Source organism: Bubalus bubalis, chromosome 15 (genome assembly GCF_019923935.1).
Source record: "Bubalus bubalis isolate 160015118507 breed Murrah chromosome 15, NDDB_SH_1, whole genome shotgun sequence".
NCBI classification, from domain to species: Eukaryota; Metazoa; Chordata; class Mammalia; order Artiodactyla; family Bovidae; genus Bubalus; species Bubalus bubalis.
In genome coordinates this window covers 20,922,110-21,039,926 of record NC_059171.1, presented here as the reverse complement: position 1 = coordinate 21,039,926, position 117,817 = coordinate 20,922,110, and the positions used below count along the sequence as shown (strand labels likewise).

General features: G+C 44.5%; 1 protein-coding gene, 2 long non-coding RNA genes and 1 other non-coding gene across 4 annotated transcripts; 2 read left to right on the top strand and 2 right to left on the bottom strand.

Moving 5' to 3' along the window:
• Positions 1-29,448: 29,448 nt before the first annotated feature.
• BAALC (BAALC binder of MAP3K1 and KLF4) lies at positions 29,449-116,744 on the bottom strand. The gene is made up of 3 exons (XM_025265106.2): positions 116,427-116,744; positions 45,839-46,005; positions 29,449-30,733 (listed from the first exon to the last, which is right to left on the bottom strand). The coding sequence occupies exons 1-3, from the start codon at positions 116,584-116,586 to the stop codon at positions 30,623-30,625; spliced, it is 438 nt and encodes a 145-aa protein (XP_025120891.1). The 5' UTR covers positions 116,587-116,744; the 3' UTR covers positions 29,449-30,622.
• Positions 35,626-35,761, bottom strand: LOC112579277. Its single transcript, XR_003103772.1, has one exon. It is a non-coding gene; the product is annotated as a small nucleolar RNA SNORA57 (small nucleolar RNA).
• LOC123329440 lies at positions 99,220-102,777 on the top strand. Its single transcript, XR_006544860.1, has 3 exons — positions 99,220-99,351; positions 99,811-99,862; positions 102,643-102,777. It is a non-coding gene; the product is annotated as an uncharacterized LOC123329440 (long non-coding RNA).
• LOC123329439 lies at positions 103,753-105,746 on the top strand. The gene is made up of 3 exons (XR_006544859.1): positions 103,753-103,860; positions 104,007-104,207; positions 105,624-105,746. It is a non-coding gene; the product is annotated as an uncharacterized LOC123329439 (long non-coding RNA).
• Positions 116,745-117,817: the final 1,073 nt, after the last annotated feature.

Below are 117,817 nucleotides of genomic sequence, written 5' to 3'. Positions count from 1 at the left end.
GAGCTATAAGGGAAGCCCAGAAGAAGGATAGAAAGACTAAAATCTCTTGCTGGACAAAAAGATCAATAGAAAAGAAGGGAAAACGTTCAGCAAGCATATTAATAGAATTATAGCTTTAAGAAACATTGGGAGATGAATCAGACTACCATCCCTCTAAAGGCTTCCTGTATCTTACCCTCTCCCTCCCAATAAAATTTTTAAAATATTTATTTTAGATGGGATAAGTATAACAAACATTTATTTGATGATTTCCATGAGTCAGGCTAGAGAAGGAAATGGCAACCCACTCCAGTATTCTTGCCTGGAAAATTTGACAGACAGAGGAGCCTGGCAGGCTACAGTCCATGGGGTAGCAAAGAGTCAGACTCGACTAAGCCACTTACACACTTCCATGAGTCAGGCATTGGTTGAATGGTTGCATTGTCTTGTTTGGTTCTGCTGATAACTCTATAATCCGAGGAGGTAGGTACTGTTACCATTGCCATTTTTATAGATGGTTTCTAGAGATTGGTTAACCTGACCAGGGTTACACACTCATAAGTAGATACCAGATGGAACCCAGGTCTCTCTACCTTTGACCCTCTACCAGTCATTCGCCTGTTTGCTCTCAGCTCCAATCTAGCCCTTCCATGATCTGCTCTGCAATGCAGGATGCCAAATCTGCACTGTGCAATACAGAAACCACTAGCCACATGTGACTTTCCAAGTTATGCTAATTTAAAGTGAAACAAAATTTGGAATTCCGTTCCTTGGTCATAGCAGCCAGTATAAAATGAAATACTACTCAGTCATAAAGAATGTCACAAAAGACTGAATACTACTCAGTCACAAAAGAATGAAATAATGCCATTTGAAGCAATGTGGATGAACCTAGAGTTCACCTAAGTGAACTGAGTCAGAGAAAAACAAATACATGCTATCACATTGCAGAGTCTGAAATATAACCCAAATGAATTTATTTACGAACAGAAACAAACTCACAGACTTAGAAAACAAACTTAAAATTATCAAAGAGGAAAGGGGGTGAAAGTGAAAGTGAAAAAGAAAGTCCTTCAGTCGGGTCCGACTCTTTGCAGCCCCATCAACTATACAGTCCATGGAATTCTCCAGGTCAGAATCCTGGAAAGGGGTGGGGAGAGAAACATAAGAAGTTTGGGATTAGCATATAAAATAAAGTCCTACTGTTTAGCACAGGGAACTATATTCAGTATCCTGGAATAAACTATAATGGAAAAAGAGTATGAAAAAGGATGTGTGTATATATGTATAACTGAATCACTTTGCTGTTCAACAGAAACAAACACAACATTGTAAACCAGCTCTACTTCAATAAAACAACAACAACAACATAGTGAGCCTCAGCACTGACCGTGAGGAGTGACTGAGGAGCCTGGTCACATCACTTTCTTTCTTTCTTTTTCTCTACCCTTGCGGGTGGTAGCAGATCCCGGCAGTTACTAATCTCTGTTACCTCACTGTCCCTGCTTTGCTCCTCTAACCCTTCCAACACTTTGTGACTCTTCCTTATATTAAATTCCCTATATGAAATACCAAGAATGTTTCTGACTAGATTTTGATTCTAAGTTCTTAACTTAAGCTATGGTAGAAAGGAAATGAAGAGAGAGAATGATTAGTGCATTTCCCAGATGGCACTAGTGTTAAAGAACCCATCTGCCAATGCAGGAGACATAAGAGACGAGGGTTTGATTCCTGAGTCAGGAAGATCCCCTGGAGGAAGGCATAACAACCCACTCCAGTATTCTTTCCTGGAGAATCTCATAGACAGAGGAGCCTGAAGGGCTACAGTCCATAGACTGAAGCAACTTAGCACACGAGCACATAGAATGATTACTATCTAGACTAAAACTAGAGTGATTACTAACTAAAGTGAGTGCTTACACTATGAAAAATAATTTGTCTGAGAAGGGAAGATTTAGTTTTTTTTCCTACGATAAGTGTCATTACTTACATTATTTTAAAACATTTAAAACTTTAGTTGACTCATTGGAAAAGACTCTGATGCTGGGTGGGATTGGGGGCAGGAGAAGAAGGGGACGACAGAGGATGAGATGGCTGGATGGCATCACTGACTCGATGGCCGTGAGTCTGAGTGAACTCTGGGAGTTTGTGACGGACAGGGAGGCCTGGCGCGCTGCAATTCATGGGGTCGAAAAGTGTCTGACACGACTGAGCGACTGAACTGAACTGAACTGAAAGTTTATAGATCTGCCCTTGAACTTAACTCTTACCCTCAACTTATTTACCAAAAACTAAAACCGGATTCTTAGGAATGGTAAAACAACTAATTAGGCTAATTCTGTGATGAATCAGTTAATCTTAGCCCCAATAACATCCAAAACTTACACCTACTGTAGTTAATATATTCAAAGTTAATACTACTCCCTAGTGATCAAATGGGTTGGGGGTACAGAAGGTGTGAAGTCCTAAAATGTGTCCCTATTATTTATAAGTCCCTACCGCACAACCGAGGCCAGGGGTGGTGGCCGGGAGGACCAACCCCACATCCAACGAGCCGTGGCTGCATGGGCATAGGAGGGCCTAGAGGAGCTATCCCACATTGAAGGCCAGGAAGGGCGGCGGTGAGGAGATACCCCTCGTCCAAGGTAAGGAGCAATGGCTGCACTTTGCTGGAGCAGCCGTGAAGAGATACCCACGCCCAAGGTAAGAGAAACCCAACTAAGACGGTAGGTGTTGCAAGAGGGCATCAGAGGGCAAACACACTGAAACCATACTCACAGAAAACTAGTCAATCTAATCACACTAGGACCACAGCCTTGTCTAACTCAATGAAACTAAGCCATGCCCATGGAGCAATCCAAGACGGGTGGGTCATGGTGGAGAGATTTGACAAAATGTGGTCCACTGGAGAAGGGAATGGCAAACCACTTCAGTATTCTTGCCTTGAGAACCCCATGAACAGTATGAAAAGGCAAAATGATAGAATACTGAAAGAGAAACTCCCCAGGTCAGTAGGTGCTCAATATGCTACTGGAGATTAGTGGAGAAATAACTCCAGAAAGTATGAAGGGATGGAGCCAAAGCAAAAACAATACCCAGCTGTGGATATGACTGGTGATAGAAGCAAGGTCCAATGCTGTAAAGAGCAATATTGCATAGGAACCTGGAATGTCAGGTCCATGAATCAAGGCAAATTGGAAGTGGTCAAACAAGAGATGGCAAGAGTGAATGTCGACATTCTAGGAATCAGCGAACTGAAATGGACTGGAATGGGTGAATTTAACTCAGATGACCATTATATCCACTACTGCAGGCAGGAATCCCTCAGAAGAAATGGAGTGGCCATCATGGTCAACAAAAGAGTCCGAAATGCAGTACTTGGATGCAATCTCAAATATGACAGAATGATCTCTGTTCATTTCCAAGGTAAACCATTCAATATCACAGTAATCCAAGTCTATGCCCCAACCAGTAACGCTGAAGAAGCTGAAGTTGAACGGTTCTATGAAGACCAACAAGACCTTTTAGAACTAACACCCAAAAAAGATATCCTTTTCATTATAGGGGACTGGAATGCAAAAGTAGGAAGTCAAGAAACACCTGGAGTAACAGGCAAATTTGGCCTTGGAATACGGAATGAAGCAGGGCAAAGACTAATAGAGTTTTGCCAAGAAAATGCACTGGTCATAACAAACACCCTCTTCCAACAACACAAGAGAAGACTCTATACATGGACATCACCAGATGGTCAACACCGAAATCAGATTGATTATATTCTTTGCAGCCAAAGACAGAGAAGCTCTATACAGTCAGCAAAAACAAGACCAGGAGCTGACTATGGCTCAGACCATGAACTCCTTATTGCCAAATTCAGACTGAAATTGAAGAAAGTAGGGAAAACCACCAGACCATTCAGGTATGATCTTAATCAAATCCCTTATGATTATACAGTGGAAGTGAGAAATAGATTTAAGGGCCTAGATCTGATAGAGTGCCTGATGAACTATGGAATGAGGTTCGTGACATTGTACAGGAGACAGGGATCAAGACCATTCCCATGGAAAAGAAATGCAAAAAAGCAAAATGGCTGTTTGGGGAGGCCTTACAAATAGCTGTGAAAAGAAGAGAAGCGAAAAGCAAAGGAGAAAAGGAAAGATATAAGCATCTGAATGCAGAGTTCCAAAGAATAGCAAGAAGAGATAAGAAAGCCTTCCTCAGGGATCATTGCAAAGAAATAGAGGAAAACAACAGAATGGGAAAGACTAGGGATCTCTTCAAGAAAATCAGAGATAGCAAAGGAACATTTCATGCAAAGATGAGCTTGATAAAGGACAGAAATGGTATGGACCTAACAGAAGCAGAAGATATTAAGAAGAGATGGCAAGAATACACAGAAGAACTGTACAAAAAAGATCTTCACGACCCAGATAATCATGATGGTGTGATCACTCACCTAGAGCCAGACATCCTGGAATGTGACGTCAAGTGGGCCTTAGAAAGCATCACTACGAACAAAGCTAGTGGAGGTGATGGAATTCCAGTTGAACTATTCCAAATCCTGAAAGATGATGCTGTGAAAGTGCTGCACTCAATATGCCAGCAAATTTGGAAAACTCAGCAGTGGCCACAGGACTGTAAAAGGTCAGTTTTCATTCCAATCCCAAAGACAGGAAATGCCAAAGAATGCTCAGACTACCGCACAATTGCACTCATCTCACACGCTAGTAAAGTAATGCTCAAAATTCTCCAAGCCAGGCTTCAGCAATACGTGAACCGTGAACTTCCTGATGTTCAAGCTGGCTTTAGAAAAGGCAGAGGAACCAGAGATCAAATTGCCAACATCTGCTGGATCATAGAAAAAGCAAGAGAGTTCCAGAAAAACATCTCTTTCTGCTTTATTGACTATGCCAAAGCCTTTGACTGTGTGGATCACAATAAACTGTGGAAAATTCTGAAAGAGATGGGAATACCAGACCACCTGATCTGCCTCTTGAGAAATTTGTATGCAGGTCAGGAAGCAACAGTTAGAACTGGACATGGAACAACAGACTGGTTCCAAATAGGAAAAGGAGTTCGTCAAGGCTGTATATTGTCACCCTACTTATTTAACTTATATGCAGAGTACATCATGAGAAATGCTGGACTGGAAGAAACACAAGCTGGAATCAAGATTGCCAGGAGAAATATCAATAACCTCAGATATGCAGATGACACCACCCTTATGGCAGAAAGTGAAGAGGAACTCAAAAGCCTCTTGACGAAAGTGAAAGTGGAGAGTGAAAAAGTTGGCTTTAAGCTCAACATTCAGAAAACAAAGATCATGGCATCCGGTCCCACCACTTCATGGGAAATAGATGGGGAAACAGTGGAAACAGTGTCAGACTTTCTTTTTCTGGGCTCCAAAATCACTACAGATGGTGACTGCAGCCATGAAATTAAAAAAGACGCTTACTCCTTGGAAGGAAAGTTATGACCAACCTAGATAGCATATTCAAAAGCAGAGACATTACTTTGCCAACAAAGCTTCGTCTAGTCAAGGCTATGGTTTTTCCAGTAGGCATGTATGGATGTGAGAGTTGGACTGTGAAGAAGGCTGAGCGCCAAAGAATTGATGCTTTTAAACTGTGATGTTGGAGAAGACTCCTGAGAGTCCCTTGGACTGCAAGGAGATCCAACCAGTCCATTCTGAAGGAGATCAGCCCTGGGATTTCTTTGGAAGGAATGATGCTAAAGCTGAAACTCCAGTACCTGGCCACCTCATGCAAAGAGTTGACTCATTGGAAAAGACTCTGATGCTGGGAGGGATTGGGGGCAGGAGGAGAAGGGGACGACAGAGGATGAGATGGCTGGATGGCATCGCTGACTTGATGGACGTGAGTCTCTGAACTCCGGGAGTTGGTGATAGACAGGGAGGCCTGGCGTGCTGCGATTCATGGGATCGCAAAGAGTCAGACACGACTGAGCGACTGATCTGATCTGATCTGATCTGATTATTATTGGGCTTCCCGAAGTAGGTCGAATAGTAAAGAATCTGCCTGCAATGCGTGAGATCTAGGGTGGATCACTGGGTTGGGAAGATCCCCTGGAGAAGGGAATGGCAACCCACTCCAATATTCTTGCCTGGAGAATCCCATGGACAAAGGATCCTGATAAGCTACAGTCCATGGGGTCACAAAAAGTCGGACACGATGAGCGACTAACACTTATTATTTGCTCAAGAGAACCTTTACACAAAGGGAAGACATTTGATCATCAACTGCCTATTTATCCATGCTTCTGCCACCAACGGCTGTTAAGGGATGAAAAAATGAGAAGGGAGCCCAAGGTTCCCAAAATTATTATTCCAAAATAATAGATTAAGGAGCTCTGAAGACCCTTTCCCAAGGGAAGCAACAATATCACTGGTAGTTCACAGCAATAACCCAATTGTTATTATACCCTGTACTTGCTAATTTTTAAATAATATGGACAATAGTCAAAAGAGAATACCAAAAGAAAGAAAAATCAAGTACAAAATTGTATATATAGAATGATTTCAGTCGTATGCACATGTGGCTCAGTGATTAAGAGTCTGCCTGCAATGCTGGAAATGTGGGTTCAATCTCTGGGTCATGAAGATCCCCTGGAGAAGGAAACGGCAACCGACTCTGCTATCTTGCCTGGGAAATCCCATGAATAGAGGTCCCCGGAGGGTTATAGTCTGTGGAGTCACAAAGAGTTGGACGCTTAGCGACTAAACAACAACAAATGTACACATAGATGCATATCTATAGAAATATGGAAGGAAAGATACCAAACGTTTACAGTGGCTATTTCTGGTTTGATAATTATCTCGATTTTTCAATTTGTCCAAGGTATACTGCACTGCTAGTGATTAACAAATCATTATATGTTAGTTTAGATGCTTATAAAATACTTTGCTTTCATTTCTGTTAAATTTACGTTATCACAGGGTAAAGCGATAGTTCTCAAAGAATGGTCCCTGGACCAGCAGTATCAGCGACACTGGGTAACTTGTTGGAAATGCAAACTATCAGACCCACCCAGGACCTCCTGAGGGCAGGGCCCAGTAGATCTGTGTTTTCAGAAGCCCCACAGGTGGTACTCACGAACGCTGAAGTTTTCATTCACGCGTGCCAAGTTGCTTCATTCATGTAGCCTGCCAGGCTCCTCCGTCCATGGGATTCTCCAGGCAAGAACACTGGAGTGGGTTGTTATGCCCTCTTCCAGGGGATCTTCCCCACCCAGGGATCAAATCTGTGTCTCTTATGTCTCCTTCATTGGCAGATGGGTTCTTTAATACTAGCACCATCTGGGAAGCCCTGAAGTTTGCTTAGAAATTGAAAGTAAAACTGTTAGTCGCTCAGTCATGTCTGACTGTCTGCAACCCATGGACGATAGTCGGTCCATCAGGCTCCTCTGTCCATGGTATTCTCCAGGCAAGAACACTGAAGTGAGTTGCCATGCCCTTCTCCAGGTTACCACACATCTAAAGACAACTTCTGTTACTCGTACCTATAAATCCCCCTAGTGTTTCATAAGTGAGGTCCAAAACCTTCAGTCATTTAAAGTGCAAGGTTGTGTTATTGTGGGATTAATGAACTGATTGGGGTGAGCCTGCTGATGAGAATGAAAACTCATAGAGTTGTGCTGTCTGTATTCATTGTGGGGCAAATTATGCTGGGGTTTTATGATAAATGTCAGTCTACAGAGTGCCCTCTATATTGAAATCCATGGTGCCTTTCATAGATAAAATGCTAGACTGATTTAAATAGAACTCAAGTTCATGGAGGCCACTTATTATCTGCGATGTTTTACAGAATTGGAATAAGTTAAAAAAAAATTCCTATCTCTGCTTGTCTGATGGTTTCACCTTCTCAAGTTTGATTTTTTCCCCCCATAATTCTTCCTTCTCTCCTCCACCTGTACAAAGATAGCTGATTTCCTCATTTTGTGGGAAAGATCCACTGGCCTCCTGGATTGGAGAGGTTCCTATCTCACCTCCCTCATGGAGTCTTTGTTTAGCCCAATTGTTACATTTAGTTGCTTGTGGCTCTGTCATCCCCCCACTAAATGGAGGACCCGAACCCTTGTGAGAAGAGATAGTTACTTGCCCCTCCCTACATCTCTAGTTTTTTTTTTTTAATTTAATTTAATTTTTAAACTTTACATAATTGTATTAGTTTTGCCAAATATCAAAATGAATCCGCCACAGGTATACATGTGTTTCATATCCTGAACCCTCCTCCCTCCTCCCTCCCCATTCCATCCCTCTGGGTCGTCCCAGTGCACCAGCCCCAAGCATCCAGATTCGTGCATCGAACCTGGACGGCAATTCGTTTCATACATGACATTTTACATGTTTCAATGCCATTCTCCCAAATCTTCCCACCCTCTCCCTCTCTCACAGAGTCCATAAGACTGTTCTATACGTCAGTGTCTCTTTTGCTGTCTTGTACACAGGGTTATTGTTACCATCTTTCTAAATTCCATATATAAGTATTAGTATACTGTATTGGTGTTTTTCTTTCTGGCTTACTTCACTCTGTATAATAGGCTCCAGTTTCATCCACCTCATTAGAACTGATTCAAATGTATTCTTTTTAATGGCTGAGTAATAATCCATTGTGTATATGTACCATAGCTTTCTTATCCATTCATCTGCTGATGGACATCTAGGTTGCTTCCATGTCCTGGCTATTATAAACAGTGCTGCGATGAACATAGTTTTTTTTTTTAGTCACAGGGCCTGGCAGACAGCCAGAGCCCAAAATGATGGTTCAATGAATGAAGCTATGAATAGAATGTTACACTTTATGAAATATACCCACCTATTCAACATCAAATGTTTTGCATAGCAAATTTTAATATAAGAAATGCAGGCCAGGAATTTTACCCACATTAATTTTAATCTGGAAGGAATGCATGTAGTACTTAAAATATATGTACTGTGCTGTTCATCATTTGATTCATCTTAACCTCATCAATTTTTCAGGAACTTCCAGCAGATGGCACCAATAAATACTGTCATGGGACTGAATTGGAAATTGGTTGATATTTTTCAACATGAGCTTTAAAAAAGCAAGATAAACACAATTTCTTTAGTTCAACTGATAATAACTAGCATCTGTTTAGTATTCTCCAGTTAGCAAAGTGCTTTCATATCCTTGTCTCAATTCTGTCTCAAATTCTGTCAAGGTACTGAGAAAATTTTATTATGTACTTTAGATTTTTGTTGACATGTCATTTAGTCACAGTAGCAGGATAATTTATGCCAGTTAATGACTCCATTATTAGTTTATATTTATAACACACACCAGTCTTTTAAAGATCAAAATTTTCTTAGGAAAAAAAAAAGTTCTTTGGAATATTTGGGCATGATCCTACACATGAGAACTGAACAGTAATCCAGACCACTAATAATTTAGTGAACTGTTTCCCTGGCTCATTAAACAGTAATGATTCCTTTCATTTATATGGTATACTGTGAATAAAAGCACTTGCTTACACATAGATTCTTTGATCCCTGCAACAGCTGTATGATGTGATCCAAGCAAGTATTATTTTGTGGGTGAAGAGACAGTAGTTCTCTTCCCCTCCTTCTTTCCCATTCCTCATCCCTCCTCCTGGGCCCCATTGCTGCCGTTCCCAGCTTGACCAGCTCAGGCTTAATATGTCATAAACCCAGTGATGCATGAATTGCATTTAACATTAGCTTCCCTTATGTGAATGGACCTAGAGTCTGTCACCCAGAGTGAAGGAAGTCAGAAAGAGAAAAACAAATATTGTATATTAACGTATGTATATGTAACCTAGAAATCTGGTACAGATGAACCTATTTGCAGGGCAGGAATAGGGACGCAGGCGTAGACGATGGACATGCGGACACAGAGCAGGAAGGGCAGGGTGGAGTTGAGAGTGTAGCACTGACATACATATACTACCATGTGTAAACTAGGTAGCTAGTGGGAGGCTGCTGTGTAGCACAGGGAGCTCAGCTTGATACTCTATGATGGCCTAGAAGGGTGGGATGGGAGGGAGGCTCATGAGGGAGGAAATATATGTATACTGACAGTTGATTCACTTTGTTGTACAGCAGAAACTAACACAACATTATAAAGCAATTATATTCCAATTACAAAAAACACATTAGCTTCACTTAGAAAATCTCAAGGAAATACTTAGCAAGGTTAAAACTCAGTTTGGTGTTTTAAGGATAATCCACTATATGGGAAAAAATAGGAAACAAAATAGGAGTCACAGAGTCTTTATAGTGTAGGTAAACACTCTTATATGGGAGACTCCAGTTTGATCCCTGGGTTGGGAAGATCCACTGGAGAAGGAAATGGCAACCCACACCAGTATTCTCGCCTGGGAAATTCCATGGACAGAGGAGCCTGGGGGTCTATAGTCCATGGGGTCGCAGAGTCATATACAACTTAGCAACTAAACAACAGCAACAATCACGCATAAACTTGAGATGTGTATTAGTTCAGGCTACCATAACTAAATATCATAGACTAGGTAGCTTGAACAACAAAAGTCCATATCTCACAGTCTGGAGGTTGGGAAGTCCAAGATCAGGGCGCTGACTGATGCAGTTTCTGGTGAGAGTGCTCTTCTTGGCTTGCAGACTGTGTTACTCACATGACTTTTTCTCAGTGCACGTGCTGAGAGAAGGAGGAGAGGAGGGGGTTCCCAGGGTACCCCCTGGGAAACAAGCTCTCTCATGTTTCCTTTTATAAGTTTCAAGGGCACCAATCCCATCATGAAGGCCCCACCCTCATGACCTCATTTAATTTTATTTACTTCCCAAAGGCCACATCTCCAAATATCATCCCACTGGGAGTTAGGGCTTTAATATATTAATTTGGGGATGCTATGCTATGCTAAGTCACTTCAGTCGTGTCCGACTCTGTGTGACCCCATAGACAGCAGCCCACCAGGCTCCCCTGTCCCTGGGATTCTCCAGGCAAGAACACTGGAGTGGGTTGCCATTTCCTTCTCCAATGCATGCAAGTGAAAAGTGAAAGGGAAGTTGCTCAGTCGTGTCCGACTCTTAGTGACCCCATGGATTGTAGCCTAACAGGCTCCTCCATCCATGGGATTTTCTAAGCAAGAGTACTGGAGTGGGGTGCCATTGCCTTCAATCTAACAAGATACAAACATTCCATCTAACATTCAACCCGTAACAAGGTATTACTGACTTTAAGACAGACAAGGGCTGATTTGGAATCCACAGATTCTCCCCCATTAATTTTCCCTTGTCCCTTTAATACTGAACTGTTTTCTTCCTGGTGAGCTTGTTCTGCAGAGTATTCCTCTCATTTTAGAAATGGACCACTTTCCCTTTCACACTGATTACAAAACCAGGACCATAAAGTCACCTGACAGGAAACACAGCCCTTAGTAGAGCATTATCTGCGCCGTATTTTGAAGTCACACAGTTCAGACCTAGTGCACACCCAGGCCCTGGAGTATTGCTGATTGTTTATTGATTACAGATACAGCACGTACTCACAAATTCCAGAAGTGGAATGAAACCGCTCACCCAGGAAGACTTTGCATGCTGTAAAAGAGGTAGAACCAGCTGTTTATCATGTTGCATAATTTTACACACCCTCTCCCCCCTTGTTACGTGAAGCAATTTGGAGCCTAACAGACCTCAGTTCAAATCCTAAGTCTGAATCATAGCCCTTATGTGGCTTATATAAATTGTTCAAGTCCCACATTCTACCAATATAAAATGGAGACAATTCTTAACTTTGTGGACGTTTGAAAGATTAGGTGAGCTGACACAGGCCAAGTGTTTAGTAGAATGCCTAGTCACATAGCCAAGTTTTAATAAATGAAGTTGTTTTAAGTTATTTTTCTCTTTCTCCTTCAATATTAATTGTTTCCTCTATGTACCAAACATTATACACTAAACGTAAGTGGTGAACAAAGCAGATGTCTCCTTTCCCAACAGAGTTTAAAGGTCAGTGGGAAAGACAGACACAGAAGTTGTAAAACAGGTTATCAGTTACAAATAGTCCTCAGCATGCAGAAAGAAAAGAACCTGGAGCATGGGGGCCGACTGAGATCAAGTAAAGGAGCTTTTCTGAGGAGGAGCCAGTTAAGCCTAAAAGACTAGAAGGAACCACCTGGAAGAAAGCGAGGGAGCAGTTGGAAGGAATGTTCTGAAATGGGAAAGAGCTTGACATTCTTAAGTGTCTGAAAAACGGCAAGTGTGGATGCAGCATATGAAGGAGGGAGAAGGTGGCTGAGGTGAAGAGCGAGGTGAAGGACAGAACCCAGAAAGCGCTGTCACGTGAGAGGAAGAGGGTGAGGAGGGAGGTGAAGGATGGCTGAGATTTACCAGGCACTACATGTGTGCAGAGTTTTTTTTGTTTCTTTATCTTTTTCAAAAATTAAAATCTTTTTGGAGTATAGTTGTTTTAAGCAGAATTCGAAGAGTTTTACAATGATTAACTTAAAAAACTGTAGAGAAAGTTCTGATATTATAGGCCACATAAAGGAGTTTGTTTTTATTTTGAGTGCGATGGAAAACCACTGAGAGATTTTAAGCAGGAGAGATATGATCAGATTTAACTTTCACAAAGGCTCTCCTGCTATGTTGAGGAAGGATCAGAGATGTGCAGGAGTAGAAGCAAGTCATTAAATATCCACCCACCCCAAATTTTGCTCTTCCCCCATACCTTGATGAGCTGTTGTATATAAAGTGCCTTCCAAAGGATGGGTAAAATTATCATAGGAAGTTTACTGCTAGTACAGCAGAAAAGTAGAAGCGAAAATGTAAGAAACTGCAACATATGATGATTTTATACCTTCTATACAGCCCTGTGGGTGAAAAGTTGCTATTGGGATAAGAAGCCAAGTTTTGAGAGGGTGAAAAAGAGGATGATGTGAATTCTTTGGTCTTCTAAGAATGCGACCTTACAGAATAGTAATCACATTTACATAAAGAGGCTGAATTGCACTTCTTTTGCAAGTCAGAAAAGAATTTTTAAAATGAATCAAAACTGGTGGTATAAAGTACCTACAAAGGCATGAGAATCAGGTTAATGAAATATATAGAATTTCTAGGATCCAATGTATACAGCATTATGCCTATGGTTAACAGTATTGTATTGTATACTTGAAAGTTGCTATGAGAGTAGATAGATCTTAAATGTTCTCACCACACCCACACAAAATGGTAATTATATAAAGTGATGGAGGTGTTCACTAAATTTATTGTGGTCATTTTGCAATATGTATAGGTGTTTCAAATTATCACATTGTATACCTTAAACTGACACAGTGTTGTATGTTAGTCATATCTCAATAAAGCTGGAAAATAAAATTTTAAAATAAACAAATAAAATGGAAGAAACAATGTGTGGCACTTCCCCACGAGTGTCCATGCCACTGCCAGAGGCTGGGGCTTATCAGTGTGTGCTAACCAGCTTACTGAGTCTTAGCAGAAGTGCTGCTAAATCAGGAGAAATATTAACTTTAATATCTAACACTGGTTCCTTAACACATGCATAATCCAATTTAAAGAATTTAATGGGCATGTCTGAGTTCACATCAAGGGCTGCCTACATTGAGATTTCATGGTTTACTTTCCTCCTTCCATGCTTGATTTAGCAAATTAGTGACCTTAGCCTGCCATCGCTTTTCTTTTTCTACCTTTCATAGTAAATTACTTTTTAAAGGCTTAAACAAAAATCCAAAAGGAATGGCTTTGAAGTTGATTTCTTTGAAGATGTGTGAGAATTTGAAGACTCCGTTCTTCTAGATTGGCTTAAACCTCTCAGTATGGCAGGACCTGGGTCTCTGTTTCTAGCAATCTTCACAAGGCTCAGGTGGTTTTACTACGTCTAGTGTTTCAGTTTGTAATCTATTAGGGTGAGACATTGTACCGGGGATGGCTAGGATGATCATGAGTTTAAAGTCTGTTTATTTCCATCTGTTAGAGAATCAGATTTTGCCTCTGTTGTATACAGTTAGAGCCAGGCTTATTGTTATGATGGAAAGTAGGATGACGTCATTTTCCTGCTGACTAGCAACTATTCAGGAATGTATTGATAGAGTTTTCTACAGTTGTTTATAAGTGTTTTGCTTGTAAATGGTTGAGGTGTACAAGAGCGTCTTTGTCCAGACAGGCTTTTGCACCCATGGGAAATTTCTCCTTTTCTTTCTCTCCTGGTCCCTGAGATATGCACAGACTCTTTTCCCACTTCCTTTACCATTTCTCAAAACCTGTGATCCAGTGTCCTAGGATTTATCAGTCGGGATTCAGTTATAGGTAAACAGGACACACTTTCATTGGCTTTAGCAGACAGGGATTTAATATTAAAAATTGGGCTTCCCTTGAGGCTCAGCTGGTAAAGAATCTGCGTGCAATGAGGGAGACCTGGGTTGGGTTTGATCCCTGGGTTGGGAAGATCCCCTGGAGAAAGGATAGGCTACCCACTCCAGTATTCTCAAGCTTCCCTGGTGGCTCAGCTGGTAAAGAATCCGCCTGTGATGCGGGAGACCTGGGTTTGATCCCTGGGTTGGGAAGATCTCCTGGAGAAGGGATAGGCTACCCACTCCAGTATTCTGGCCTGGAGAATCCCATGGACTGTATAGTCCACGGGATCGCAAAGAGTCGGACACAACTGAGTGACTTTCACTTTCAGAACTTCTGGAAGGGCTGGAAGGGTAGATTCTAGGCTAAGCCTCTCAAGGATGAGCTCTAGCTCAGAACTAATGTGGCCAGGGAATCGCTGTAAGAGGAGGAAAAAGCTAAACTCTTGGTCAAAGCGTATGCCATGAATTTATCACTGATTAAATATATGGCCCCACATGTTTTATTATGGTAACATTGGGAAAAAACTGACCTGACTCTTAGTACAACACGGTCCACAGACCTGTAGCATCAGATCCCTGGGAGCCTGTTACAAATGCAAAATCTTGGGCCTCAACCCCCATCCCTACTGAGTTAGAAGCTCTGGGGTAGCCCAGAGGAATCTTGCTTAACTTGTCCTCCGAGTGATCCTGCCGCAAGGGTGACCTACCCTCCTGGTTTCCCAGGGACTACGGAAAGGTTTCCCAGGACACAGGACTGCTATTGCTAAAACCCAAAGAACCCTGGGCAAGCCAGGACACACTGGTCACCTTCGATGCCAGCTCACATTTGAGAAATACATCTCAGGCCATCTGTGGAGCCACTTGTAGACGGGGGATGGGGAGGGTGTTTGTGAGTCATAGATAGGAGCCACAGTAAAACAATGTGGCATTGCTTCAATGCCACAGCAAAATCCTGCTCTCTCAAAATAACTTCAGTTGAAACAGCAAAACACTCCTTTGTCACTACTTTTCAGGCACCGATGAAGAAACAAGGTGCCAAATTTCTGAGCTGAATGACTGCCGAGAGTGAGACATGACAAACTGAGAACGCGTGTGGCAGATGAATTTTCACAAGTCATACACTCATTTCTTTTTTTATAACTGAGCTTAATTTTCATCTCATGTCCCCATTCTGCCTGATAGCAGAAAGTAATCCTCACCGTTTTAAAGACAGACTTAGATCGGAGTTTTCTCATTCAAAGCGGGTGTTTTTCAGTCAGTTCGTGGTTTTCCCCACCACCCCATTCCCTGGATTCAGTCTAAATTCTGGAGACCTTTCACAGAGCCACAGTTTTGGGAGGAGGGGAGGCATAGGTTCCTGCTGGCATCTACAGAGATGTACCTCATCCCTGCAGGAAATATCTAGGACATCTGGGTTCTCCATCTGGTTTCTGGTGGTTGGTCCAGGAAGGTCACCCTGAATCCCTCTCATCAAAGTCTCAAAGCATCTTCAGGCCTGCTGGCCTCCCTCAGGTGTTCCTCCCCTCATCACCCACTCCAAAGGAGGTTTCATCTCATCTGGGGTGAGAAAAACTCATTTCTGCATAATCAAGGTCCATTCTCTATTTAGAATTATGGTTTCAACTTTACATCTTGAGTTCTTCAGGAATGTGGCAGAGATTTCTATTTGCAAGCTTTTATTCATTCTCCCTTTCTACTTCCCTAACAATGTTATTTTATTTAGGTCAGTTTTGTGCCCTACAAAAGATTATATTTTTCCAGGGTCCCTTGCAGCTAAGCATGGCCATGTGATTAAATTCTGACAAGTGATATATAAGCCTAAGAGTTGCGTGGGACTTCTGAGATGGTTTGTGAGTTGACTCAGTGGGAAGGAATATTCTTTGCCTTTCCCTAGTTCCTATTTCCTCACATGTGGATATAATGGTTGGAACTCTATCAACCATCTTGTACCAGGAGGTAATCCTGCAACTGCAAGGAACAAAGACTAGGAGGGAACTAAAACATAGATGAAGTCTGAGAATCTGATAACAGTACCAGTCTTACACTATCAGACTGATTTTATAAGAGAGAAATACATTTCTATATTTACAATGTTTTATTTTTTATTTCCTGTAGCTTAACTAACTCTAACAAGGGACTTGGTTTTTATTCTTGAAAACCCTTTTCAAGCTATTTTCTCTGTCATGCATTTCAAAGGTCTATATAGCTAAGCTAAAATCAGATTCATTTTGCTTCTTTGCATTTATCTTGTAACAATCTTTTCCTAAGAGCCATGCGGAGGACATCTTGCTACCTGAAGGAATAGAAAGAAAGAAGCAAATGTTAATAATATTTCCAAATGTTACCTTCATACATGAAATTTATCCAAATTAGCCACCATGCCTTGGGTTAAAGCCTATAATTTAGAGCTTTATGGATCTAAGAGATGCCATAGAGAGAGATGAAAGATTTTCAATAAATTTGACAATGTCCGAAACTTTTTCAATAAATTTGACAGTGTCCACCTCTACAGGAGTTTGGTTGAAAACACATGTCTGCAGATAGCATATTCTGAGCTTTCACTTGCAGCTGCTGCTACTCAAGCCTAAGAGTTATCCCCTCAAGAGTTGAAGAGTCAATATCTGTATCATATTTCTTTGTATCTCCTGCAGAATTTCACAGTAAACCCTTAGTTAACTTTTTAAAATTGATCTGGGGCCTATCAGGTTGCCCCTTCAATGAATGGCACCAACCTCATGAATAACTCTTGAATAACTGCTGCTCCTCTGTGTTGATGAGTGTAGCAAATTCTGTGCCTTCTTAAGGAAGTAATGGTTATTCAACCATGGTTAACTAAATTAAGTTTCCTGAAATAGATATGTATCACAGAGCATGTCTGTCATTCTTAATTTTATTTTCCTGCAAGGTTGTAATTAATTTGGTTAACTAAGTTGATAGAATGGATGTTGATTTAGCTCAGGAATCTAGAGAAGTAGAATTAATTCCAATAAATATTCAATTTGTACTCGGATATAATCAAATAAAAGTAAAGATGTTTATGTTTCATCTCCAAGAATACATTCCCCTTTGAAGATCTACTCCCTTTCCTTTTATTAGATATTTATAAGACCTAACTTCAAGTTTTTTGTGTGGTGTTTCATTTTTTATTATTTATTTGTTTTTTTAATTATCATTATTTATTTATTTATTTTTGACTACACCTTTCGGCATGCAGGATCTCAGTTCCCCGACCAGGGATCCAACGTGTGCCTTCTACAGTGGAGGTGTGGAGTCTTAACCACTGGACCACCAGGGAAGTCCTCACTTTAAATTTTATACTATCAATTTATATGAATTAACTTGATTCTTTAATCAGGCACCTGTACTGTGACCATGTAGACAAGGTGGCCAAGTTATATATTTTTTCAGGGCAGTCCTGATTTTTGTTTAATTATTATACATTCTGCCCCAGTCCACAAAGAATATGACACCACTCACAAGAATGTACACAATATTACCAATAAAATTCAAATACAGAATCAGGGTCAAGGAAAATAAGGAGAAAAATCAAGATCAGATAAAAGAAAACTTAAACATATAAAACCCAGGATCCTGAGCCAGCAATTGTCCCTTTTGTCTTTGAGCTTCCGGAAAGGCAAAGCAAAAGAAAAGGCACAGTAAATCACATAATCCTCATTATTAGAAAAAAGGAAGCAGACAACTTCCTCAGGAGGTGCATATTTTATCCTGGAACCAGATTCTCAGAGAAATTTATCTTTGGGAATTTTTTTTTTTTTTTTTTTTTTTTTTTTTTTGGCTTTTGTTTTTGTTTTATTCATAAGTTGATAGCTACAAATAGGACAAACTTTTGAATTTTATCTGCATTATTAACATTTTCTCACTTTTAAGGGGCCCTGAGTTGCATGATGGACAAAACCCTCAACAGTATTCACAAAGTAACAAATTGTTTATGACTCACTTTGTTTTACTTTAAATCAAAGCTGAGGAAATAGTTAAAATTCTGCAAATGACCTCCTGAATTGATATTCTAGGGAGCAATGTTCTGAGGATATTAGTAGGAATGTCACTTAAAAAAAAAAAATGTGTTCCAGGCTCAAACAAGTTAATCAAAGTCAAGTAGATTTCTTTGTTGCAGAATTTCTTGCAAACTTTGATATGTAGATATGCAATGTGAGTCTCAAAAACAAAACAAAACAAAAAAGAATACACAATATAGGGGCTCTCATTTTTGGAAGCTTTTCTTTTGAGGTACACCTTAGCTCTGCATCCAAGTTCTATGATGTGCGGTTTGGAAGTAAACTGATAGAAATCCAATGATGTGAGGGTAAGGCAGTTACTTTTGTGATTAAGAGCATGTGCTTTGATGTTGGGCAGATTTGGGTACAAATCCTGTCTCTGACACCTACTGGTGTATGACTTTGAAAAAGTTACCCAAACCCACTGCATTTTAGTTTCCTCATTTATCTTAACCCTAACAAGTGCATAATTAGAAATATGTTTGGCTACATGAACAAAAAACATTTGTCAGAGTTACTGAGTATTTATTTTTCTGATCTAACAACTCCAGGATTGGACCATCCAAGAGCCAGCAAAGCTATTAAAGAGTGTTGTCTGGGTTCAGGCTCACTCTGTCGTTCTGCTTTGATATCGTTAGCATGAAGGCCTCTGTCTTGGTGCTTGTTGCCTCATGGTTGCAAAACAGCTGCTGTACCCCCATCCTCAAACCAGCATTTCACTCATGGAAAAGGAAAGGGATGTACATTACTTTGGAGTAGCCATTCCACAGTGTCAGCCATAGGGAGATAATAAGACTCTCCCTCAAAGAATTATTTTGAGAAGTGAGTAATGAGTGTAGCATGCTTACATAGTGCCTGGCACTAGTTAGTGTTCAATAAACATCAGTTATTAATATTCATATATAGCCTTGGAATATATAATGAATATATGAATATATAATATTCATATATCACCTTCAGGGTGATACAATTCTAGCAATTAGGGTTCTGAGAAGGTTGAAGAACACATACTTCAGCTAGTGATGAGGGGTCATATCTTTTCTCAGTGGGGCTTAACTAGAAGCAAAAGATCAGACTGACACTATTCTCATAAAGCTCTGGATTACTGGCAGGTAGAGAGGCTGTTTGAGAGCAGATACTTTAGGAATTAGACAAGTAGGAGGAAAGCAGGCATCCGACTGCACAAATAAGGAATCTACAAGGACTTTCTTCAAGAGGATATATATATATATATATGAATATATATATTTGGCTGTGTCAGGTCTTAGTTACAGCACCCAGACATGTGGGATCTTTCTTTGCAGGGCACAGATTCTCTAGTTGTGGTGTGAGGACTTAGTAGCTCTGAGTCAAATGGAAACTTACTTCCCTGACCAGGGATTCGAACCTGAGTCCCCTTCATTACAAAATGGATTCTTAACCATTGGACCACCAGAGAAGTCCCTCCAGCTAGAGGCACCTTATGTGGTTCCTAGGGCAGAATTTGATTAGAAAGCAATTTTGATGACAAAGCTTGGTGGTGGTTTAGTTGCTAAGTCATGTCCAATTCTTGCAACCTCATGAACTGTAGTCCACCAGGCTCCTTTGTCCATGGACTTCTCCAGGCAAGAATACTGGAGTATGTTGCCATTTCCTTCTTCAGGGGATCTTCCCAACCCAGGAATCAAACCCTGGTCTCCTGCACTGCAGGCAGATTCTTTACTGACAAGGGAGACTTGACAAAGCTTGGTCACTTCCAATAACTACCTAAAGCACAGTATGTAATCAGGATGATTTGGGGACATCTCAGTTCTAAATGTTCTGGCCCATTGTCAGATCATGTTTATAATGATGTATCCTGACTTTTGGGTCACAAAATACAGTAACTGTATTTAGAGATAAGATTTTGAAATGTTAACTGACAATTATGTATTGAGTATTTACTGTGAATCCAATGTTGTCTCATGGTCACGGAACTGATGAATATTTTTTGAACCATTTTGGGAAATATTGGGATAAATATAATACCTATTAGGAGAAACTCATTGGCAATTAGAGGGAAAAGTAAGAAAAGCACCATAGGAATGGCTTAACTTGGGACTAAACATTGTCATAGGTAATGAAATTCAGGCTAGTAGAATGGTGAGGAGAAGGCTGAAGACCGTGATCACAGCGAAGGCTTAATCAGCAACTATTATGAGTCAGACACTTCTTAGTGCTTTGCTTTCCATATGTCATCAATTCTAAATGTGCAATTTTCCTCACATTTTAAACATCAATAACTCACTTGGAGTGTCCAGCACCAGCATTTCATCCATACATCAAATCTATGATGTGGATTTGCATAATTATCACATGACTGGATTTATCTCAAGCATCAAATCATACTCTTTCTTTCCATCTCCCTTCCCTAACCTGCTCTTCCTCAGTCCTCTGCCCACTGAATTCTTTATCCCTACTGCCAAGGAATCCTCAAAAATGTAGGTATCATGGAAGGTGAGTTATATTCTTGCCTGCTAACCTTTTGTGGCTTCCTGGTGGCCTGGGTGGCAGCACCTTCCTTCACAACTTTTACTTCAAGGCATTTAGAGAGCAATTTCAGGGCCATTTCCACTTAGGTGGACAAAACAGGAGTTTAGAGCAACAACGAATAGCTGGAATATCTTAGATACATTATCTCTTGCCAAAATAAAAAAACAAAAGTTATCTTGTTCCACTAGATATTTTCAAATATTGTTTTGTTCCTTAAATTTGTAAAATTCCTCCCCGTCTGCTGCAGCAGGGGCTCCAGTAAAGCCTTGCCTGGAAAAAAAAAAAAGTTGTAAACTTCTGACTGATAGCCACCATCGAAGAACAAGTACATAAAAAAGTACATGGAACAGAAGATCCGAGTAATTTGTGATATTGAAAAACACCTCAGAAGAACGTTGTTAGATGTGTAATCTAAAATATGGATGCTCTAGCATGGTGCCAGGCTTCCCTTGTAGCTCAGTCGGTAAAGAATCAGCCTGCAATGCCAGAGACCCTGGTTCGATTCCCGGGTGAGGAAGATCCCCTGGAGAAGGAAATGGCAACCCACTCCAGTATTCTTGCCTGGAGAATCCCATGGACAGAGGAGCCTGGCAGGCTACAGTCCATGGGGTCTCAAGAGTCAGACACGACTTAGAGACTAACCACCACCACAGTATGGTGTCACATAGCAAACGCTCAACAGAGTGTGTTCTATGGAGCTGAGTCCCTTATGATAAAATAAGTGTCCAAGTGACTTCACAGATAAGCACAGGAGCATTTCTAACATGGATAGACTGGTTCCAGAAGCTACAGAGATAAAGCTGAGGCTCTCAAAGGAGCGAGGGATTACATTGGTTTAAGAGGATTAAAAAATTTCATTGAGGAATGAGGTAGCCCTGGAACTGACCCTCAGAAGGTAAGAAGGATTCCCACAGCAGTGGAGAGGGAGGCTCCAGTGGAGATCTGGGTCAAAGACGGAAGGCTAGGCATTCAGAGGGCTGCAAGTAGCCTGATGGGGAGCACACAATATGTGCAAGTTGGTCAGAACTGCAGAGACAGCCAAGGCTCTGAAAACCAGCCAGACCAAGAAGTTTATTCTGAAGTCTGGCAATGAGAGCTACTGAAAATTCAGTAGCAGGGAAGGTTCACATTGAACTAATGTTTATTTACTGAGTGCATTTTTTTACAGATGAGGCAAATGAGGCTTGGACAGATTAAATGACTTGCCCACAGTCGAATGGATTAGAAGGAGCAGACATGGGGTCTTCCCTGGTGGTCCAGTGGCTAAGATTCCATGCACCCAATGCAGGGGGCCTGGGTTCATTCCCTAGTCAGGGAACTAGATCCCACATGCTGCAACTAAGAGCTGGTGCAGCCAAATAACTAACTATTTAAAAAAGAAAGAAAGTGGCAGACATGGAATTGTGCCAAGTCCCCTCACTTCAGTACTTGGGACATTCACTGTGCTGCAAGGTAGGAGCCGGACTAAAGCCAGGGACAGCAGCTGAGAGCAAATGAAGGATGTTTCCTCTGCATTGACCCACCGAGTCACTCCCACAAATGAAGCATCTCAAACGTAAGCTCATCATGGCCCACCTTCCCAATGAGAAGAGGCAGAAAGATTTTCTGATCTGAATGTAGAAACTGACTGAAGATGATGGAAGGAGCCAGATGTTCAAACAACTATTTAGTCAGCTTAGCTTCACTACAGTCTAAACCTTGAGGGCAGCAAGTACTCTGATCAGACTTGCATTTTTGAAAGATAATTTTGTTAGCAGTGTAGGATCTGGATTAGAGGCAACATGGGAGGCAGAGAGGTAAGGAGACTTGCAGAGATCCAGATTTGGTGGCCTTGGGCTAAGGAGTAGAAAAGACAAATATGAAGCAGCTAGGAAGTGTACGAGACGAAATTTGACAACAGAAGGAGAGGGGATAGTCAGAAGTGACTCCAGAGTGTCTGATTTGAGCATTTGGAGAAGAGTCATCCATTGATTCGGAGAAGGCAATGGCACCCCACTCCAGTACCCTTGCCTGGAAAACCCCATGGATGGAGGAGCCTGGTAGGCTGCAATCCATGGGGTAACTAAGAGTCTGACATGACTGAGCGACTTCACTTTCACTTTTCACTTTCATGCATTGGAGAAGGAAATGGCAACCCACTCCAATGTTCTTGCCTGGAGAATCCCAGGGACAGGGGAGCCTGGTGGGCTGCCGTCTATGGGGTAGCACAGAGTTGGACACGACTGAAGCGACTTAGCAGCAGCAGCAGCAGCATCCATTGCTTGTTGGATGCAAGGCACATTAATGAGGACAAATTTATAGAACTAGGAAATGGTTATTAGGAAGGGAGAAATAAAGACAAGAGGATGGGAGAGAAAAGATGTGACAGCCATACAAACAGATGAGTCAAAAGGAGTCACTGGTCAGAAAGAGCAACTTAGCTGGGGCAGAGGCTGAGCTCTGTGTGGGGATCTTACTTCTCTTCTGCCCTCTCTCACCAGCTTAGACTTCAACATTGTCTTGAGGGTTAATCATGTGTTACCATCAGAAAGATTCTCTTTCCTGCTCCCTAATTTCCTCTCAGGAAAAGCTAAATCTCCTTCAAAATGAATATATTCCAATTGACATAAAAAATTGAGCAAAATGAAAACAATCTTCCTTTGAAGACACAAATAAACAAAGTCCCCAACAGTAAACACTTGTGTCACCAAAGGAGAAAACATCTAGAAGACTGTTGGTTTAGGAATAAGGTGATCAACTTGTCCCCAAATGTAGGAATCATCTTTGATCTCCTCACTTGTTCTCTGACACAAATCTAGGCCTAAAACCAAATTCTGGGAGCTCAACCTCAAAAGTGTATCCAAATCCATCTACTTCTCCAATCAGTAGCTGGGGCCGGGGGGCGGGGTGGTGGTGGGCTTTGAAAAATAACTCCCAATTCCTTACCATGGCCCATGAGGCTTTCTAGACCTGGCCCCAGCCTGGCTCTCTTATCTCATCTCGTCTCCCTCCCTCAGCTCCAGTCACATCTAGAGTCTTCGCACTTGTCCTTCACTTTCCTGGACTCCTCTCTGCTCTGATCTCCAGGAGGCTGGCTCCCTCTGGTCACTCCGCTATCAGCTCAGATGTTTCCTCAGTAGAGAGACCTGCTCTGACCATGTGTCCTGTACAGGACAGATGCTGCCTGGGGAGCAAGAGCTGGACTGGAGCCTTTTGGACCCTTGCCCAGGAGAACAGCTTGGGAGGGTAATAGGCTTTAACAGAAGGCGTCTGTATGGAGGGGAGCCCTGGAATCAGGGGCAGAGAGGCGGGGAAAGGCAGCCACATAGCCCCCAGCACAAGAGTGGCAGCTGGAGAGGCCCAGCGAGGGGGTTTATGGAAACACAGAGAAGTACTCAGGGAACAACAACAAGGAAACAAATAATAAGAATTTAGTGTTCGAAGACCCTGACAAGTGGAAGCAAGCTTCCGACTGCCAAGTAAGAACTCCTGATTCCTTTTCTCTTGAAAGTGAAAGTGAAAGTGAAGGTCACTCAGTCATGTCCCACTCTTTGCAACCCCATGGACTCTACAGTCCATGGAATTCTCCAGGCCAGAATACGGAAGTAGGTAACCTTTTCCTTCTCCAGGGGATCTTCTCAACCCAGGGATTGAACCCAGGTCTCCGGCATAGTAGGCAGATTCTTTGCCAGCTGAGCCACCAGGGTAGCCCAAGAATACCGGGGTATCCTTTCCTCTTATTCTTTGGCAAATTCCAGAATGGAAGATGGAGGGGGTAAGCAGAGAAGGGATGGTAAGCGCTCAGAACCCCTCCCTACGGCAGGGTGGCCACTTCCTGCAGGCCCTAACAAAGGACAAGGCCAGAAGAAATCTCTCTTGGAGTGCAGGCTGATGAGTTGATACTATTCATAGGACTTGCCATTCTGATTTCTGAATTGAGAGATGTTGCCTGTTTGTAAACTTTCAGTGACTGTAGGGCTTTCTGCTACCTAAGAGTACTCTGAAAGGTCTTAAGAGCTGCTGGAAGCATCAGGTGAAAACTTAACTTGGAGACAAAAATAAAGCCATGCTGTGATCATGTCCCAGGAGCCGTGCTACCACCAAGCTGTTTACACTGACTAGCAGCCCAGCCTGGAGCTGAGCCTGGGTCTGTGTGTTTCCCAGGCCCTCCTCGGCCTGAAGCTGTAAAATGTGATCAAGTCTTCAATAGTAGCGAGTGACTGATCTGATCTGATCTGAACCAGTCTCATCTACTCCATCTGTTTTCTTCAGAGGCATTCCCATGTTTTAAACATTAGCCTTGATTTTGCTCAAGAAATGGTAGATGAACTGACTCTATTCTTCTTTAGGAGTTCTCAAAGCTGTTTTGGAAGGATCTTTTCTTTTTTTTTCCTTTTCTTTTAAAGTATTTGATTTTCTGTGCTCATTCAAGTGATGTATTTGAATATACATATTTCTTTGAGTCTTTCCAGTCTGACCATGAGAGGGTCTTAAATCAAACCCCTGGGAATGGTGAATCCTGATTTCACCATTTACTAGGTGCGTGACCTTGGGTAAGTCATTACCCTATTTGCCTGTTTATAAAATGAGGCCAAGAGTATCTCATGGTGTAACCAACCAGGGTTCTTGGCCTCCTTAAAAATAGAAATTGATGAGGCCAGACAAGAAATTCAGGCAAGGCTTTATTGGGGCTCCTGCTTCATCAGGGAGGAGTGAAAACAAATACCAGGTTGCTTTGCTCACTCCTGGAGTGAGGGCAAGCTGGTCCCTTAAATGGGGTGAGGGTGGGAGTGGATTATTGGGTGGGCTTGGAGGGGTAGTTAGGTGATTGGCCCGCCCTCTTAGTGGTGGTGGTGTGTGCAGGATGCACGCATAGCACCCTGCTTTTGCACTCAGCTCCTCAGAAGTGGCAGTTGGATGTTTTGTCTTTGTATCTTTTTGTTCATAATTTAGGCCAACTGTGCATGCACAAAGTTATTTTTACCCTTAAAGTTTCTTTGTATCCTGTTGCTCAAGCAGACATTTGCACAGAGGCAAGCACTGCCACAAGGGATCCCAGGTCCCATGTTTCAGGTCCCAACCTGACTCATGATAGCGGAAGGATTTAGTAACGGTATGTATCTAAAGCGCTTAGCACAGTGCCCAGCAATGAAGATGAACACAAGGTTGTTTGTTACTATTGAACTGTTACCCAGCCCTGAAATTTCCAGGATATGGGCAAGACTTGGCATATAAAATTCAGCTCTTAAGGGTAAATGTACCAGAGAACTGGCTCCTTGAGTAATTTGTTTATGTACCACAAATGTATCTTTTTTCCAAGATAAGCACTTCTTAGCCAATACAGAATGTACCATGGGCACCATGAGATGAAGACAGCAACCATTCTCACTAATGATTTCTCACAAAACCTTCCTAAGAAGCTTGGGCATTGGGCAGATGCATGGACTCAGGATAATGCAGAGGAAGAAAGCTTGCTTAGTTATTGATAGTTTGGGGTTCTAGAAACTTTATATTGTCCCTTTAAACATGTCTGAGATTTTGTTGGCAAATTCTCCAGAGGGTGTGTGTGTGTGTGTTAGTCACTCAGTCCTGTCTGACTCTTTGCGACCCCACGGACTGTAGCCCGCCAGGCTTCTTTGTCTGTGGGATTCTCCAGGCAAGAATACTGGAGTGGGTTGCCATTTTCTTCTCCAGAGGGGGGCTGTCCCCAAACTGGGGATTTTCAGAATTGCTGAGATGATTTAGGAACTCACAGCAAGGGAGACTGGGAAATACAACCCAGCTGAGAGAACCACCTGCCCCTTCAAAGAGACCCAAACAAATTTTTTCACTTCGTCTTATAGTACTTTACCAAAACCCTGTTGATCAAACAAAAAACTTAGGAATCACATTGATTTCCCCCCTTCTCTTCATTCCCTAAAACCAGTCCATGAGCAACTCTTAATGTTTCTATTTCTGAAATGTTCTCAGCATCCATTCACTTCTACCCATCTTCAGAGCCATTCCTCTGCTCCTTGCATCTCTCTCCAGGGCTGCTGCAGTGCTTCCTAAATGGTCCCTGCTTCCATTTCTGCCTCCTTCCAATCCATTCTCCTGTTAACTCCTGTCTTCTTTTCAGCATTCATCACCATCTTAAGTTACTGTGATCATTTCTTTATGTCATTATTGTCTGTTTTCTCCATTAGAACACGAGGGCATGGGACAAGTCTGTTTTATTCTTCACTGTATCTCAACTTTGAACACATGGAAGCTTCTTGAGAAATTCCTATGGAGTAAATGAAAGAGGAGGTGAATACAGAACTTTAAAAATGAAATCACATTCGGAGTTTGCCTACTCAGAAAATTTTCCCAAGTTTGACTTCCCAGAACAGTGGGAATGCGGTAAAAGGACCTTGTATATTTTGATGACTCCTGAAAAGAACATGAAAACGATATACTGGAAACACAATTTGGAGCAAGGGTTGCAAACACAAATGTCTCAGAGCTCAAGCAGGTAACAAATGGGGAGGCTGCAATGTGTCAGCCACAGTGAGTGGTGGGGACCCTCATAAGCTGGAGACCCCCAACTTCAGCTAACACAACCTTATCAACTTCAGCTGACTGTATGTAAGCGACAATAAGGACCCAGGGATGAAAGATCTTCCAAGTTTTCAAAGATGGAAAGTTAGTATATTATTTAGAATTAGGTTTGGCTGGGAGTAATGACCTGCAAAGTCCATCCAAGTCTTTCCCCTCCAAGTCCATCTCCTGGCCATGCTAGACCTTCCAGCTGTGAAAGCCCTCCTGTGATCATGGTAGGGAAACCACTGGATCTGCAGGCAAACTTCCTCTCTTGAATCCTTATTCTGCCACGTACTGGCTGAACAGACCATAAATACTTTTTAAACTGTAAATGAGAACAGTGTTCCCCTTACCTGTTTCACAAGGATTTGGGGAGGACCCTCAGGTATCACTTATGTAAAAGCCCATTGTTTATTTATTTTAAAAAATAATCTATTTGTTTGGCTGGGTTGGCTCTTCCTTGCTGTGTGGGGGCTTTCTCTAGTTGTGGAAAGCAGGGCCACGCTCTCGTTGTGGCGCGAGGGCTTCTCATTTCAGTGGCTCCTCTTGTTGCACAGCACGAGCTCTAGAGCGTTCGGATTTCAGTAGTCGTGGCACGTGGGCTCAGTAGTTGTGGCTCCCAGGCTTGGTTGCTCCGAGGCATGTGGGATCTTCCTGGATCAGGGATGGAACCCAGGTCTCCTGCACTGGCAGTCAGATTCTTTACCACTGAGCCACCAGGGAAGCCCAAAGCCCTTTGTTTAAAAGAAACAAGATATCTAAGCAGCTATGTACACAAATTTGCCTTTTCATACTGTTCAAGGGTTTCTCAAGGCAAGAATACTGAAGTGGTTTACCATTCCCTTCTCCAGTGAACCACATTCTGTCAGACCCCTCCACCATGACCCATCCAGATTGTTCTGGAGCAGGAAAGATCATGTAACGCCCTTTATTCCCCTCTCCTCCAGAAGTGGAAACTGTTTCTAGGTAAACCAGAGACACCCTCTCAAATTAATAAATTCCAAACAATGTACAGTAGTTAAGTGATGCAAAAAACAAGGTTGCAAAGAGGAAGGGGGCTCAGCTGGCAACTGGCAGGGTGGCTGTGCAGGAACACCTTGCACAGAAACACAGTGCATGAGCCCTTGAGTTTGCTGGGTCGATGAACACCAAGCTTTGGCAGTGGGTGGACGAACGCCAAGCTTTGGCAGTGGGTGGACGAACGCCAAGCTTTGGCAGTGGGTGGACGAACGCCAAGCTTTGGCAGTGGGTGGACGAACGCCAAGCTTTGGCAGTGGGTGGCTTCTGCTGAGTAATGCCAGAGGGGACGCCAGAGTCACAGGTTTTGCTTTATTATTATTTCTAAAGGTTTCGGAACCTAAAGTTCCCTAAAAGCCCTTTCTCAAAGAATCACAAAATGATAAAGACTTGGTAAAACTGTAGTTTTGTGTATGATGGAGTCTTGTAGAGTGATCGGAAGAAAGCCCAGATCTGTAGTTTGAGAGAGAAACCTAGCTTGACCATAAAAATGAGGTTACACTGCAGAACAGTTCACACCACATATATCTCAATGTCTAAAAACCAGCCTCCTAGTTATTTCACCGTCAGATTCAGGATATACAACCGTGACTGTGCGTGTATGCATGCTAAGTCACTTCAGTCGCGTCTGACTCTTTGTGACCCTATGGACCACAGCCTACCAGGCTCCTCTGTCCATGGGATTCTCCAGGAGAGAATACTGGAGTGGGTTGCCATTTTCTTCTCCAGGGGATCTTCCCCTCCCCAGGATCGAACCCACATCTCTTCATCTCCTGCAGTGGCAAGCAGGTTCTTTACCACTAGTGCCACCTGGGAAGCCACAGCTGTGACTGGCCAGACTCTAAATCTCTCAACCTTACACAGGGTTGTCATTTAATGTTTAATGAATAAACATACAGTCCACTGAAGGAAGGAAGGACACTGCCCGCTTGTGTTTGAGGAATAACATAGCTGGCAGGTAACGAGGCCAAGGATCTGAATTTTTAGCCAGCTTGTGTCAATTCTCTGGACTATGTTAGATAAACATACACCATCAGACTGTGCATTTCTGCTAAACACGGAGTTTATTGGTATCATTCAGTACAACTTTAGTCCTGCCTTTCCCAACCCCAGGCATGTTGACAGTCCTTTAAAAATCAGGCTACATTACTTTGGAGGAAAATACGTCCACTTAACATGTTTAAAGAAATGCTAGAAAATTTTATTCCTATCAAAAAAAATTTTTTTTATTTACCCCCTCAGCTACTTGACTTCTAACAGACTGCATGTTGATCTAAAGTCCATGTGACTTCACACCAACCAGGTACTAACTTCCTAAAGGGATTTCTTTGCAGATACCAAATGACACAGTCCTGAGCTATGCAAAGAGGCCTAAGGGAAGCCGACATGTCCCAGATTTTCTCCCTCTTGTGAGCCCAGTCTTTGATTGGGCCAAAGGTCTTACTGGAGAGAAAAAATACTCAAGAAAACAAGCAAAGTGGAAAGCTGGAAAAATGCAACATCTGCAGAGCCCTGAGGGCGTCTGAAGTGACCAAAATTGCAATACTGTTGTTCAGAGGCTGATGTGGACCCCGGCCTGGGGGGATGCTGAAGACAGGTGAGAGGAAGCGGGTGTGACCGTATCACCGAGGCCTCCTTGGGACACGCTGGTTATTGGTGGGGTTAGTTCCTATAGAATTGGATCTGAATCTGTCTCACAGGGAGCTAAGGAAATAAGAGTAACAGTTTTCCTGTTTCTTGATTCCTCATTCAAGGAAGTTGGGTGAAAGCCAGCTTTTAAGTAAGCTTTGTGATAGTGGTATTTTAAAATAAAGGAATAATGAAGGAATAAGCTGGCCTGAAATAGTGCATACTGCCGTGGCCAGGAGAGCACAGAACTGACCATGACTCAGCCGGAAACCCACCCCTCCCACTTTTCTGTTTCCTAAACTGGCCCGTGGCTTTTGCTCACCATTTTTCTATCAGACCACACTGGAGGAGTTACAAGAGACAAACTGAACACACATTTGTGGTTTATTACCCTACGGGAATACTGTGCCAGTGCATTTATGTGATATACAGGAGGCTGAGAACGTCTCAACAGGCGAAGACAGCATCCCAAAGCCCTTGGCCATGCTCCCACTCAGCAAGGGCAACCTCTTCTTCAAGGTTCCTCAACGGTATCCAGGATGTGAGGGGCACCAAGGAAGTCCCTCTGCCCTTCAGCTGGTGGAACACTGCTAGTTGATGCAGTTCTTTGTGATTCTTCGACTTCTGTCCACCTGTCGGATGCTGTCTGCAACGTTAATGGTGACTTCTTTTGCAGACATCCGCTTAGTCTCCCTTTTAGCCTGTTAAAAAGTTTAATGCAGTGAATTGAGTTACTAAGAAATATCCAAAGGTCCTCATATTGGCATTAATCTCTTGAAGCTGTTACACACACACACACACAGAGGCAGGAAGAATAACTCATAAGGACACATGCACATATACTCCTTTTCATAGGCTGTTCTGTTGAATCTCTTTTACCAACCTAGTGCAGAGCTTGGTATAAGAGATGCTTGGTAAAGCAGTGTTGAAGGAATGAATGAATCAATTAGCAAAGGTCCATCAAAGGGCAATGTGAAGGATTTCACAGTTGGCTTTGGTAGAATAGCTAAGGGTTTGAGCTTTGGAGTCAGACAGACTTTGGTTCGAACACTGACTTTATAATTTCACTGTAGGCAAGTTTTTTTCTAACCTCTCTAACCCTTAGATGAGTTTCCTCATCTGTAAGATGGAAGATAATAATAGTACCTAACTCATAAGGTTATTATAAGCACTAAGAAGATGAATATAAGATACAATGCCTGTCACTAACTAAAATGAGAAAAAAAAAAAAAAAAGACCTGGTAAGTATGATAAGTAGAAAATAAGATAAATTGTCCACTTCTTTTTTCTTCAATTTTTTAATCAAAGATTCTTTAAATTCCACAGTGCCTTACACAGTGCCTTCCACAGTGCCTTGAAAGTTTCACACACATGATTTCATATAATCCTATAATAACTGTTTCCCCCCCAAAACCCTATTATTGCCCCCTCTCTCCTTACCTCTCTGCACAAGTTTGTTCTCTAAATCTGTAGATCATCCACTTCTAAGTGAAGACACACCAGTGAGATAAGTCCAGGATTCATATTAAATACTAAAGCACTGACTAAATTGCAGATTCCTCAAGCATATGTGCACAACCCTGGCATTTCCCCTCAAGAGAAGACAGCGTTAACCAGTCCGGGGGGGAGGGTAATTCTGCACCTACTCTTCTCAGTGATCACGTGCGTCAGGTGAGCAACAGACGGGCCTCCCGAGTCTTCGCCATCTTGGACAGAGATGCGTGTGCCCTCAACCCCCACGTCGGGGAGGCCCTCTGCCCAGCTGCAGAGAGTGCAGCCATCAAACAGCCTCAAGCTGTCTCTTCAGGGCAGCCTCAGCTGCAGAAAGCCCCCTCACCCTGGGCCCTCCTTCCCTGAGGTGGCCCAACGAGAGGGTGCCGCAGGGGTATACACGCCTAGCTATCTGACCCAAAGCAGGCCAGCCCTGACCAGCCATTTAGCTCCAAGGCTCCCCGTGGGGTGGGGTCCCCGAGGCTGTGGTCAGAGCCGCACTGTGGCTCCACTTCCTCTGCCCGACTCCTGCTTCCGGCTCCCTCTCCTGCTGACTTCCCAAAGAACATCCCACATGATGACATCTCAGAGCCGGCTTCCTGGAAAACAAGTCTCAGAAGTGTGGGAGCATCTCTCACGGCATAAGCATCTCCCCATTCTGGGTGTGAGTCTAGTGTTGATAGAAGCCTCTTTTTCATACAACATGGTCCCTGAACATAAGCCAATGATTTCATCTGTAGTGCATCCTAAGATGTGGTAGCCTGTTGTCTCACTGGATAATAACTGCCCTGTTGTATTTAAACAGATGAAATGCAGGTTTCTAACAGACGCTTACTCCTTGGAAGAAAAGTTATGACCAACCTAGACAGCATATTAAAAAGCAGACATTACTTTCCCAACAAAGGTCCGTCTAGTCAAGGCTATGGTTTTTCCAGTAGTCATATATGGATGTGAGACTTGGACTATAAAAAAAGCTGAGCACTGAAGAATTGATGCTTTTGAACTGTGGTGGTGGAGAAGACTCTTGAGAGTCCCTTGAACTGCCAGGAGATCCAACTAGTCCATCCTAAAGAAATCAGTTCTGAATGTTCACTGGAAGGACTGATGTTGAAGCTAAAACTCCAATACTTTGGCCACCTGATGCGAAGAACTGACTCATTTGAAAAGACCCTGATGCTGGGAAAGATTGAAGGCAGGAGGAGAAGGGGATGACAGAGGATGAGATGGTTGGATGGCATCACCGACTCAATGGACATGCGTTTGGGTAGACTCCAGCAGTTGGTGATGGACAGGGAGGCCTGGCGTGCTGCAGTCCATGGGGTCCCAAAGAGTCGGACACAACTAAGTGACTGAACTGAACTGAACTGGACAGGTTGCATAAATCCTGTGTAGTGGCTGCTGGCGATGCTGCTCTCAGATGCCCTCTACTTGGCTGGTGCCTCCATCCCTCAACTGTTTTGAGTTCTGGCTGCTAATCACTCAGAGCTGCACCCTTCTTTTGAGAATTGCCCTCATCTGATTGGAGCCAGCTCACCCAGAAATACCAAACAAGTTATACCTGAATTTCTAGAGATAGCCCAAAGCTAATGCCTGATCGTGGGGAATATAAAGACTGGCCCTTTTGCCTCAAGGGGGTATAAATCCACGATGCCATTCATGCTCTGGAGCTCCCTGAGGGATCAGGCTGAGGCTGCAGCTACAACTCTTCAGCTGAGCTCAGTATTTGCAGAACTTGGTCCTCTGCCCCACCCTGTGTCCCACCACCTTAAGGGTTTCACCTGAGACTACGCTTTTACTCACTTACTTGCACAAGAATCCTCATGTCAAGCTCTGCTTCCAGGGAACCTGACCTAAGATAATACTTCATGGGTAATTTGAGGGATGTTTATCGATCATTTTGACTATATGCAGCTTTAGCCTTATTCATTGATTTCATGAGATAGGATTTCATTGTTTTCCTCGTCAAGTTCCCAGCACCTAGCATAGTCTGAGACATAGAAGGCCTTCAATTTTTAACTTTGGTTGAATAAATGGGTGAATGAATGAATAAACACCACATATCTGAGAATGTACCCTTTCTTTAACTATCAGTAGTCAATACTGTCTAAGAATTTAGTCTTGCACTTGGGGCTTCCCTGGTGGCTCAAATGGTAAATAATCTTGCCTGCATTGCAGGAGACCCAGGTGTGATCCCTGGGTCTGGAAGATCCCCTGGAGAGGGGAATGGCTACCCACTCTAGTATGCTTGCCTGGAGAATTCCATGGACAGAGGAGCCTGGTGGGCTACAGCCCATGGGGTTGCAAAGAGTCAGACACAACTGAGCGACTGATGCTTTCACTTTTCACTTAGCTCCTCCACGCCTGAACTAGCACTAGGGCCTAGCAGTGACTTTTATGGGTTTATTTTGTCCCTAAAAGCAGAAAACCCAGAGAGTCCCACAACCATTTTTGTTTCCGAAATATAGGTTGATTCCATCTGATTTCAATTTTGGGTGTTATTGCATAAAAGCTTAGAGGACTGCAGCACGGAGGAGAGACACAGAGGCCCTATTTGAAATGAGCCAAGTGGAGGGCGGCATTCCCATCAAACCAGTAGGCAGTAAGAGAGCTTTCCAGAATGGAAATGTAAACTTTCTGAACTGTAGAACTGCTTTTCTTTAGAGTTATTGGCAAGGTTTCACAAAGTTATTAAAAATTCTACACAGAAAGTTCTCTTGCTCCATGGTTCAGTCTGCCTTCATAAGTTTAAAAAAATCCAGGCAACATTTAATAGTTAGATGATCGTTAGTTTTTCAGCCTGTTTAAGAGTTAAAGGCTACAAAACAGTCATTCCCAGAAAAGCCGCAGAATATGTACGGTTTGCATCTCAAGTACACTGGAGCAATTAAAAAAAATTTATTTGGTTGTGCTGAGTCTTCTGTCTTTGTGGTGGCATATGGAATCTTTAATGGCAGCAGTTGAGGCAGGTGGGATCTAATTCCCTGACTAGGGATCAAACCCGCCCGCTGCACTGGGAGCCCTGAGTCCCAGCCTCTGGACAACCAGGGAAGTCCATGGGGCAATTTCTTAAATCTGTGAATCAAAAGCCTGACAATGAAGACATTCAAAGGACAAGCTTTGGGGGCCAGATAGACTTGGCATGAGGCTTTGCCATTATTAAGAGCGGGCTGCAGTCCACAGGGTCGCAAAAGAGTTGGACACGGCTTAGCAACTAAACAACAAGCTGTACAAGACATTGCTTTAACCTCTGAAATTCAGCTCCCTTATCTGAAAGGGGGAATAATGCTTGTTTCTTAGTGGGTTTCGTAAGGAGGGTTTGGGAGAGAATTAAGCATGTCACTTAGCATTAATAGGGTGATCAACTTCTCCTGGCTTGCCCAAGACTGTCTTCAAACAAAATCCGACATTCTGGGAATCTTTCTTGTTCTACTGAAACCATCACTATTGGTGAAAGTGAAAGTCGCTCAGTCATGTCCAACTCTTTGCAACCCCATGACTATACAGTCCATGGAATTCTCCAGGCCAGAACACTATTGATGGGGCTATTTCTAAATACCAACAATAATAATAACTCTACATGATCTGTCTTTGAATAAAGAACAAACTGGAGTTCTGTAGTCTAATAACGGGCACAGACGATTCCAAGCCATAAACAAATCCACTTTCAAATAATTACAGTGTATTTAATATGACAAAGGAAACAATTAGAACAACAGTGCATTGGCTTAAAACAGGAAAGAGAAACTTCCGAGTCTGAGCCCTCAGAGAGGCAACCACCCTTTTTATAATGGTACAATTATCTAGGAGGTTGGCAGTTGCTAAAATGTAGTTACAACTTGGAAACCTCAGATTTGAAGCCCAAATGAGAGGGACAAAGAAGATGAATGAGAAAGAGAACCACAAGGCCAGGGAGTTTGTCTAGAAGTTCCAAGAAGTAAGCCCTCTTCTGAGAAGAGCTATATAAATACACAGAAAAATCACACCGCTTGTGCTTCTGGGACCATGGCGTTTTGTATGACACAGATATTTCCCCCTCTGATGCGGTTTTTAGCCATCTGAGCCTTTTAATTTATTTTTTATTTTATTTTATTTTTTCTCTTCTCTGTGTCCCGGCGCTTGAGGATAGAACCGGCGGACTGCTGGCCGCCAGTACCGAAGACATGACGCCGAGGGGGCCAGAGCCCTGAGCCTTTTAATTTAACAGCCAACTGTCTCTATTCAATGACAGGAAAGCAAAATGTGTCCCTATTGCAATTATTGGCTTAAAAAAGAAAATCTTATGGTCTTCAACTCAATGCTGAGAGAAGCCTGTTTGGCACCTTTTCCTTCTGTGGCTGTCTGTTAATTCAATCCTTCCACGTTTAAAATTCTTGTCTTGTGAGTTTTATCACCATTGGCTTTTGTTAATAGCCACACTCTTGTTTCTCGCCCAGTTTTACAGCTTTTCTATTTTCCCCTCGCCTCGTTTTAATTTCTTCAGGTTTAGAATCATAGATTTTAGTCCTCTCGATACTGCCTTTTTAACTAATAGTAACTTACTGGCTGCCATTTCTCAAGGGTAACCAGACTGACTGTGATAACTTCCTGGCAGATGGATGTGTTTCTTTCAGGGTTTTAAAAGTCAATGAGCCAGCTCATTCCCACAAAAGGAGACCTGAACTCAAGAGGGCAGCTACATCTCCTCAGCCTTTTCTCACTTTTCTCCCAAATGGAAATGGTGATGTTCTTTGCTTTAATTTGACTCCATGAATATACCTACCACGGCTGTACAGACCTTTTTGCAGGTCCTTGTAGACAATGAAGAAAAACAAGGCTTCCTGAGATCAAAATGTTTTTTGAAAATGTATTTATTGATTGGTGACTGTGCTGGGTCTTCACTGCTGTGCACGAGCTTTCTCTAGTTGCAGTGAGCAGGCCTGCTTTTTGCTGCGGTGCACGCACTTCTCATTGCACTGGCTTCCCTAGTTGCAGAGCACAGACGTGGTCGCTATGCGGCCTGGTTCCCCAACCAGGGACCTAACCGGCGATCCCTCATTGGCAGGTGGATTCTTAACCACTGGACCACCTGGAAGTCCGTGAGATCACAATTTATCAGACACCAATGTTCTATGTAACTAGTATTTTTTATAAATTATAAAAACGATATGTAATTATGGTAAAAAGAAATCCACAGAATAGGGAAGGGCAGAGTGACGAGCAACACTTGCTCCCGTGCTGGGGCCACAGAGGTGATCACAGCTAATCATTTCTTTGGGGGTGTTGAAGGGATTTTCTAAGCAGACACAGTATGGGGCTGTCTCATTTCCTCTCCTGGTACTCTGTACTTTCTTCTTGGCCTTTAACCAGAGATTGGGTTATCTATTTATCTGCTTGTTTACATGCTTATTTTTACATCTTCATTAGATTGGGGTAGTGACCCAGTCTGGTCTTCCCAGCATCTAATTTAGTGCCTATCACATAACAGACACCTGACAATCTGATGAAGGACATAAGTGTAAAGATACATCTTCAGAAAGAAAGAGAAAAAAAAATCCCTGGCAGGAGAACCTGTTTGCATTGCCCTGCCTAAACATTCTAGAACTTTCCTACAGGATTTCAATCATGCTCATTATTAATTGCTCCTTGGACCATCCCTGAAAGACAGCCAGGAATGCAGCTGTGTTCTCTTTTTCTGAGGAGGCAGCTGAAGTCACTCAGGCTAAAGCAATTTGCCCAAAGTCAGCGTCAACAGGCAAAGAATCTGCCTATAATGCAGGAAGACCTGGGTTCGATCCCTGGGTTGGGAAGATCCCCTGGAGAAGGGAATGGCTATGTACTCCAGTATTCTTGCCTGGAAAATTCCATGGACAGAGGAACTTGGCAGGCTACAGTCCATGGGGTTGCAAAAAGTTGGACACAACTGAGTGACTTTCACTTTCACTTTCTTTCACAATGTCAACAGGGGTGGTGAGTTGAACTAAAGATGGTAGGAGGGTGGGTGTGGGCTTTGGGTCTCACATATAGATTTCTGCAATCGTCAGCACTCACACTAAATTCTCCACCATTTTGCTTCAGGAAATGGGAAGGAAGATAGTAGGGTTTGGAGGCAGACAGACCTGGATTTGAACTCCAACACAGCCAGATACTACTCCCTGTGCCATGCTGGCCTTACCTTTCCAAGCCTGTTTTCCCAGCTGGTGAATGAATGACGCTACTGACCACTTATCACTGTGAGGGTTACAGGTAATGCCATGTTTATACACAGGGTGTCTGGTTCACAGTAGACACTGAAATGGTTCTTCCTCTCCGCCTTCCCAAAAGATGAAAGCTCGAGCCTTGACAGCTACAACTAAAGACATTTTCTTCTTTTCCATCACGCCCCATTAAAAGGAGACACACAATAATAGACTTCTAGCTGTTCCCCCAATTCCAGGAATTTATTTGTTGCTGCTTCACTGGCATTAATGTGAGGTTGATCAGGAAACATTTGATCTCAGCAGCTCCACTGAGAGCCAGGATACTAGCCTCCAAAGGCAGGAGTCAGACCATGCCTTGGGCAAAACTCTCAATATGTTATGTTGTGTTAGCTGCTCATTCATGTCCTACTCTCTGCAACCCCATGGACTGTAGCCTGCCAGGCTCCTGTGTCCATGGAGTTCTCCAGGCAAGAATACTGGAGTGGGTTGCCATTTCCTTCTCCAGGGTGGCATTAACACGAGGTTGTTCAGGAAACATTTGATCTCAGCAACTCCACCAAGGGCCAGGATACTAGCCTCCAAAGGCAGGGGTCAGACCATGCCTTGGGCAAAATTCTCAAGAGCTCCCCAAACCTAAAGCAAATCCTACACAGAACACAGCCACTTGCCCTAGTTCAGGCTAACTAAGTCTAGGGGTTTTTATTTATCAGCTATCTGGTGCCAAAAGGAGTTGTTGCTTTTCAACTTAAACCTCAGATAGATCAAACGCTAGGAGGGCAGTAGAACCTGCTTTAGAAAAGCAGTTGGCTCCAAGGGAACAGTCATCAGTCATATGATGGTGGCACGAGGGGTGGGGTGGGGTGAGTTGGGAGTGGACCCGTGGGAAGTCTTTCTAGTCTTAATGAAGTCCCAGGCCGACTGCATTCATCAGCAATCGGTGAGTTAATATACCATATTTGTTTTTCTCTTTCTGACTTACTTCACTCTGTATAACAGCCTCGAGACGTTGCTGTATAGCACAGGGAACCTAGCCATGCACTCTGATGATCTAGAGGGGTGGGGTGAGAGGAGCGGAGAGAGGCTATATATGTGTACTTGTGGCTGATTTGTGTTGTTGTAGGACAAAAACCATCACAATTTGTAAAGTGATTTTCCTCCAATTAAAAAATCAATTAAAAAACCAATCAGTGAGTACATGCTAGGTGCACACTCCTGAAGCAGGCTCAGGGGACAATGGAAGAATACAAAAGAGAATAAGAAGGTCTCTGCCCTGCTGCTGCTGCCACCGCTAAGTCACTTCAGTCATGTCCAACTCTGTGCAACCCCATAGATGGCAGCCCACCAGGCTCCTCCATCCCTGGGATTCTCCAGGCAAGAATATGGAGTGGGCTGCCATTTCCTTCTCCAATGCATGCATGCCTGCTAAGTCGCTTCAGTCGTGTCTGACTCTGTGCAACCCTATGGACAGCAGCCCACCAGGCTCCTCCGTCCATAGGATTCTCTAGGCAAGAATACTGGAGTGGGTTGCCATTTCCTTCTCCATCTCTGTCCTGAGAGTCTTCTAATCAAATTGGTTTTTCTGCAGACCCTTAGGTGAACAGCGAGTCTTGCAATTCTTCATCTACATAAGGTAGCAGCTAATATACACATGCAATTGTGGAAATCACCACACACACACACCCCCCAACCCCTAAACTGCTACTTTGCTTCCTTTTCCCAGGCTCAAACTAGAACATGCATCAAAGGAGGCCCCTTCTACTGGGTCTTCCTCTCCTGTTGTCCTAAATGTGCCTTTTTTTTTTCCCTCTCTCTCCTTTTAACATCATGTTTTTGTTTCTCTAAGAGAAACTCACATTTCCTTTCCAAACTCTCCTCATGGATCTTATATTACCACCACCAGGAGAAATTCTGGGTTGATTTCATCCTCCTTTAGGGATTATGCCCCACCCCCACCCCCACCTCTGGTCACATCCACATCTCTGAGGCTTCACCTACCTTTCCTGGACCCTGCCAAGCCTTGCTGACAATTAGACACTGGAGAGAGGAGGGGGCTGGGAGCAAAGAAAGGAGAGGCTACTTAGCCGAGAACCAGTCCAGGCATCGGCTAATTTGTTTGTCATGGTCTGGCTACTCTGCCGAGAATAATAAAGCAAACCCAAAGAGATGAAGCTTCTAAGGATGTGAAGGCTCCACTGGGAGGCCGGCCACAGACCAGAGTTTCATGTGCCCAGAGCTACATCCATATTCACTTCTCTACCTTAGCTGAATACTTGAGACAGCTCTGGAGGAGGAAAACAGGAGTCCTCAGCCTGACGAAATGGGTTGGAGAGGTGGCCCTGAGCTCCGGAGCAATTCATTGGCAGGAGAGAACAAGCAGCTACAGAGCTCCCCTTGTGTTGTCCGCTGGGCTCAGGGAGGGGTGGGGAGGAGACAGCCGATGATCTATCAGCTGCTCTTCAGTCAAAAAGGTCCCAGGTGACTGGAGCAAATCAAGGTTTAATAGAGAAAGAAAGAGCACCCCACCAAGACAGTTCCAACTCGTGAAGCATCACTTTTGTCACATACTTTCTGCCAGTTATCACCTATTAACACCAGGCATGAGACAGAGGCAAGCGGGAACTGAAAGAAAGATGTGGTTGGTCTGATGGGGCGTGGATTGGAGCAGGGCTCCAAATGCAAGGTGCAGCTGCTCATAGGCGTCAGCTGCCCCATCAGATGCCCTTCGGAAAGTGAACTGAACTGGGGGATCACGTCTACATTAAATCGAGTAGGGAGGAGAAGGGGACGACAGAGGATGAGATGGTTGGATGGCATCACTGACTCAATGGACATGGGTTTGGGTGGACTCCGGGAGTTGGTGATGGACAGGGAGGCCTGGCATCCTGCGCTTCATGGGGTCTCAAAGAGTCAGACATGACTGAGTGACTAAACTGAGCTGAACTACCATCCCCTACCAGTGACCTTTCATTTCCTTCGCAGCACCATTTCAAATCCGTAAGGCTTTGTTCATTTACCCTGTATATCTGCTTCTGCAGGCTCAGTGCCATTAAAATTGGCAGCTGCCTCTTCCACTCCTGGACCCTTGGCATCAGAACAGTGCCTGGCACCCAGACAGCACTCAGTGGGTAAGCATCAGATGAATGAATCCAAAACGTTCTTACATGACCCAATGAGGAAATTTTCCACACCAGGTGAGGATTGCCTTTAACCCACAACCATGGTCTGTCAGTCTGAACGGGAACACTGAGTAGACATGGGCATGATGATGCATGCTTCATGAACAGGTTCTTCTGGAGAAGGGAAGCTTTAAAAAAGTGCCCAAGAACCATTAGCTGGTGGCCCAATGGTGTCCAGGGGAATGCTGTGAAGTACTAACAGGTGGTCTTGGGGGAGCCAAAGGCAGATCGGAAGAGGCCAGTGGATACTGCCTGAGCCAGACACAGAAAACGCAGGAAGCTCTAGTGTGGTGTAGGAGACACGCCAGGAAGAGACGGTGTGTCAAAAGCCCTAGATGGAATAGGAAGAAAATCGTTTTCTCTTTATTTAAAAGATTTATGTATTTGTGTATTTTTTGGCTGTGCTGGGTCTTTGTTACTGCGTGCAGGCTTTCTCTAGTTACAGCAGCTCAGTCATTGAGGCACACAAGCTTTAGTTGCTCTCTGGCATGTGGGATCTTCCAGGATCAGGGATCGAACTGCTGTCCCTTGCATTGGCAGGCAGATTCTTAACCACTAGACCACCAGGGAAGCCCAATCTTTTTTTTTTTTTTAAGCAGATTCTACTTTTTTTTTTTAAGCAGATTTTTTTAGATTTTTTTTTTTTTAAGCAGATTCTGTTGACACAGCTGAGTGTCAACAGAAGCTTCAATCAGAGGTGGGCCTGTCTTGTAAGCTGACACCTTTGGTAGAAATCTTTGCCCTTGAGGAAGTCAGGACAACTTGTAGCTGGTGAGGTCTCAGGACAGGAAGACCACTGATACACTTCAGCAATTGTCTGAACGCTTAAAACTGAAGCTATCTGCTCCTTGATCTTATTTTGGAAATACTTAGTACACAGCATTGTTCACTGAATCTGAAAACACAAAAGCTGTGTGTTGGGCTTATCAGTGTGTGCCATCCCCCTCCTTTCCCCCGGTGCTGTGTTGGTCAGGTTGCTCAGATGTGTGGTCCTTACTCCCAGCGACACAGTTTTCAGTACGGCTGGAGCCTAGGGAAGGTGGGCTCTACCCGGCCCCCTTTTAACTACCACACAGTGGGGAGAGCTCTCCTGAAGCACCCAAGGCTCCATGCTTATCTGTACACTGGAGAAAACAATACCCACACTGTGAGGACCGAGGATATGACGAAGTGCTTAGACCCCAGGCTGCATGTAGAAGACCTAAGAAAGATGGGACTGAGCACAGCTTACTGGCCTTACATTCTTATGGTCCCCAACTGGAACTCATCTGCTGCCAGTTAGCATGTTAAGTGATATAACCACTTTGGAAAACTGTGTCAGTATCTGTTAAAGTCAAATATGTACCCATCCTATGAGCCAGGAATTCTACTTCTGGGTATATTCCCCAGGGAAGGGAATGTCTACCAAAGGGCACAAGCATGTTAACAGTTGGGACTTCCCTGGTGGTCCAGTGGTTAAAAGTCCCAGCTCCCAGTGCAGGGGACACAGGTTCAATCCCTGGTCAGGGAACTAAGATCACACATGCCACACAATGTGGACAAAAAGAAAAAAAGAATACAAAAAAGACTAAATATATGTGTATATATGTAATATTCACTTTAAGCAACTATCAGGCAGTTCAGTTCAGTCGCTCAGTCGTGTCCGACTCTTTGCGACCCCATGAACTGCAGCACGTCAGGCCTCCCTGTCCATCACCAACTCCCAGAGTTCACTCAAACTCACATCCATCGAGTCGATGATGCCATCCAACCATCTCATCCTCTGTTGTCCCCTTCTCCTCCTGCCCCCAATCCCTCCCAGCATCAGAGTCTTTTCCAGTGAGTCAACTCTTCACATGAGGTGGCCAAAGTACTGGAGTTTCAGCTTTAGCATCATTCTTCCAAAGAACACCCAGGACTGATCTCCTTTAGAATGGATGGGTTGGATCTCCTTGCAGTCCAAGGGACTCTCAAGAGTCTTCTCCAACACCACAGTTCAAAAGCATCAATTCTTCGGCACTCAGCTTTCTTCACAGTCCAAGTCTCACATCCATACATGACTACTGGAAAAACCATAGCCTTGACTAGACGGACCTTTGTTGGCAAAGTAATGTCTCTGCTTTTGAATATGCTATCTAGGTTGGTCATAACTTTCCTTCCAAGGAGTAAGCGTCTTTTTTAATTTCATGGCTGCAATCACCTTTGCTCTAATAAAAATTAATTTAAAAAAAGAACATTAACAGCTGTATTGTTCACAACAGCCCTAAACTGGAAACAACCCAAATGTCCTTCAAGTACGAGTTAAATTGTGATGTATTCATTTAACGGAATATATATGGCAGTGGAGATGAGGAAATTTTTGCAACTCACAGCACCATGGATAATTCCCAGTAGCATAATGCTGAACAAAAGAAGCTGGACCCAAAAGAGCACATACTATATGATTCCATTTATAAAAGTCAAAAATAAACAAAACTGATCTCTAATGCTAGATGTCAGAGAGTGGTTATGTTATGGGGAGGATGGTGACAGGCACATCCAAGTCCCTATGGTGAGGGGCACAAGGGATATTTGGAGTAATGATACTGTTCTGTGTCTCCTTACAGATGATGGTTACATGTGTGTGTCGCCTTATTAAAATTCATCGCACTTAGGACTGACTTGAGCATTTTTCTATACGTATGCTGTATGTAGTAGATTGCTAATCCTTTGCTGTCTATCCACTGCAGACAGACTCCACTTCCTTGTCTTGCTGATGTTGGGTTTGTCTGTGTGACTTACTTTGACCAATAGGAGGTCGGAGGGTCTGATGGGAGCAGTGACATGAAATGGGTTTGCCCTCTTGGGTTTCCCACAGGCATAATAAATCCCAGAGAGCTGCTGCTCTTTTAGCCTGATTCCCAGAATAATATACACAGAACAGACTAAGCTAGACCTGGAGCCTGAAGTCAGGTCTAGCCATTCAAGTTGTGGTTGATTGCGAAGAGAAAGATTCTTGTTTTAAGCCACTGAATGTTGACTTGCTTTGTCATGCAGCATTATTGTGGCAATAGCTGACTAATATATTATTCTTCAACAAAAAAAGGACTTTAAGATCTATCTGCTCTATTTTTATTATAGTCACTTGTTTCAATTTAATGTTACTGACACCCATCTCTAGCACTTATCGGACCTATTCATGTCATTGATCAAGTGAATTTCAGTTTCCTTGTCTATAAAATGGGATGATGCTTACTTTACACGCTCTTGGGTGGAATGAATGAGCCAGTAGACCTAAAGCGTGCGTGCTCAGTCGTGTCTGACTCTTTGTGACCACATGGAGTATAGCCCACCAGGCTCCTCTGTCCTTGGGATTCTCCAGGCAAGAACACTGGAATGGGTTGTCATTTCTTCCTCCAGGAAATCTTCCTGACCCAGGGATCGAACCTACATTTCCTGCACTGGCAGGTGGATTCTTTACCACTGAGCCACCTGAGAAGCCCGGAAGACCTAAAAGCACTGTATAAACTGCACAACACAATTTTAAAGTGATGGATTTTAAAGTGAAGGCACACTCACACCAGGCAAAGCTGCTTCCTCCCTTTGGTGCTCATCTTGGCTCAAAAGGTGAGGGTGCGGTGTGGGGAGCAGGCTGGGGAACAAAAGTCAGGGCCTGACCGAGAGCAGTGACCGAGCTTCTGGGCGTCGTTCTGTGGGACCCAGACTGCCTTGGGAGATGGCAATGATGCTTGGGCCTCTAGAAGGTCAGCTCATGCACGAAGAAAGCAGACCATACAGGACCCCAGGAAGGCCACCGCCGCCCTCAAATCTACTCCCCAGCCAGGACCCTCTGTGTGTCTGAAGAACTACCATCAGTGTTTCCTTTCTCAGGGTTATGGTGCTGGGTGTCTCACCAGCCTCTGTTGAATCCTTTCTCACTGCACTTCTCAGTTCCCAAAGAGCAGGCCCATCTGTTCTCTCATTTTGGTATCATTTCCATTGTATGGATAAGGATCCTGAGACTCTGGGAGACTGAGTGATTTCTGCAAAGCCACTTAGTCCAGGAGTATTGGAGCTAAACTTGCAACAGATTTTCTGACCAAAGCTTAGAGAGGCAACTCGCTGATGTGGGCAAGAATTCTATCATTAGATGATCCAGTCGGATCTTCAGACATCCAACAGATGGCAATGGCCTGAGGGATAGGACCAGTAAGTTTTGACAGAGGAGATGGGAAAGACAGGTATTGAGTGAGCAGGTAAGTAGTGGACTTTGAAGTGGGTTATGGGAGATGGTGAGGGAGTGAGAGGGAGGAATGGAGTTGGGGGCAAGAGGGGAAAGACTGCAGACCCCCGTGCTGGTCTGCTAAGGAGCAGTCAGGAGCAGCAGCAGGAACAGTCCTTCTCAAGAACGGCTCTGAGAGAAAAGAAAGAATCAGAAAGGATGCCAGCTAGGTCCAGGGACTCTGCAGCCCCACTCCATCTCCAATAGCAACAGTGTGGGGTGGTGCCGTCACCACATCATACAACAGGAGCCCCCCGGGGGACCCTCCTGCTGTCTGCCTGGCTGGAGGGTTAGGTAAGACTCCAGGCTTGTCTCCTACATGCTGGGCTCTGGTCTCGTTCCCTGCCAAGCCCCGTGACGCCGATGCCTGGCATGAGACTAGTTCCTGCAACCAGTACAGTCCTCACTATCAAGATGAGGCAGCAAAGGAGACCCTTGAACAAAGCTGTATTTAAACAAACACACACTTCCTCTAGAGCCCAAATATCAAGGATCCATTTCCGCTGATTCAACCAAACACAGCAGCCCTCAAGGCAGGGGGTGGGAGGTGGGGCCATGCTGTTTTCTTTGCAACGATTTTCACACGGGTGGGTGGAGAATTTCCTTTGGCAAGGTGAGCCATCACGGCCGCTTCCATGGGTGCAGTCTCAGCATGGCTCTGCCCGAAAGCAACCTTCTCCCCACTGACTCCGGTCCCCAGTCCGTTCTGCAGCTGTGACCTACCTCTGCGGTCCGGAGGCCGTTCTGTTTCTGGGCCAGGGGGCCTGAGCTGAGGCTCTGAGGATTCGGGCACTGGGTCCCACAGCTCATCTTCTTCTCTGGGTTAGATATTCCACTCGGGGCTGTCGATCGGGGCACGCCGTTGGAGGTCACGCCATCTTCCAGCACACCTGCGGGGAGGGAAGCAGAGCATGGGACTAGAGTCTTGCCCATGGCAGTTGCTGCAAACAATCCCCAAGACAGCAGAAATGAAGAAATAAATGTCACCTAGAAATCCCATCATGCAGAGCTACATTTTCTGTAAGAACACGTGTGGGTTTTTTCCTCTTCTTTTTTTAAAAAAAATTTAAAAAATAATTTTTGACCACAAGACCATGTGCAGTCTTATTTCCCTGAGCAGGGATCGAACCTGTAACCCCCGTGTGTTGAAAGCCCATAGTCTTAACCACCAGGCAAGTCCCTGTTTTTACAAAAATGAGACTTTAAAATAACTTTGTAACCTCAAATTATTACTTAATAATACATCATTGACATTTTCCCACACCCTTAAGTATTCTGCCGGACACCTAGTCTGGTGTGTCACTGTATGGATATGTCACTATTTATTTAACTAATGCCCTCTAATTGGATATTTATTTTTACCTTTTCATATCAAATGTTACAGTGATGAAAGCCAGTGGGGCTAAAGTTTTATTTTTAATTATCTCCTCGGATAAATTCCTAGAGGTGGGATTACTAGTTTGAAGGTAACACATTGTTTTTTACAGAATTCCATTTCAAGGTGTTGGACTGAGTATGTGGTTCCTCCCAGGGAAGGCCAAGAAACGACAGAATGAAGTTTAAATATGGCCTCAGTGAAAAGCCAGAGGGTGGGATTCCCTGGTGGTCCAGTGGTTAGGACTCCGAGCTGTCACTGCTGAGGGCGAGGGTTCAATCCCTGGTCAGTCAGGGAACTAAGATCCCACAAGTTGTGTGGGGAGGCCACAAAAAAAGAAAAAAGGGAAAAAGAAAAGCAAGAGGAGGACTACAGAGAGGAATTCATGGATAAAGAGTATTTAATTGAAAAGACAAAAGTGGTCCAGGGAGCACTGGGGGTGGGGGTGGCAAGGGGGAGACAGGAAGACAGCAGAGGCTGTGATGACCGCAGGGAGGCCGAGGGCAGCCGGGCAGGCCAGTCATTCTACTCCTCCAAGGCCAGTCGGCAATGACAGAGCAGTCTGGGAGGGTAGGACACTGTGATACAAAAAGAAACATATATTTGGTCTTCGTCCCCAGTGCCCAGCACAGAGCTCCTAAAACCCTTGTCATTTCCCGAGTAATAACGGGGGACAGCAGCACCTTCGGTGACAACATTTTGTATTTGCTCACATTTCATGACACAGAGCTCCCAAATTCCTTGGAATTTCATGAGTGACAGGAAAGAGAGGAGCACTATTTGTTATAAGGAGGCAACTCCTGGTGGCCCCCTAGGTGGCCCCCTGCAGGGTGAGGGCTGGTTGCCAGGAAGACCTGACCTTGAGTAGGAACTTGGAAATTTCAGCCCCACCTTCCAACCTCTGGGGAGGGGAGAGGGACTGGAGACTTGAGTTAGTAACTGATGATGCCTACATGATTAAACCTCCCTAAACATCCCTACGTGACAGCGTTTGGGGGAGCTTCCAAGTTGGTGAAAGCATACAGATGCTGGGAGGGTGGCACACCCCAGCTCCACAGCTCAGATCTTGTGCTTAGAACTCTTTCAGACCCTGTTCTGTGTACCTCTTTATCCAGCTGTTCATTTGGATCATTCATAATATCCTTTACAAATAAAATTTAAACATAAGATATATGCCTATTGGCTAATTGTGTGTGTGTGTGTTTAAATTTTCGAGTCATTTGCCTGTCTTACTTTTGGGGTGTTGGGGTGTTACTTTGGGGTCTTACTTTTGGGGTGTTTGCTTTCAAACTTAAGGAAATAAACAAAATCCTTTCCCAGAGTGTTGAGAAATCTGGCGCGAGGCAGGCATCAGAAGCCGTGTATCAGATACACTGAGAGAGGGAGGAGCAGAGCTGAGGAGGCTGCAGTCTCCGTGAGGCTAAGGGAGGGACCTGAAGGACACACACGTCCACATGCCCCCCACCAGCTCTGCAAAGTGCTAGGAGGCTCCTGACTATGGCCATGGGATATAAATCCGCATTCAAAACACTGTTAGTCAAAATGGAAGATGCCTGATTGAAAGTTTCCTGACTGGCAGGCACTCTGGATAAGTTCCAGATGTGTCAAGAAATGGCTGGATTCCTTCAGCTGGGCTCACTCCAAATCTTTGTGCTCCTCTTCCTCCACCAACTGGCAGCCTGCCCCCCTTCTCTTCCCATCCTCCCTCCATCCTGCATCAGCAGTGCTTCAAATGCATATGTAGACACCCCAGCATACATGTTCAATCTCCATCCCCACTGCCCCCTGCAAACAGCTGCCCCTTGGCCTAGGGAAATGCAAACCGGGAGAATGACTCAGGTGAAGAGGCCCATGAAGACCCTGGAAGCAGGTCTGTGTGATTTGGACGGGTAATTCCAGAATCCTGGCACCCACAGAAGAGTCTAAAGCAGAGCTTCTTATCATGGTCCACTGTTGTTACTGGTCTGCTGTGAGATAACTATAAGAACTGAACACAAGCATTTGGAAATGTACGGATGTGAGAGGCTGCTGCTTCTGCTGCTGCTAAGTCACTTCAGTCGTGTCGGACTCCGTGCGACCCCATAGACAGCAGCCTACCAGGCTCCACCGTCCCTGGGATTCTCCAGGCAAGAACACTGGGGTGGGTTGCCATTTCCTTCTCCAATGCATGAAAGTGAAAAGTGAAAGTGAAGTCGCCCAGTCGTGTCCGACTCTTAGCGACCCCATGGTCTGCAGCCTACCAGGCTCCTCTGTCCATGGGATTTTCCAGGCAAGAGTACTGACTGGAGTGGGGTGCCATTGCCTTCTCCGAAAGAAGGCTAAGCATGGGAGAATTGATGCTTTCAAATTGTGGTGCTGGAGAAGACTCTTGATAGTCCCTTGGACTGCAAGGAGATGAAACCAGTCAATCCTAAAGGAAATCAACCCTGAATATTCATTGGAAGGACTGATGCTGAAGCTGAACCTCCAATACTTTGGCCACCTGATGTGTAAAGCCGACTGACTGGAAAAGACCCTGATGCTGGAAAAGATTGCAGGCAGGAGGAGAAGGGGATGACAGAGGATGAGATGGATGGATGGCATCACTGACTCAATGTACATGAACTTGAGCAAGCTCCGGGAGATAGTGAGGGACAGGGGAGCCTGGCATGCTGCAGTCCATGGGGGTCTCAAAGAATTGGACACACTGAGCGACTGAACAACAACAACAAATGACAATCTGACATCACTGGAACCTCCAAGGGTGAACCTGTCCGACTGAATTTATCCGGCTGAAGACAGTATAGACCAGTTTCAGTGTTGTCAAACTCACGAGGTGAGTCACAATTGCTGCGAGCTGGGTGTTAATCATATACATAGGACCATTTATTTGTCTGTGATGGACTGGGAAAAGGAAAGCAACTGGCCAAGAGCAGACAGTGGAGAACACAGAAGCCGAGAGGCAACAGGAAGTGGGACCGAGCACAAGGCAGAGCTCCAAGCTCCTGGCACATGTTCTACTGTTTCATAGTATTTCACTTACAAAACGCAAATTTAGACAAAACTATTAAGAATTTCAGGATGGCACCTGCAGGGCGCTAAATCCTACGCACAGGCCCCTTCTGAGCCTGGCAGGCCCTGTGGGGCTGCCCTGGTGGCACACCCAGGAAGCCAGTCCTGACAACAGACAGATGGAGGCAGAGCTGCTGTGGCTGCGGTGCATATGGTCCGCCCTGCCCTCTCAGCGGCCCCTGACCCCCTGGGTGTCTCTGCTGAGACTCACGACTCCTAGAAACATGGCCATTCATTTGGTCTAGTGTTTTCAGTTTTCATTGGTGGCTGAACAAAAGTTAGAGCTCCTTCTTAATCCCCAGTCTAGGGACTTCCTCAACGATTAAATGGGAAGAATAATTCCCACTTCCTGGGCTATTGTACGGAGAAGGCCATGGCACCCCACTCCAGTACTCTTGCCTGGAAAATCCCATGGACAGAGGAGCCTGGTGGGCTGCAGTCCATGGGGTCGCTGAGGGTCGGACATGACTGAGCGACTTCCCTTTCACTTTTCACTTTCATGCATTGGAGAAGGAAATGGCAACCCACTCCAGTGTCCTCGCCTGGAGAATCCCAGGGACGGGGGAGCCTGGTGGGCTGCCGTCTATGGGGTCGCACAGAGTCGGACACAACTGAAGTGACTCAGCAGCAGCAGCAGCAGCAGGGCTTTTGTAAGGGTTAAACAAGACAACATATACTAAGGTTCTAGTATGTTTGGCACATGGGCTTCCCAGGTGGCTCAGAGGGTAAAGAATCTGCCTGCAATGCTGGAGATGCAGCAGATGTGAGTTTGATTCCCAGGTTGGGAAGATTCCCTGGAGGAGGGCATAGCAACCCACTCCAGTGGGTTTTTTGTTTTTTTGTTTTTTCCTGGAGAATCCACATGGACAGAGGAGCCTGGGCTACAGTCCATAGGGTCGCAAAGAGTCAGACACAACTGAAGTGATTGAGCGTGCATCTCACTTTGCACTTATTATTATTTAAGGTCCAACGCCAGCTGCCTTGACTCCTCAGGTGCCCCCCTCTATTAGCCATATTAATTACATTCTTGATCTATGAGTCACACAAGCAGGGCCTATGAAGAGCTCAACGACTGGCCCACTGAGCCTGATGCGTGTGTGTGTGTGTGTGTGTGTGTGCTCAGTTGTTCAGTTGTGTCTGACTCTTTGTGATACCATGGACTGTAGCCCACCAGGCTCCTCTGTCCATGGAATTTTCCAGACAAGAATACTGGAGCGGGTTGCCACTTCCTGCTCCAGGGGATCTTCCCAACCCAGGGATTGAACCCGTGTCTCCTTCACTGGCTGGCAGACTCTTTACCACCAAGCCACCTGGGAAGCCCATACTGAACCTGATGAACAAGAAAATCCCTGATCATAAGCAGTGACACAGGGCCAAGCTTGGGCCTGGCATTGCCAATGAACAGGACCATCTGCTCAGTGTGGTCAGTGCAGGGGGTCAAGAAAACGGAGTCATTTACTGTTACTTCTGCCTACAATCGATCAGGTGGTTTCACTGCGTGGATTTAATTTTATGTGTCTAGTTCCAAAAATAATAAGACTCAATATTAGAAAACCTGTCAACTATAAAAGTGCACAAGGGGAAAGAATTTTTACCTCATCATGCAGAGATAACAAGGAGGTGATGTCCTTCTGACAGATGCTACTTGTGCCCCCACCCAGGTTCAGTTATCTGACCCCAGCTGCGGTGCATGCTGGTGGCCAGTAGCTCATGCCTGCCCCCTTCTCCTAAGGCCTGTCCTTGGCCAAAGGAGGCCCCCTCACTGGGAGAGGCTTGGTTGATTATGTCAGGTATAGCCCATGGCCAACAAAAAGTGTGTAGTGGTGTGTGTATAAGAGCCCAGTACCCACGCCTCTGAGCAGGATAATTTCTACAAAACGACTTTTCTCCAAAGTAACTCAGGGGAGGAAGCTGGGAGTAGGCTCATCCTGAAACTAATACATCTTTGCCTAGCTCCCTCCCCTTGCCCATCCTGCTTCCCTGGCTCCCTCCCTCACATGATTCTCCTGCCAGGAGTATCTCCAGGAGTCAGTTGCATACAAACCCCATCTCCGGCTCTGCTTCAGGAGAACCAAACCCAAGACAGCACATACACCCTGCATGCTCAATATAGTCTTTCTGCCTCATCACACTGACCTTCCCCTCATCTTCACCCTGCTCCAGGTCCTAGAACTCTTGACTTGAAAAGTGCCATATTCACAGGCTCCCTTGCCCACTGGCCTCTAGTTGGGTTTGCCGGTGGGCATCACTAGCTATTGAGCTGGGGGTCTCTGCAGTAGCACACTGAGGTAGGGTCTTTACTTTCCTAGCTCCCTTCCAATACAGTTTCCATTGGTGCCCTGTGTCCTCTACACACTCCTCCACCAGAAAAGGGTATAAAATCAAGAAAAGCCAGAGAGACTCTGCCATTAGGAGGCTCCTGGTGGCTTCAAGGGGAGCTCAGAGGAGTGATGGTAAGAGAGAACAGATGGTAAGCTGTTGAGTAGGGAGTTACAGACGCTCTATCAGTCAGAGTGCATAGCTGCAAGCAACAAAAATTGACGCCAGTGAATTAAAGTTGAAAAGTGATTCATTTAAATAATCTGAGAAGCTCACAGAATATCTGGAAGGGCTGGAGACTGAGACACAGAGGCTGTCAATCAAGGAACAATGTCCCACATCCTTCTATGGAGCTTGTCCTAGCAGCCCCTGGGCCCTGGAAACTCACCTTGGCATTGTTGCCACAGTTACACTGAAAAACTATTGTTGTTTTTCTGAAATTCAAGTTAACCAGGTGTCCTGAATTTTATCTGGCAACCCTACAGGGTGCCAAGTGACCCAGACTGGGGGGGCACTGTTGTGAAAGTTGCATTGGACTAGATCCCGAGCTTCATCTGCATCCCTACTCCAGGCCAGCCCTTTTCTACCTGGGACCTGGGGGAGTGAACCTTATTTTGTAGGAAAAGAAACTGAAGTTTAATTCTGGTTCTGTATATTTCCAAAGTTGGTGGTCTCAGCAAGTATTCATTCACATTACCTTTGAGGAAAAGCTCCCAAGGAGGCAGTTCTCAAATTTTAGTGTTTGTGAGAGCCACCTAAGTGAAAGAAAAAGTCACTCAGTTGTGTCCAACTCTTTACAGTCCATGGAATTCTCCAGGCCAGAATACTGGAGTGGGGAGCCTTTCCCTTCTCCAGGGGATCTTCCCAACCCAGGGATCGAACCCAGGTCTCCCTTATTGTAGGCGGATTCTTTACTAGCTGAGCCACAAGGGAAGCCCAAGAGAGCCACCTAAAGTCCCTGTTAAAATACAGGTCCTTACATCCACCCCCCGCCCAGAACTTCTGATTCATTGGGGGCTCGGGAATATACATTTTAACAAGTTCTTTCCATCCTTTCCTCCACCTCCAGTGATTCTGAGGCAAGGAATTCTAAAGACTACACTTCTACGCTCCTGGCACAGAGATCAACACTCCTAGTAGTTTTGAAGGTTCACTGAAAAATGCCTACCTCCACTTCTCTCCACAGTGAATTCTGTAGCAGTAAATTGAGGGACATTTGTGTGCCCCTGGGGTACGTCCTTTTTGGACACCCTTCACAAAATGTTCATCCCATCCAGAAGACCAGCCAAATCACTGACTTTGCCAGAAGAGGGGAAGCAGCTGTGTCCAAAGCTGGATGACAAATTGCAACCCGGGACTTCTTGCCAGTTTCTTGCTATTTTTGGAAATGGGACTGGGAGAGGGGCAGAGCATAGAAGTTAAAAAAGATAGCCGGGAACTTGTGGGGAGCAGGACAAAGGGCCATTTCTCCTTAACCCTTGTTGAAGGTGATCACAGATTTCAGTCACTGAAACCACCTGCAAGTCATTCCCTCAACACTCAGAATCCAAAATGTTGAGTCATTAGCAGTCTGGGAAGAATCTTCTAAAGTCACATCAGATAAAATTCTGGCTCACCAAACACTATCTGGGCTCAGGCTCTGAATACGTGGCTGATAATAAGTCTGTCTGAACTGAGTTATAAGTTAAATAAACTGCAACTACTGAGAATTTGTTTCCTCAATTTTTCAAAATGAACTAGAATAGGAAGGTGTCTGTCATTTCTTCATCCTTGTGGGTAATTTTTGATTACACACATGATGTGTAAGAAGCTTATATGTGACTTTTGGAAAATATTTATTTATTTATTTGGCTGCTCAGGACTTGGTTGCGGCAGGCAGGAGTTTTCGTTGGAACACATGGAACTCTCTAGTTGTGGTTCGAGGGCTTAGTTGCTCCCAAGCCTGTGGGATCTTAACTCTCCGACCAAGGATTGAACCGGAGTCACCAGAATTGTAAGGCAGATTCGTAACCACAGGATCACCAGGGAAGTCCCTACATGTGACTTTTTGTGTGACGGGTATAAGCAAATCCTTAAAAATGTTTAGCAACCCTTACAATTACTGTCAGTTGATTTTGGGGAAGGATGGGGAAAGAATTGCTTTTTCAAGTGTATGGGATAACTGAATATCTACACAAAAAAAACCTGAAATCAGACCCTGTTTCTCACAATATACAAAAGTTAACCCAAAGTGGATCAAAGATAAAATGTAATCACTTAAACTACTAAACACTTAAAAGAAAACATTGATGTAAATTTTCACGACCTTGGATTAGGCAATGGTATCTTAAAAATGACCCCAAAAGCAACAAGAATAAAATGTAGATAAATTACAGACCATCAAAATTTTAAACTTTTGTGCTTCAAAGGATACCATGTGTAAAGTGAAAAGACAATTCACTGAACAGGGGAACAATTTTTGAAATTTGGAGAAGGCAGTGGCACCCCACTCCAGTACTTTTGCCTGGAAAATCCCATGGACGGAGGAGCCTGGTAGGCTGCAGTCCATGGGGTCGCTAGAGTCGGACACAACTGAGCGACTTCCTTTTCACTTTTCACTTTCATGCATTGGAGAAGGAAATGGCAACCCACTCCAGTGTTCTTGCCTGGAGAATCCCAGGGACAGGGAAGTCTGGTGGGCTGCCGTCTATGGGGTCGCACAGAGTCGGACACAACTGAAGCAACTTAGAAGCAGCAGCAAGGGAGTCTTACTACCCAAAACTTACACAACTCAACAATAAAAAGACATACAGCTCAATTAAAACATAGGTAAAGGAGGTGAATAGACGGTTCTCCAAAAAAGATACACTAACAGTTAATAAGCACATGAAAAGATGTTCAAGGACACTAGTTATCAGGAAAATACAAATCAAAACCACAATATGACTTCAAACCCAATGGAATGGCTATAAAAAAAGAGAAATAATGACAACTTTTGATGAAGGTGTGGAGAATTTAGAACACTTTTATACTGCTAATGCGAACGTAAAATGGTCCAGTCACTTTAGAAATCAGTCTGGCCGATCCTCCAAAGGTTAGACATAGTTGCCACAGACCCAGAAATTCCAGTCTTAAGTATACCCCCCAAGAGAAATGAAAACCTATATCCACACAAAGACTTGTACATGAATGTTCATAGCAGCATTATAACAGCCCCAAAGTGGAAATACCCTAAATATCCACCAGCTGATGGATGAATAAAATATGGTTTATACCTACAGTAGACGGCACCCCACTCCAGTACTCCTGCCTGGAAAATCCCATGGATGGAGGAGCCTGGAAGGCTGCAGTCCATGGGGTCGCTGAGGGTCGGACACTACTGAGCGACTTCCCTTTCACTTTTCACTTTCATGCATTGGAGAAGGAAATGGCAACCCACTCCAGTGTTCTTGCCTGGAGAATCCCAGGGATGGGGGAGCCTGGTGGGCTGCCGTCTATGGGGTCACACAGAGTCAGACACGACTGAAGCGACTTAGCAGCAGCAGCAGCAGCAAACTATTACTTAGCAGCAAACACAATGAAATATTGAGACAAGCTGCAACATTCATAAACCTTGAAAACATTATGCTAAGTGAAAGAAGTCAGTTACAGAAGGCCACATATGGTTCCATTTATGTGAAAAGATCAGAAAAGAGGCAAATCTATAGACAGAAATGTAGATCAGTGGTTGCCTGGAGCTGGGGAGGTTGGAGGGGCAATGAGGAGTGCCTGTTAATAGATATAGGATTCTTTTTAAGTGATGAAAATGTTCTAAAATTGTGGGGACGGCTGCAGAGTTCTGAGAATATATGAACAGCCATTTAATTGTACACTTGAAATAGGTGAATTGTATGGTATGTGAATTATAGCTCAATGAAGCTGTAATTTAAAAAATGGTGAGCAACACATTTTAGAATGGTATATCGTCTTGAGAAAACAGCATGTTTGGATTTGAACAGCAACAGTCAGGGACAGAGACTGAACGATGGACTTCAGGTCTGTAAGGATGCCTGCAGTACTCACTTCACAGTCCCCGAAGGTCATGAGTCCCACCAGGAGAGCCCCGGAGATGGATCTCCAGCCTGTCACATCTGCCCTTGCCTGTGGGGCTTGGGGGTGAAAACGGCTCCCCTCGTCCCCAGCCGTGATACCCAGCAGCGTGCAAGACAGACACCTGCTGAGAGCAGAGGACCCCAAGAAGGAAGGAAAGTCTCATCTGTCCCTGGTGAAATCACCCCTGAATTCTCTCCCCAAAGAGACACTCAGGAGACCACAAACAAGCAATGAACTAGGAGCCTGAATTCTCTCCCCGATGAGACATTCTGCTGCTGCTGCTGCTAAGTCGCTTCAGTCGTGTCCAACTCTGTGCGACCCCATAGATGGCAGCCCACCAGGCTCCCCTGTCCCTGGGATTCTCCAGGCAAGAACACTGGAGTGGGTTGCCTTTTCCTTCTCCGATGCATGAAAGTGAAAAGTAAAAGTGAAGTTGCTCAGCCATGTCTGACTCTTTGTGACCCCATGGACTGCAGCCTACCAGCTCCTCTGCCCATGGGATTTTCCAGGCAAGAGTACTGGAGTGGGTTGCCATTGCTTCTCCGAATGAGACACTCAGGAGACTACAAACAAGCAATAAACTGGGAGGTAGCCAAAAGGAAAACTCACAGTTTCCTTTTTCTTCTCCCTACCAATACCCTTAGAACCTGTCCGTCTTAGCCTTTGCTCTCACTTTGATCCCCTCGGTGGCACCTCCCTTCCTTGAAGCTTCCACCTCTGCTTAGAGATCATTACAGAGTAGATACTCCAGGGAGGGGACGGCCATATCTCTGCATTAATTACCGTGGGGCTGTCTCGACTCTGTAATAAAAACTCAGCTCTCTCTCCCATCAGAGAGCTTATTGTTTTGAAGGTACAAAATACTGCTATGCTAAGAACATAACAACGCCATATGCTTTTCCATAGTCTTCCTCCCAAATTGCCCAAAACACTTCTCTGATATTATTCCCTGTCCATTTTGTCTTCCCTTGAAAAATTTTCTATTTTTTGGTCATTATGAAGTTACAAAGTTATTTTTGTCTGTATCAAAGAAATATTCTTTAATTGAAGTATAGCTGAAGTACAACGCAATATTACATAAGTTACAAATGTACTGAATAATTATCTTAAACTTTAAAAATGTCTCCCTTGTGTATTAGCTTGCTAGGGCCATCACAACAAAGTATCACAGGCTGCGTGGTTTAAAACAATAGAATTCATGACCTAATTTTACCTTAATTACCTCTTTAAAGAGTCTGTCTCCAAATATAATCATATTCTGAGGTACTGGGGGTTGGGATATCAATATCTCAATTTTGAGGGGACTGTATCGCCTCGCTTTTCCTTTTGTAAAATAATGTTTTTATTTTGCTTGTATGAGAAATAGATATTTCATATAGAAAATTGACTATATTGGTAAAAAAAAAAATAAGAAAATGAAAATTATTCATAATCCCACCAACCAGGGATAGCTGTTAGTTGATGTTTTGCCTACTATGTCCCCAAACGTGTTTCACTGCTTAGACACACAGCTTTTAACAAATGAGATGAGGCCCTAATCCTGCTCCATTTCCCCCTTACCTATCACCATTTCTACTCAGCCTTATTCCTCCTTCATCTGCTTCTTCCTTTTCATAGATCACTTACACTTTTGTCATCTGTCTTTCAATTAGCCAATCATTTGAAAAATATTCAGTGCCTACTGGGGCTTCCCTGGTGACTCAGATAGTAAAGAATCTGCCTGCAATGCAGGAGATCTGGCTTTGATACCTGGGTCAGGAAGATCCCCTGGAGGAGGGCATGGCAATCCACTGCAGTATTCTCGCCTGGAGGATTCCATGCACAGAGGAGCTTGGCGGGCTGCAGTCCATGGGGTCTCGAAGAGTCGGATACGACTGAGACTTCACTTTCACTTTTCACTTTCATGCATTGGAGAAGGAAATGGCAACCCACTCCAGTGTTCTTGCCTGGAGAATCCGAGGGACGGGGGAGCCTGGTGGGCTGCCGTCCATTGCGTCGCACAGAGTCGGACACGACTGAAGCGACTTAGCAGCAGCAGCAGCAGCAGCCCTTTAAGGAAGGGGCAGCTGGTTTCTTGCTTTTTTTTAATTCCTTGACATTTCTAAATTTAGTACAACTAGCTTTTTCAGCAGGCTCTTGTCAGGTCAGCTTTAGCTGGTACTAAATTTTTCTCTTAGGTGGACATTAGACATTTAGTGATAAAACCTCATTAGATATAAGAAATATATTTGGGTCAATCAGAATCAGGAGATTTAGGTCAACTGAATAGAAATTTTAATTCTTGGAAATTTAAAATTATCCAAAGCAATCAATCAATGCTCTAGCATCTCTGAGCGCCTCCTCTGTGCCTACTAGCACTGGGCTGTCCTTGGAGGATGGAAAAGACCTGCCTGCCTGATCCTTCCTGCTTCTGTAAATTAACTGGAAATTCAATAGCTTATTTAAGAATTACTGGAAAATAGACCCATGCAAAATTTAAATAACAAGGTATCATTTCTCACCCTTCAGAGTGGCAAAAGTTAAGAAGTCTGATAATATTAAATGTTGAAAGGTGTCAGTGAGTGAATTCTCTCATAAACTGCTGGTGGGAGTGCAAACAGAACTATTATGGAGGACCACTGGTAGAATTTAGGCAAGTTTAGAATTGTGCACATCATGACTCAGCAATTTCCTTTTTTCTTTCTTTTGCTGGCTGCACCTTGAGGCATGTGGGATTTTAGTTTCCAGAACAGTGATCGAACCCATGACCACTCCCCTCCCACCCCCCACCCCCTGCAGTGGAAGCCTGGATTCTTAACCACTGGGCCTCCAGGGAAGTCCCCCTTGACTCAGCATTTTCAGTCTGAGTCTACTACTCAGAAAGAGTCGGCTGCTGCTACTTTCTATCTACTGTAGAAAATCTCTTTACCATGGCACCCAGGCCTGTGGAGGACATTCCTTATACCCCTATAACAGTGAAAAGTAGAATCAACGTAGCCATTCATTAGTTGGATAATTACTAAGTTAACTGTGTTTTACCTACACTGTGAAATTCTATACAGTAATTTAAAAAGCATAAAGATTTATGTAGGTAGAAGTCCAGAATATAATCTCTTTCTTTGCAAGCTCAGTGGTGTTTGATTCTCTGCAACAGCATGGACTGTAGCCTGCCAGGCTCCTCTGTCCATAGAATTTTCCAGGCAAGAATACTGGATTTGGTTGCCATCTCCTACTCCATCAGTATTTAATAATAAGTGGAATACAGCAATTAGATGATAAATATGTAAGAATGACAGTTTTTGTATAGGAAAGAAAAAACTATATTACATACTATGCTATTATTGTTATATTTTTGCATGATACATATGCACACATGTGTGTATGTCTACACACCATTCATCACTGTTGGGATTTTTTGTTCCAGGTCTGCCTGCTCCACTAGTCTGGTTGCTCCACAAAGCCAAGGACCATACCTGTCTTGTTCATGACAAGATCTGGCATGTATTAGGCATTCAAGAAATGTTTGTTGGAAGAGTCCTGAACCGTTGAGCAGGTTGCCAGAGCTAGAATCATCACTTAGAAAGAAGCTGTCATATAGACCTCTGTGTGTTCAGTGTTTCCTCCTGTGATGGACTGAACAGCTGAAATCCCAAAGAAGCAAGTGCAAAGGTGCAACCTGCCAGCGGTTCCCATGACCGTGGTGGTATCAGGAAGTGGAGGGAAGACCTCACATAAACAGCATAATGATTCCCCAGGAGAGACCTGTTAAAGGCTGCTGGCCACTCACCGCACACCCCTCTTCAGGTTACTGTGACTCCCAGGAGCTCCCAATCAGGGAGCTTTCCAGGATTTGGGGCTGAGTGCAAACCCTAAGTCCACTTGCCCCTTGGGGGCTCATGCTGCAGGAAGGAGGGATGGCTTTCCCTCATCATGAATGTCACGACCCTCTGGCAAGAGCAGTTCTCCCACAACCTCAGCCCAATAAGGTCATCCTGTGCCCAGCTACAGGAAGGGCTGGTGACAGGGCAGTGCAATGCTGCCTAGGGGCTGGTGATGATAGAGCGAGAGGTGAGTCACACTGGCCTTTTCTTTCCTCTCTCTACAGATGGCCACCTCGCTGCAGGGAAGGGGAGCTTTGATGGGGGTTGGCGTGGGGCGTGGGAAAGGTGCCAAGGCCCTGACCTCTGGGCATTTGAGTCCAGGCTGAAAGGTCTACAGGGTCAACTTTGTGCAGAAGAACCCCCCAGCCTCCACTGATGCTTAAAATTCCTTCCCCAGTATCTTTTATACTATGATTAGCACTAAGGTTTAAATTTTAGTTAGTTCCAGGAGAGAGAGCATGGTAATTGAAATTACCTCTCTCCGCCTCTCCTAATCTTTTAAAAGCAGAGAGGATTCTTGTACACTAGAATGACCTCATGCCTTGCTTCTGAGTTGAAGAATCCACGTAATTAACTGGTGGAAAGGAAATCAAAGAAAAGGGAGACATTAGGTTGACTTAGGATGACTGCAGAAGGTGACTGAAGCCATGATATTAAAAGACGCTTACTCCTTGAAAGGAAAGTTATGACCAACCTAGACAGCATATTAAAAAGCAGAGACATTACTTTGCCAACAAAGGTCTGTCTAGCCAAGGCTATGGTTCTTCCAGTGGTCATGAACGGATGTGAGAGTTGGACTATAAAGAAAGCTGAGTGCCGAAGAATTGATGCTTTTGAACTGTGGTGTTGGAGAAGACTCTTGAGAGTCCCTTGGACTGCAAGGCGATCCAACCAGTTCATCCTAAAGGAAATCAGTCCTGAATATTCATTGGAAGGACTGATGCTAAAGCTGAAAGTCTAATACTTTGGCCACCTGATTCAAAGAACTGACTCATTTGAAGATACCCTGATGCTGGGAAAGACTGGAGGCAGGAGGAGAAGGGTTTGACAGAGGATGAGATGTTGGATGGCATCATCTACTCAATGGACATGAGTTTGAGTAAACTCTGGAGGTTGGTGATAGACAGGGAAGCCTGGCATGCTGTAGTCCATGGAGTGGCAAAGAGTCGGACATGACTCAGAGACTGAACTGAACTGAAGGTTGACTTATTTATTAGGGTCTAGGTGGAAAAGAAGCAGGAAGTAAAAAAGCCATGTCAGGGACAGAAAGAGGAGGGAGAGGGAGCCACTGCCAGGTTTGTAAAAAAAAATATCTGAGTCAGAAGATTTCCAAGAGGTTTAGTTATGTAGCAAAAGTAAACTCCTTCCAAAATCCTGCCATTTGTGACAACGTGGATGAATCTGGAAGGCATTGTGCTTAGTGAAATAAGCCAAAGAAAGACAGATACTGCATGACATAACTTATATGTATAATCTTAACAACAACAACAACAAATTAAATGCATGGAGATAGAGAGTTGATAGGGCTTCCCTTATAGCTCAGTCGGTAAAGAATCTGCCTGCAATGCAGGAGACCCGGGTTCAATTCCTGCGTTGGGAAGATCCCCTGGAGAAGGAAATGGCAACCCACTCCAGTATTCATGCCTGGAGAATCCCATGGACAGAGGAGCCTGGCGGGCTATAGTCCATGGGGTCGCAAGAGTCGGACACGACTTAGCGACTAAACTACTACTAGAGAGTAGAAAAGTGGTTGCCAGGGGCTAAGGGTGGGGGAAATAGGGAGAGGTTGTTAAAAGGGTACAAGCTATCAGCTATTAGATGAATAAGATCTGAGGATCTAAAGTATAGCATGGTGACTATAGTTGACAATACCATACTGTATTACTGAAATTTGCTAATAGAGTAGAACTTAGCATGTATTAATTGCATGGGGGGAAATTCTTTCACAATGCACATACATATCAAGTCAGTGTGTTAGTCACTCAGTCATGTCTGACTCTTTGCAACCCCAAGGCCTGTAGCCCATCAGGCTCCCCTGTCCATGTAATTTTCCAGGCAAGAATACTGGAGTGGGTAGCCATTCCCTTCTCCAGGGATCTTCCTGACCCAGGGATCAAACCTGGGTCTCCTGTATTGCAAGTAGATTCTTTATCATCTGAGCCACAAGGGAAGCCCATCATGCAGTATACTTTAAGTATCTTACAATTTTATTTGTCAATAGTGACTTTAATTTTTTAATGAAAAAAATTTAAAATTCCTTCTTTTGTGATACTTTTCTTGTAAGATAAAGCAGGAATTGAATTGCATTTTTTCCTTTATTCCATATCTCTGAATCTGCCTCCATTTTGAGCCTGCACCTCTTGGGGCCCTAAGTGTCTGTGAGCTGAATGACTTAAATACACATTCATTCAACAGGTGTGACTGGAGGCTGTGTGTCCAAGAGGTGTGTGCTACAATGGGCAGCATTGCATCTGCAGCCATGCAGGCCGGGGTTCAAATCCCAGCTCTGCACCTTACAAGCTGTGTGACGTTTCTGAAGTGACTAAATAATAACATTTTCCATTTTTTTCCCCCTTTTGGGCTGCTGCTGTTGCTGCTGCTGAGTCGCTTCAGTCATGTCCGACTCTGTGCGACCCCATAAATGGCAGCCCACGAGGCTCCCCCATCCCTGGGGTTCTCCAGGCAAGAACACTGGAGTGGGTTGCCATTTCCTTCTCCAATGCATGAAAGTGAAAAGTGAAAGTGAAGTCGCTCAGTCATGTCCGACTCCCCGAGATCCCATGGACTGCAGCCTACCAGGCTCCTCCATCCATGGGATTTTCCAGGCAAGAGTACTAGAGTGGGGTGCCATTGCCTTTTGGGCTACCAAGTATCAAACTCTCTGCTATGATTATTCCCATTTTACAGGCTAGGACACTATCTCAGAGAGGCCAAGTAACCTGCTCAAACAGTCTGCCAATGGTGGAACCAAGACTCAATCCTCAGATCCGTGTGACTCCAAAAACATCTTGTCCCTATCTTCTGTCTCTGTCTTTGCTCCACTACTCAGCATCATTAAGCTTCAATTTTCTTGGATAAAGAATGAGGATTATGATATCTGCATCAAAGATTGGTGATCAAAGGTAGAAAGGGCAGGTGAGACCGGCTCTGGGCCTGGCACACAGTCAGGGCTGATTTCTCAACTTTCTACCCCCAGGCACAACAAGATGTTGATTCCAGATCTTTACTCAAGAGTAAAGGGATGGGGTCGGGGGAGGGGTACTAGGTGGGTGACAGAAAATGGAGAAAAGAGATGAGGACAAGAGAGTATTATCAAAGATCAACTTTGCAAGTCCACAGCTTTGTTTCAGATCTGGTCAGGGCATAGAAACCCCTAAAGAGTCCAAGACTTCCTTGGTGGCTCACATGGTAAAGAATCTGCCTGCAATACAGGAGACCTGGGTTCGGATCCCTTGGTTGGAAAGATCCCTTGGAAAAGGAAATAGCAACCCACTCCATTATTCTTGCCAGGAAAATCCCATGGACAGAGAAGCTTGGCAGGCTTCAGTCCATGGGGTCGCAAAGAGTCAGACACGACTGAGCCCGCACGCATGCAAAGAGTCTAAGACCCAGAGACTATGGGGCCCCAGGAGATGCATCAAAAGGTCAGAAGGTTGAGCTAACATAGGAGCCCCAGACGACAGAGCACATGGCTGGCAGATGAGGGTCTCTTTACTATACTGTCATTAGAGAGCTGTTATGTGACACATGTGACGGGGATAAAAGATAAAACACAGTATCCCCAAGCCCTCACTGGGCCCCCCCTTCTTTAGAAGGACAGATCATTTGGAGCTTGGCCAGCTATGGACTTTTGTTGTGCTGAAAAGAAATGGCTTTCTCTGTGCTGAGCCAGAGAAAATGGAGCATGGGCCAGACGTTCACGAATATTTACTGCACTCCTCCGATGTGCTGGGCTCTACTCTAGGGCTGGGAGTCAGCAGTGGAGGAGAGACTCAGCCCTTGCCCTTTGGTGGAGATATTCGGGATGTGGGCAAGAAAGATATTGCTGGTGGCAAAGAACAAAATCGGCCAAAGAGACGCAGAGGCCAAATCACAGATGTCAAACCTTGTCAAGGAGTTTGGACGACGTCCTGTGGGCAGTGGCAGCCTGAGAACAGTATGGAGGATTCATTCAAAGGGCTTAAGCCTGGAGGCAGGGAGTCCAGCCAGGAGAGCCTTGCCTTTGGGGCTCTGCCTGCTTCTGGAGTGTCCCTTAGCCCTTTGAATGCACTGTTGAGGTGATAATCTTCCCAGCTGGGATCACCAAATTGGAAACCACTCTCAGAAGGCTGTGACTGATAATAACGCCACTTCAGAAAGATAGTGTTTGCCAAAATACACACCTGACAAATGCAATTTAATATTTAGAAAGAAAGGCGAGAAAAGGAAAACAATCGTAAATTAATTGGAATAATCATCTGTAACCATGATCTAGATGAAAAGATTTTCAATAATTTCAAAAGGACACAGACAGAATGGACAGAATTAAGCTTCCCAGGCCACTCACTACAGTTCGCTATGAATGCTTAAACAGTTGGTGAGATCTAAAACCCCTTCTGTAGCATTACATAAGACAGATACTGTGAGTTTTCTATCAGAAGCAGAAAAAAAAAAAAAACCCTCCAGTCGGGCTGATTTGATTTTCTATCTCTGAAATGCAGTAATTGGCTCTTATATCCCTAGTTCCTGTCTCTGAGCTCTCCTTGGATAGTTTTTAAAGCAGGTTTAAGCTTAATATTTTCTTCTGAGAAGTCAAGTTCAAGTTCCCCACCCTCAACAAGTTCCTGCAAGAATCCAGAAGTAGGAGCAGTTGGTTTTGCTTTAAATCCTATTACCATTCTTGATATTTACAGAAGGAGGTGGCTCTTCCAACGGATGGGCTTGGACAACATTACCTGTAAAGTCAATAATCTGCTTGTGTGACCTAACTCCATCCCAAACGCACGGATTCATTTTGAAACAGGTTCTGCTGTTGTGGTTCAGTCACTCAGTGATGTCTGACTCTCTGCGACACCATGGACTGCAGCACTCCAGGCTTCCCTGTCCCTCACCATCTCCCAGAGTTTGCCCCCAAGTTCATGTCCGTTGAATCAGTGATGCCATCTAAACCATCTCATCCTCTGCCACCCTCTTCTCCTTTTGCCTTCAAAATGTCAGCTCATTGGAAAAGACCCTGATGCTGGGAAAGACTGAAGGCAAAAGGTTCTGCTGAGTTTGGCATAACAGAACCAAGGGATGTGAAGTCTGAGAAAAATCAAAATCCCTTCTAGGGATTTTCTTCATTGTAAGAAAATATCGAAACTGATTTTTCTCCAAATTTCACTGAGTGTCTGGATCAGACCTCAACGATATACAAGGAGGTAGGTAGGTAGCCCTGTGGGAAACTTTAAGAGCCCAAGGGCATGCAGGGCCTTAGACAGACGCAGTCCTGGGACTGGCTTACTCAGGCCCCACACTACTGACCCCCTGGCTCTGTAGCTGCTGTTAAAAAAAAAAAAAAAAAATCAGCACATGGTGCCCCATACATTTCTGAGAAGATAGCCACTCTAAAAGTCTTTTCCCTGTTCTTTGTTCCCATTCCTCTCTGAGACTACAACCATCTTCACCAATTTGACTCATATCTGACACTCAACCCGCTGCTTCCATCAGTTCATCTCAGCCAGTATCTGCTGAACCCAACATATGCCCAGACATTTCACCAGACTCTGGTATCTCACAGACACATAGTTACAGTCTTTACCCCACAGGCACTCACATTTAGTGAGAGACTCAGATACAGAAATCACTACAGTCCTTATAAATCAAGTCATCCTTGTGGTCCAGTCTCAGAATAACATTCATTTCAGTTCAGTTCAGTCACTCAGTTGTGTCCGACTCTTTGCGACCCCATGAATCGCAGCACGCCAGGCCTCCCTGTCCATCACCAACACCCAGAGTTCACTCAGACTCACGTCCATCGAGTTGGTGATGCCATCCAGCCATCTCATCCTCTGTCGTCCCCTTCTCCTCCTGCCCCCAATCCCTCCCAGCATCAGAGTCTTTTCCAATAAGTCAACTCTTTGCATGAGGTGGCCAAAGTACTGGAGTTTCAGCTTTAGCATCAGTCCTTCCAAAGAACACCCAGGACTGATCTCCTTTAGAATGGACTGGTTGGATCTCCTTGCAGTCCAAGGGACCCTGACAGAAATCATGTTCAACACTTGTAAGTTATTAGAAACTAATTAAAACCCTTTACTTGATTTTTTTTAGAGATAAGCAAAGGCAGTTCCATTCATAATCCACCACAACACTTTACAGTCTCCCTAGAGCCATACTGAATTAGTAATCTGGAAAACCAAATTATGGGCATATGAGAAATAAGAGGAAAAGTTCAATGACATGGAAGATGATGGATTAAAGAGGATGAGTCTGGAGAAAGGAAACTTGGTTAGGACTATTACACTCTCTGAAGGCAGGAGGGGATGAAAACCTCAACTCAAACAGTAGGGTGGGGATGGGTTGAACAGGATGGATTCAAGACACAGTTAGGGGAGAAGGGAGGGAGAGATTCGGGAGGAGATGCCCGCAGTCCTGCAGAATCAACGGCAGTCCAACTCTTCCACATGGAAGTCGCTCAGGTCACCTTAGACTCAGCACGTCCAAACTGAGCTGATGTTACCTTCAATCTTCTACCTGGCTCTGTCATGTATGTCATGAGCCCATGAACTTTCTAGCCTCTGGTCTTAAAAAATGTTTGTGAGTTATTTCCTTTCCCTTTTCCTTCTTTCCCAATAATCAAGTCTGACACTAAGCTTTGCCATTTCTTCCTTTTATACATCTTCCCACATAGCTCTTTACCGTCCTTTTCTGCTCCCCTTGGTGAGGTCCAGCTCGCCTCTCCTAGATGATTGCAAAGGCGACAGCTGGCCCCCTTGACTGTAGCCTCTCACCGCTGTCCAGAACATCCATATCATGACAGAAAGACAAATCTTCCCAACGCGTGGCTTCCTTCCTCGCATCACATTGCCACACTGCATCAGATCCAAACACCTCTGCTGGCTCTAAAGAGCTCAGCCGTGTGGGCTCAGTCATTATGCGGCTTGGTTCTAATTGCGCATCTTATCCTCCAGACAGGCTGGTGTCCTGTTCCTCGTAAGTGCCAGCCTCATGCCCACCTCGGTGACACTGCTGAGGATGATCTCTTCCCCGCAGGGGTCTCCCTCACTCCTTCACCTTTCCAACCTGGTGAGGGGGCAACACAGACCTGTGCTTGCCCAACACCACCCACACCTGGTGTCAACACCACCCAGCTCAGCACTAAATGACTCCTTCTCATTTGGCGTGCCAGAGGTTTCTCTCCCTTTCCAGGGAATGAATTCTGCCACTGTGCCCAGCTACCTCTGCTAACCTAAGAAGAGGAAAGATCTCTTTGGCATTTTAATTTTTGCTCTCGTTTTAAGAAAAACACTATGTTTTTCTTATATAAACCATGGGAAATATAACTAATTTTGGAACAAATTTGTACACAATTCTAATTCATTTTTAATTATTAAATTACATATTTTATTTAAAATGAAACTATAACTTAGGTTTAAGTCATATAACCTCTTGGAAAACATGAATATCGCAATCTCTGCAAACTATAGTGGATATGGTCCATTTCTTTTCCTTTATCAGAGTTTTTAAAGGTATTAAAAAGAATGGGAAGGGAGTTTCTATTTATGGAGAGCCCATCACATGTCAGGCACTGACTAGTTGCTTTCTTTTAAGCCTCCCTACTCCACTGAGATAGGTATAAAGGTTTTTTTTTTTCCTTTAAAATTGACTTCTATTTAAAAGATATGCTTACAAATAGCACTTGGGTGTGAAGTTGAAGAATTGCAGTTTAAAGTCTAATGGAAATTAAAAGTACTTCAATTGCCACATTTTGGCTTTTAAAAGAAACTAATGAAACATTGTTTTAGAAAGTTGCTTAGTAAAACAAAGATGTGAGATTTCACAAGCAATTTTAGGAATAAATCTGAATAAATTAAGATACAGAAAAATGTAAGTGTTCATCACAGTTGAATACACCGTGGCATATAATCAGGCAAATATCAAACAGTAGTTATATATTTCATGTATTGAAAGGTTGAGGCAGAGCACAGGGTGTCAAATAGGAGCCTATAAACAGTATAACAAGAGGAACATGTAGACAATATTTCCTTCCTATCACAGGTTACTATAGAGTTCCCTGCACCTTCCCAGACCCCATGCTCCCCATACCCTGCAGTCCAGTCTGTTTTAAGCATAAAACTATCAACCCTTTCTCATTTTAAAATGACATATTCTTCATTAGAGATTCTCTTCCTGACCTACCTAGTAGCCCTGTAGCTGCTTTGATAGAACCTAAGATTCTAAACCACTGCAGTGGGCCTGTCCCCCACTACTTCAGTATTCTTTTTCCCAGCAACCTCACCCTCCCACCTTCAGACTGGGTGATCTGAGTTAAGATCACCCAGTTAGAGATCTGAGTTAGAGATCAAGGGCAAAGCCAGTCAGCACTCTGCATTCTCAGGGACCATGTGATTGGCTCAGGGGCATCACATGACCCAGGTCAGTAACTCCCAGGACCCATTAGCAGGAGCTAATGGAAGACGCTCTTTTTCCCACTGGGCTGGACTCTGGGAGCTTTGACGTTGGGCTGTGCCAGTCCTAGGGAAGATGCTTTCTGAGAATGGAGCCCACACAGAAGGGACTTGAGACATGGAGAGGGAGACATGGGGTCCCTGACATAATGTGAGCCTTGAACCCAGCCTCACCCCCAGACAGTCCTACACTTGGCCTTTCTGTTACCTGAACCAATACAGTACTCCCCCTACTATTTTTTTGGTGGGGGGAAAAGGGCAGAACAGTTTATTTTATTTATATATTTTTGGCTGTGCTATGCAACATGTGAGACCTTAGCTCTCTGATTGGGGATCAAACCCGTGCCCTATGCATTGGAAGTTTGGAGTCTTAACCATTGCAATGCCAGGGAAATCTCCTACAGTCCTTTCTTTTGCTTAAAGTTTTATCTTGGTAGATGTTGATTTTTTATTACTTGCCACCAAAAGTGTCCTAACTGATTCATAGTGTAGACCACAAGCTTTACACTTCAATAGCACTCAAGTTCTGCAGTACCTGGACACCAACTCATAAAAGATTCTCTCTTGTTTGAGCTTATGCTAGGATCTGCACTGGAGTTCAGACATGTCAGGACAAACCGGTGCGGGGCGTGGGGGGGGGGAGCTAGCAGCATATGTATATTATCCTCCCCAAAATAACTTGCCCTAAGGGGAGAGGAGCCAGGCTCAGTGGGCGTCACCCAGGAAGGAGAAGAGCCAAGCCTCACGGCTCGAGGGGAGGAGAGGAGCAAAAAAAAAAAAATTCATCCTTTATCCCTGAGCTCCGTCTTCTGTCCCCAACCTGACCCCAGAGAGCACAAGCAAAAATTAAGAAAGCTGCTGGTCAAAAACTTATCTTAAGTCATAGGGTACAAACCACACCACAGGGGGCCCCTCTAAAACTACAACATAACACAAAAAGGGGAGAGAAGTCTTCTTTCCTACTTTGTCATATAACTCTGCTCATTCTGGACATCCCGCTAGAGCAGAGTTTCTCAAGCTCAGTACTATGCCATTTGGGGATGGGTAATCTCTGCCTGTTGGGACTGTCCCGAGCTCTGCAGGGTGTTCCGCACACCCCTGGCCTCTACCCTCTAGATGCCTACAGCACCCGCCCCCTAGTGGTGACATTCCAAAATGTCTCCAGATCTTGTTCCCAGGGTGGTGCTGTGCTTAGTTGCTCAGTTGTGCCCGACTCTTTGCAACCCCACGGACTACAGCCCGCCAGGCTTCTCTGTCCATGGGTAGTCCCCAGCCGTTTTGGCACCAGGATCTGGGTTTCGTGGAAGACAATTTTTTCACGCATGGGGGGACGGGGTGGAGATGGTTTCAGGATCATTCAAGTCATTACATTTATTGTGCACTTTATTTCTATTATCATTACATCAGCTCAATCTCAGATCATCAGGCATTAGATCCTGGAAGCTGGGTAAATTGCCTAGTTGAGAACCACTGCTTTAGAGTCTCAGTGGTTGTGGCAATAACTAAAAGGGGACTTCAGTGCCCACTAGAGGTGACAGTGATGCCCAGTTGCAAAAATAAAGGTGCCTGGAAGATATGCCAGTGCCTGCCCGGGATAAGAGTCGGACACGACTGAGCAACTTCCCTTTCACTTTTCACTTTCACGCATCGGAGAAGGAAATGGCAACCCACTCCAGTGTTCTTGCCTGGAGAATCCCAGGGACGGGGGAGCCTGGTGGGCTTCCGTCTATGGGGTTGCGCAGAGTTGGACATGACTGAAGCGACTTAGCAGCAGCAGCAGCAGCCCAGGATATGGTTGTCTGTGTGTGGGGAGGGTGGGGACAGCAAGTGAGGGGGCAGTTTCTAAAACAGAATGTATAAAAAAAAAAAAAAAATTCCAAACAAAAATAGGACCGCATCTTAGCAGAATAGCAGCTGGCTAGTCCTATCCTGAGGACCCCCTGAAATACTCTGGGAGATGACAAAGGGCTGGGGGACGGAGAGAACAAGTAAGCGGTGGTGAGAAGCGTGAAATATGATCTTTGTTCTTCCTGTGAGCCTCTCTGTACCAAGAGGCCAGTGAGATCTGAGGACCTTTGGATTAAATCTGGAAACTCCCATAACTTTGAATTATACCAAATACCTTTGGCTCAGGATGACCCACTACTGTTCTCTCAGTCACAAGTAAATTTACCTACAGCCACAGGGAATAAACTCCAGCCTCTATTTCTGGGGCTTGGATGTTCCAGTATGTGTACTGAAAGGAGAGAATGCAGGAAGATATCTCCTTGGAAAATTTAATCAATAGTCTTCAGAAAGCAGGAAGATTAGCTTGCGTGAAAAGGAGGCATTGAGACAGACAGAAAATAATCCCTGCTGGTAATAGAAGCAGAGTTTGGTGACGAGCAGAAAAGCCTCTTGGGATTTTCAAAAGGAATCAGATTCACTGATTCACCACATTTTCCTTGGCCTCTTATGTCTGATGATGAGGTGTAATGAGAACTGGCTTTGCCGTCAGACAGAGCTGGGGTCCAAGCCCTTCACCTATTTGTTAAGTGATCTTGAGTAAGTTACTTCTCTAAGGGTCAGTTTCCTCATCTAATAAAGCAGCTAGAGCAGGCTGGACACTTAGGAGGTGCCTTACCACATGCTAGCTGACCTTCCACAAAGGGAAGTGGAAGGTGACTCCTGGACGTTTTCTCAGTGGACAGTAACCACTGGGTGCATTAGTTGACAGCCCTGTAGTGGGGATCACAGACCGATGAGGCTGGTCCCCGCCCTAAAGAAGCTTGACATCTTATTCTTCAATCCCACTGAACAAACATTTAAATTACGTGCAAGTACAGAACTGGGCATGTGGGCTATAGTGAGTGCTAACACAAGACCCTAGAAACAAGTAGAAGAAAGAAAAGGAGAAAAAGCAAAGTGAGGTTGGGCCCCACTCTTCAGGCATGTAATAAGTGGCAAAGGAGATAAAGTGGTGAACTCAAAAATGTCCATACCACAGGGTCTTGTATTTCAAGTTCAAAGCCCTTTGCACATTTGTGTCTATTTTACTAATGACTTGACTACTGTTTGTCTCCAGTCTTAAAGGATATTCCCCATAAAGGCAGAAACTGTGTCTCACTTGCTCTACACTATATTTTAGCACCAGCATTTAGCAGACACTCAGAAATAGTGTACATCTTGATATGATACTATACACAGAAAATCCTAAAGATGCCCCTGGAAAACTACTATGGCTCTTTAATGAATTTGGTAAACTTGCCAGATACAAAATTAATATAAAAATGTTGCCTTTCTATACACTGACAATGAACTATCAGAAAGAGAAACTAAGGAAACTATCCCATTTACTATTACATCAAAAAGAATAACATACCTAGAAATAAACTTACCTCAGGAGGTAAAAGACCTGTACTCAAAAAACTACAAGACAATGATGAAACAAATTGAACATGAGATGAGCAGATGGAAAGATATACCATGTTCTTGTATTAGAAGAATTAATATTGTTAAAATAGCCATACTACCCAAGGCAATCTAAAGATTCACTGCAATCCCTATCAAAATACCAGCAGTATTTTTCACAGAACCAGAACAAATAATTTTAAAATTTTGTATGGAAACACAAAAGACCATGTATAGCCAAAACAATCTTGAGAAAAAACAAAGCTAAAGGAATCACACTCCCTGATTTCAGGCTATACTACAAAGCTACAGTAATCAAAACAGTATGATACTTAAAACTCTTAAACATTCTCTGACATAAATCATACCAATGTCTTCTTCAATAAGTCTCCCTAAGCAACAGAAATAAAGGCAAAAATAAACAAATGGGACCTAATCAAACTTACAAGCTTTTACACAGCAAAGGAAACTATAAACATATGAAGAGATAACCGATGGACAGAGAGGAAATAATTGCAGGTGATATGACTAACAAGGGTTTAATTTCCAAAAGTTCACACTACTCAATAACAAAGAAGCAAACAACCCAACTGAAAAATGGGCAGAATATCTGAATGGACATTTTTTCAAAGAGGAAATGCAGATGGCCAACAAGTACATGAAAAGATGCTCAGCAACTCTAATCATCACGGAAATGCAAATCAAAATCACAAGGAGATATCACTTCACACCTGTTACAATGCCTTTCATCAAAAACAGTGCAAATAACAAATGTTGGCAAGAATGAGGAGAAAAGGAAACCATCATACACTGTTAGTGGGAATGTAAATTGGTGCAGCCATTGTGGAAAACAGTATGGAAGTTTCTCAAAAAACTAAAAACAGAACTACCATTCAGTCCAGTTAAGTTCAGTTGCTCAGTCATGTCCAACTCTTTGCGACCCCTTGAATTGTAGCACGCCAGGCCTCCCTGTCCATCACCAACTCCTGGAGTTCACTCAAACTCACATCCATCAAGTCAGTGATGCCATCCAGCCATCTCATCCTCTGTCATCCCCTTCTCCTCCTGCCCCCAATCCCTCCCAGCATCAGAGTCTTTTCCAATGAGTCAACTCTTCGCATGAGGTGGCCAAGTACTGGAGTTTCAGCTTTAGCATCATTCCTTCCAAAGAAATCCCAGGGCTGATCTCCTTTAGAATGGACTGGTTGGATCTCCTTGCAGTCCACTCAGCAATTCCACACCTGAGTATATATCCAAAAAAACCTGAAAATATTAATTCAAAAAGATACATGCACCCAATGTTCATAGTCACATTATTTACAATTGCCAAGCAACCTAAATGTCCATCAATAGATGAATGGTTAAAGAAGATGTGGTGTGTATGTATGTATATGTGTGCGTGTGTGTGTGTGTGTATACACATATGTATATGGAAAGGAATACTACTCAGTCACAAAAAAGAATAAAATTTTGCCATTTGCAGCAACATGGATGGACTTGGACGGCATTATGCTAAGTGAAATAAGTCACAGAAAGAAAAATAACTGTATGATATAACTTATATGTAGAATCTAAAAAATACAGCAAACTAGTAAATATAACAAAAATGAAACAGATTCACAGATATAGAGAACAAATTAGTAGTTATGGGGAGAAGGGAGGAGAGGCTATATAAGGGAAGGGTAGGGGCTTAACTGGTACTATTATGTACAAAATAAGCTACAAGGACATACTGCTCAACACAGGGAATATGGCCAATATTGTATAATAACTATAAATGTAGTATAATCTTTAAAAATTGTGAATTGTGTTGTACACCTGTAATTTATATAAATATTATACATCAACTATACTTCAATAATGAAAGCCAAGTGCCAAAGAACTGCAGTTCATGGGGTCACAAAGAGTCGGACATGACTGAGCAACTGAAATGAATTGATAACTTCAATTAAAAACAAAAAGAAATAGTGTACATCTTGAATCCCAAACAGCACATTTCTGTTTCTGAAATTAAAGTATATTTTAAAATTGATGTCATATTTAATCTGCTCAACGTCTTCTCTTTTTAAAAAAGAAACTTTATTTGGCGGCACCACACCTTAGTTGCGGCATTTGAACTCTTAGCTGCCACATGGGGAATCTAGTTTCCCAGCCAGGGATGGATCCCAGGCCCCCTGCATTGGGAGCATGGACTCAGCCACTGCACCACCAGGGAAGTCCCTCTCCTTCTTAAACGCCATTATTAAACTGATCTCACAATGTGCAGAGTTTTTAGAACTGTGGAAAGGTGTTTCCTAGCTAACTGAACAATGCAGGCAGGGAGAGGCACACTGCTGCAATCTCCTCTCCCCCCTTCAGAGGTGAGGGATGGGTGTCCACCCCAGTTCTAGTGCCCCTCAAAGTTCAGGGATTGAGATGTCCCATCATTCAACCCTAAGAAAGACACTTTCCCACAGGTGAATTTGGAAGGAGAAGGAAACAGACGCATATTTAAGGCAGGTGTACCTAATAAAATAGACCTCGGGGAAAGCCCATATGGCAGCTTTGGAACTGCCATCCTGAGATAGTCCCTGGAGGTAGGATGTGCTCCGTGAAATGCAGCCGACCTTCAAGAACAGAGTCCCAGCAGGGGAAGAAGGCACACCTGGCTCTTGATGGAAGGCAATCTGTTTTCCCAGACCAGGTGTGAGGCAGTAATGCAGGCCAGCTGGGTGCAGAAGCCCTGGCATAAACTAAAATATTATGCCTTATTAGGGAAAAAAATTCTTCAGTAAATGATACTGGGGGAGAACTGGATATCCACATGCAAAAGAATGAAACTGGACCCCTGATTTACTTCACTCACGAAATCTGAAATGGATTAAAGACTTCAATGTAAGATCTGAAACTGTAAATCTCCTAGAAGAAAACATGGGAGGAAAGCTCCTTGACATGAGTCTTAGTTATGACGTTTTGCATTTGACAGCATAAGCACAAGCAATAAAAGCAAAAATAAAGAAGAGAGATTACATCAAGCTAAAATTCTTCTGCAGAACAAAGGAAAATATCAGCAACACGAAAAGGCACCCTACAGAATGAGAGAAAATATTTGCAAATCACGTATCTGAAAAAGGGTTAATATCCAAAATATATGAGGATTTCACATAGCTTAATAGTGAAAACACAACCCAATTTAAAAATGGGCACAAGATCTAAACAGAGATTTTCCCAAATGGCCAATAGGTACATGAAAAGGGGCTCAACATCACTAATGATCAGGAAAATGCAAATCAAAACCACAATGAGATATCACCTCACACCTGTTAGAATGGCTATTATTTAAAAAAAAATGTTGGTGAGGATGTAGAAAAAGGTAAGACATGGGACTGTAGATTAGTGCAGCCGGTCAGGAAAACAGTATGGAGTTTCCTCAAAATATTGAAACTAGAACTACCATATATTCCAGCAATTCCACTTATGGTTATAGAGCTGAAGGAAATTAAATCACTGTCTTGAAGAGATATCTGCACCCTTGTTCACGGCAGTATTACTCACAATAGTCAAGATATGGAAACAATAAAATTCTATTGCTAGATGAATGGATAAAAAAATGTAATATGTTTATATATATACACAATGGAATATTATTCCGTCATAAAAAGGAAGAAATCCTACAATTTGTGACATGTATAAGTCTTGGGGGTATTATGGTAAATGAAATAACTCAGAGAAAGACAAGCATTGTATGATCTCATTTACATGTGGAATCCAAAAAAAACACTGAATTCATAGAAACAGAGAGTAGATTGGGAATTGTCATGGGTGGGGGTGCGAAGTAAATGTCAAATTTCCAGTTATACAATGAATAAGTTCTGGGGATTTAATGTATATCTTCATGACTATATAGTTATGCTATGCTATGCTATGCTAAGTCACTTCAGTCGTGTCCGACTCTGTGTGACCCCATAGACGGCAGCCTACCAGGCTCCCCTGTCCCTGGGATTCTCCAGGCAAGAACACTGGAGTGGGTTGCCATTTCCTTCTCCAATGCATGCAAGTGAAAAGTGGAAGTAAAGTCGCTCAGTCGTGTCTGACTCTTAGCGACCCCATGGACTGCAGCCTACCAGGCTCCTCTGCCCATGGGATTTTCCAGGCAAGAGTACTGGAGTGGGGTGCCATTGCCTTCTCCAATATAGTTAACAATACCATATTATATAATTGAGAGTTACTAAGAGAGCAGATCATGAAAGTTCTCACCACAAAAAAAGTTAACTGTATGATTAGATGAACGTGTTAACTAATCTTATTGCGGTAATCATCTTGCAATATATACATATATCAAACCATGTTGCACACCTTATACTTGTATGTTACGTTGGTTTATGTTATACGTCAATTATATCTCAATAAAGCTGGAAAAAAATGTGCTTTATTAGTACTACTGAGGTTAAACCCTACCTTTAAAAGTACCCGTCAGATACAGGATATTTTCACAATGCATTAGAAAGAATCAGTATACTTATTATAGTTAAACCTATTACGCTTATCAGTATATGTACTATAATAGTATAATGAGTTGAATTGTGCCCCCCCTAAATTCATATACTGAAGTCCTAATCCTCAGAACCTCAGAATGTGACCTTATTTGGAGGTTGTGGCAGATGGAACTAGTTAACTTAATTAGTTAAGATGAGATCATTGTCCTAATCCATAACTGGTGTCTTTATAACAAGGAGAAATTTGGACACAGACACACACACACAGGGAGAAGCCAAACAAAGGCACGAGTCAAGGTGATGCTTCTGCAAGCCAAGGACCCCAAAAGGTCATCAGCAAACTGCTAGAGGCTAAGAGAGAGGCACGGAAAGGATTCTCCCTCACCGCCCATAGGAGGAACCACCCTACCGGCACCATGATCTTGGACTTCAAGTCCCCAGAAATGGAAGAGAATAAATTCTTGTTGCTTTTCGGTTTCGGTTTTTAAACTTATTTAATCTGTGGCTGCACTGGGTCTTCTTTGCTATGCATGGACTTTCTCTAGTTGGCGCGGACGGGGGCTACTCTCTAGTTGCGGTGCATGAGCTTCTCCTTGCAGAGGCTTCTCTTCTTGAAGAGCAGGGGCTCTAGGGCACGTGGGCTTTAGTAGCTGTAGCACACGGGCTCAGTTGCCCCTCGGCATGTGGAATCTTCCTGGACCAGGGATCCAACCTGTGTTCCCTGCACTGGCAGACAAGTTTCCCCATCACTGGACCACCAGAAGAGAAAGTGAAAGTCCCTCAGTCATGTCCGACTCTTTGCGACCCCATGGACTGTAGCCCTCCAGGCTCCTCTGTCCATGGAATTCTCCAGGCAAGAATACTGGAGTGGGCAGCCACTCCCTTCTCCAGGGGCTCTTCCCTACCCAGGGATAGAATCCGGGTCTCCTGAATTACAGGCAGATGCTTTATTGTCTGAGCCACCAGGAGTGATGGACCACGGAGGAAGTCCCAATTGTTTTAAGTGATCCTGTCTCTGGTACTTTGTTGCAGCAGCCCTGGAAAATTAGCACACTTAGTATCAAAGAGAAAGGACTAGCAGAAATCAGAGATAGTGACAGGTAACTGAATCCTTTCTCAATGGCCCTGCTTGGGGAAGAAAGACATGAGATATAAACAGAGTAAACTCCCCAGTAAATTCACTCACTGAGGAATCTTTGATCACAGTGTTACCACTTGATTTTGAGGCCTGGGACAGAGCCCCATGCGCAACTCTCAAGCACCGTTTTTTGTTTGTTTGTTTGTTTTTAGGAAGGAATTTAGCCCACACAGGAACAAGGAAAGGTACTGACAAACTTCAGACTTTGATCAATTAAGGAGATAAAGGAGATATGTTACAACTCTGGGATAATCACTACAATAGAAAGAGAATGCAAAAGCTCCAAACTAGAATTCAGGAAAACATCAGAAGTGAGAAAAACGACAATCTAGAAGCTGAAAAGAGGTGGGGGGAATAGAGAAGCTTGGAAAAGAAAATTTGAAGAATTCCACTGGTCCATTTCTCAGCAGAAGTAGGAGGCGCCATGCTCCCCTGAGAGGAAGGGGCCCAAGACAGACGGGAATGGCGGCCTGCAGAGGCGGGTGAAGGTTTGGAGGGTCAATGAAAGGAATGGGAGATGAGGCCAATCTCGACTGAGTCAGAGGATCGATTTGCAGTCATCAGGACCTGGCTGAGGATTAAAATCACGGTTTTGGAGGACAGCCAATCAGCTACAAAAGACTAAATCAGGCAGAAAGCTGCTTGGTGCAAACAGAATCGGAGCACAAAGAAGGAGAAGGTGTTGAGGCTGTTCCAGCCAGGCTTTGGAGCCGTGAAGCCCAGGACAGGAAGACTGCTCTAGTCTGTGTCATGACACGTGTGCCCTCCCTTTAGAGAGAGCTGGATAATAAACTGAGACAGTCTTATGACTCAGATCCTGCTTTGATCATTCTCTAGAGGCAGCTCTACGTCCGGCAAGTTACAAATCAACCGAGCAAATGACTGTTCTCTGAGCAGATGGGTCTCCAGGCCTGCCCCCTCCCCCCACAGCCTTCTGTTGTCAGCAGCCCAGCAGTCACCAGTTGTCTTGGGCTGAGTCACCACTTCTGGTTGTCCCTCTCATCTAAGTTGATTCTCCTTGGCTTCAAGTTCAGAGGTGACTTCTTACTGTGTTTTTTGTCCATCATCCCTAGGTACACTTCATTTTGAATCCTCTGGGCCTGTTTGGAAGGAACAAAGGGTGGCAGAAGGTAGCACGGACTGAAGGACATACAGACAGAATCCCACAGTCCCCAGCTGTGTGATTAAGCCTCTGTGAGTCAGCATTTTCTCACTCCTAAATTAGGGCTTGAATGCTGGGAGACTGAATGAGATAATCTATAAAGCACCTATTTTACTGTCTGACACATCGTAGGCACTCAGTAAATGGCAGATCTCTTCCTCCGTAGCTCTCAAGGTTTTGACCAGAATTCTGACTGGGGCCATGGTGTGGTAGGCAGAATAATGCCCACACCCCCAAATATTATTTAAATACTGCTCTCTTTTTTTAAGATTTTTTTTTTGATGTGAACATTTTTAAAAAAATCTTTATTAAATTTGTTACAATATTGCTCCTGTTTTATGTTTTTGGGTTTGGTTTGTTTTTTTTTTTTGGCCACAAGACATGTGGAATTTTAGCTCCCCAGCCTGTGATGGGACCCACACCCCCTGGATTGGGAGGTGAAATCTTTTTTAATTTTTCCTTTGGGAGATGAAGTCTTAACCACTGGACCATCAGGGAAGTCCCTGTTCTTAATCCCCATAAGTAATAGGGTGTTCCCTAATACATATAATTCCATAATACACTTAATCCCCTGTAAATGTATTAGGTTACCTGGCAAAGGGGAATTAAGGTTGTAGATGGAATCAAGGTTGCTAACTCCAATTAAGGTTGCTGTTTTAAGATGATTGTAAAGTAGATTATCATGGATTATCCAGTGTAATCACAAGAGTCCTTAAAAGTAGGAGGAGGCAGAAGAATAAGACTTAAAGGATGATGTGTTTGCAAAAGGAAGGCAGATGCAATTTCATTGACTTTGAGGATGGAGGAAGAGGCCATAAACCAGGAAGTGTGGGCAGCCTCTAGAAGCTGGAGAAGGAACTCTCTACCAGAGTACCCAGAGAGGAACCCAGCCCTGCTGACACTTCAGTCCAGGAAGACACCCCCCTCTCCACCCCTACAGCTTTTAACTTACAGACTGGAAGGTAATAAACTATGTTGTTTAAACTGCTACATATATGATAATTTGTTACAATAGCCACAGGAAATGAATATACCTGGTGTCATGGGAGTTTTTCCATCCAGACCACATAAAGGAATTCAGTTAGTATCCAACAGTGGTCTGCAACCTTAGGTATTCCAACACCACCACCATGACTTCTACGCTTGGGACCAATTTGAGTCATTAACCATACACTTAGTTTAGTGGGGAGTATGGAGCAGAGGTGATGGGGCTGGGTAGGTAGTCACCCCAAGATCTGTGTTGTAAAAGAATTGACCACTGCTAGCGATTCTGTGGCGACTGTGTTGTTGTTCAGTCGCTAAATCATGTCCAACTGCAAACCCATGGACTGCAGCACATCAGGCCTCCCTGTCCCTCACCTTCTCCCAGGGTTTGCCTAAGTTCGTGTCCATTGAATCAGTGATGCCAAGCAACCATCTCATCCTCTGTTGCCCCCTTCTCCTCTTGCCTTCAATCTTTCCCAGCATCAGGGTCTTTTCCAATGATTCGGCTCTTCACGTCAGGTGACCAAAGTATTGGAACTGTACTGAACCCTAAACGGCCCACCTGCTGCAGGGACCTCCTGACACCCAGGCCAGGGAGGCTCTCCCACTGGTTCTTATTTTCTTCTTGACTTCTCCCTGGGCCCTGCAGTGAGTCACGAGGAAGGAGGGAAGAGCTTGAAGGGTGCTGAAGCTGGAAGCCTCCTTCCTTGAACTGCCTCTGTGTGCAAGGCTGATGCTCTGCATCTAAAATACTTTGGAAACAGCCCCTGTGCTAGCCAGGCCTGCACTCTGCCAAAATGTTTTGGAGGTTAGCATTTAAACCACAGTTTCAGAGGCTGTATCTTCCCTGTGGCCAAGCCCGTGAGCCCTGGAGCAGACAGCCTGGAAGACCCAGATTCAAGTTCGTGTGCAGTCAGCTCCCTAAGGACCCGTGATGACTAGTACGGCTCTGAGCGCTGTGCGGTCACTTCCTCTGCCTTGGGCTTCACTGTCTTCCATTCTCCATCTTGTAACAACGGCATTCCTCCTGCTAACCTATCCTATCCTATCTTTGACTTTATCTCTTAGTTATAAATCTGCTCCTCTCTCTCCCTTGTTTTGAACAACTTCCCAATTCTGCATCCCCCTCTCTTATCATTCTCTCCTGGGCTGCCAGGAATCCCAGGACCTGGCCTGGGCCTCACATTCCCTCTGGCCAGGAGCAATGACTCAGGGCTCCTGCAGTGGGTATAGTTGTCCTTCCTTGATCAGGAACTGAGAATTCTGCAACAATGGAAACAGTGACAGACTTTATTTTGGGGGGCTCCAAAATTACTGCAGATGGTGACTGCAGCCATGAAATTAAAAGACGCTTGCTCCTTGGAAGAAAAGCTATGACCAACCTAGTTCAGTTCAGTTCAGTTCAGTCGCTCAGTCATGTCCGACTCTTTGCAACCCCATGAATTGCAGCACGCCAGGCCTCCCTGTCCATCACCAGCTCCTGGAGTTCACTCAAACTCATGTCCATCGAGTCGGTGATGCCATCCAGACATCTCATCCTTTGTCATCCCCTTCTCCTGCCCCCAATCCCTCCCAGCATCAGAGTCTTTTCCAATGAGTACGACCAACCTAGACAGCATATTAAAAAGCAGAGACATTAGTGACAAAGGTCCGTCCGATCAAAGCTATGATTTTTCCAGTAGTCATGTATGGATATGACAGTTGGACCATAAAGAAGGCTGAGCACCAAAGAATTGATGCTTTTGAACTGCAGTGTTGGAGAAGACTCTTGAAAGTCCCTTGGACTGCAAGAAGATCAAACCAATCAATCCTAAAGGAAATCAGTCCTGAATATTCATTGGAAGGACTGATGCTAAAGATGAAGTTCCAATACTTTGTCCGCCTGATGCAAAGAGCTGACTCGTTGGAAAGACCCTGATGCTGAGAAAGACTGAAGGCAGGAGGAAAAGGGGATGACAGAGGATAAAATGGTTGGATGGCATCCCCGAGTCAATGGACATGAGTTTGAGCAAGCTCCTGGAATTGGTGATGGACAGGGAAGCCTGGTGCGCTGCAGTCCATGGGATCAAAAAGAGTTGGACATGACTGAGGAACTGAACTGAACTGAATAGAGACATCCCTAATTCCCGAGACCCTAAGGCCACCCTCTATCACCCCCATCCATCTCAGTACCACTTCCAACTCTCACTACTGAATATTCATCTCACAGTAATGATTGGCCTGCAGCCTCACCTGCCCAGTAAAACCATCAGCACCTTGAGGGCAGGAACCCCGTGTTAGTCATCGTCCAAGCCTGGAGCCCAGTACAGCCCCTGGCATATAATTGATGTTCACAAAGTCATAATGACTCCGCAGTGATCACCTCAGATCCATTCTGGAACAAGAGAGCTTAACCGCACACACTCTGCCAGGAACCAGCTGTCTGCCTGTAGAGAAACCACCTCTACTCGTAGCTGGAAAATAACGGGGTTGGGCCAGGCCTAGGGCATGTCTGAGGCTCCTGTTCTGCTAGAAGTCTGTGACTCCTGGTAGAACTCATTGTGCTCCTGTGACCCTGTAATTGGTAGTTTTATTTGTGAGGAACAATTGCCCCAAAGCTGGGAGGAGATGGTAAATGTCATCCTAGGAACAATTCCTAACAAGCTCACCTAAAGGTCTTCAGGCTCCAGGGCCCCTGAGAGTCTAGACTAGTGGTTCTTAAGTGGAACGATGTTACTCCCTGAAGATGTTTTGGTTGTCAGCTGGGGGTTGTCTACCCCATTGGCATCTAGTGGGTAGAGGCTGGGGATGCTGCTAAACATCCTATAATGCACAGGACAACCTCTGTAACAAAGGATTTTCAGGCCCAAAGAGTCAACAGTGCTGAGGGTGAGAAATCCTGCCTTCAAGCATGCAATTGTGTTCCCACATTTGGTCTTAACCCCAACATTTTACAATTCTGAGAACAGACAATGTGTGATGAGTTTCTTTTCCACTGGCTAGACAGGATAACCCCAACGACTATGCTTTTATTTTCTTTTTGCCCCATAGGCTATAACAAGTTTTATATTTAATATTCTTACTTCAGCTTTCCTTCTATCCACCACCTATTAAAAACAGCCACCACCACCAGTTTCGAACTTCCCTGTTGGCCCAGTGTTTGGGACTTGGCCTCCAGTGAAAAGGACGTGGGTTTGGTCCCTGGTCTGGGGAGACTGCACACGCTGCAGGGCAACTAAGCCTGTGCACCCCGAGCCCGTGCCCCACACCAGGAGAAGCCACCGCGATGAGAAGCCCGCACGCCACGACTGGAGAGTAGCTCCTGCCCGCTGTCACTAAAGAAAGCCTTCCTACAGCGAACAAGACCCAGCATGGCCAAAATAAAGACAAATCAAAGAAAGAGATAGAAGGGACTTCCCTGGTGGTCTAGTTAGGACTCTGCACTGCAGAGGACATGGGTTCAAACCCTGTCAAGGAACCAAGATCCCACGTGGCACAGTCAAACAAAACAAAAAACCACTTTCTCATGTATTTTTCGGAGCTATTTTTAAAATTATATTTTGTTTTTAAATTAAACTTTTTATTTGTATAGATTCATAAACAGTTGTGATGCCCAGAGCTCTCTGGGTTCTTTACCAGTTTCACAAAGAACCATATACAAGATAACAACCAGGGTGCTGACGTGGGTAAAATCCTTCCATCTTACTCAGATGTCCCCAGCTGTACGTGTATCCATTTGTGCATTTGCATTTAGTCCTATACAGCTTCACACATATGTAGGTTCACGAAACCATCACCATAGTCAAAACACAGAATAGTTTCACCACCACAAGGATTCCTGCCGCCCTTTTAGTGACCATACCAGCATACTCTCTTTTGACTTGGATTTATCAGCCTGCTGTGACCCTTATTAATGAGTTAGTAACACCTGTTTACTATTTGTATGAAAATTTAACATTTTGAGAAAATACACTTTGGGTTTTTTTTTTAAATATTTTGGCCGCACCTTGCAGCATGTGGGATCTTAGTTCCCCAGCCAGGGATGGAACCCTGAATTGGAAGCACAGAGTCTTAACCACTGGGAAGCCAGGGAAGTCCTGAGAAATACACGTTGACATATTCCTTTGCCATTATGAAGTTACCCTACCTAAGCAGCAGCTCCAGGCTGAGCGCCGATGACAATGGTAGACCAGTGGTTCCTAATTTCTCCACCATTGAGTGTATTAATGAAAACCATCATCCTATATGCCAGGAACACAGAATGGCCGTGAGAAAGCTACTTCTCTTCTCTGTGATTCAGTGTCTTCTTCTCAAAAATGGGAATAAAAACAGCCCCTACTTCAAAAAGATCATGGAGAATTCAACAAGTTAATACACACAAAGCACTTAGAATAGTGTGGCACATAAATCCTTAATAAATTTTCATTACAATATGTTCCCTCATTTAATACCCACAACTACCCTATTAGGTAAGTGCTCTTATTATTCCAGTACAATAGATGAAAAAAAGGAGCTCAGAAAGTTCAAGTAATTTCCCCAGAATCTTAATCTAGTAAGAGACAGAGTCAGGATTAGAACTCTGGGCTCTATGACTCCAAGTATCACCTTTGCCCCACTCTGTGGGAATATCGTGCTTCTGGGCTAAGTCACTTCAGTCGTGTCCGACTCTCTGTGATTCCATGGGGTGTAGCCCACCAGGCTCCTCTGTCCATGGGATTCTCCAGGCAAGAATACTGGAGTGGGTTGCTGTGCCCTCCTCTAGGGGATCTTCCCGACCCAGGGATGGAACCCACATCTCTTACATCTCCTGCATTGGAAGGCAGGTTCTTTACCACCAGCGCCACCTGGGAAGCCTCCTGTGGGACTATTAAGCAGATGTATTCAGAGTGAAAACTAGAAACTTGGATCCCAGAGGAACACAGGTTGCTGAGAAGGTGGGGATTTGGTATGGGACAAGTGGCTATCAAAAGAAACCAAAATTCTGAGATCCAAATACCCCCAACACCTTATTTCTAGAGTTTCACTATTCCTCTGAACAATAGAAACCCAAAAGAAAACCTTTTGTAAAACAAGTGAAATAATATTTTTTCTAAAATTTCTTCCCACACGAAGCTGCAAACACATGGGGGAAAGAAATCACTACTGATCAGCTCAAATGTATTCAGCACACCTAGCAAAGGGAAGCTACACAGCAGAAAGGCAGGAGGGGGACCCTGAGCCTCCACCCTTAGAAAGGAAAAGTTTTTGATTCACAGTTCTTTCTTTACTGATGTATTGATTTACATTGAGGCATAATGAAAAACTTCCGGGATCACGACTTAGGCAAGATAAAATCCCAGCCAATCCAGTAGCTTAGGAATTGAAAGCCAGGAGTTGGAAAAGGCTGGATCGTGAGCAGAGATTGAGTCATCCTCACCAGTCCCTCCCATCTCAGCTTCCTGGAGCTGGGACAGCACAGAGCAGAGGTTCCCAACGTTGTTGGGTCACAGGAATGAGATCCCCGGTGCACTGCACCGTGAGAAAAAGGCAGTCATGCAGCAGGTGTATGCGGGTGCTAGGAGGGTCCACGCCCCTTCTTAGGGGGGAGCTCTGCCTCCTTCCTCAGCAGTGACTTCCTCCCCGACATACTCACATCCCTCTCCCCTACTTTATTTTCTCCCCATAGCACTCATTTTTACATACCATGTGCTTTCCTTATTATTTTTTTAATCCATCATGCCTCACTTAGAACTGAAGCACGAGGGCAGAGGTTTTTGTTTATTTTGTCGCTCTAATATTCTCTAGTGCCTAGAATAATACCTGGCACACAATAGCTTCTCAATAAATACTCACTGAATTAATTTAGAAATGGTTTTTTGTATATGTGTATGTGTGTGAAATATCCTTTCTGATGAAATGGTAGTAACAACAAACGACAGGCCTTTTTCATGCCCCGATGGAAAAATTAAAAATGAACAACTCTGCTGGGGGAGAATGGATACATGTATATGTGTGGCTGAGTCCCTTCGCTGCTCGCCTGAAACTATCACCACGCTGTTAATTGGCACACCCCAATACAGGCTTGCCAGGTAGCTCAGTGGTAATGAGTTTGCCAGCCAGATGTGCGTTCAACCCCTGGGTCAGGAAGATCCTCTGGAGGAGGAAATGGCAACACCCTCCAGTATTCCTGCCTGGGACATCCCTTGGACAGAAGAGGCTGGCAGGCTATTTTCATGGTGTCTCCAAAACAGTCAGACACGTGTTAGCAACAACAACAAATACTCCAATACAAAATAAAAAGTTTTTATAAATGGCAATGCTTATATTACCATTCATGCACTCTTACACTTTTTTTCTCTTTTTAATTTTACACAATTAAAACAATTTTACTGGCCCATGAATTCTAAAAGTTTAGGGCTCCGGGGACTCAGAGAATAGTTTCAGAAAAAGGTAGGCTTGGTTTGAACCCGGCTCTACCAGCCATTTGATCTTAGGCAAATTCCTCTATATCTTTAAGCCTCAATATTCTCACCTGCAAAACAGGAATAGTCATTGAGAGGATGATATATATAAAGCAGGGACCCGGTACAGAGTGAGTTTAGCTCAGTGAATAAATGATGCTCACCGTGTGATTCAGCCGTGCTCAAGGCAGGCCTTCTCCACTCAGGCCGCATCTCAGAAGTCCTTCTGGGGTTTGCTCTCTTGCTCCAGCTACACTGCTGACACCTGGGCCACCCAAAGGAGCTCATCTTAACTCAGTATTTAACTCCCTTGCTATAAATGGTAAACATTGAAAGGTTTCGAGGCCCTACTTCCAAGTTGCTCAAGTCCACTTGCCTGGAGGTGGTGACTTCTGAGATCCGTATAAATTAAGAGATTGACAAATGAATTCTTTTCCCCAGTATGACTAGAAAAGAGAGGAATCAGGTCAGAAACCACTGCCAAAAAGATATCCTTCAGAAATGATGACAAAACAATTCTGAAATTAGAACATAAATAACTGAGGACATAGAAATCATTTCCTGTCAATTTGATTTGCATACATTTTTTAATCTTTTGCCTTCATTCAAGCACAACTTGCCTTTTGTTGGAGTCCATGGTATTGGAAAGCTACGTTAATGAAGAAAAATGAGTGTTAAACTGGGAGCTGCGGAAGCAGAGAGCTGTCTCTGCTGCTTAGCCTTGAGAAAGACGGAGCTGAGTCCGAGCAGAGACCGATGAAAGTCTCTGGACTTTAACTGCTTACGGGGAGGAGGGTATGATGAGTAACTGGAGAGGGTAAAACAGTTCTGCCACATCTGACAGGCTCTGTCCTGTGTAATTCCATCCACGGAGATGGATGTGGGCAAGACTCCGTCAGCAGTGGTTCTCATATGTTCAAAATGATCTGAAAAAATTGGGGGAACCATGGCCAGACTGCTAGCTGCCATCTAACATTGCTGTCATTCAGTTGCTCAGTTATGTCTGACTGCGACCCCATGGACTGCGGCATGCCAGGCTTCCCTGTCCTTCACCACCTCCCAGAGTTTGCTCAAACTCATGTTCATTGAGTGGATGATGCCATCCAACCATCTCGCCCTCTGTTGAATGTTAGCCCTTTGTTTTTACCTTAATAACAGAATCTTGATTTTTAGCATAGCATGTTGCCACTCAGCTAAAAGACATTTCCCAGCTTCACTTGCAGCTTAATGTGGTCATGTGACTAATTCTGACCAATGACATAGAAATAACAAATGATGCTACCAGGGAGTTTCTTTAAAGGAATGAGGCAGGTCCTTCTCCATTCTCTTCCCCCATCTTAACATCTGTAATGTGGATGCCATGCCTGGACCATAAGTTCAAAGGCCACCCGAGCATGGCAGGGCAGTAAGCTCATGGCAAAGCATTGAGATAGAGGAAGCCTGGGTCCCTAAGGACTTGGGATATTGGCCCAGGAAGGAAACAGAGATTTATCCTGTTTTAAATCACTACTTTTTCAGGTTTCTTCTTCACAACTAAACCTAATCCTAACTGATAAAGGTTTTGACTTTTTATTTTGCCAAATAAAACTTTAAAAAATCAAACTACTGCATATCATCACATGATGAAATACCAGAATAAAGAATTGTCTTTTGAATTGAATACTTTTTTTTAATTCATCCAATAATCATTGAACATTTACTATGTGGCAGGCACTGTCATAGGGCCTGGAGGACAGCAGTGAGCATATGAAGGAGACACAGCACTTACCCTTGTAGGGCTAACACTGCAGTGACACTATGTAAAGCTTGCCAGGGACTCCCTGGTGGTCCAGTGGTTAAGAATCTGCCTTCCAGTGTTGGGGGCGGGGGGTGGCAGGCGCATGCTGGATCCCTGGTCAGGGAACTAGGATCCCACACGCCCCAGGGCAGCTGGACCTGCGCACTGCAACTGGAGAAGCCCACATGACTCAGTGAAAGATCCCCCTGTCGCAGCTTAGACCCAATGCAGTCAAAAATAAAATTCATAAACAAATATTTTTTAAAATGGAAGAAAGGAAGTAAAGCTTGCCAAACTTGCTGTTTCTCATTTTACTGCAAGCCAATGATAACTCGCAGAAGTTCTTCTGATAGAAGAACTGTACAAAAAAGATCTTCACAACCCAGATAATCACGATGGTATGATCACTCACCCAGAGCCAGACATCCTGGAATGTGAAGTCAAGTGGGCCTTAGGAAGCATCACTATGAACAAAGCTAGTGGACGTGATGGAATTCCAGTTGAACTATTTCAAATCCTGAAAGATGATGCTGTGAAAGTGCTGCACTCAATCTGCCAGCAAATTTGGAAAACTCAGCAGTAGCCACAGGACTGGCAAAGGTCAGTTTTCATTCCAATCCCAAAGAAAGGCAATGCCAAAGAAGGCTCAAACTACTGCACAATTGCACTCATCTCACACGCTAGTAAAGTAATGCTTAAAATTCTCCAAGCCAGGCTTCAGCAATACACGAACTGTGAACTTCCAGATGTTCAAGCTGGTTTTAGAAAAGGCAGAGGAACCAGAGATCAAATTGCCAACATCCGCTGGATCATCGAAAAAGCAAGAGAGTTGCAGAAAAAAATCTATTTCTGCTTTATTGACTATGCCAAAGCCTTTGACTGTGTGGATCACAATCAACTGTGGAAAATTCTGAAAGAGATGTGAATACCAGACAACCTGACCTGCCTCCTGAGAAATCTGTATGCAGGTCAGGAAGCAACAGTTAGAACTAGACATGGAACAACAGACTGGTTCCAAATAGGAAAAGGGGTACATCAAGGCTGTATATTGTCACCCTACTTATTTAACTTATATGCAGAGTACATCATGAGAAACGCTGGGCTGAAAGAAGCACAAGCTGGAATCAAAATTGCCGGGAGATATATCAATAATCTCAGATATGCAGATGACACCACCGTTATGGCAGAAAGTGAAGAGGAACTAAAAAGCCTCTTGATGAACGTGAAAGAGAAGAGTGAAAAAGTTGGCTTAAAGCTCAACATTCAGAAAACGAAGATCATGGCATCCGGTCCCATCACTTCATGGCAAATAGATGGGGAAACAGTGGCTGATTTTATTTTTCTGGGCTCCAAAATCACTGCAGATGGTGACTGCAGCCATGAAATTAAAAGACGCTTACTCCTTGGAAGGAAAGTTATGACCAACCTAGATAGCATATTCAAAAGCAGAGACATTACTTTGCCAACAAAGGTCCGTCTAGTCAAGGCTATGGTTTTTCCTGTGGTCATGTATGGATGTGACAGTTAGACTATAAAGAAAGCTGAGCACCGAAGAATTGATGCTTTTCAACTGTGGTGTTGGAGAAGACTCTTGAGAGTCCCTTGGACTGCAAGGAGATCCAACCAGTCCATCCTAAAGGAGATCAGTCCTGGGTGTTCATTGGAAGGACTGATGTTGAAGCTGAAACTCCAGTACTTTGGCCACCTGATGCAAAGAACTGACTCATTGGAAAAGACCCTGATGCTGGGAAAGATTGAAGGCAGGAGGAGAAGGTGACGACAGAGGATGCTATGGTTGGATGGCATCACCAACTCAATGGACATGGGTTTGGGTGGACTCCGGGAGTTGGTGATGCACAGAGGGGCCTGGCGTGCTGCGGTTCGTGGGGTCTCACAGTCGGATACAACTGAGCAACTGAACTGAACTGAATGATAACTTGGTCAGGACTGATACTGGTCCACATGACATATCTGAGAACCACTGCCTAAAGTGGGATTATGGCATTGTCTGCAAACTCAGATACATATTAAGCATTGCCTGTAGCCTGTAGCTCACATATTAACTACTGCTTCCAAAATGTAGGTAGACTCAAAAAAAGGAAATTCATTTAAAAGCATTACTGAATTCATAATATCTTTCTGTCAATTTGGTGGGGGGTGGGGCCAATTTTTCTCAATCACTGAACACTGAAAGTTTGGGACATTATACTGAATACTGAAATTTTGGGGCATTATAAAATAATTACTGTACTCAAAATGTGAGAAAACAAGTATCTTTTTTTCTTATAACCATTTTCATTTCTAAGGATTGTGAAAGATCACTGAATCCTGTTTCCATAGTTTTCCATGTGAGCACTGAGAAGACTCTCCCCTTTAAAATTCTTGGCTTAGAGACCCTGATAGTTTCTCCCTATTCAGGGTACACTTTCTAAGCTATTTAGAGTTGCTTGTCCCTTAAGGATTCCCCTGAGATACTGCCTTTGCTAAGATCTAATGGCATTAATCCATACAGGTTGGAACGGAGCTGAATAGTCAAAACCTCTGTCCTCATAACCCATAGGACAGTGTTAAAAGGGACAAGTTGCTGAGCAGGTGAGGCAGAAATCATCTGCCAAGGTCTCACCGTGGGTACAGATTCCCCACTCCAAGAAAGCAACACCGTATTGGACCTTGGGACCACACGGTCCTTTGAAGTGGCCACCTCTCGGCAAAGAGTTGAAAGCAATGCAGTTGACCTCAGAACAGTCTGAGCACTGAATTTCATAGGGAATAAAAGACGACCAGGTGAAACTTTCAGTCTAGTTTCTGTTCCCAGGCATCCTGACAGACAGTCCTTGTGCAGTCCAGCCTTAGAAAGAAGATTCTTCCAACCAAATTACCTTGGGAGAGATTGCAAGAACACTTATAAAGCAAAGACGGCAGGCAGTTCTGGGAGAGCATTTATGATCTGTGTGATAAACAGAAATGTCAGAAGGATCTGATGTTATACCTCATAGATGTGTGTGTGTGTGATCATATATGTAAAAGAGCTCAAACAGGCAAGATGGGTGAGAGGCAGCAGGAAATGGGAGCTGCCCTTTCTGATGGGAGGACCAAAGAAACACCTGTGTGGCATGGCCTGTAGTTCTGGCCAGTCTGTGGACTCCAGTAACCTCAGGATGGACCCAGACGTGTGAATTTCCTCAGTGACACCACTGTGATTCAGTCACTCCTGAATTCATCTCAAGTGTCATTTCCCAGAGTGAATTCTTCAGAACATTATGTTTCCAGAATGATAACTGGGATTCTGTTATACCCAAGCAGGAGGAGAAGGGGATGACAGAGGATGAGACAGTTGGATGGCATCACCGACTCGATGGACATGAGTTTGAGCAAGCTCCGGGAGTGGGTGATGGACAGGGAAGCCTGGCATGCTGCAGTCCAAGGGGTCGCAAAGAACTGCACACGACTGAGCGACTGAACTGACTGATTCTGTTATAAGTTTGGGCAACTCTTCATTAAACAAAGGTGTATTTGTTATTATTTTCTTTTAAAAAGCATTTACTTATTTATTTGGCTGCACTGGGTCCTCGTTTTGGCACACAGGATCTTCCATTGCGGTGCACGGACTCTCTGGTTCAGGCACACAGACTCCAGAGCAGTGGCGGTATGTGGGCTTAGTTCCCCGACCAGCGACTGAACCCATATCCCTTGCACTGCAAGGTCCTACTATACAGCACAGGGAACTATATTCAATATCCAGGCATAAGTCATAATGGAAAAAATATTCAAAAGAAAGTTTATATATGTACATGTACATGTATAACTGAATGTTATACATGTACATGTACATATACATATAACTGAATCACTTTGTTGTACAGCAGAAATTAACACAACACTGTAAATCAACTATATCTCAATTAAAAAAAAGAAGAAATGGGTTTCTGTATCCTCAGGTCTGTTACAGGTTCAAACAATCACAAATCATCCTTTGTACATCATACATTTCCAGGTTTCCTTCCCCACCTTTGCAGTTCATAAGGTGAGCCCAGAAAACCAGCAAGTTGATATGCCCATAGCAGATACCCAAGGTCTCGGCAGTGGTGCCATGAACACCAGGGAGGAAGCCCCGCCCAGGGCTTGGAAGGAAGCCTGCTCCTGGCTGTGCCTGACATGAGAAAAAGCGACCTTGTTTCAATTTGTTCTCACCACACAAATAACTTTCTCCTTTATTCCCAGAACACACTGGCATTTTTTCAAGGGGTGATATGCCAGAGGGGTTTCCCAGACGACCGAACTAGAATTTTTGTGTACTTGTCCTTTCCTGCACCAAGTCCATCTTGAAGCAGGAGGCTGGAGGGGTAGCTTCAGGGTCTTGTCCCCCTTCAGAGTTTAATGAACTATCAGCTTCTGCGGTCCAAATTCTTTTGAAGCTGTGCTGTGTACTGGGTGCAGAATTTTCATCCTCAATTGTTTACGGATCAAAGCCATTTTTCCAACAAAAACACATTTAATTGTGTCAGAAGGTGGAATTTTCATGTCTGTATTCCATAGTTAAGGTCAAGTGGATTTAAGTGAGCTTTAGGAAAACAAATACCAATATCTCCACATTATCTGAATAGGTGGAAAAATAATTCCAGGTTCTAGTAGTATAGGGAGGGCCATTTTTTTAAGGTGTGACTTTTATAAAGAGTTTTTGAGGATGTACCTGCTTTTGTATACTTTCTAGCAGAGAGACTTCAATGTTCAAGCATCTATTGTGTATCTGGGGATATCTGGCATGGATTCAGGGTGCCTCATGTGGCCCCAGGGTGTCTAGCATAGATCCTGGAGACATCTGCTGTGGATTCAGGGCATCTGGCACAACCTGGGATTGTCCAGTGTGGATCAGGGTGTCTGATATGACCCTGGGGTATCTAGCATGGACCCTGGGGTGTCCAGCACAGAATGAGGTGTCCAGCATGGGCCTTAGGGTATCTCTGCTAGGATAACTCTTGCTCATTGTAAAAATGGTTTTCTTTTCATAGCCTCTTCCTTCTTCATGTGGTAAGTTTGAAAAGTAACTCCTTTTTCTGGTTCCTGTGAAGACTGGGGACTGGGGCAAGGATCATAACTGATTTTGCATTCTTCATTTCATGCTATTCACTTCTGACACCACTGTTACTAGTGACTTAGACTCAAACTGTTAAGGTTTACACTGAGTAATATTTTTCCTGCTCCTTTAGAAATTTTTGGAAACGAGATTATTGAAACCAATTGATTTAACTTTAGATACAGTTGGAAACCTCTGGCCTTAGTGGATGGTTTTGGCATAAATATCATTCACACTCGCCTTTTTCCAGGGACGACTGCACACTTTCTTTAATCTGGGTCAATGTGCCTAAAAATGCAGGGGTCAGCACAGTCCTGGGGAGACCGAGGTCATATTCTTGTGCTTTCATTTGGATGATAATTGTGAAAAATATTACATGCATATTTGTGATCATCCAGATGATTTCAGCTCAGTAGAATTCCATGATTTGGTGACCATGTTTGCATTGATTTTAAGGCTCTGTTGGTACCAAGTGCTTTAATAGTCTTGAAGTATAAAGAAAGGAATGTACAAACAAGACCTCTGCACTGTGTATGTGAAGGGGAAATGGCCTCGTGGCAAAAGAGTCATTTAAATGGAAAAAAGGTAAGAGATTCGAATCATCCCCCAACACAAGGAAATACAGGGGGCTGATCTGGAAACAAGGGCATCCCAGCGTAAGCAGCTGTGCTCCCGTCCTTACAGCAACCCACCTGCAGTAAGAGTACTGCATGCTGAAAGCTGGAATCACCGTTAAGATGAAGAGTAACTGCGATAGTGACCATGACTCAAATGATGGTCCACTGTGTTCCAACATCAAATGCATCAAGTGGATGAAAGTGAAATAGAAAACAAGCAAACGTATCTTTCTACCACGAAAACTAACAGTCGTGAATCAGCTTCTACAAAATTACCTGTGAAATTAATGCTATTATTCAGAATGCAAATGAATAATAATTATTCATTATTTTAAAATGTAATAATTATTCAGCTATTCTTCAGGCTTTCTTGTTTGTGAATTTCTCCTTTGTGAATTATTCTTTGTCTAACGACTGTGTATGAGTTGTAAGGAGTGGCTCTACCTAATTTAATGTGTATATATTTAAGCAAATTTTAAGTCTGCTATCCACAGGTCAATTAATCTTTAAACCTGTGAGGTTGGCATTATTTTTCCCATTTCTATAGGGAAATGGGAGCTTAGAAGATATACAAATTTGTCTCAGCAAATACGCAATCCAGAGTAGAAATCAGGTTATTATCATTCTCACAAACTTCTACAGCCTTCCTAAAGCCAAAGATGCATCCTTGGATAGGACATGTGGCCTTTGGATCATTTGGTCAAAAAGGAATTCACCCAAAAGCAATTCACTGGAAGACCCATTTGCCAAAAGCTAATTAGTCAAATGGGCTTCCCAGGTAGCTCAGTGGTAAAGAACCTGCCTGCCATTGCAGGAGACGCATGTTCCATCCCTGAGTTGGGAAGATCCATGAAGAAGGAAATAGCAACCCATTCCAATATTGTTGCCTGGGAAATCCCATGGATGGAGGAGCCTGGTGGGTCTCAAGAGAGCCAGGTTCACAGGGTCTCAAAAGAGCCGGACATGACTGAGTAACTAACCAACAACAATTAGTCAAATACTCTTTTCAATGAAAAACAAAAAAGCCAAACAATCAATCCCCCAAGTACTATCAGTCAATTATTTTAAAGGCAGTTCAGAAAAGTCTGCTGGAACAATATGCTGTCCATGCAGATTCAGACAAAGGCAGGGCAGGGGCTGGAAGTGGAACAGGGGCAGAGTGGAAGTCCAGCAAAAATGGATTTAAAGGAAAGTCTCATTATTGACACTTAAAAGAATCCTGGACTAGCAATTCCGAGATAAAGCAGCCACAGCAAAGTTGAGGCAGAACCCAAACTAGGGGCAAAGTCTTAGGTATTCAGTGGATTCACTAACAGGATTCATTTATTTGTGAAGAGTTGGGCTTTGAACTGGTAGTTCTTTCCTGTGAAGTCTCTATCTTGAGTGGGAAGCCCATCTCACCTGGGCTTCCAGAGTTCAGCCAGGTCCTTACTCCAACCTGAGAGGTAAACAGAGGTGGGGGAGGCAGGAAGTCTGGTATCGAGAACTTTCCTTAAGGCTCCTGTCTCCCCATTGCTGCTCTCTGCTCTGCACAGGTCGCATGGTCGCCCAGCATTTATTAATGTGCCTTTAAGAATTCATGTTCCCAGGGCTTTCCCTGGTGGCTCAGTGGTAAAGAATCCACCAGCCAATGCAGAGGACACAGGTTCAAACCCTGGTCCAGGAAGATCCCACATGCCTCAGAACAACTAAGCCCATGCACCACAACTACTGAGCCTGTGCTCTAGAGCCCATGAGTTGCAACTATTGAGCCCACGTGCCACAACCACTGAAGTCCACATGCCTAGAGCCCATGCTCTGCAACAGGAGAAGCCACCACAATGAGAAGCCTGAGCACCGCAACTACAGAAAACCCATGTGCAGCAATAAAGACCCAGCACAGCCATAAAGAAATCAATCTTAAAAAAAGAATTCATGTTTCCAGAGCAAGGGAGAAAGTCCGAGCAATGGCCACCAGCAGAGGCAAAGGATTTAGTTACCAGGGGAGGATGAACTGATCCACCCAACAGGAGGTCCTTAGAAGAATCTATGTGACGGCACCACTAGAGTCTGGGTTGCATGAACAATTTGGGGGACCCAAATTGGATTCTGGAGAGTCTCAGCGATCTCAGGAAAAAGAGGTGGCAGGAGATAAAGGAAGAAGTCATACTGAGTTCACTGTTGCTGGAAGATTTTCCAGTGTTTGGATCAAAATGAATGGGGACATATTTGGATTCTTTTTTTTTTCTTCCTTGATTGGCTTTCCTAAACTTCACCTGGCTCTGCTTGGCTTGATGATTTTCCAAAGAAATCAGATAGGCATCTTAAAAGTCAGCCAGAAAAATAAGACATAGATGTGTGCTACATAATGACATTTCATAGTCTTCAAAATTAAGACATACACTAAATGAAACTTCCAGATAACAAAATGGCATAGAGAACAAATTCTTGTTTCTGGGAGAATCACCTTCTGTTTCTCAAAGCACATTTCACTTCTAAGAACACTATGCCACATAGCAATATTCATCTGTGTTAGTTTCTCAGGGCTGCTGTTAACAAAGTACCACAAACTGGGTGGCTTGAAAGAAACAGAAATTTGTTTTCTCACATTTGTTTCAGAGGCTGGCAGTCTGAAATGAAGATGTTGGCAGAGCTGGTTCTTTCCGGAGGCCCTGAGAGAGAAAGCCTGTTCTATGTCTCTCTCCCAGCTTCTGGGAGTTGCTGGCAATCCTTGGTATTCCTTGGCTGGTAGAGGCATCACTCCAGTCTCTGCCTCTGACTTCACATGGTATTCTCCTTTTTGTGTCTGCATCCAAATCTCCTTCTTATAAGGACATTTGTCACTGGATCAGAGTTCACCTTAATCCAGTGCAAAATCATCTTAACTTGATTACACCTGCTAAGACCCTATTACCAAATAAGATCCCATTCACAGGGGTTAGGGTCACTGGGGCTCAGGACCTGAACAGATCTTTCTGGAAGACACAAGTCTATCCACTATCTCATCCAATACAAAACCATCTGAACCAGCAAATTCTTTTTCTATACTATAACCCAAGGTTTTACTTTTTTTAAACCAGGCTCAGTGAACTCCAATTTTCCAAATGGAAAATGTTATAACTGCAATTGCAACTAGGTCTGTCCCACTCAAGCCCTTCAGTAACATCTACTTCTATATCGTCCCAACAGCAAGACCTGCACCAAAGAAAATCAAAACTTAGGTAACAAAATAAATAAATACTCATGGCATCATTTTGAGGCATAATTAGGGAGTCAAGTGACTCATCAAGGCAAAAGGATTACACTTCATCCAGAATTAGATTCTCGATTTGTTGTATGAACCAATCATTAGAATTAACCTGTAAGACATGTATTTTCAGAGCGCATTGGATTTAATCATCCTAATGTGTCCTGTGACTACGGCAAGCTAAGTCAGTTTGGGCATTGTGGAATACAAATCCAGTTCAGATGTGTATTCAGAATTACACCAAGAGAAAGAGATTAAAAAGATATGCTTTTCTTTTAAGAGGATTGTTACCAGGCTTTTAAAGATGCCCAAGCACCTCATTAATGGTTAATGTGTTCACCAGGTTTGTACAAATTCAACAACCCAGAGACACATTCAAATATGTTTATTTAACCACTCTGGAGATTTAAAAAAAAAGAAAATTGGGTCTTTCTGGATAACAATAAATCACTAGCTCCCCCTCCCCACCATGCTGGCTATGGAAGAGCCCCTTGCCAGTGTCCTGCCCATATTCCAAAACATGGAGGGAGGTGGTCCCTCTCCACTCACTTGCAACATCATCTCCACTTCAACTCCTGATTCAAGGAGGTCCCTGGCAACACAGAAAGTGTTTCCGAGGCCTGAAAGAGCAGCCTGAGAAAGTAGGACTCTCTCCTCAATGATGAAGATGTAGTTTCTGCCTCCTCCTTATTTATCTTCCTCCATCCCCTTTTATTCTCCCAAGGCTGATCAGAGTGCAGCGGAAATAATGGTCAGAAGGGGAAAAAAGTAACATAGGGAAATGGGGCAACAGTGATTGGATAACCCAGGGTGGTTTCACAGAGGGCATGGCTTCGGGGTTGGATTCGTACAGGAATGAGCAAACGTGAAGGTAAAATGTTCCATCTGAGCAAGTGAGACTCAAGACGTAGAGAAGAAAGGAAAGGGCAGGCCGAGGAAGCTTGTGAGGACTCTAGTGTGGATCTGGAAGGACAGAAGGTTCAGGCCAGAGGGCCATGGGCCTGGAAGGCCAGGCTGGTTTTCATCATCTGTCCAGTAAGAAACAGAGGTCACAAAGCACCCGGGGGCATGAGTGATAGGATCACATCCATGCTCCAGACAGACTCTGGCAGGAGTGTGCGGAATGACTGAAGAAATGAAAGGTCAGAAGTAAACGAGAGGACTTCCCCAGTGGCGCAATGGATTAAAAAAATCCACCTATACAGGGGACGTGGGCTCAATCCCTGGTCCGGGAAGATTCCACATGCTGTGGAGCAACCACACGCCTAGATCCCGTGCTTTGCAACAAGAGAAGCCACTGCAGGGAGAAGCCTGGGCACAAGGGAAAATAGTCCCCACTCACCGCAACCAGACAAAGCCCGTGCACAGCAACAAAGACCCAGCACAGCCAATGTAAATAAATATAAATGTGTTTTTAAAACGAAGTAAATGACAGGCTCAGAGCCTCCATGGAGGTAATCCCAGTCCTGCTTCCCCTGCCCCTGGAGCGAAGCCCACACTCTTGCCCATCACCCATGAGGTGGGGGCTACACATTCCGTCCCCTACAAGCTCATTCCAGCCTTAGGGCCTCTGCACTCGCCGGGGCTGTCCAGGAGCCCATCGGCCCCGAACGTCCACAAGGCCCACCCTGCTTTCCACTCACAGTTGAACTCACATATCACTTCCTCAAAGAGGCCTTTCCTGAGCACCCAATCTGTTAGCCCCCACCCTATCCCCAGTCCCATCTCTTTCATTACCTAGGGTTTGTTTTTTTTCCCCACATGCTTACAAATATCTAAAATTACCTTGGTAATTACCATTACTATCACCGTCACACCCCATCCGAACATAAGCTCCAAGAGCAGAGTCTTGTCTGTCTGGTTCTCTTCTACAATATCTAAAACAGTGCCCCCTACCACCCACAGTGGGTGCCGAAGAGCATTTGTGGAAAGGAAGGAAGGAAAGGAGAGAGTTGCTCACTAGCTGAGGAACCCAAAACAATTCAACTGAGCTTGTGGTCTGGGGAGAGACAAGCCTGGGGTGATGAGAGAGGTGCCTGCCTTGCCACCAGATTGCCCCACGTGCAGGAAGGTCAATGGGAGGCTGTTCAAAGGTGAGAATGCAGGAGGCCCTGAATTAAGGCACTAGTCGGGGCCTAAAGAAATCAATTCAATCCAAGAGGCATTTCAGAGACAGTCTGTGGGATTTGGTTCCACATCAGATATGCAAAAAGAGAGATAAAGGTGGGTGTAAGACAAAAATAACTCTGAAGTCTTGCACCCAGATAACCAAAGGATGACTGTGATAAACAGAGAGGGAATGCACAACAGGATAGGCAGGTGTGTAGAAGAGGTTAATCTGTTTGTGGGAAAACTGAATTGGAAGCACCTGGCTGACAGCAGGGTTTCCCCGGTGGCTCAGGGATAAAGAATCTGCCTGCAACCTCAGAAGACTGGGGTTCGATCCCTGAGTTGACAAGATCCACTGGAGGAGGGCATGGCAACCCACTCCAGTATTCTTGCCTGGAGAATCACATGGACAGAGGAGCCTGGCAGGCTCCAGTCTAAACGGTCACACAGAGTCAGACACGGCTGAAGCGACTTAGCACGCATGCACAGCTGACAGCAGCCAGATATCTTTGGAGCAGTTGGAAATATGATGATTTCCCCAGGAGTGAGTATGCTTAATGAAAGAGAGACTGGAAAGGACATGAAGAGCCACATACCTATAGGAGGAGGGTGAGGGGGAACCAGGAAAGAGGAGTCAAAAAGGGAAAATGAGGCAGAGAAAACATAAGCAGAGGTAGAAGGGAAACTCACCAGTGGTGGGGGTGCTGAAACCAAGGGAGAAGGTTGATTTTGATCTTTGATGTGGGCAGAAGAGATTAGCCAGATCAACGCACTGCATAGAGCTCCGACTCTGCATTTACAATACCACTCTTTGTGAGAAGAGTTTCAGTAGATTCGCAGGCACATAAATCTCCTGTACTGCAATCTACTGCCTGTGAAGGAATCCATGTGGACCCATGGGCATCACCCCTGTGAGACTTGGGAAAAGGGGAAACTGATGCAAATAGTAATTCCCATGAGGCTCACTGCACCACAGTGATCAAGCCCTTTGTTTCTGATCCAGGAGTCTCCTGTCTTAACAGCTTCCAAGACAGTGTCACAGGCTAACTAGCCAGGTAAGATCTCAGAACTTCCACAGTTGTTAAAACTGCCATGCTCTTCTAGAACCTTGCCATTCCTTCTTCAAGGGGCGGTGTATAATTCCCTCCCTTTGAACCTGGCCAGGCTTGTGACTCACTTGTAAGCAAGAGAATGCAGGAGACGTGACACCCCCATGAGTTCCAAGGCTAGGTCGTGAGAGTTAATACAGCTTCTGCCTTTATAGCTGGGACATGCGCTGGAGCTCAGAACAGTTATGTAAACAATCTGACTGTCCCGAGGCCACCATGCCATGAGGAAGCCCAAACTAGCCCAGGCAGAAAGACCATATGGAGGAGCCCCTGGACTGTACTCCGAGGGAAATGCCCAGCCAGCTCCAGCTGCTCCACCCGAGAGCAAAACCCCAAAAATTTCATTCACTAAATAACTATAGGGACTTTTTGCTCTTCAAATATTTTGAAGAGCATCCTCCAAGGATGAAGATTTGCAACTACTGAATATGGTCAAAAAAATAGGTCTAGAGATGTAAACAGATTGTATGTGTCTGGGAAAAAGGCAATTTGCCCATAATCACATGAAAAGAACAGCAACCTCACTCACAGAGATGTACATTAAAACTACCCATTTTCTTACCCATTAAAGTGACAAAACTCCCTATGTTGGACAGTATACTCTGTTGGCAAAAATATGGGACAATAGGCACTTTCAGACACTGCTGATGGGAATGCAAAATGGTAGAAATCCTGTGGAGGGGGATCTGGCAATACCTGTTTGCATTCAGCCTTTGGCCGAGTCATCCCGCTTTTAATAATCTATCTAAAGATACATTAGCAGAAGTGAAAAAACTTATGGACAAGACTAGCTGCCTAGTAAAAGTCTAGGGACAACCCCAGTAAACTGTGACACAGCCACAGAACGGAGTACTATGCAGTTACAAAAAAAGAATGAGTAATTTATATACTGCTCAGAAGTGGTCTCTGGAGTATATTATTAAGTGAAAAGGCCAAGGCACAAAACAGAGGGTACAGTATGCTACCTTTTATCTTTAAAAGGGAGAACACGTGACTGTATGTATTTGTGTGTGTGTACATATTGTATAAATACATCAAAGTGAAAGTCGCTCAGTCCTGTCCGACTCTTTGCGACCCTATGGGCTATCCAGTCCATGGAATTCTCCAGGCCAGAATACTAGTGTGGGTTGCCTTTCCCTTCTCCAGGGGATCTTCCCAACCCAAGGATCAAACCCAGGTCTCCAGGTCTCCCACACTGCAGGCGGATTCTTTACCAGCTGAGCCACAAGGGAAGCCCTAAATGTAGAGGAGGACAAAGGGTATACAGGGGCTAGAAATAGAAGTTAGACTTCTTAAATGGAGCTTGTTTTGCAGATTTGTCATTGGACACATGTAAAATTTTTACCTAAGTATAAAACAAAATTAAACTAAAATTTTAAAAAGCAACAATTTGGCCACAAAGTTTACAAATGCACTTACCTCTCTAATAGCAAGTTGATAGCTTAACCATATACAGCAAGAAATTATTTCAAATTACTGTTAAACATAGCACTCTAACTATATAGTTCTATTATGCTATACCCTAAGGACAAAACCCCACAAAAATCTAAAAATATTTTCAGTAGCATATTGTTAGATATACAAAAAGTAAATAAGGACTTATAATGTTGTTAGGAACCAAGACTTTCAGCATTTAAAAAGAATATAAAATAAAATAAATAAGGAAAGCCCTACAATTGAAAATTTTGAACTGAAAATATCAATACAAATATCTCTTTAAAAAAGAAAACAACTCCTAGCTCTGTCCACTGCAAAGGTTCATAAACAACAAACTCAATAGCAATGAACACTCCAAGTGCCCAAGCTGTAGTCTCTAAATATCATATTTCAATGAAAAGAACCAGGACTCCTCAGGGAAATGGTTAATTCCAAGTCTAGCACAGGAAAAAATACAATATAAGTCTAGAAAAAATATCACAACAGAAAGCAAGGACTATCAAAGACCGAGTTGTGTAAAAAGGAATTGAACTGAGAAGCTCCCTTTCATCAAAGATGGAACCGTTTAGAAACATACACATACATGGATAATAATAGGTGCAACAAACTAAAACTCATCAAATATGCTAAAAATCCATGAATTCATAATGATATTTCCACTTTGGGAGGAAACCAGGAAAAAAATTCAGTTCAGTTCAGTAGTTCAGTCATGTCCGACTCTTTGCGACCCCATGAATTGCAGCACACCAGGCCTCCCTGTCCATCACCAACTCCTGGCGAAAGAAGTGGACATTTAACTGCCTTTTCAGGGAAACCAAAAGGGCAACAAGGAAAATTATTCTTTATAAAATATCTAATGAATGTTGAAGAAATGTTAGAATGTCACCATTTTGCAATTCCTAATGAAATAACTGATGCGGGCAATGATTATCAATGACTGAAAGCTAACAAGGAACTTAACAGTGGATGGTTATTAGATTGTCACAGGCAATCTTAACAACAGAAAATTGAGAGATAACCAGATAAACATCAACCAAACACAACGTGTGGACATTGCTTGCATCCCGATTCAAACCAATTGTAGAAAAAACATTATGAGGTCATGGGTGAGATTTGGCCAGTGAATCAATCTAGTTATATTAGAGGAATTTTCATCAATTTTTTAGGCGTGCTAATGGTATTGCAGTTCAGTTGAAACATAGAATTGATGATATTACATTTCAACCTACAAAAATAAGTTTCATATAATTCAACGTTGTATCTTTTTAAAAAGAATCCTTATGTTTTAGACAGCCATACTAAAGTATTTACGGATGAAGTTACACGACTTCCCAAACTTGCTTCAAAATAATCCAGTGGGTGAACGCAGATGGATGCATAAAGGAGACAAGATTTGCTGTGTGTTGATAATGCTGAAGCTGGATGATGATGGTACAAAGGGGTTCATTACACTATTCTCCCAGTTTGAATTATGCGTATTCATTTGTATAGTTTTAAAGTTTTAAACTTTTATGTAAGTTGAAATGTTAATGTTAAAAATGCCTGAGGATACTTCAATAAAAATAAGTAAACAAAATTTTTTAAAAAGAAAAGAGAAAGTGCCTAAGGCTATGATTATGGGGTTCCAGAATTGTTTTGAGCAATTGCAACCAGTTGGTAACTGCTGGGAAGCATCCATGCTTAATTGAAACTATAATCAGTGTGTGGGTGTCTGCTGCTGCTGCTGCTGCTGCTAAGTCGCTTCAGTTGTGTCCGACTCTGTGCGACCCCATAAACGGCAGCCCACCAGGCTGCCCCGTCCCTGGGATTCTCCAGGCAAGAACACTGGAGTGGGTTGCCATTTCCTTCTCCAATGCATGAAAGTGAAAAGTGAAAGTGAAGTTGCTTAGTCGTGTCCAACTCTTAGCAACCCCATGGACTGCAGCCCACCAGGCTCCTCCATCCATGGGATTTTCCAGGCAAGAGTACCGGAGTGGGGTGCCATTGCCTTCTCCGGTGGGTGTCTGCACACATGTTTAAATCACCTTGTCATATGAGATTTTATTACATTTCCCACTGCTGTCAGTGCAAGAGACTTGGGTTTGATCTCTGGGCTGGGAAGATCCCCTGGAGAAGGAAATGGCATCCCATTCCAGTATTCTTGGCTGGAAAATCCCATGGACAGAGGAGCCTGGCAGGCTACAGTCCATCGGGTCACAAGAGTCGGACATGACTTAGCAACTGAACCACCAAACCACATGCGATTTGGGGATTCCACGAATAATCAGTGTTTGAATTTTGAATTCACATGCAAAAGAAAAAAGGCTATGGGCAAACTCTCCCTGGACTCCTTTTTAACATTTTTGGCAGCTTCTATTTAAACGATGCCTTTTCTCTAAGTTCACTGCATGTTTTCTGAAGCCGTATGTAATGGCTAGATGCCCCTGCCTCTACAAAGGAAACACCTGATTCAGAAAAGTAAACACCATAACAGCAACCAGCTGCCCAGAACCATCATCAACCATATGGTGAGCAGACCTCAGAGAGACACAGCAACTTTTTAAACACCCCAACTCTGGCCTTACAGCCCATGGCAAGAACTGGGTGTTAAGGAATGGTGAGCAGAGCTCAGAGAGACACAAGGAAATGACTGATTATTCCTTTCACCTCCCAGCAGCAGCTCCGTGCCCACAGAAGCACAGGATGCAGCTGGGAAAAAGCCTTTCATGCCACAGTAGCTGCCTCGCAGCTCTGAATCAACAGCGACCCGTGATGAAGGGACAGAAGGATTCCAACATTCCTGGAGACCCAAGGCAGGGACACCTCCTGAGAGAACCAGGAACCCCAACTTTACTCTGGGTGATGCTGCGACAAGGTTTTCTTCCCAAATCCCACTCAACCCAAGAGGGCATGTGTGCATGCTAAGTCACTTCAGTTTTGTCCGACTATGCAACCCCGTGGATGCAGCATGCCAGGCTTTCCTGTCCTTCACTATCTCCCGGAGGTTGCTCAAACTCATGTCCATTGAGTCGGTGATGCCATCCAATCATCTCATCCTCTGTTGTCCCCTTCTCCTCCTGCCTTCAATCTTTCCCAGCATCAGGATCTTTTCCAATGAGTTGGCTCTTCACATGAGGTAGCCACAATACTGGAGCTTCAGCTTCAGCATCAGTCCTTCCAATGAATATTCAGGGTTGATTTCCTTTGGGATTGACCGGTGTGATACTCTTGCAGTCCAGGAGACTCTCAAGAGTCTTCTCCAACACCACAGTTCGAAAGTGTTCAGCCTTCTTTATGGTCCAACTCTCACATCCATACATGACTACTGGAAAAACCATAGCTTTGACTAGACAAACCTTTGTAATGCCTTTGCTTTTTAATACGCTGTCTAGGTTTGTCATGGCTTTTCTTCCAAGGATCAAGTGTCTTTTAATTTCATGGCTGCAGTCACTGTCCACAGTGATTTTGGAGCCCAAGAAAATAAAGTCTGTCACTGTTCCTGCTTGGCAGGCAGATTCTTTACCACTGAGCCACTGGGGAAGCTGCATAATAAGATACCTAATACCTTAATGACCTAATGTTATCAGGGACACCTTACTAGTCTTTCAAAACTGCCTTCCAGGTGAGAAAAGCACTTAATCCCATTTATTTGCTCATTCCACAAACATTGTTTCAGGGCTTACTGTATGTGCTGAGCTTGCCAGAGGTGTGCTTGAGGGCGAGGACTGCTGCTAAGTCACTTCAGTCGTGTCCGACTCTGTGCAACCCCATAGACGGCAGCCCACCAGGCTCCCCCATCCCTGGGATTCTCTAGGCAAGAATACTGGAGTGGGTTGCCATTTTCTTCTCCAATGCATGAAAGTGAAAAGTGAAAGTGAAGCCGCTCAGTCGTGTCTGACTCTTGGTGACCCCATGGACTGCAGCCTATCAGGCTCCTCTGTCCATGGGATTTTCCAGGCACGAGTACTGGAGTGGGGTGCCATTGCCTTCTCCAGAGGGCGAGGACTAGTAACCGCAAACCTTGTTCTTTTCTCCCTTCCACTCTGCCTTTGGGATGAAAGACACTGGCTCCTAAACCTGACTCAGCCTCAGAATCACAGGAGTGAGCATTGGTACATGGCCACGCTCACTGATTGTATCTTTTCCTTTGGCAGCTTCAGTGCTAAAAACTGCAAAGTTGAGTAGCTGCAACAGAGATCAACGGCCCACTTAGCCTGAAATGTTTACCATCTGACCCTTCACAGAAAAGTTTTCCCAGCCTCTGATCTAGAATCTCCCTTCTCTCCGACAGGTCCAAGCATCACTCGGGAGCTTATTAGAAACGCAGGATCTTGGCCCCACCACTGACAGAGGGAATTCCACTCAGTGCAGACCTAAAGAAGCTATTAAACATGCAGGAGTTCTGGCCCCACCCGCCTACCATGTCTGAAGCCCCAGGGTCGGGGTGCAGGCTTTATTTTAGGTTCACCAAGAGAACCTGATGTGCAGCCCTTGGGCAAGATGCCTCACCTCCCTGACTTCCCCAATCTGTAAAATGGGGTAACAGCACTAGGTACCGAATACACAAGGCCTGGCACGTCCTCTGCACACAGTTTACCAGAAGCCACACTCACAGGCAGGGGTTGTGACTGTGAGTGTTGGCACCCACATCCTTTATCTCCCAGCAAGCAAATCTGAGCCTGACTGTCCTTGAAAAGTGATTCTTGGATGTAATAATGAATTGTGGCCTTGTGGTCAAACACGGCTGTTGTTTATGGAGATGTTTAAGCCTGAACGGTCCCTCCTGTGATCGGCACCAGCCCATCGCCACTTCCCTTGTAACTGCCGCTGCACCCTGTTGTTATGACGACCAGTTTCACAAACAGCCCTGCCATTTTCTACAAATCCTTTCGGTTTCCCCATGCCCTAAAGTCCAGCAGCCCTAGAGATAATAGCAGGGTGATTTTTTTTTTTAACTTTCACAGAAAATACTGTCAATTCTTTAAACGAGCCAGTTGGCTGTCTGCTGCTCCCCTAGCAGGAGCCCCCAGCCCGGGCCTTAGAGTCACCCTGCACAGGGAGCCTGCACAAATGTTCCCACTCATTGGAAACAGGTGCCACAGAGGATCTGTGGGCACATCAGCTTCCGGCTGGCATCAACTTTACAAGAAAATGAAGCAGCAAAGAAAGAAGTGGCCACCACATATCTGTGTACACAGCACAGAGTCTGATGTCAAGAGACCATTTTAAAAGATTTCAATTTGAGTTATTGCTGCGTTATTTCTAAGATTAGCTCAATATTGGCACATGTAACTTTTTCAGCAAATATTCACCTTTATGAATTCATTTGACACGGGGGAATGCTGAAAACAATTATTATTAGAATGTGTTATTATTACAGCAAACTCTTAATGCTAGTCATTATGTTATCTGGGTTTCTGGCAGACCTGCCTCCCCCTCACTTCCTCTTCTCCTCTCCCTTGGCTCCTGCTAATCCTCTCTCCTCTCTGACACAGTCTTAGGATTAAAGGGACAGCACCTGCTTGCAGTCTACCTAGTCTCTGCTCTCCTCTTTTTTCTCTTGGCACAAGGACCCACTACTTTTAAGGTGTCATGAACCCAGCTCAAAGTTTGGACTTCCTAGACTCTAGAAGCCTGTGACAGCCATATAACATGCTTCTGGCCAATGAGAAGTGTAAGCAAATTTACTGGGTCCTGAGAAATCTACTGTTTTACAGATTTAAAAAAAAAAAAAACAAAAGAAAACACTTAGGTGGAATGCTTCTTTCTACATTTTCCCCTTCTTCCTATCTAAAATAAGATGTCTTAGTAACTTGCAACTATGAGGATGAAATCCACACACCAAGGATGGCAAAATAATAAGCTCAAAGAGCCCAGGTCCTGGATAGCAGTCTTAAGTGGTGGTGTGGCTCCTGACCTCCAGACTTTCTGTTAAGTGGGAAAGATAATGGAACCACCTGTGATGGCCTCACCTACTGTTACATCAAGAAGCAACCCTATCAGTGCACTGAGAATCCAAACAGGCAGATGTGAGGAGAGAGGATGGCTAAAGACGTTTAAAAATGCTGAAGTGGCAAGAAGGATGCACAGCAGGTGACTGAAGGGAAAGATGAGAGAATTCACAGCAAGTCTTTGATGTTTTTAGCATTCAGAGGGCAAGAAACAATGTCGGGAGTGTCACATACAGACTAAAACAGCATATTAATAAGGAATTAATAGAACTGGTAAGAACACTAAGGTTCCAGGCATGAGCCTGGATTCAATCACCAATGCTCATCACTTTCAACAGCAACTCTGGGCAACACAGAAACAGAGGAGGGGTGACCCTGGCTTTGAAGCTGGCACAGTAAGCTCAGGGCAAGACTGAGGAGGTAAAGGGATCCTGGGTGCTAGGAGAGGCAGTACGTCCTTCATATTTGTGAGCACATTAATTCTGCAATGATTCCCGTCCTACAACGTGGAAACCGAAACCCAGAGAAGCTAAGAAACTTGCTCAAGTCACACAGTTGGGAAATGTCTGTTGTTAAAGTCTAATTCCTTAACCACCAAACTATACCATCTGCAGGCAAAATAACAAGGAGGAGGAGGATGAAGAAGAGAACGGTTAGGACATGGTCACATGAGAAGGAGGCTGTAAACAGATCTGGCGAGGTGGTGTGGTATGTGTGGCTGTCTCACAGGCTGCTGCAGGGACTGGGAAGAGAAGGGCAAGAACTTTGGGACTGGATTTCCAGGCTGAAGGGCATCTGGTTAGGAGCAGCTGACTCAGCCTTGCCCAACTGGCTGTTAACATGCCTAGAAGACAGAAAAAGACCAAGACTCACAACAATCCCTAAAGTGAAGACTAACAGACAACCTAATCCAGAATCTGAGAGAAATGGGCACTATTCATAGAGAAGATGGACTAGACTAAGAAAAATCTACTGCTTCCTGGCTTTGCTTCATTACACAGAAGCCACACGGCAAGATGTAGGCAGACACTCAGTACCTATCCCATCTGACACAGAGACCCAGAGCTGGAGCATATGGGGTTGGAGCAACCCCAACATTGGGCAGCCAACCTGCATGACCTCGTGGGCATTTGAGACTCAGACAAAGAGCTGGTCCACATATACATCATGTTTCTACATCCATAAAGCAACCACAAATCCCAGAAAACAGCTGGGCAGAATATATAACAGCATCCTCAACCTGAGTGAATTGTAGGGAGGTGGAAGGGAGGTGAAAGGGACATGAAGGGATTACATACAATGGATTCACACTACACATTAGCCTAGTATGTAATGTGTTGTTGTTGTTGAGTCTCTAAGTCATGTCCAACTCTTTTGCAACCCTGTGGACTGTAGCCTTCCAGGCTCCTCTGTCCATGGGGATTCTCCAGGCAAGAATACTGGACTGGGTTGCCATTTCCTTCTCCAGGGGACCTTTCTGATCCAGCGATCGAACTTGCATCTCCTGCATTGGCAGGCAGATTCTTTTACCACTGAACCACCAGGGAAGCCTGCAGTATGTAATTAACCTGAATTCAACTACATTGCTTAGAAAAAAAAGAGGAGGAAAAATCCCTTCACCTATCCATGGTCTTCACTGCTTGCTCTTCTCCTATTCCATCTAGACTTTGGCTGTCACCATCTGTAACTAAGGGGCTTCCCAAGTGGCGCTAGTGGTAAAGAACCTGCCTGTCAATGCAGGAGAACTAAGACACGATTCAATCCCTGGGTCGGGAAGATTCCCTGGAGGAGGAAATGGCAACCCACTCCAGTATTCTTGCCTGGAAAACCCACGGACAGAGAAGCCTGGGCAGGCTACAGTCCATGGGGTGCCAAAGAGTCGGACACGACTAAAGTGACTTAACACAGCATCTGTACCTAAATATTTTTTTGAACACAAGGAGAAAAAAGGTTTTTTTCCCCCTTGGCCTTTGGGTTTCCAAGCAACCTGAAGGCTCTTTTACATATCCCCCAACCAAACTTTAAACATAACCCCTACAGAAGATGCAACACACACCATATACACCTAGATTAACGACTTAAGGATGAAACCTAAATGCTATGGAGGCGTGTTTCCTTCTGTGTGCTTCTCTGCACTTTTTAAATTCTCTGAAGGAATATCCATGCATTTGAAACCAGGAAAAAGATTATTCTGCCCAAAGACTGCTCCATCTGTAACAAGCCCATCAAGTGAGTGGGATGCAGGTGATTCTTTGGGCAGCTCCAGCAGCCCTGCCCAGGGGCACTCAGCACCGGCAGGGGTGGCATCTGTGCCACAGGGCTGCGGGCATCACTTCAAGGACTCGTGTCCTCGCCTTGAGAATGCTGGCAGGAGGCTCCCACTCCAAGTGGTTCGCATTTTCAAATAAGCCAAAGGCAGATGGGGTGGAGGAGAGCCCTAAATTTGTGCTCAGTAGTTAGCACTGCCCTGGATTTAGAAACAAGAGATCTGGATTCTGACCTGGGTGCTTCTATTTCCTGGATAGGTGACCCCACTCAATCTCTTTTATTATTTCTATTGTGATTTTTTTTTTAATTTTCTTCATAGTTGATTCACAATGTTGTGTTTAAACCACTCAGTCTCTTAAGCTCACTAAGCCTCAGTTTTTCCTCATCTAGTAGATGTTGATAGCAATGATGTATGAGGTTTAGAGAGTTATGAATACTAACGTCTCTTATCCGTGTCCGACTCTTTGGGACCCCATAGACTGTAGCCCAGCAGGCTCCTCTGTCCATGGGATTCTCCAGGCAAGAACACTGGAGTGGGTTGCCCTTTCCTTTTCCAGGGAATACTAATATCCCCAAAGAAAAATGCTCACTTATAGTAGATGCTCAGTAAATGGTATTTGAATATAAATGACAAGGAAAGAGATGCAATCTCAGAAGGAAGTGTGAAGTAGTGACCACAGAAATCCTCTTGCTATTTCCAAATGTTCCGTGCGTGTCTGGGCTCACAAGAACATTTCTATCAGTTTTCTGTGGCTGTAACAAAGTACCACAAACTGGGGGGCTTAACAGAAATGTCTCGTCACAGTTCTGGAGGCTAGAAGGCTGAGACCAAGGCGTTGGCGGGGTTCATTTCTTCTGTGGGCTGTGACAGAGACTCTGCTTCACGCCTCTCCTGCAACTTCTGCTGGGTGGCTGGCCACCTTTGGCCTTCCTTGCTTTCAGTGTCTGCCTTCGTCTTCACATGGCATTCTCTCTGGGCATTTGTCTGTGTGTTCACATTTCCCTTTTCATAAGGACACCAGTCACATTGGATTATAGCCTACTGTAATGACCTCATTTTAACATGATTACTTCTGTAAGAACTATCTCCTGAAAAGGTTACATTTTGGAAGAGAACATAGGCAAAACATTCTCTGACATAAACCCATAAATTGTGCCAATGTTTTCTTAGCTCAGTCTCCCAAGGCAATAGAAAAAAAATACAAATAAACAAACGGGACCTAATCAAACTTATCAGCTTTTGCACAGCAAAGGAAATCAAAACCAAAACAGAAAGACAGCCTATGGACTGGGAGAAGATATTTGCAAGTCATGCAACCAACAAGTACTTAATTTCCAAAATATATAAATAGCTCATTAAACGCAATAATAAAAAACCAAACAACCCAATCAAAAAATGGGCATAAAAAGATATTTCTCCAAAGAAGACATTCAGATGGCTTGACAGGCACATGAAAAAATGATCAACATCACTAATTATTAGACAAATGCAAATCAAAACCACAATGAGGTACCACCTCACACCAGTCAGAGGAGCCATGATCTAAAAGCCTACAGATGACAAATGTTGCAGAGAGTGTGAAGAAAAATGAGCCTTCTTACACTGTTGGTGGGAATGTGAATTGGTATAGCCACTATGAAGAACAATATGTGTTGCGGTCTTTTACAGACCGGGACCTGGTAGACCGGAGTCGACGAAAAGAAAGAGAGAGAGAGAGAGAGCAGTATCTCTTGGGTTACGTAGAAAACCAATAAAGCCCCTCCACACAGGACTTGTCCCACTCGTGAAGGCACAGGGTGTCCTCTCAAGGAGGTCTTGAAACCCCAGGCGAGAAAGTGAGCTTGGCAGGTTTTCACGCTCCGACAAGAATGAAGACAGAAAGGCCGCGGGGGACCCAAGTCTCTAGTGGAGCTCCCAGGCTAATCCAAAAGATGGAGGTGGGAACAAGCCAGTGTGACCGCTGCTCTCACTGGGCTGGACAAAGGGCCTGGAGAGCCTGGGGCAGGACGAGCGGCCACCCAGGAGACCAGGGTCGTGAGAAGTGAGATTCCCAGATGTTGATGAAAAGCCCGGGTTTGTTGCCACCTGTTTCTTGAAGTGATTTTTGCAAAACCACCCTTATAACAAATGAGCTTGTGTTTGGCAAAGCGGGTGTAGAGAGGGGGGAGGTTTTCTTACTATGCAACCCACCAGGTGGACAAGAACCTGAAATGGAAGAGCGGATAGAACTCTTGAGGAAAGGAAACATCAACTCTGGGGACTACAGGAAGAACGAAATGGATACAGAGAAGTTTTACGAGATGTATTCATTCAAGAGAGGTAGCTTGAGGTCCTACTGTGACCAGGCCCAGTGTTAGGAGCAGGACTACAATGACCAGTGGAAAGACCCCTTCCCTGTCATTCCCAAGAGTACAGGCCTTAATCAATAATTATTTGACTGTCTTGTAATAACCTAAATGGAAAAGAATCTGAAAAAGGATACACACACACACACACACACACACACACACACATATATGTATTATATATTAGGTTGGCCAAAAAGTTAATTTGGGCTTTTTTGTACCATCTTACGGAAAACTTGAACAAACTTTTTGACCAACCAAACATATATAAAAAGTCACTTCTCTGTACACTTAAAACTATCACAACATTGTAATTTAACTATACTCCAATTCTAAAAACTGTTTGAAAATATTACCAAGTGGTACTACCTGACCTGCCTCTTGAGAAATCTGTATGCAGGTCAGGAAGCAACAGTTAGAACTGGACATGGAACAACAGACTGGTTCCAAATAGGAAAAGGAGTTCGTCAAGGCTGTATATTGTCACCCTGCTTATTTAACTTCTATGCAGAATACATCATGAGAAACGCTGGACTGAAAGAAACACAAGCTGGAATCAAGATTGCCGGGAGAAATATTAATAACCCCAGATATGCAGATGACACCACCCTTATGGCAGAAAGTGAAGAGGAACTAAAAAGCCTCTTGATGAAAGTGAAAGAGGAGAGTGAAAAAGTTGGCTTAAAGCTCAACATTCAGAAAACGAAGATCATGGCATCTGGTCCCATCACTTCATGGGAATTAGATGGGGAAACAGTGGAAACAGTGTCAGACTATTTTTCTGGGCTCCACAATCACTGCAGATGGTGACTTCAGCCATGAAATTAAAAGACGCTTACTCCTTGGAAGGAAAGTTATGACCAACCTAGATAGCATATTCAAAAGCAGAGACATTACTTTGCCAACAAAGGTTCGTCTAGTCAAGGCTATGGTTTTTCCTGTGGTCATGTATGGATGTGAGAGTTGGACTGTGAAGAAGGCTGAGCACGGAAGAATTGATGCTTTTGAACTGTGGTGTTGGAGAAGACTCTTGAGAGTCCCTTGGACTGCAAGGAGATCCAACCAGTCCATTCTGAAGGAGATCAGCCCTGGGATTTCTTTGGAAGGAATGATGCTAAAGCTGAAACTCCAGTACCTTGGCCACCTCATGCAAAGACTTGACTCATTGGAAAAGACTCTGATGCTGGGAGGGATTGGGGGCAGGGGGAGAAGGGGATGACAGAGGATGAGATGACTGGATGGCATCACTGACTCGATGGACGTGAGTCTGGGTGAACTCCAGGAATTGGTGATGGACAGGGAGGCCTGGTGTGCTGCGATTCATGGGGTCACAAAGAGTCAGGCACGACTGAGCGACTGAACTGAACTGAACAGTCTACAGGTCCAGCTGGCGGAGAGGGAGGCTTACCCACCACGAAGTCAGAGGTCAATTCTCCACAGGCACCCTCACTCAGGGAGTGGATCGGGGTCATCGGCTGTGTGCAGCCTGCAGGGGCAGTCCTGTTTCCGCAGGGAGGTCTCCTGCAGGGGTCTGTGCACACGGGCCCCTCCCCAGGCAGAATGACTGACTCAGTCCTCTGCACTCCCCTAGCTCCCTCCCCTCCTGCTGTTCTAGAGGGCTCTCCTCCGCCCTTGGAGGAGTCTGCTGCTGCTGCTAGGTCGATTCAGTCGTGTCCGACTCTGTGCGACCCCATAGATGGCAGCCCACCAGGCTAGGTTAAACTTATTCAGGTGAGCAAACATCAGCAGCAAGAGATGTAAGGCAGAGAAAGCGGGAGGAAACTTAGGAAGACTGGACCAAAGGAGGGCAGGTTTAGATCAAGTGCCTACTCATTCAGAGGACCCCAACGGGCGGCTCCACAGTGTGCTAAGATACAAAGATGAATGAGTCCACTCCCTGCACTCAGAGGTCCTGAGGCTGGGGTGGGCAGGAAAAAAAGTGGTTTCAATGTGATACTAAAAGAGAGTGATCAGGGGCCCAGAAAGAAAGGACTCTTGAGGACTGAGGGAGCTGGAGGCAGGAAGTGTGAAGGGACAGGGAGGCTGTGCAGTGCAGACTGGACAACTTACCAAATCCCATATGCCTTGCACAGAGACCCTCTCCAGCTCCAGAATTCTAGCCATGAAGCCATTAGTGATGATTTTGTTGTTGTTTAGTCACTCAGTTGTGTCCAACTCTTTGCGACCCCATGGACTGTAGTCTGTCAGGCTCCTCTGTCCATGGGATTTCCCAGGCAAGAATACTGGAGTGGGTTGCCATTTCCTTCTCCAGGGGATCTTTCCAACCCAGGAATCGAACCTGTGTTTCCTGAGCTATCAGGGAAGCCCAGTGATGTTTTTACAATATGAATTATCCTAAATCCTGGTTTTCCTTTTGTCCCCCCATCAGAAAAGAGTTGATGGGAACAGGAAAATGTGGCATCTGGCTTCTTACCACAGCACAATCACTGTGGACCAATGCAGTGCCCCCAGAAGCCTGGAACTGAATTAACAGGTGGCACACGGGCAGAGGGTGGGTAAGACCCGGGGAGTAGGAGGGAAGAAAAAAATAAAGAATGCTGGCTAATCTCCCAGGGTGACTGAAGCCCAGGGAATGCTTGGTTCCATGCTGACCTTCAGAAATGTTTCCTCTCCTCTGAGGCTGATGGAAATTTCTGGGCAATTTAAATGATCCTGCCCATCTAAAAGTCTTGCCAATTTTAGGGTGGTGGTCTGAGACAGCAGTTGAGCCATTCCGGTGAATGACTCAGGTCTTCAGGACCACCTGCCTGGCAGGGCTGTCCCACGTATGGCAGGGTACCATGAATGAGCGTGATTGTCCCAGGTCCCACCTGTTGCAGATCTCATGATACATGACGGGACATGACTCAGGATGGCAGAGTAACAAATGAATAAGTATTGGAAACAAATAAATATGGACATATTTAGCCATCCCATAATAACTCTCCCACACTTGTACACATGTACAGACACACATATACTTCCAGTCACCAAGGCAACCATTCCCTGAAGCTGTATTTTGTTCTTTTCCATGTTAGATATTTTTAACCTTATTTCCTAGGAGTGTAGCTCTGGTCTTTTGAGTCTCTCCTGAGGAAGTACCTCAGTACACCTCCTTGGGACATGCTGTTACATCTAACATTTTCCAGATCAGTTTTGAAGGCTCATGTATTATTCTCTTTCTGACATTGAATTCAGCCAACACACCATTTGAAAATGCACTGAAAGCATCAGCAACACAAAATGACCATTACGATTGCTACTGTGAGTCAGAGAAATTAGAGACAAAGGTCGTGTTTGCCTTGCACAGTTTTCCCTGACAATTCTCGCTTTAAAAAAAAAGGGTAGGGGGTGGGGGGAAATCACAAAGTTCACGTGAAAAAGGAGCCAGTGTGGTTCCAAAAGATGGAGACAGAATCTCAGGATTAAAAGGGACAGCTCTTATTTTGGAGGCAGGAATTTAGGACTAAGGGTGGTTTAAGAGCAGTTGTTGACATTTCTTTCCTCCTCCTTATAACATATGTTACTCTTCAAATTAACCTCATATTCTATTTTAGATTTCAATATTTTAAAATGCCAGCAACACAAAGGGGTCAGGAAACAGTTAAAACATTCTTATACAAATATTGATATGGCTTTTGACAACATCCATGTAATAAGCAAGGAAGTTTTTTCCTTTTAACATCACCAACGCGTTCATGATTAAAGGTCAGCCTGTGGCAACAGTTAATCTAATTTCATCTCTACGCTACAATCATTACTCTCTGCTTTAAAAAACAAAAAAAATCTTATTTGTCACTGGTCCAAAAAGTTCTCTGCATATCCTTCAGTCAGATTTCTGCCAGAGGGGGAATGGTACGAGTATTTAATTTACAGTCGTAATCCACTCTCATGCCCTGCCTCTTATTAAGCGTCGGGGCACGGTGGAGTGGAGCAGGAAGTCTTCACTAGGAAACAACTGCTTGTAAAGTAGCTTAAGTGCAGAACTGGTGATGGTGCGGCAGGCGTTTATTATGCCCTGAACTAGGGCTCTGGTTTTCAAAACCCGAGACGGGAGAAACGGTGGGAGCCACGAGGAAGACTGCACCCAAATCAACGGAGAGAGGGGCAAGAGGCCAGTGGATGGAGAGCCTCGGCTGCGTGCACAGCGGCCAAAACCCGGCGAAGGGGCATCCCAGGGGCGGGAGGCGTGGGTGGGCTGCGAAGAAGGCGTGCTAGCCGGGCGCGCAGTCCTCCCACCCCATCCGTCCCTGCCAATGAGCGGGCACCGGCGGGGGCCCGGAGGTGCGGGGTTTCCCGGAGGCTCGGGGATTAACTCAGCTTCCCTGAGGGTCTCTGGTTGGCCCACCCCCTCCCTGGGCCTGGGCGGGTCAGTCACAAGGCAAGTCCCGTCTATCTGTCTGTCTGCCTGTCTCCCGCCTCTCCCTCCCACCATTACCGCCGCCGCCGTTCCGCACCGAACGCTCCGGGGGTCTGGGCTGGCCCTGGCGCCCCGCGTGCCCCCGCCTCCCGCAGCCGGGCGCACTCACCCGCGTGCAGGCCGCCCGCCTCGGGGCCGCTGTCCGGGGCGGCGTTGCTGGGCTGCGCGTCCGAGTCGGTGTAGGTGAGCCAGGTGGACTCCGTCTCCCGAGTCCAGCTCTCGTAATAGCGGGGCTCGATGGCATCCGCCCGGCTCCCGCCGCAGCCCATCGTCCCTCCCGCGCTGCGGGCGCGCCCGGCGGCCGCTGGGGTTTTGGTTCCGGCGGCGGCTCAGCCCCGGCGGCGCAGCCCTGGCCCGTGAGGAGGCGGCGGCGGCGGCGGCATGGGTCCCCGCGCCAGCCCTCCCTCCCGCGCCGCAGCCAGGCGCCTGCCGCCCCCTCCGCCGCGCCCACTCCCTGCGCCCCTCCTCTCCTCCTCCAAGGCCCTCCCCTTCCCCACCTCTCGGCCCCCTGCCGCCCCTCGCCCTCGCCGCGCCCCCTACCTGTCCTCGATTCAAATTCTCCCCCGCATCCTCCCTGGGGGCGCCCAGCCGACCCGGGGACTCAGGAGCGACGGCCTGGGAATGGGAAGGGGGCGAGGGGTGGATGTCCCTCCAGGGGTTCAGCCCCTCCAGCTGGGGTTATGGCTACCAGGCTCTTGCGCATCCATCCACTCCCCCTTATTTATTCCTTCATGCCTTCTTCCTCTCTCCTTCCCTCCCTCCCTTCCACCTTTGTTCCACTCAAACATCCCGGGGAACCTTGGAAGGGACTCTCAAGCTTTCTGGCCACTTGTTTCTAAAGCAATGGAGCTGGTGACGACCCAGAACCAGGAAAAGAAACTATTGCTGTTAAGAATGAAGGAAGACTCAGAGCCCCCACCTCTCCTACTTGGTTTGGGAAGCAGGGAGTAGGGCCTTATAATTTCTGAGAGAGCTGGACCGGACTCTGTGTCGCTAACACCCTTTCCAGTTCTTTGAACTTTATTCTCAAGAAAGCAAAAAAGCATCAGGAACCTCAAGGAACTCGGAGCAGTCCCTCTGGATCGTCTGTTAAGGCATGGCTGGCTTCCCTCCAAATCCATTGGTGGCCTTGATATTCCCAGGGTTCATACCCCAACTGTCAGCCTTTCATTCCGGGGTGCACGCTCAGGTCTGTGTGCTTGATGGGAGCACTCCTCGAGCTCAGACTTGGGTAAACCAAAGATTCCCTTGTCCCAAACGAACCAGAACACACTGGGAAAAGAAGGAAACTGCCTTAAGGAGACAGCTAAGAAAGAAGGGTTGAAAGAATAAATCCTCAGTGACTAAGCTCTGGCAGAACTTAATAGTGTTGAATAAATACTGTTTTCATTCTTCCAAAAGTATATATATATTATTTTTTTAGTCGAAATATATCTGACGTACACTAGTAGGTTAGTTTCAGGTGTACTACCTAGTATTTGACATTGGCATCCATTATGA

Coding starts and splice junctions, on each gene's coding strand:
- BAALC (XM_025265106.2), bottom strand. CDS start 116,586: ATGGGCTGCGGCGGGAGCCGGGCGGATGCCATCGAGCCCCGCTATTAC. Junction 46,006..116,426: donor GGCGGGCGGCCTGCACGCGG/GTGAGTGCGCCC, acceptor CCCTCCCCGCAG/GTGTGCTGGAAGATGGCGTG. Junction 30,734..45,838: donor ACGGCCTCCGGACCGCAGAG/GTAGGTCACAGC, acceptor ACTTTTTAACAG/GCTAAAAGGGAGACTAAGCG.